Source organism: Ovis aries, chromosome 1 (genome assembly GCF_016772045.2).
Source record: "Ovis aries strain OAR_USU_Benz2616 breed Rambouillet chromosome 1, ARS-UI_Ramb_v3.0, whole genome shotgun sequence".
Taxonomy (NCBI): Eukaryota; Metazoa; Chordata; class Mammalia; order Artiodactyla; family Bovidae; genus Ovis; species Ovis aries.
Window position 1 is genome coordinate 87,885,964 of NC_056054.1, and position 144,179 is coordinate 88,030,142.

Here is a 144,179-nt window from a genome sequence, read left to right on the forward strand (position 1 = left end):
CCAAACATGGAGACTCTTTGGCCTAGGTCGCTGAGCTATTCCTGGAAGGTAGGCAGCATGCCAGTGTTCCGGGCGGGCCTTGTTCTTGCTCTGTAAACAAATGCAGTGGAGCCACTGCCCAGCACCCCCAGGGACCAGCAGCCCACTGTGCCCCAAAGCAGGGCTCCCAAAGAGGTGAGGGCCAGAGGGGCAGAGACTTGGAGTCCCCCATGGCCAACTCTTGGTGGCCCCAGACAGAGGCAACACCACCCTTGTTTGCCCCTCACTGACAGAAATGGTCAAGGAAACTCCAGAGGCAGCCCTGGGGCCTTAGGCTCTTGAGCCTGGACAAGAGAATCTGAGGAAGCAGTCTGTGTGAGCTTGGCCAGCCCAGGCCTGACTGGAGGCGCAGGCTGACACTCCAAGAGAAATGAAAACCAGCTCAAAGGGAATGGGTCTCTTTAGACCAGAAAGACAAAAGCTAAGAGAGGATGAAAGGCTAGGCAACACAGGAAGAACCCGAGCAGCATGAACAGACTTCTCTATCCTATTAGAATACCGGGCTGAGAGGCAGCCAAGCTGAGACGAGGGCTGGTCCCAGCTCCCCGCATGGCCCTGGCAGATTAGTGCCCAGAGCCTCAGTCTCCTCAGCAGCAAAGGGTCAAGGGTGTTGGGAGGAGTAATTGAAGTGCTTTGAATAGTGTCTGGCACGTGGCAAATGTTCATCAATCAAGAACAGTCATCACCATCTTCCTCCTCCTCACCACCATCATGTCATTATCAGATACTTTCATCAGCGCATTTGGAATCACAGTACCTAAATTTCAGACTACCTCCTATTACATGACTCTGGTGAAGTTACTGGCCCACAATGAGCTTATTTCCTAATCTCTAAAATAGGACTACTACTAATAGTAATGATAATAATACTTTTCAGAAAAGTTTTAGGGTAATCGAATGACTTTATATAAGAGCGTCTGGCACAGAAAGGCTCCAAAACCTTTCATGTGAATGGAGACACTGTTATAAAGCTTAAGAAGGTGGGTTTAGGACCCTTCCTTCAAAGAAGTACAATTTTACGTGACAGGATTCACCTCATGGGATTTATTATTGGAGATGATGCAGATTAGTGACTAAGACAGGATTATTTCAGATGCAAGTGAAGAAATGCAACCCAAATCAGCTTGAGAAAACAAGAAAGCCCAGGGGGTTGAGCTGGGCTTCAGGCGTGTGTGCACCCAGACATTTGTCAACAGTGGCATCAGTATACTGTCATCTGGGGCCCTCTTTCTCATTGTGTGGCTTCTTTCTCAGGCAGGCTTCCTCCTCCTGGTGGCAAAGCTAGCTGCTGTTACCATCCCACAGCTTGCTTCAGAGAAAAGAGCGACAAGCCTCTTCCTGAGCAAGCATCACATTCTTCAAAAGGACTATTTGGGTCACATGACCACCCTTGGACCTCTAACCAGATTGGGTTTGGGTCACATGCCCAGCCTGAGGGTCCTCTGATTGGCAGCCCCCATGAGCCCTTGGAGGTGGGGGCCCATTCCCATAAAGCAAAGAATTGTGCAGTTACCAGAAGGGAGAAGGCTCGCCGGGCAGGCAGATGCAATCACTGTCAATTAGAGTTAAAACTCTGCTCTAGGTAAATCCCTGGATGACCTACTGCATCACTTTAATGGGCTGTTAAGGGGAGTGGGATTTTGTTCTACGGGTCTGTCTGTGACCAGGCAGGGAAAGATTCATCACTAGGTACCCACTGGGCTGTTTTGTCCTCTGCGTGCAGCTGATCCCCAGCTTGCCCCAGACTCACATCCACACCCTCACCTCTGCCTTCAAGATTGCCTGGGAGGGCAGATGTCTCCACTGGAGCTGAGGTGGTCCAGGCGGCATGAGGGACTGCAGGCTGCAAATTCACACTTAGATAAGCGCCTGGGAGGCGAGTAGAGTGAACTACAGATGGCCCTGAAAAGAACCCTGGAGTTGGGCTCCAAGCCAAGGTGTGACCTTGGACATACCACTGCCCTGGGCATCCTCCTCTGCCAGACGAGGGGCTGGGCTGGATGATCTCTGACGTCTCTCACAGTGCTGACATTCCGGGAATCTATGAATGTTATTAAATTCATGAATCGGCTTCTTTGCCTGGAACAAGTCAGCTTAAAATACATGCAAATTGCACTAAGTATAGCTGTTCCCTTGCTGAGGAGGCAGCCTGGCATATTTACATAGTTTGAAATTGGCTGCTGCATGCATAGAGGGTGGGGTAGGGGGAGTGTGGGGGGAGCAGTAACAGGCTCTGAGGCTGCCTTTTAATGCAAGTGAGGTTCTGGATGATTCCCAGCCTGGAGTCCCAGGGTCTGCTGTTAGCAGGGAGGGGGATGGGAGGTGCTATGTGCTGGAGCTGGGATGTGCCAGGATCCTTTCTGGATCCTCAGTCTCTCTGATCTTATTTCATGCTGACAGCAGTCTTTGAAAGCAAGGGTGGCTGTGTCCATTTAACCAATGAGGGAACCAAGGGCTATAGCTTGCTCAAGGTCGCATAGCAAGTAAATATTGAGGTTAGAACACAGGTCTGGCTGACACTAGAATCCGCACTCCCCCAACCACACTGGGCCAGTGGAACTTCCTCTACACACCCCTGACTCAGCCAGACTCACTGCACTTGGGCCAGTGCTGAGAGTCTTCATTCATTCATTCAATCAGCATGTATGAGCATCTGTTGTGGGCCAGGCTCTGTTCTAGGGGTTCTACAAGAAACTAGACAGACATCATCTCAGCCCTTCTGGAGCTTACAGTCTAGTGGGAGAGTCAGAAAATAAACAGGGGGACAAATAAATGAAACGAACTGCTGAGTATGAAAAATGCTCAGAAGAAGATAGAGTGCAGACACAAAGAATGTGAGGAGCATGGCTTAGATGGGGCTGTTGGGAAAGACCTGCCTGTGATGGCACCATCTAAGCTGAGAACCGAAGGATGCCAGTGATGAGGGCTGGGCGGCAGCTCCAGTTCCCGGCTCAGCACTTCCTGCTGTGTCACTCTGAGCAAGTCACCTACTCTCTCTGAACTTCAGTCTCATCTGTGAAAAGGAAGAGATGCTGTCTCCCAGGACTGTACGCAGTGTATATAAAGCACCCAGCGCAATGCCTAGCATGTAAAAGACACCCCATTTTACTTTCTGATCAGGCTGGGGCCTGCATTACACTCAGCAGCAAGGCTGCCTGATCAAATCCCTCTAACCCCAAGACCACCAAGGTCCTGGTTCCAATCCTGGCTCTGTGACCTGCTGCTCAGTGGCCTTGGCAGGTCAGGGAGCACATGAGGTCTTGGTGAGTCCCCTTCCTGCCTCCAGGAGGCTGTGACCCAGCAGGTGTACAAGCGCTTTGAGTAGCTCTGCTTCCAGTTCAGCTCTCCGTGCCAACAGCTGCATGACCTCGGCAAGTTTCTTTGTCTCTGGGCCCCAGTTTTCTCATCTGCCAAAGGGGAATAGCAATGAGCCCCGGGCTGTCAGCGTGAGGCACAGAGAGATGTAGAATGTGAGTGCTCGGAGCCCCGAGTTTTGCACCTGAAACCCTCATCAGGGAATTGGGTGTGTTGTGGAAAAAGTGGGGCTCACAGAATCAGACCCATCTGGGTCCAAGTAGCATGCTATTTGGTGAGCCTCTCTGAGCCTCAATTTCTCCTATTGTTAAAAGAAGATAAGAATATATAGGTATTTTAGAGGTATTGAACTTCAGTTTCAAATCAAATGCCAAGCTCTTCTGTCCATGGGATTTTCCAGACAATAGTACTGGAGTGGACTGCCATTTCCTTCTCCAGGGGCTCTTTCCGACCCAGGGGTCTCGCACATTGTAGACAGACGCTTTATTTGAACCACCAGGGAAGTCCACATTTGAAAGAGTAGTGTACAAAGGTAAAGGACTCAAGGGCACATTATAACTACACCCCGAGGGCATCCCGGAGTCAGGAGCACTGTGATCCTTGTCTAGTGAGATTGGCTTACCACTGGCCCAATCACTTCACTGTTGAGCTGAGTGGAGACCCTGAGGGGAGGGAAGGAGAAGAAAGGAATGTTGGAGGGAGTTGCTGGAGGAGAGGAGGGTCACTCTGGGAAGTTCTTGGATCTGGGGAGAGGCCTGAGAGGGGGGCAGGGGAAGAAGGCCACATGGCTCTGCTGGTAAATGGTGGCTGGTGGAGCCAGCACTGGACTGGGAGTCAGATGACCCGGCCTCTTGGTTTCGTCAGGTGGTTAGAATAGGAAACAGGAGTCCAGAACGGCGGTGGCTAAAAGACAAGGAAGGAAAAGCCCACAAAAATAGAACAAAGGAAGGTCCGAGGACCAGAGTGAGGACCTCGGGTAGAGCAAACTGCACTCCTGGCTGCCCGATTTACATAGGGCAGGCCCGGGGTAGGGGGAGAAAGCATGCAGAAAGGGGAGCCAAAGGGCTGGGGCTAGCCTCTCTTCTCTTTGAGTCTTTGGGTTGGCGTGCTCTCATGCCTTGAGGATTATTTTCATACTATTTTCTAAGTAAGATTGAGCTGTAGCATGGAGCTGTAATACTGATCTGTCTAAGGGCTATAATACAGTCTGTTTGAGACCTGAGAGCTATAACAAGGTCTCTGAGAGCTATGGCACATCCAGGGCTCTAACGTCTGTCACTTCAAATTTTTGTGGAGATGAGACAGAACTGAGGAGAGTACAGTCGCCTGACAGTTTTCATCAGCCATTTACTCTGAGCTCTTGAACAAGTCCTTTCCTATTTCTGGGCCTTAATTTTCCCATCTGAATAATAGGTAAGATGACCTCCAAGTTCCCTGCCTGCCCCTGATGTTCTGTTTCTTCACAGCTGAGCCAGTACCCACAAGAGTTGATTTACAACTGTGTAGAAACAAGAGATGTGTTATTCTTGGGATGGGGGGACCCCAGAGGGAGCCACCTGTGGGCCTGATGTGAAAGCTTTGGCTGGAAAATCATAATGTACTGGGTTGGCCTAAAGGTGCATTCGGGTTTTTCTGTAACATCTAATGGACGATGCGTGGCCCTATGGACTGTGCTTGGATCCATTTTAGCGATGTGGAAGTACACCTGTGTTCCAGTAAGCCCATTTGGAGAATAGTGAGGAGGTGCTCAGGGAGGAATTGAAAGCGGGTACCTTGTTGTACAGACTGGAGCTGTTGGTCTCTTCTGGATCCTCATTGGAAGACCTGGGCAGGTGTGACCCTACCCTGGCCCCTGAACAGTGTTTGGAATCTCCCGGAGTTCCAGGTATCCAGCGGCTGAGCCCGGGTGCCCAAGAATGCAGCCTTCTTCCCTCAGTGTTCCCCTAGGCTGGGTAAGGGGTACCTGCTTGAGTTTCTAGATCAGCGCTCAGGACTCCCTCTCCTCGCCTTGCAACTGGGTTGGCTCCCTAGCAGTCAGCTCCACTATTCATGGTCCCCCTCCTTTCCTAGGACCCCAGCAGTCCATGTTTCAAGAGGCTCTGCACTCTAAATCCCATGGCCTAGGGCTGGCTTGGACTGGACTCTACTCAGACTCCTGGTGGCCAGTGGCAGGGCCAGCCAGGCCTGCTGGATGGGACCCAGGCAGGCTATTGTGAGGCTAACTCCCTCTGACAAGCCCCAGAGCTGTGCCCCAGGGGCCAGCCAAGCTCAGGCCCAGGGGCACTGCTGTTGGCAAGGCAGCTGGTTGGACTGATCTCATAATTAAATCAGGGCCAGGCTTGGCTGACCATCTGGGCTCTGACCCCGCTTGGGCTCTGGCCCTCGGCTCCCAGGACAGGCCAGGGTTTGCTTCTGAGAAGGCATGAGGTTTACATTTGGGATGCGGGGGTAGGATAGTGTGGGCTCTTATGAGAGGGGCCATCTTGATTCTGGTTGTGGCTGAGAAAGACCCCCTCAACAGAGCTCATTTGCCCACAGTTAAGACTGCAGGGATGCTAGAAGGGAGAATCCTTAGATGAACACCTTGGGTAAGTGAATTTTGATCAGCTCATACGGATTTATTCATCACAGGAAATGGCAGGTCCGTTATACCAGATATTCAGGTCAAAAGGTTGGAGTCATTCTAGACACTTTTACTTTCTTACACCGCACACTGTCCAGCAGTGAATCCTCCTGGCTCTGTCCTTATACATAGGATATGTAGGCTGGATACACAGGTGAGCTCCAGAATCTAACTATTTCTTTCCAGTTCCTCCGCTGCCACCACCATCCATGCTGCCATGCTGTCTTACCTGCATTGTTGCGATGGACTTCTAACTGGTCCCCCTTCTCCATTCTGGCCTGCCTACAGTCTGTTCTAAACACAGCATCTGGTGTCATCCCAGAAAACATGTCCAGTCAATTCTCTCCTCTGCTAAAAGCTTCCCATGGCTTCTTGTCTTACCCCTGGTAGAACCCAGAGTCCTTTCCATCACTGCAAGGTCCTACATGGTCAGCAAGGCCTCCTCCCCATTCCCAGCCTCCCTCCCTGTCTTCATTTGCGACTGCCTTCCCCTTACCCATTCTACTCTAGCAACACTGAGCTCTATCTCCTGTCGGGTGCACCCTAACCCTGCTGCTCCCTAAACCTGGCGTATTTTCCAATCTGCATGGCCACCTCCCTGGCTTCCTCAAGGTCTTTACTTGAAACTAAGAGACCCACCCTGCCCATAAAAGACCCCCCTCCCACCACTCTCACTGTCTGTCTCCTCAACCTCCACGAGGGCAGGAACTCTGAATGTTTTGCTTTCTGATGTGTGTATATTCCCAGACTAGCAAAGACTGGGGTACAATTCTCTGTATCCTTCATAGAATCAAGGGAGGTGTCAGATAGGAAAGGGGTTTATTCCTGCTACCTGACTTTGTGCACCTCCCCCTTACCTAACACTTCTGTTCTTGACTTCTTTCCAAGAAGAGCATGGTGCAGTTGGCTTGACTGGCATCTGGCATCTCAGTTACCAATGTGCTGTGTATCCTTAAGGTAAACTGCTGTCTCCCTCTGGGCCTCGATCTTCTCATCAGTGAAATGAAACAGTGAGCCTGGTCGACCCCTGAGACCCTTTCCAGATCTGACAATCCAGGATTCAACTGTTTTCAGCCTCCCACTCCTCACCTCACTCTTGTGACAATCGATATAGGCTCTTTGTTTGTTTCCGGTTGAGTGTCCTTGGCAAATTATCATCCTTTGAGTGCCTTGGTTTCCTCCTCTGTAAACTGGGAACAATCATGCCTGCCCAGCCTACTGCCACACAGATGTGCTAACGGGTGAGAAACTGCTTTGGAGTCTGGGTCATAAATATGAGGGAGACTTAGCAGCATGGATTTTGGAGCCAGATAGTCAGGATTCTAGTCCTGATGCTGCAGGTTATGTAAGCTTTCCTCTGCCTCAGTTCCCTTGCATGTAACATGGGATAATTAGTGTTCAACACATACAGTGGCTGTAAGGATTAAATTAGTGAGATATGTAAAGCCCTAAGAACAGGGCCTGGCACGGAGTAAGTGCCGTGTAAGCATTTGCTTTTATTATTCACTCACTGGATGATTCATTTATTCTGTGATCATTTATCAAGAGCCTATTCACGTGCCATCAGTGGTTCAAGGTTCATGTCCTCACCTTCCCTTTTCACTCCATCTTTTCCTTCTGGGGAAGGAGCAGTCTTACCATGTGAGCTTTTTGACACAAGGGCAGCATCTTATCTACCACCAGTCCTCAGAGCCTAGCACAGTGCCAGGCTCACATAGGTGCTCCAGACATGATCGCTGAGTGGATTAACAATTTGTGGGAGAACCCAGAGTTCGGCAGCATGCATTAAATACCGATTACTTGTCAGGGTCCCTGAGAGGTGTTTTATATAAGGCCCTTATCCCCACAACGACTCCACAAGGTGGGCAGTTTCACCCCACTTTATAAATGAGGAAGCTGAGATTCAGCGAGCTCACCACCCAGAGCTGGGATTCCAGTGCAGACATGCCAGCGCAGGGCTGGGCTCCTGGCCTCGGGGGCACTTCCTCCCCTGGAAACAGAAGTGCCAGGTAACTTCCAATATGCATTTCATCCTTATGGCTCCCCCATGAAGACGATTTACCCGCCCATCCCACCCTGTTTCATAAGTGATGAGACTAGGTCAGGACACCAGCGGGAGGAAGACTAGTGGTAAAGCCAGTCCCTTCATCCAGTTCCTGGGCCCTCAAGATGCACATGAAGGGCAGGACTATGGAGGAGTTGCAGACCCCTCCCCTCAAGTCTTCCTCCCTGACTCTGTCTCTCAGGAGCTGGGGCCCAAAGGAGGAAGCTTTTTCAGGAAATTTTAATATAGTGATTGCTCATTCACACCTTGCAGCCTCGTGAATCCCATTGACAAAAATACCTAAGGAGGTTGATCCAATTCCATTGCACCTTGTAATCTCTAGACTTCCTGACTCTTCCCCAAGATTCCTCATCCCTATATTTTCCTGGAGGCTCTCAGAGATCAAGGGTTCAAGGACAGAGTTGGAATTCTTGGTGACTTTTGTTACAATGTTGTTGAGAGACCCAGCTGGAGTTGACCACACCTGGGTGCCTCTGGTGTCTTATCAAGGGGACTAGAATTTGCTTTGATGTTTCCAACTATTTTGGATCTGAGGCCCAGAGCTGCCTCTCTCTCATTTGCTGTGTGAAAGTGAAAGTGAAGTCGCTCAGTCGAGTCCGACTCTTTGCGACCCCATGGACTGTAGCCTATCAGGCTCCTCCGTCCATGGGATTTTCCAGGCAAGAGTGCTGGTTTGAGCAATGACTTTGCCTCTCTGAGCCTCAATTTCTGTATCTGAAAATCTAGATAATGACAACGATCTCAGAGAGTTGTAGTCAGGACTAAACGAGGTAAGATGGGCAAACTCCCCAGCACAGTGCTTGCATGTGGGTGCTGGTTCTCACATCTCAGTTGATTGGAATCATTTATTCATCAGCATAATTACCCACTTTGCATGAGGAGCCTTTCTCCTTTTTTAATTCAATAACTTGAGATAATACAGCCTACAAAGGTTAAGGCCTGAGGGAGGCTAGGCTAAGAACGATAAAGCAGGGCCTGAGATTTTGTGAGGATTTGCCTGACTATGCATGTGTGTGTGTGCACGCACGATCATGTGGCTATTTCTCCCCAGGGAGTTCTGTCCCCATGTCACCCTCTGAGAGCTCCTCCATTCAGGCGCAGCTACCATCTCAAGCATCTTGGCTGGGAAGGAGCGCTAGGAGCAGATAGGGGTGGGGGGAAGGTGGAGGTGGCACAGAGTGGCTAGGAGGTCTGGCCCCAGCTTGAGCAAGGATGCTGGGCATGTGAAGGCCTGGATGGATGGGGTGTGTTACCCGCTGCCTTGGACACTCAGACGATCGGGGCTGAAATGGGGAGTGAGACCACTCTTCCTGGGGTTGGTGCTTCTCCCCATCGCACAGACTTCTGATGCTGTGTCTCAGGGCTCAGTATGACCAAGCTTAGAGGAAGACAGGTCATTCCTATCCTGGCTTATCCAGTCTAGCTGGGCTGTTTTGATTATATCAAGTCTCCTTAAGACAGATGAGGTCTTCTTGTTTGTCTTCTTATAAGATTTAATCTATGTGCCCTCAACCACATGAGGCAAGAAGCTGGTGGTGGAAGGACTAACACCCATGGCTTGTCATTCTTCCTAAGAGTATGGGCTTTGGACTCAAAGGCTCTGCCGGTTATTAGCTGTGTGAACTTTGGCTAGTTATGTGATCTCTCTGAGGTCTGATGTCCTAATCTGTAAAAGACAGATAATAACTCACCTCGCAACACTGTTGTTGTCTAGTCACTCAGTCGTGTGTGGCTCTTTTGTGACCCCATGGACTCTAGCCCGCCAGGATCCTCTGTCCATGGGATTCTCCAGGCAAGAATACTGGAGTGGGTTGCCATTTCCTTCTCCAAGGCGCAAGTCTGTCATGAGAACTAAGTGCCATAATGCCTGTGAAGCATTTAGCAGACTATCTGGTGCAGAGTAAGCCCTTGACACACAATATATATGTATATATGTTTATGTGTATATTTATATGTGCATAATTTATATATATATATGTATGATGCTTTTTGAAAAAAATTTCATGACAATCCTGTGAGGCAGGCATTTTAATCTCAAGTTGAGACAGGAAAAAAAAAAGTTTGGAAACGTTACCTCCCTTGTTAAGGTCACATAGATAATACTATACACTAGAGCCAGAAATGGAGCCCAGCCTTGGTTCTGAGGCCCAGCATTTCCCAAGACACCTAGGTCTTCTCAGTTTTAGAATCTGGGTAGATTCTAGTCCTTTGGGATATGGGAAGGGTTTGGCCCTGAGGCTGGTGCGGGATTGGGCAGGCTTTGTTGGAGGGCATCCTCTCTGGGAACAGTGGAAGTGGGTGCTGGGGAGAGGGCATTAAGAGATGTATGGCACCTTGACCATGGACCGGATGGACCCAGACTGGGAGAAGTAGGATTCAAGGTCTCTTGTAAACCCAGAGAGAGATACAGGAGAAAGTGGTTGTTGGGGGGCGGGGGCGGTGTTGCTAGGGTATGGCTGTATCTTTGCTGTTCTAAGAATATGGATATATTGGCCACCATTGTGACTTCGTGATGTAGATATTCATTCATTCAATGAATATTCATTGTGCCTAGCACTATGTCAGATGCCGGGGAGTCAGAGATTAATAAGATACTTGGAGATACCTAGTTTAGGCTGGGAGAGAGAAGGCACCAAATGCCACTGAAATAGAGTGGCTGTGGTTTGACTTCTCACATGGTTGTTGGTGGTTCCCAAATGATCTGTGAAAAGAGTGTAAATCTTCCATCAAAACATACCCGGGGAAGGGCAGATTTTCCTGGGTACAGGAATCCCTGCAGATGGGTGAGTTTTCTTCTAACTTCACCACAAACCATTAAACATGGAGCTCTGGCTTGTGTTCAGGTTGGAAGAGAGACAGAGCCAAAGAGCCTTCATTTCTGAGGATAAGCCAGTAATTTGGGGGCTATTTACTGCCCTGAGTGAGGGGGGAGGCTACGGGAAAAGAAGAGAGAAGATAATCAGAGCTGACAAGTCAGATTCAAAAATGCCCCAGTCCTTGGATCAAAGAGATGCAGACCTACCTCATTTGCATATTATTTCAATAGCACCAATTTCATATCAAAATATGTGGTCCTTTCCCTACTGCTGTGCTAAACCTGCCTGGGGAATCTTCAGGTCTGGATCTGGAGGCCTGAGGCCCAGGCACAGCTGCTACAAAGAGAATAGATTAATGGAAAGAGATGTCCCAGGAGCAGGTCTGGCTCTGAGTTGGCTACTAACTCACAGCGGGTGAATTTCTGTCTTGCCCTAGAAGACCCACAAGGGCAAAGTACCCTAAGGACCAAGTATAAATCTACTTTTTGAATAAATGAAAATGACTCAGAGGAAATCACTTTTTCTTCCTGGACATTGTGGAGAAGGTGATGGGTCTAACTTTGACCAGTCATTCTAAGTTTGGGGGCCATGGACAGCTGTGGACCCTCTCCATGGAAAGATGACCATATGATAGCACGTTGTACGTAATTTCAGAAGTTTCCTAGAACCTTTGAAATAAATTCTTGTATCTTTTAGCCCAGATGAGGTGGGCTGAACCTCTGGATCAGAAGAGGTGGAAAAATCCTGTAACTTTTACATCTTAGATTTCTGGGAATCCTGGGCCGTTCTTTCTGGAAGTATTTGCTATTGCTATTGGGCTCCCAGGATGTGCCAGGCATCCATTTAGTCTTCAGCAGATAAGGTAGGCATCAGATTCCTTTTACAGAGATGAGGGACTGAGGTCAAGGAGAGTGTGGTAGTATGCCGGGGTCTCAGGGCTCATGGACAATGGAGCTGGGATTCAAGCCCAAGCCTTTGGCTCCAGAGCCTTTCCCCTATCACTGGGATTAAATCAGTTTCTCAGTTGTTCCAAAGAAGCTTCACTCCTCCAGTCCACCACACTGGCTCCAGGAATATATGGGCTGTCCCTCTCGCATCCACCCCACCAAGCACCCCCCTTCACTGGAAGGAACTAGGTGGGCAAATGCCAGGGTTCTAGCCTTTGTGGTGGGGAGTACACAGGGCAGGTGCCCCAGGCCTACTAAGGAAGGGGCCTGTGTGCTCAGGTGGCCAGGCTGCTCTGCACTTGAACTAACTGAGCCCTCGGCTCCAGCACAGTGAAGAATGGGAACCCTGAGGCTGTAGCTTCCACGCATTCTTGCCCCCCTCACTTTTCCCTTGAGGTGTTTACCTGACAGAATCTAAACACTCAGGGAGAGAAGAAACTCTCCTGAGCTGTCAGCTCTCAGCTCCTTGGAGGTGGGAGTTCCCTGTCTAGCAGGAGGGACTGACCTTGGAAGCCTGACTCAGCGTTGCATTTCTTTGGGGAGAGGAGCCCCGCCCCACAAGTCTGCTTGGGGCTGTTCTGCAGCCGTCTAGAGCTCTCTGGGGGTACTTCATGCTCCCACTCCACGCTGGGCGAAATGCCTGTTGGGCAAGGGAGCCAGCAGCAGCCGTTGTTGTCCTAAATGGATCTCCTTTCTTTCTCACCCTCTCCCTTGTCACCTCAGCACCTGCTGCCCAGAACAGAGCTTTTCTGAAGGTGAAGTGGGAGGGAGCGGGAGGGCCAGGTGCTTCAGTTGGCCTGTTTCCCGGGGGCAGAGTGTGGCTGACCGGAATAGGTATAAGCAGAAATCATTACTGAGACACTTCTGTGAGGGTGGGGGTGGGGCTAGGGGTTAGGGGTGTTGGGGTGGGGGGAAAACACTATATTGTCACACCCCACACCATGGCCACTTTTGAGCTCTGTGAGTGCAGGGGAGCTCAGCTATGAACTAAGATAGCCCTCAGAGGAAATGCCTCAGCAATGTGTGGGTGTGTGAGTGTCAAAATCTTCTCCAAGGAGGTGCCACTGCATGGCTGGAAAACCAGCCCCCTCCTCCTTCGAAGGCATCGGCAGGAATGGGCAGAAATGGGGGTGGGTTTGAGAAAAGGACCTGGAAGGGTGGGTGCAGCTGGAGTTCAGTGACTCCCAGGGGTCTGATTGCCTCTGGTTTTCGAACGGGGTTCCCCTTCCCCACACATCCCTTAGTTCCACAAAAGACACAGGAAGCACTCATACAAATGGGCATCTCGAGCCCTCCACTAACTCTCATCCCCACCCTCTGCTTCACGTGCACTGAGCTCTCAGGACAGGAGCAGGTGAGCACGTGGCCTGGGCAGTCCTTGACGCCTCCAGGAGAGCCCTTTCCTGTCCTGCCCTGGTCTCTGGATGGGCCCTCACGGCCACAGAGACTGGACTGAGGGAGGGGCAAGCACATGTGCTTGGTGGAGAGATGGTAATTCAGTCGGGCAATAAAGAAGTGGAAATCATCAGGGTCTGTCAAAAATTTTATTTCTTTCTTTCATTTCACACAGAATTATGTTAAAATAAATCCTCAGTAATATATATTTATATACTTATTTACTTGTGTTGATATTTACAAAAGACTGTGGAGCTCCATGAAGTCTATGTACACTTATGATCAGGTGGACAGGCAATTGAGGCATGTATGTACACATTTATGTATAACCTATGTACAAATATCAGACCCTACTGACACAGAAACTCTCAGCTGCAGAAGTGCTGGGCAGGGCAGTGTTGGTGGGGCTGAAAGCTTCCAGAATATGTCAGCAAGAATGATAATACCTATACATCCTGTTCAATGCGATTATAGCTGGTGTCTAAATTTTCACGAAGCAAACAAATAGTTAAATGACTCCCAACTCCCATGAGTCTTCCCCACAAGTCCTGCTCCGCCTTCAGCTCCCATTGGTCCACGGTCTCTTATCACCATGGAGACCCCATTCCCTTTTGGCATCATGCTTACGGAGCTTTACCATCAGCCCTGGAGTTCCTTCTCCTATTGATCCCAGGGAGGCTTATTTATCTGCTTCTCCTCTTTGAGTTTTCAGAAATTATTAGAGCTGGGACACAGAGGCAGCTGTGGAGCCATGCCTGAGCAGCAAGGAAGCCAGTGCAAACCCTAATTGGAATCTGTGCTGTGTGAGCCTAAGTGAGTGGCCATTTCCACATTTTATATACATATGTATGCAATATATAAAATCTCCAGAACAGCCTATAGAAGCACATACACACACAGGTCTAGAAAAGGAAATAGCATCGTGCACTCATGAGCTTTACAGCTGTGTCCCTGATGAAAACTAGAGAATCCTCCTTGGTTGCTGGCATGATTAATCCAGATTGTTCCAAGATTACCCTTAGTGGAGCAAGGGGTGCAAGGATGCAGAAACCCAGTCAAAGGCCAATTTGGCCAGGGCATTGTTTGCTCAGCAGGCTGGAGCTGGATCATGGGACTCTCCAGCTTCCTGGGGCCCTTCAAATGAAGGAATCATCCAAGCACGACAACAAAGGGAAACTGGGTCACCAGATCCCACGTGAAGGCAGAACTGGGGCAAGCACGGAGCATGTTCAGACCCTTCAGAGTTGACACTCACCCTCGCCAAAGCCAGCCAGGCTGCTCTCCCTGCTTTTCTCTCCCACTTCTTAGCCTGCGGCTGCTTGCTCCTTTCCAGCCCTACCTGGCAATCACAGTCCCCACCCTGCACTTCACAAGCTCAAAAGGCAGGCATGTCGGCACTGACGTGGAAATGAATAGCAAAGTGAACCCCTGAAAATCCTTTCCCTCCCAGCTCCTTGTCTTGCTTTCTCTAGCAGCCCAGAGTGTTTATGTGCTCATACCAACAAAGTCAGTGTCTGGGGAATCATCTTCCAGGAGAGGCAAGGCTTTCAGTCCTCTCAGAAGAATGGAGAAGAGACCCCAGGACCGAGTCCTCTCTGAGTAGCTGTCAAAGGTCCTAGCTCACAGCTGAATTTACGCTGCCCTCAATTACCTAGATGTTGTAGCAGCTGTCCACCCTGTTACGTAATTACACCTGCCTGATGCATCTGTCCGTGGAATGATGCAGGCAGTTCTCAGCTGCACACTTATCTGGAACATATCTGACTATTTTAGGAGTGCAGAGGAACACAGAAAGTTATGTCCATTTCCTTGCTGAGGTTCAGGCAGTGTAAGAAGGAGCCATCCAGAGAAGCTGCCTCGGTTGCTCCGGTTTACCAGCTGGCCATGCTAAGTCTGGTTTATGAGATCTGCTAGCTGACTGCTAGTACATACACTAATGCTGGGAGTGTTGAGAGAGGGCGAGCACCCCTGTTCCATCTCAACTGTATCAGATAATAGGAACCCCTCCCACCGTGTCTAGGTAGAGCACACACAGTCAATTGCAGGAGGCGAGGCTGGAGCTGTCTCCCGTGGATCTAACACCCTGCCAGGGAGATGGGAATGAGAGCATGGTTCAGCTCAGACCCTGGTGTTTCTCCAAAGAGGCAGCTGAATTATGGGCGCTCTACTGCCTACGCCCACAACCTAGATTTGGTCAGGCTCAACAAGACGATGGATTCGTTAGTTTCATGGGTTGCTACACATCTCACCTTCCATGGGACAGAGGCGTTCTTTAGCTATTATTTTCAGATCTCATGAAATTCAAGCCTAGGTTACCACCGATGACGAACAGAAAGCAAAAGAGATCCGTCCTTTGCCAGGTCTTTAAGCTTCCCCCTCACCCAGAACTACAAAGTTTGTAATAACTTTTCCTGTCGGACAGGCAGAACAAAGGATAAAGCACTTGGCTCTTAGGTCAGACTTCCCTTTTATCCCTGAGTCAGGCAGCCATCTGGGAAGGGAAAGATGCTGGAGCCTGATCTTCTGTTATGAAAGAACTACCTTCTAGAGAAGTCCCTGTGCAGGAGAAAAAAAGTTGAACTGAAGTAATGGTAAGAATGCAAAATGAAAGAACTACCTTCTAGAGAAGTCCCTGTGCAGGAGAAAAAAAGTTGAACTGAAGTAATGGTAAGAATGCAAAGGGAGGTCATTTTAAAAATTCAAATAAATGCAGTATTTCTTGGGTTGCCAAATGTATTCCACATTAGTGAAGCTAAGGGGATTGGTCACTGTATAACTGTATAATTTTTTGAAACAATGGTATACATATATACATATACTATACATATATATACACAGATATATGTATATATGGAAAACCTCTGATAACTCAGGACCAATTAACCAAAACCTTGACTAACAAGAATTATGTTTTCTTACTCTGCTTCCAGTAGAAAGAGGCAAATGATAGCAAGGGTATTATCTAATGAGTCCAAATGTCCAACTTCCAGAGATGTCTTGTAGCCAGCAGACATCTAGCCTATTTCTTTGGTCTTCTCCACCTACACTTCTGTACAATGAGCACTGAGGTTGAGAATACTGACCCTGAGCAATGCAAGGTCTCCTATCAACTTCAAACATTCTGCTTACTAAGGCAGGAAAGTTTATACTAACCAACTTAGGAAAGACTTTTTCCCCCCATAACAAAGGGTGAACCAAAACACATTTTCCCCTTCCCACCCAAAAAACCCATAATTGTAAAGCCATCAGACGGCTTCCTTCCCTGAGGATTTCCCCGTCAGTTAACTGAGGTTTTGCTGTATACGCGGGCATAGAGCAAGGTAGATTGAAAAGGACTGCAGTGGGACCCTGGAGTTGCCAGCCTTCCCTGATCGTCTAGGCTGAAAGTTCAGCTGCACAGATTTTTTTGTTTTATCCAGGAAAGGAAGCTCTTCTAAAGTCCCCAGTTAACATGTGCAAATATTTGTGCAACAGTACACTATAGCGGGTGGTGGGGTCTTTGTTTCGCTACTGTCAGGCCCTAACCACCCACAAACACTGTCCCTGTAGACCTCTATCCACAACACTTGCTTTCCTCCACAGCTCTCATGGCAGACCTTTGGTTAAACAAGTCAGCTTATTTTGAAGGGCAGCCAGAGGGCAATTCCCCAAATCAGTCCAGGCGACCCATCTCAGGTGCACACCTCCAGGCCACATTCCTCTAGCATCCATCTCCCAAGGGAGGGGAGGGAGGGGAACAAATGGACCAATAATGGCCTTTAGTGCATGGAAATGCTCTTCTGTGATGGCTCAGGATGCTTTATTCTTATCTGTTGGTAAATGCTTTCCTGCAGGCTTCCATTACACCCTGCCAGTCTGACTGAAAGTCCGTGAGACGGGCTGGTGTGAGGTCACTCAAACTCAAGGTTTCAGTGCCCAGAGGTTGTGAGAATGCCATGTGAGAGCAGGCAGAAGGGGGCAGGTGGAAGGCGAGAGGGACGGAGACGCACACAGAGACAGAGAGAGGTGCACACGGGGAGGAGTCAGAGTGACAAAGAAAATCTCCTGGACCTTCCCTGTGCAGATAGCAGACCTGTGTGTGTTTACATTCCAGAGGAGGGCTCTGAGACCCAGGGCCTCAGAGTGCAGGGGTCACGTGACCATGTGGGAGGAGGAGGGAGCTACAGAGACAGTGAACTGATGCCCAGAAGCCAAGGGCGTTATCTGAGAATCCAGGTACTATCACTTTTCAGACCTGAGAACAAGATTTTGAAATAGCTATTGCTAAAGAAAACAGTCACTATTTAGTTTATTGCACTTTTCCTCTTAAAAAAATAAACTATGAGAGATGGAGTTGAACGTTGGTGGGAAGGGAAGTAGAAAGAAGGGAAAAGACAACTAGGTTCATTTGATAAAGAGACTTATTCCAGCTTGTCGGGGATCCCTCACCTCCACCCCTCTCTGCTTGCTGCTCTGATGAGAGAACAGGGCTGGTTTCAACAAGGGCCAAGTCTGCAGATCTAGATGAAGGTCACACTAGCCATTTGGACACCTCCCAGCATCCAGCACTCTGCTGGTTGGCTCAGGTGGTGAATGATGTTAATGAGGTTGAGTTTGTGGGCTCAAATCTGCCAAGGCGGGGGGAGCCTCCAGTGTGTAACCAAGGAGCACCCTGGACAGTATAGCCTATGTGGACCAGTCCTCTCAGACCAGACAGCCATCACCAGGATGGAGGCTGTTATGGCAACGGGCTCCGGGAGAACCAGAGCTGGAGCAGGGCTCACCATCCCCACTCCTGGGGAAACAATTCAAAGCAGTGTGCTCCTCCTGTCTGCCATGGGGGTCTGGTGCCACTCTCATATACAATTTGCAAACCATCCTATGGTTTCCTTTGGGGAAAGTCAGTCTCTGCCTCTCTTTGCCACTGCCGTGGGCAGCAGTGAAGCCCCAGCCTGCCCTCTATAAAGATGCTACTGATGTGTTATGGCTGACCACGAGTGGGAAGTTGGTGGCCAAAGACCTCAGTACAATGGAGTGAGAGATCCAGGGAGAGCAGAGAGGACAAGCTAGTCTCGCAGCCTTCCCCACATGGGGCGGCCACATGAGCACCCAGGCTTGAGGCTCAGGCCAAAAAATCTGTCCTGGAAGCCCTTTCCATATCAGGTCAATGAGGTCTAGGGGCATGCTCCTTTGAGGCCCCCTTTCAAGCCTAACCTCCTGGTTTCATGCCTACTCCATCCTCGGAGGCCCAGCTGAGAGGGGCAGAGGAAGCAGAGAGGAAGGGTATGTCAAACACCACAGAAGCTTCAGGAAGCACAGAGCTTCATTATGACCTTAACTAAATTTCAGCTTCTAAAAAGTTGACTCTGAAATCTGACTACCTCAGTAACCCTTTCTTTCTGACACCCTCTCCACCCAACCAGGATCTCTTTTTCTTTAGAGTCCTGAGAACTCCACCTTTCTTGAAAGTTTGAGCCAAGGAGGCACCTGCTGAAGCTAAAGGGAAAATGGGTATTTTGACCTGAAAACACTTGAAAGGCCCAGCACATTGCACTAAGTGTGCAAATATGGATCCACTTGCCCATCCTCTGCTGCTTCCTTCCTGGAGACAGGGAGCTGTGACCGTGTTTAGGAGGGCAGGTGGGACACAGCCTGGATCGCAGCGGGAGTAGAGGCCATGAGGATCTGATTTCAATCTGATGCCTGACTTTGACTCCCCAACTTCCATCTGAGGTGAGGTCTTTGCCAAAACACACCTAGCTCTCAGCTAGTTCTACTAGTGGGAAGAGCCAGCTCTGTGGGTAACCCCAAAACAGCACATAATCTTACAAAGCACTTAAATCTGGCCTTAGGATATAGGATATGAAACAGGACTTCTAAAAAAGACTTGTTTGCTTGTGTAACATTAGGTTTATCCTTAACCATGTTTTACATAAACTGAATTGGTGTGTGTTTCCTCAAGGTACAGCCATCAGATGGAAGACAGGTGTCCAGGTGGAGCTGGGGCAAGTGGAAAAGGCTGCCTGGGGTGGCACACTCATGGGGGAACTCAGGAGTTGACCCCACTGGGCTTACACCCAAGAGCAAGTGAGATGCCACAAGCAAGTAAAGGTGACTCATTTTAAGAGATAAAGTCTATATAGGGTCTTGACTCTCTGACCCAGCCCCCGACAAAGCCATTGGGGATGGAGGAGCAGTAAGATCTGAGGGCTGGAAGAATGTTGCGGGCATCTTCACTCTCATTCTGGGCCCAGGACCCTGCAGATTTTTGAGCCAACACTGCTTTCAGAAGGATGGGGATGAATCCAGAGATCCCAGGGGTTGGGAGTGGGGCTGCCTGGGCTATTGCACTGTCTGTGTGGATTTTCTTTGAAAGAAAGGGCATTGCCAAAAGGTTATACACCTTTTAATGGGCTGTCAGTTGTCCCAGGTCCTTCCACACTTGGCACCCGGGTTTCTGGTGGGAGGAAGGTGAATAGGTAGAAACCCAAGGAGATTCCCAGTCTTAACCAGAGATCTGCTTGACCATGGTGGCCCATCTTTTTGCTTTAAGCCTCGAGGTTATTTTTCTGAAATCTGTGAATAAGAGGGAAAGAGACTAGTGGAAGAGATTTCTTGAAGGATACTGAGGGGGAAAGATGCAGGCTAGGGAAAGGTGATTAAATCTGGTCTTTTATTTATGCCTACTTATAGATATAGGGGCAGAGGAATGGATCTCAGTATGTTTGAAGTGTGTGTTTGTGTGTAATTTCTTGGGTATGTATGCTGTATTTTGTGTGCCTAATATGAATAGATGTATTGGGTGTATAAACTGAGTTTGTGTGTATTTCATGTGCAAACAATAGTAAATTATCTTGGTATACGTGTATCCCACATGTATACCCATGTGCCCACGTTGTTTTTGTGTATTTTGCATCTGAGGTGTGTGCAGGTATCTGTGTACACTCTGTGTGGCCATGTCATTTTGTGTGGTTTGCATCCGAGCTGCAGTTGTGTCTTTCGCATGGTGTTTGCAGGTCTTTTGTGTGTGTTCCATATGTACGTTCCATGTCTGGGCGGAGTGTGCGTATTTTGGATACAGATATAAGCGTATATCTTTTGAGTACCCTTTTCATTAATTTGGTCTCTGTGTATTTTGCATGGGTGGTGAGTCTTTTCTATTCGTGTATGGCAACAATGTAGATCTCTTTTGTGGTGGGTATGTATGTCTGTGTGCCGGTGTGGGTAAACATTTTATAGTCCCAGGTCAAGGGCACTGGGATAAAATATCTACCACCCGACCTAGGCATTAGGTACAGGCTATTTTACCGTTTATCTTTTCAAAGTCTGCATCCCTCCAGCCCACGCCTTGGAAATACAGCACCGTCTCCCATGAAGGAGAGGAAGAGAAGCACGGAGGCTTTGTGCCGGGCCTGGGATGCCCTGTAGACCCCTGAGGATGTGGGTGACCAGGAACTAGCGAGCACCCTGGGCTGGTGCCCCACCCCCCAAGGTAACTGTAGATGCTAAAGAGCCAACCGTGAGGCCAGGGCTGGAGAGACAACTGGCAGCCTGACCTCACAGCTCACTGCGTTTGGGAAATTTAAACAATGATGTTGAAAGGCAAAGAAGCCTAGTTTGTGAGGCAAAAGCTTCCCCATCTGCACCTGTTCCAGGGTCAGCCAGAACTCTGCCTTGATGCGGTGTGACCTTCACTCTCAGCCTGCTCTAGGGGTGGAGAATGATTCTTTAGCCAGCCTTAGGTGGCATATGCAGCCCTGGTTGCCAGTTTAACGGGGGAGACAGCTTGAGCCTGGTGATCAAAATGATGCCTGTGGTTCAACTAGGGACTCCATCTCTTGGTCCTGAACTTCAGAAATTTCCACATAGAGGAGGTTCCCTTTTAGCCTAGACCTGTGGAACTGGGGCCCCAGGATCCCTCCTCCTCCATGTCCTTGGTTTCAAAGAAGGCGATCCATTCTGGCTCTTTAGTGAAAGGTTCGCGGAAGGGACTGATGCGGAGCCAGATGACCATATCATTTTGCGTATTTTGCATCTAAGTCGTGGGTTATGTCTTTGACATGGTGTTTATAGTTCTCGTGTGTATGTTCTCTATTAGTTAAATACATTCTACGTCTCAAATGAAAACCAGACAGGGCAGGGACAATGAGAATGGAGATGATGAAGGTGATGGGCTGTAGAGGGGCTGCCTGGGGTGGGTCTGGCCCAGGTCAGCTGGAGCTGTGAGGGCCCTGGGGCCCTTGTGCACTCGGTAAGACAAGCTTCAGCTGTGGGAAACTGAAGCTGCAGCACATGAAGGGCAGAAGGACAATTCGAACATCTAAGAATCCATGAAGACTGGAGTGTCGGAGGCAATGGCAGCAAACCCAGGCCCAGTGGGGTGACCAATGGGACAGATGAACCCATTAGGTCTCTGAGACAACCAACCCACCAAGCAGTGGGTTTGCTCCTGAACCTGAACTCCAGAGAATGACTATATATATATGTGTGTGTGTGTGTGTGCATATATACATATACACACGTATGTGTGTATATATATGTATATATATATATATATATATATGCGTGTATATACACTCTAGTGCACATAGTCAAACACATGCATATATTGCCCTGTGTCAAAAATATTGCATAAGCTTATACAAGGTTCAAATGCAATTTTCTCTATAGCTAGCTAGGGAGAGGAACTCATGGAAGAGACACTTGATACATAGGTATATACACTGGATCCACAGATCCGCCTGTGCTCAGGACAGCGTGCCCCAGTCAGCTGTACAGTCTTGCCCATGACTAGGTTCATTCCTAAGGTGCAGTCACGTGAGGTGTTAGACACTGCTTTCCCTGCTCACTCTCCTGGCTTTGCGGAGGTCTGTGCCCCCACTTGGAAGAACAGGGATGGGGGTGGGCTAGAGGGCCAGAAGTTTTGGTTCCTCACTCCAAACAGTCTATTTTTTTTTTTTTTCTCTTGATTGAGGGCTTTTTGTCTTCTGATGGGAAAGGAAAAAAAAAAGAAAACCCTAGTTCAATGCCATTCCTAGGCTATTAATACTCTAAATATGAATACTGTGTAGGCTACTAAGAAAATAGGTTATCTCCTGTGTTTTAAATATTGAGATTCATGCAACAAACACCCATGCAGCTCTATCGCATCACTGGTAGATTTCATTGCAGTGCCAGTGTAGCTGGGCCACAGCACTAGAAAGCAGATGCCTGCAAACTCCAATGTAACGAAGAAATCAGACATGTTTTTGTGACCCTGAAGCCTGCAAAAATGGTGAAATCTGAAGCTGAGAGGTCCCTTGGTTTGTTAGCTTCTCCCTGTAGGGCGAAGGGAGCAAATGTGAAACTTGACAACTCACATTCGGTCATCCTAACTGTCCCTCCCCCGGGGTTCCCTCACTTCGACACTGCAGAGAGAAAAACCAAATGCTGCATTTTCCGTTATGAAACACAAGCCTCCGGAGCATCTACTTGGCAACTGCAATTCACAAACCCCAGCCTGTGACACAGAAAGTAATTCCAACACACAGCACTGTGTGTTCTTTTCAATGCAAAAATGGGAATGACCTTTTGAATAATTACCAGAACTTTAAGGCTAAGCCACCATGGTTTTTCTCTGAGAAGGGGGAGGTAGGCTCAAGTGGGGTGGTAGGGTGGGAGGGTGAGGGTGGTAGTGGTGGGAGCCGCATCTCTGAGATGCTGTGTGCATTTCTTTAGGAAGAAAAGGTGACACTGATGTGATGGGGTCTGTATCTGCTATGAGGTGGCCTCAATGTGTCCTTCTGAAATCCTGGCTTCCATAGGTGACTCCCATCTTTGGAAACCCCTAAGCCGGTGATGAAGATTTGCATGAAAGCCATGGATAGGTATTCTGTGTTCTAAATCAAAAATCAAAAGATCGAAAGTCACTTGCACGACTATTGCTCTCCATGCAGAACCAGATACACACTGTAGAACACACTGACTACAATGCAGGCTACTATGCAATATCTGCATTAGTTCCATTGAGCTGTGAGTAGGTTAATCGGGTTCAGTCAGACATCAGTTAACATTTTGGTAATATTCACATAGTTTGTATTAGCCAGAGTGCAGTTGGCTGTTTTCAAGTTTTCCTCTCTAAAGTCCTCGTTACTGTTGTTTACCCCCTCCTGGATCTCCATGTAATCAGACTTACTAATGGTAGAGGCACTTCTACTTTTCTTTAGGTCTGGGGAGGATGGGATCTTTGGACAGCTCGTCACTTGCAAGTACTGGGCCTGCTCCTCTCCCTCTGTCTCCCGGTGGTAGAAGTAGTTGAAATTGGACACTATGACAGGGACCGGTAAGGCAATGGTTAAAACACCTGCAATTGCACACAGGGAACCCACGATCTTTCCCCCAATGGTAGTCGGAACCATGTCTCCATAGCCTACAGTTGTCATGGAGACGACTGCCCACCAGAAGGCATCCGGGATGCTCGGGAACTGGGATTCCCTCTCATCGGCCTCTGCGAAATAGACAGCACTAGAGAAAAGGATGACCCCGATGAAGAGGAAGAATATTAGGAGGCCCAACTCTCTCATGCTGGCTTTGAGGGTCTGACCTAGAATCTGGAGACCTTTGGAGTGTCTGGACAACTTGAAAATCCTAAAGACTCTTACCAACCGGATGACTCGAAGGATGGCCAGTGACATGGCCTGCTGACCCTGCTGAGCATCCTCTGGCTTCTCAGCCAGCTCTGTTCCCAGGGTGATGAAGTAGGGGATGATGGCCACAATGTCAATGATGTTCATGATGTTGGTGAAGAAGCCGGCTTTACTGGGACAGGCAAAGAACCTCACCAAGAACTCAAAGGAGAACCAGATGATGCAGAGGGTCTCTACGATGAAGAAAGGGTCGGTGAAGGAAGTGGACTGCTGGTACCCGATGGTGCTATTGGAGTAGGTGTGGAAGGTCACTCCACTGCCATGCATGTCTTCATTCTCATCCCGGAATATGGGCAGCGTCTCCAGGCAGAAACTGACGATTGAGATCAAGATCACCATGACAGACACAATAGCTATAATCCTGGCAGGCCCTGAGCTCTCTGGGTATTCAAAGAGAAGCCACACCTGTCTCTGAAATTCATTTTCAGGCAGAGGACGCTCTTCCTCTTTGATGTAGCCTTCATCTTCCCGAAACATCTCCATTGCTTCTTCTCCCAGCTCATAAAACCGAATTTCTTCAGAGAATATGTCTAAGGGCACATTCACGGGGCGCCTTAACCGGCCCCCAGACTGGTAGTAGTACAAAATGGCATCAAAGCTCGGGCGGTTCCGATCGAAAAAGTACTCGTTCCGGAGGGGGTCAAAGTATCTCATCCGTTTCTTTGGGTCCCCTAAGAGGGTCTCTGGAAACTGGGCTAAGGTCTTTAGCTGGGTTTCAAACCGCAGCCCCGAGATGTTGATCACCACCCTCTCACAGCATTCGTGGTCTGCTTCTGGGTCATAGGTATCCTGCGGGTGCCCAGGGAGGGCAGCAGCCTCATCCGCTGGGTCTCCGGTGGCCACTGTCATAATTGGAACCGGGAGGGGCGCCTCTTGCTGCGCCTTCTAGCTGCCTGGTGGCTGGGAGCTTGGGATGGTGCTTACGGCCCCAGGAAACACAGCGGCATCAGCCTGGGTTCCAGCGGGAGAGCCCGCAGGGCTCCCTGAGAGCTGGAGAGAGAGCCTCGCTTGGCTGGAAGATAGAGGTGGTTAAGAACATAAGACCACTCAGCACTGGCAGCCCGACCTGGGGTGCTTTCCCCCCCACTTCTCTCAGCCAAGAAGCTCAAAAACATCACCACCACTGATACCACAAAAAAGTAAGATTTATGTTTACCTGGGCTGGGGATCAGAGGGAAGCAGGTGGTGGTCTCTCAAGAAAGCTCTGGAATGCCCTGAGCTGGGGGCAGGGGGCTGACATAGGTCCCCCTGCACTGTGCAGGCTTCATGGAGCACAGCCCCATACAAGAGGTTGGAAAGGAGCCCTCTCCCAGGCACTAAACTGATGCCTTGCAGATCCCTGCACCCTGAGAGGTATTTGCAGTGACAAATCTTGGGCCTGGGTCTCCCTCATTGCTCCCACCCCAGTGACTCTACACATGGCTGTTATTAAACAATAGATTGATTTACCTGGCAAGGCAGGAATCTGCAGCTCTCTTCCTTGCAGAGCTGATCCGATGCTTCAGGAATCCTAGATATACAAACGGGCAGCCCGATACCCCATCACGTCTTCTCACTTGAGATAGAAATAATGGTGAGTCATTCTGGGCAGGAGGGCAGGCTCCAGGGCCTGGAGGTGAGCTCTAGGGCAGAGCTGGGCTGGAGGGGTTGTGGGATGCCTGGTTAGGGGCACACAGGACTCGGGGACGGGTAAGCTGGGATCTGGAGCCTTTGAAAGGAAGGAAGTAAGATGTAATGCTCAGCAAAAGCCAGAGTTCTCCCGGCTGCCCTCAGGAGGTGTGACGTTGCCTGGAAAAAACAGCAGCAAGGTGGAATCAGAGTTTTTGGGCAGCTGGTGCCAAGATTCAGGAGAGCTCTGGCAGCTTCTCTTCCATGCCCATTTTCTATTCTGGTGTCATACCTGAGAAGTATCCCTCAACCTCCTAGCCTCTTCTGGGCAGGCTTCCATCCACTGGAAGCATTTTCTCCCAGGGAACAAGCCTTTAGACTTGGCTGGGCCTGTCTCCTCCAGGGGCCTCCCCTGGCTCAGTCAGATTCCCCATTGGTCCTCTGCAGCCATCAGGAGGGACTCTGGGCAAAGCCCTCCCATCCCGAGGTCAGGACACAGCATCTCCCAAGGGAAGAGCTTCCTACACTGCAGCCCCACTCCCAGCTCTGACCTCTGCAGAGTCCTGGAGGAAGAACCGCTCCTCCCCAGCCTGGCTGCCCCCAATACACACTCCTCCAGAGCTCATCTAGGGAGACTTCTCACACAGAAAGGTCGATCTCCAAAAGCTGGTTTCCTTGGTCCCAGGACTTCCTCTCCCTCAGGGACCCCTACACTGCAGGCCTCCCTCCGGCAGGGTGGCATTCGAACCGGGCAGCGCCCGACCACCGATTTCTCCCCAACAGAAAACCCCTCACGTCTCTTGGGCAGTGAGTGCAGAACCAAGTCTCAGCCAGCCTGGCTGCGAGGCAGCTTGGCAGCAGCTAGAGGGGGAGCCTGAAGGAAGCCAGCTTCCGGGCTGGCCCCCTGCCCGCCCAATCCCGCCGGCCCCAGGGCGGGGAGGGGTCCGAGCCCTCTCCCCATCGCTCCGGTCTCCGGCTGGGATTCAGCCCCGCGCGCTCCGCGCGGGTGGACCTGACCCACCAGCTGGCTGCTGCAGCCAGCTCCACCTTAACCCCCTCCTGCCCGGTCCGGAGGGGGGCTCTAGCGGTGGGGCCCGAGCGCTGCCTAGCTCTTTTGCCCGTAGCGTCCGAGGGACCGCCGAGGCTCCATCTCCCTCCAGAAAACACTGGAACCTAAACTCTGGGGGTGGGGAGTAGATGCTGCCCCAGATCTTGGCTTTCCTCTAAGAGCGGGGGCTCCCTGGCAGCCCACGGCCCCAGGGAAGCGGAAAAGCCCTTCTCTGCCGCAAAGCCGTTTTCGTTCTGAGCCGGAGAGGGGAATGCCGCCGGGCAGTCCCAAGTGATTCGTGTCCTACCAACCAGCGCTATTTACCAGACATGGTTATGTCAGCTGCGCTTCCCATCACCCGCCAGCTCCTCTCTGCGCCCTCCGCCCCGCGCGCCCGGCACTGCCCGGAGGGTCCCCGAGCCCTTTGCCTGTTCTCTCCTTCCGCTGGTCGCCAGCCCCCCATCGCCCGCCCCGGCTCGGTCCGGCCCAGGTTCGCCCGCCCCGGACTGAGCCCGAGCCCGCCGCGCTGCAGGCTGTGCCGCCCGGTGCCCCGCAGCCCGGACAGGGGGGCGGTCGCACGCGCAGCCGAGCGCCCCGACACCCATTTACCCTTCCCGATGGGCACCCGGAGCCTGCATGTTTCTGGATGACCGCAGGAGGCGGCGTGCGGGCGGCCAGCCGGCGCCGGCTCTGCAGTCCCGCGGGCGGCGAGTACGGAGCACCCGGCCGCCGCCCGCAGCCGCACCGCGCCGCACCGCGCCACGCAGCGCCGCACCTGGCCGCCGGCGGACTCGAATTAAAGGGGCCGGCGGGGGCCCGAGGCGGCGAGGTGCCGCCACCCGCTGTCCGCCCAGTGAGGCCCCCGGACCTGGGCCCCCTCCCCGCGAGGAAAGCACCCCATCCTTCGGCAGAGCTCAGCTTACTAACCAGAACCTCGCGGAGGGCTGAGCTGGGTGCTGCGGCGCGCCGGGGAACCGGGGACCAGAGTTGAGGAGCGGTCATGAGAGACTCCTGCCAACCATAAGTAAGCCAAGGAGGAAACAATCAATACAGCTATCCCAGGCCCGAGAAGGGATCCAGCCGCGTGGGAGACGTGTTGCTATTATTATATGATGCTGCCAGACAGAACCTGCAGACCCTCTCCTTGCCCTCTCGCGCCGGCTTGCCCCCTCCTGCAGCTCCTCTGCCTCTCCACCTCCCGCTTACCCAGCCAAAGCTCTGGCTTCGCAGAGGGGAATACAGCAGGTGTGGGCCGCAGTGTGGCACAAACTCGGTGTTGTGTTCGCCCCCACGGGGAGGAGCCGCAGGAACCCGGCAGAACTGCAGCGCCGGCCCTCTGGACTCCCTCCCCCGGAGAAGCAGGGGCAGGAAAGGCTGGGGTTGGGGGCTTGAGGGGGCGGTGCAGCTGCCCTAAGCAAGCGCCAGTTCAGTTCAGTCACTCAGTCCGACTCTTTGTGACCCCATGGACTGCAGCACGCCAGGCAAGAGCCAGGTTCTTTATAAAATGGGCTCCTCACAGACCTGAGGAAGCCAGCTGGCCGACGGGGCTCTGCAATTGGGGATGCAGCTTATGGTACCCCGGGGTGGGTGGTGGAGGATGCCCTTTGCTTTTGTAAGAGTGTGTGGGAAGCCCAGGATGCCCTCTGCTCAGATGATGGGCCTGAGAGGGTCAGGGATGTTCTTGGAAGGCCCATGACAGCTCCAAGCCCCTGCCAGTTCTTGTCTGCTGTCCGAATTATGGTTCCAAACAGCTGTTCCTTGAGCCCAGATCTGAACCAGACATGGAATCCTGTGTGCAGAGGGCCTCTAGTCCCAGGGAGGCTGCTGCTGATCCCTCCTTGCTCAGTGAATCCTCCTCTTTAGGCCTGTAGTTTCAGATAGAAGCTCTGAGAGCCCACAGGGGCCAGGATCGTGGGATTCCAGTGTTCATTAAGGTGCATGCATGCCTGCTCAGTTGTATCCGACTCTGCGACCCCATGGACTGTATAGCCCACCAGGCTCCTCAACCCAGGGATCGAACCTGTGTTTCTTAGTCTCCTGCACTGGCAGATGGGTTTAAGATTGGGGCCTACCCAGAGCTGCTGGGGTAGTCTGGGTGGGCAGTGACCTCAGTGAGCTCTGGGGACAACAGATGACTATCAGGTAGGACTGGTTTGGTTTAGGGCCCCATAGAAGCTGCCCTGGCAGTGTCCTAGCCTGTGTGGCCTGGGTGTTTCAGAGCCAGCCAGGCTGGGACTTACATCCTGCAAGTTCATTCACATCTTTGGACCTCAGTTTCCTCATCTGGAAAATGAAGAGTCTTCACAAACTGTTGTGATGGTTCAGTTGTTTATGTAGACTTTAGGCCCCAGGCAGACATGCCATGAATGAGTCTCTCCACTTTGCTTCCCTAGGAAACCCCTGTCTTAACTCCCAGCTTGCTGCTAAGCTTTTGGCTCTTTCTCTAAGAAGTGCTCAATCACCAGGTTCTCTCTGCTTCCCAGTTTGCCCTACCCCTCTCTTTCCCTGAGGTCTCAGTCATTCCTGCCTCCTTCACCAAATTGTCCTCCAGAACCTTGCTCCACAGTCTTTCCGGAAGCTTCTCCCGACCAGTCCCACAGGACTCTGTTCCTCCTTCTTGCCACATTGGATCTTTATGTCAATTAATGCACAACAGTCTTATCCATTTGATCAAGTCTATATATTTTCTTTGCCCTCCTTTGTTGAAATGGAAGCCATGGACAGAGAAAAACTCTCAAGGGAGAATTAATAATCATGTTCTTTGATGACTTATGCTTAACATGTGCCAGACACTGTGCCAGGCATCTCTAGACCAGTGGGACATGTAATCCCCACAGCTCTAGGAGGTGATTTCTACATCAGAACCATCTCTTGGGCTTCCCTGGTGGCTCAGACAATAAAGAATCTGCCTGCAATGCAGGAGATCTGGGTTTGATCCCAGAGTCGGGACGATCCCCTGGAGAAGGGAATGGCAATGCACGCAAGTATTCTTGCCTGGAGAATTCCATGGACAGAGGAGCCTGGTGAGCTACAGTCCATGGGGTCACAAAGGGTCAGATACGACTGAGTGACTAACATACACACAATCTCAGGGGAAAGGAAACAGGCAGAGAGACGAAGCAACCTGCCCAAGGCCAATGAGTGGTGGCTCTGGGACTTGAATCAGGTCTTAACACCTACCTGTAGCCACTACACTCACTGCTCAAGTAGAATGAGCAGCCCTTAAATTCCGTTCTCCTTTTTGGGATATTCCTCTGACCCTCCTTCCATCTGATTGAACTCAGGGGCATGTCATCCTTGTTGTCGTTTAGTTGCTCAGTCCTGTCCAATTCTTTGTGACCCCACGGACTGGAGCCTGCCAGGCTCCTCAGTCCATGGGATTCTCCAGGCAGTAGATAGCTGTTTCCTTCTCCAGGGGATCATCTCCACCCAGGGACTGAACCTGACTCTGCTGCATTGCAGGCAGAGTCTTTATCACTGTACCACCTGGGAAGCCCAGTGTCACCCCACCTCTCCTCATTAAAGCCTGATCTAAGTGTGAACAACAACCAAAAAGAAATTAACTAAAGAAGGAAAGAAAGAAAAAAGAAAGATAATAGAATTCTTACCCCTGACACTTGCTTGCTAGTTGTATGAGCTTGAGCAAGTTATGTCAACCCTCTGAGCCTCAGCTTCCTCGTTTGTCAGTAAAATAGCAAAAGACTTCATAGGGTGGTAAGGATTAAATGAATTAAGCTAGCTAGCTTAACCTAGGTGTTTAATCTTTTTAGCTTGAGGTCAGTTTTCTATTTTTGTCACAAAAGAGCAGCTAGAGTGCCCTTTGATGCCTTTCCCGGGGTGAGTTAAACCCCAAAGACCACTCTTTTCTCCTTCAGTCCGGTTTCCTTCTTGGAGGCCAGGCCCTGCTTTCAGCAGAGGGAAAGACTGCTGAATGGCCATCACAAGAAAGGAGTCCGTTGGTTCCTGCCCTCCAACACTACAGCCATTGAAAGGAGTTAATGACAGTGCGTCCATGCCCACACTGACCCCCACACCCACCCAGGCACCACAGAGACAGAAGCGAGGGTCTTAGGTCTTTCCACCACAATTTATGAATGTAGGGGTAAGGGGGGAGGGAAATCACTCCTGGAGGACCATCTCTCCCTTCTTGCATGACTGCCACCTCTGCTGATGCTTGCTGCAAAATGGGAATACTTCATAGGCTGTTGTGAAGGTTAGCCCCCTACCCACCCACCCAACATGGCAGCACAGCCCTCGCCAGCCCACCAGAAGCAGGGCAGGGAAGCATGGAAAGTAAGCCCAGGCACTGGGCTGACACCTGTCCATAGACCATTTGATTTAATCCTTGCCACCACCCAGTGGGAAAGATGCCATTATCTCTATTTTACAAATGCAGATCTTGAAGCTCAGAGCAGGCCAGTTGCTGTCCAAGGTAATTTAGTTGGTAAGTGGTGAGGCTAGGATGGAACTGGACTGTCTGACTTCGCAAATCACCATTCCTTTCTGCTGGCTGCTTCCACTGTTAGTGAGGAGCCAGGCCTCTGGGCTGACTTCCTGGTCTTAGGAATGTGGATTCAATCCAGCAGAACTTGCAGAGCCGCAGGGCATACCCACACATCCTGCGGAGGATGTCCAACCCGACAGGAGGTCTTTTTAGAGGGGGATTGGTGCTGATGGTGTTTAACTGTTCACACCAAGGGAGTTAGGTAGTGGTACAAGATTCAGGACTTGAAGGCTCCTCCTTGTGCCCTTGCTAGAGCAGCTCTACTGATTCTTCTCTCATCTGCAAAATCCAGGGCTTAGCATCCCTCACCCCGGCAAAGGCATATACAATGCAGAGCATCTGACCAGGGCTGTAGTCTTAGCATGTAGAGCTCTGTGATCCAAGGTTGCTCACTTGACCTTTCTTGCCACAGTATGCTTGTTAAATAGGAAGGATAGAATTACCCTCACCACCTCATTTGTTTCATAGGATTTAAAGTGAAAAAGGAGGCTTCCCAGGTAGCACTAATGGTAAAGAACCCGCCTGACAATACAGGAGATGCAAGAGATGTGGGTTTGATCCCTGGGTCAGGAAGATCCCCTGGAGGAGGAAATGGCAACCCACTCCAGTATCCTTGCCAGGGAAATCCCATGGACAGAGGAGACGGGCAGGTTATATAATCCATGGGGTCACAAGAGTTAGACATGACTGAGCATGCACAAAGAGAAAGAGGGAGGGAGGAAGGAAACTAGCATTCAGGTCAGTGTGTATTACAATCTCATTTATGAGGCTCATGGACACACTTGGAAAAGCCAAAAAACCCCGATCCGTGTGGAACAGTACACTGTTCTTGTGATAGTCATCACTGCTGTTGTGGCTGTGCTCTGCCAGTGTACCTGATGTCATGCCTGACGTCTGAGGACTTCCCTGGGAAGTGCAAGGAGCATCGTTCCAGCCCCCTACTTACCTAAGAGCTGCCTCCTACAGGCAGTTTCCTAAGGTGGTCAAGGGCTGCCTTCTGCAGGAAGCCTTCTGAGATTAATTCCTGCTGCCAGCAAGGAACTCCTGTGTGGAGCCCTGGGCTTTGGTTTCAGAGGGTGGGCCTTTCCTCACCTTTTGGAGCTGCTCCTCCGTGTCGGGTGCTGCGCTGCTCGTCTCACAATCAGGGCCCTTTTGTTAACACCCAAAGGCAGAACAGCATAGTGGCTGAAGCACAGCTGCTAGTGTTGGCTGATCGGGGGCCTAATCCCACAGCTGGCATGATTTGGCTGTGACTGGGTTCCTCGCCTCACATTCCTATGGAGTGACTGGAATGCCGAGCGCTAGGAACAGCGCCTGTGCCCTGGCCAACACTGAGCATTAGCCATCAGCAGACCGCTGTCATAGCTTGGCCACCACGGTCTTCTTCTCTGTTAGGAACAGGCGTGGCAGGGGTTTAGGTGAGCTCTGACAGCTGACACCTTCTGTGTTCCAGGCCACATTCCCTGGACCACCTATAACTTCAGCTGCCCATGGAGAACAGTTTCTGGGTGTGCTGGCAATGCCCCCCTCAACCACAGTCTCATGGGCTCCTCGACTCAGGGCTTTTCTGAGGCTGGGGTGGCTCACTCAGGCTGCCTGGCCTGGCCTGGATGTCAGGAGAGGCAACTCTGAATGCCCTGACCTCTCGGCTGTAAGAGGGACAATTTGAGTTCTCCAGCAGGCTTCACAGATGGCTGCCATCTGTATGGAGTCCCGGTGGCTCAAGAGGAAACCAGCTCAATCCCATGAGCCAGCTGGCCCGGGTCAGGTCAAGGTCTGTAGCAAGGATGACCTCTCTCCTTGGCCCTGCCCAAGACTGGTCCCTGGGAGCTCTGTCTTTGGCCCAGGCCTGTCTCCAGAATTGTAGCTCATCAGCCCCACTTCACAGCCCTGCTTCTCCCTCATGTGCCCTGTGTTGGGAAAGATGCCACATTTTACCCTGTTGCCCAAACCAGAAACCTGGGAGTGCTTAAAAGCTCTCTTTGCTTTCCCCATCCCGACATCGTCCACAGCCAGTAAGTCACCTGGTCTTGGCATCTGTTCTCTTCTTTCCAGCTCCCTCTCCCCCTCCTGCACCCTGGTTTAAGCTACCTGTAGGCATGATCTGGCCCACTGTGTCCTTTCCTGGTCGTCTACCTTCAGACTAGCTCCCTGGTCTCTTCTCCCCGCAGTTGTCAAAGTGATCCTCCTAAAGTGCATATCCACTCATGTCACTTACCTCTTAGCTCCTCCTTGGCTCCCTACTGTGTGCTCAGTAGCTCAGTCACGTCCGGCTCTTTTGCGACCACGTGAACCGTAGCCTGTCAGGCTCCTCTGTCCACGGGATTTTCCAGGAAGGAATACTGGAGTGGGTTGCCATTTCCTCCTTTAAGGTATCTCCCTGGTCCAGGGATTGAACCTGCGTCTCTTGCATCTCCTGTATTGGCCGGTGGATTCTTCACCACTGCACCAGCTAGGAAGCCCCGATTGCTGTGATGCAAACTGCATGTCCTAAAAGGCAGGCAAAGCCCTTCCTGATCTGATGTTCCTCTGCTCTCCCTGCATCACCCATTCCCGAAGTCTAAACTGGCATCAAGGACTTCCCTGTAGCTCAAACGGTAAAGAATCTGCCTGCAATGCAGAAGACGGAGGATTGATCCCTGGGTCAGGAAGATCCCCTGGAGAAGGGAATGGCAATCCACTCCAGTATTCTTGCCTGGAGAATCCCATGGACAGAGGAGCCTGGTGAACTACAGTCCATGGGGTCACCAAGAGTTGGACATGACTGAGTGATAACATACTTACAACATACTTATACTGGCATCAAACTAAACTATCTTGAAGGCTGGAACTGGCTTAAAACATACAGATTAGCTAAAGACCTGAAGTCAGATAGGCCTGGGGTTGAGTCCTGGCTCTGCTGTTTGCCCCTCATGTGACCTCAGGTAGGGTATTTTTCCTCTCTGAGTTCCAATCTGTAAAATGGGAGTAATAAGACCTAGTGCTCACTCCAAGGATCAAACAAGAGGATGTGAACAGGGTGTTTATCTCAGTGCCTCATCTGCAGGGAGGGCTCAAGAACAATGAGCTTCCAGATGGTTCTAGCCTCCTTGCACAGAATCCACCTGCCTCCCTCATCACCCCAGTGACTCCTGTTCTAAACATTCAACTTGAGTCACATCCTTCCTGAAGCATTCCTGGACCGCCTTCCTGGACCGCCTCTCTGGACCCCACCCTCGAAGGCAGTGCCTGAATGCTGCCCGGGAGACAGGTCCTTGCATTGCGTTCAGGGGTCTGTCACTGTCCCCACACTTTCTTCCCCTGGGTGGGGAGCATCCTGAGGGCAGGGACTTGTGTATTCTGCCTGCATCCCTGTGTCTGGTCCAGCCAGGCACAGACAGAGCAGCTGGGCCAACAGTGTTTGTGAACTAGTGATTGCCTGATAGCTTAACCATCTCTCCTTGCCTTTCAGCCTCCGGACTTGGCAACTCTGGAAAGGCCTTGCTTCTGAAGAACCCTGAGTCACTGCAGGACCAGAAAGGGCTGTTCCTGACTCTTGCCTTTGGCCTAGAGTGGTAAAGCAGGAGGGTTGGCCATACACTAGCCACCTCCAGTGGTAAGGGTGCCCCCAGGAAGCCCCTGCATCAGAGGATAGCAGAGGAGTGTGGATGATGGCCCAGAGAGACGTGGCTCCATCTCTGTATCACAGAGGGGTTAGGCAACTTGCTCAAGGTCACACAGCTAGTCTAGGCAAGAGCCAGGGTTTAAATTCAGGCTCCAGAATTCATGCTCTTGGCTATTCTGCTGTGCTGTTTCATAGCTTGCGTATCCAGGCATGCTGCGGGATGTGCAACATGGGCTTGATCTCGTCCACTTGTCACCCTGTACCGTGAGATTTTCAAGGATTCCTAAGGACTCTTTCACTTCTGCTTCTCCCGTTTCTGCACATACACCCTCAAGGAAGGGTGCTTACTGCCTTTCACCATGGGTCATTCCAGTTTTGGACAGAGCTAGCTTTTTATCTTTTGGAATTTTCCTTCCTGAAGCCTTCACCCATGGGTCTTTATTCCATTCGTGGCCATAAAGTACAGCTCTGCACCCCCTCCCTGGCACACAGTTGCACTGCACTTCACAAAGCTGAAGAGAGTGGCCAGGAGCCCTACGACCTCTGTTCTTTGGGGTCATCGCCTCTAGGCCCTCAACTCTTCCTAAAATGCCATGGCTTGGGACTTTGTATCACCACGCCCTTCTCTGAAAATTACCCAACTTTTAATATGCCTCACATGAGGTCCCCAGAGGAGAGTGCTTTGACCCAAGTGTGGCCCAACCAGCCCAGAGGTGGGCAGGGTTGCCTCTTTTGCCCAATAAATGAAGCCTAGCACACACTGTCTCCTTAGTGTGTATAGCCCATGGCCTGATTGTTACTATAACCCCTACACCCTTCTCTTCTCATTACGGCCTTTGGTCCATAGAGAAGGGGCATGGAGCAGACAAAGCAGAAGCAACTTGATATCATGGAAAGACAGTTGGCTTGGCATTTCAGCCCAGCTCCACCTCCACCTGGGTGATCTTGGGGCATGTGACCTTGAGTAAGTCATTTCCCCTCTTTGGGCCTCAGCTTCTTCCTTTGTAAAATGGGAAAGCGGGATTACATTATATACATATACATATACATATATATATGTATGTATGTGTATATATATATAAAACCTCTTCTTGTTTTATGACTAGTTCCATGACTTTGCACCAGCTAAGGAATGGGAGCTTCTTATAGACAAATGGACATGTCTCATTTATGTTCCACTAGTATTTTTTTTTAAGATTTTTTTTTGATGTGGACCATTTTTAAGGTCTGTATTGAATTTGTTATGCTATCGCACCTGTTTTGTGTTTTGGGTGTTTTGGCCATGAGGCACGTGGTATCTTAGCTCCCCAACCAGGGAGGAAACCCACACCTCCTGCATTGGAAGGAGTCTTATCCACTGTACCTCCAGGAAAGTCCCTCCGCTAATATTCAAAGTGAACCGATTATACTAGAGGACATAGAAGCTCAGAGAGGTTGTGTAACCTGCTCAAGGTCACGCAGCTCTAGTAAGTGGCAGAGCTGGGATTCAGGCCCAGGCCTCATTGACCCCCAAGTCAGCAGTTCCCCCGTCACAGCTCACTGCCTGTTGAAAAAGGGAGGAACGAATTTGGTAACTGCCAAATCACTTTGAAATGAATCCTAAAATAATTCAAAACAGTGCAAACCTGATGCTCAGCGCATTTTAATAATGTTCTCTGAGTCCAAGACGGGTCACTACAAGGGAGACTCAGGGAGTCTTCAATTCTGAGAACCTATTGAGAGAAAATGGGTTTCAACCACAGTGAGAGTGTTTGGTTAGACATGGGGGGAAATGGTGGACTCTGTGGGACATTTAACTGACCAAGCGACCCAAAGGAGACCTCTAGGAACAGGGTAGGGGCCTGACTGCCTGCTCTACATCACTGAAGAAGGGCCTTCCCAAGAATGCTGAGAAAGTATATTTTGTTCAGTCGCTCAGTTGTGTCTGACTCTTTAGATGGGTGAAAGATTGGACAGGAAATTATTGGCTAGCAAATCTGTGTTTGTTGAATGGAATGAGCTCTAGTTTGGAGAGGCAGCAGTCCAGGGAACTCAGATCTGGGATTCTGGGTGACTCAGCCTTTCTTTTGAAGAAGGGGAAAGAAAGGGACGATAGAGCGTGGAGGGGATCGAGCCATCCTGGCAACTTTCCAGGTGTTGCAGAGCCAAGATGCACCTGGGAAAGTGAAGGAAAGACAATCTATGAATGAACAAGGGGCTAGGGGCACGAAGAATGGCCAGAAGGAGGGAAAGGGAGTGGGGATATATTCTCCTACTCCTCCATGCTCCCAGCCCAGAGTCTTTGGCTTGCCAGCTTGTCACCTGAAATTCCAGGCTCGTCCAACAATGCCACCCAGTGGCCATGTGGGTGAAATGCAAGAGGTGCTCAGGGTAGCCAAACCAGACAGAGGAGGAAAAGTACACAGCCACTCAGAACAAGAAAACTTCAGGCTTCTTTCTGCCTTGGGGATGTGGTGCTGGGCTTCCCAGGGGTCTCTGGCTATAGGCCTAGATGTTATCTAAGACTCCTGCACACCCCAAAGGATTTGCTCTCTTCTCTGAGCTTAGAGTCTGCTGGGGTAAGACAGCTTCCCTGATCCACAGATTCCTGAAGCCTCCCTGACTTGTTCAGTTGCTAAATTGTGTCCACCTCTTTGTGACCTTATGGATTACAGCAAGCCAGACTCCTCTGTCCTTCACTGTCTCCTGGAGTTTGCTCAAATTCATGTCCATTGAGTTGGTGAAGCTATCCAACAGTCTCATCTTCTGCCGCCTCTTTCTCCTTTTGCCTTCAATCTTTCCCAGCATCAAGACAGAATTTCCCTGATCTGTAGATTGCTGAAGCCTCCCTGAGTGTAGACCTAAAAGGGCAAGGGTGTCTATAGCCGCTCCCCCAGGCCTCCCTTTCTGGGATGATAAGAGGCCGAGAAGGCAAATGCCAACTGCTTCCAGTCCCCCTGCCCTGCGATGACTGGCCACAGCCAAGGTCATGGTGGTTGCCAGGTCAGCACAGCAGGGTCTCCGGGGCAGCAGGAAGGGGCTGGAAGTCACTTCACAATGAATTGCATACTTGTCTTCCAGCTTCATCCTGCCCAAGGTCCATGAACTTCTGGGAACTAGGCAAAGTTCTTTCTCTAGGAAAAGTGGGACCCCAGAGTTAGATGGTAAGATGGGGCCTGAGTCCTAAGGAAAACACAATAGAACCTGAGAATGAGGGTCTAATGGAAACTCTTTTCTCCAGGCTTCTGTGATACAGATCATACCCAACAGGGGTGAGTACTATTTTTCATTCCCGTTTTACCAATACAGAGACTGAAGCTTAGTGGGGTTGAGTGACTGGCCAACGGCCACGTGGCCAGTGACCAGGTGCAAGAGGCAGGAGCTGAACTTCAGTCTGTCTGACTCCCCAGCCCAGCTCTAAGCCAAGCATGAGCAAGCACTGTGGGGACACCCAGAGCTTGGCACACAGGAGCCACTCAGATATGAGTTGACTGAGTAGATCCTTCTCTAGAGCTGGAGAGGGCAACGGGCTTGTCAGCTGTCAGCCCTAAACCGGGGCAGAATGAACTAGGCTAAATTCAGGAATGAAGTACAGAAAGGCATAAAAACAACAACAACAACAACAACAACAAAACGGGAAGATCCCCTGGAGAAGGGAATGGCTACTCACTCCGGTATTCTTGCCTGGAGAATCCCTTGGACAGAGGAGCCTGGGGGGCTGCAGTCCATGCGGTTGCAAAGAGTCAGGCAGGATTGAGCCACTAAGAAAAGGGAAACCCTCATAAAAGTTGGGGCACTTGAGAGGCGTCTTTAAGGAGAATGTCTGAAGACTGGAAGGGGTGTTGAAGCCAGGACTGAGGCTTTCCGCCTGGGAAATCAGGATACCTCCCTGCTACTTCACCCATTCATTCACTCCCCTGCAGAAAGGCACTCTGGAATAGCCCATCTCACACAGCAAACCCCACCTCTCTGCATCTAATCCTGCTGTATTTCTCTTCATGGCATTTATCTTCACCTGCTGATTTGCTACATACTTATTTGCTCATAGTCTTATTTCCCTGCTCCTAGAATGCAAATTCCATTAGGAGGGTGCTTGGAATGCTGTGGGTGCTCAATGCATAATTGTAAGATAAATGTCTAAAAGAGTGACTGAACATAAGGTTTGGAGGGCAACAGGGACGGAGCGCAGACGCAGCTTCAGTTGTTCCAGGAACACCGAGTCAGGCAGCATGGAAGGACCCAGCAAGACAGGAAGGGTCATTGGGGAATACTGGGAATGTCACGCTAAGGAGTCAATTTATTTTCGTCCTGTAGGGTTTTGTGTTGGAGGGTGACAGGAGCCAACATAGGTTTCAGGAATGTACTGTAACTTGTAATGAAAACATGGATGATGTGAGAACAGAGGCAGGAAATCAGTAAGCGTAAGGTTGCTTCTCCAGGTGAGAAATGACAAGGGGCGAAGGAATGGAACAGTGAGGTTGGTTGCAAAGAGAAAGCACCAACAGGAGCCCTTACAGAGAGTCAGAAAGGCTCAGTGGCCATGAGACTGGAGAGGAAGGGGGAACATGCTGATACCTTGGACCAAGCAGGGGACTCAGAGGGTGGCGTGTGCAGATGGCAGTGCTGGCCTGATGCTCGGGAGAGAGGGGATGGAGAGTTCAGAGTCATCACCGGGAAGGGTGTTTGAAGCCACAGGGGAGAATGAGATCCTCCTGGATGGGAGCCTGTTGCTGTTGTTTAGTGTCACTAGGTCAGGAGAAGGAGGTTGGAGTATCTAGAACACCCACACTGTGGGGAAGGGAAGGGAGAGGAGGGGGAGGAGCCAGCAGAGCCCTGCTTGGAGGAGCAGGAGGAAGGTCTGAGTGCCACGGCCCAGACAGCCACTTCTGGGCCAGGGCTGAGCAGACACTTACATCCTCCATTGACAGGACTTGGCACCCCGTCCGAGTCCCGCGGCCTCATCCCTCCCACACAAGTACAGGACATGGCAGAGTCCGACAGCACTGGGTCTCCGTTTGGGGCCAATGTTTGTACCACATCAGGGTCAAGACTTCTACTTCAAGGGGAAAGAAATAATTTATTAGTGTCATCTATAGAGCTAAAAATAATACATTACAAATTGGTAAAATTGCACCAGAGTTTTATCCAAAGTAACCTTGTCCTTCCCATTCATCTATTTGGAAGCGTGGACTGCAGTATAGAGATGGGCCTGAGGCAGGAGATAGATGGGTCCCAGGGTGAGCAGTTAGAGTTTGTCCCCTGCGGACAGATATGCCAAGATGAAGAGGATAGCAGGAGCAGAGAGGAGCTGAGCCCTGTCCAGATCAGAGAGAAAGAGACCACATATTTCTCATTCTCAAGGTCCAGGAGACCTTCCCAACTACACAAGCTCAGAAATGCACATTGGGGGTCAAAAAGGGAGGGGGTGTCACTCCGCAGTAGGTGATGTCAACCTACCCATAGGCCTCTTTGCCAGACTCCATCTTGGCTAAGAGATGCACACATGTGGGGGAGGACCCTGAGATAAACCAAATGGATTCAGAAACAGGCAGAGCAAGATGATCGGCCAAAGGAAACCTGGAAGAAATGCCCTGTGTCAGTGATTCAAACCATCACCAAGGCCGCTGCTCCTTCTCTGAGTGCTCTTGTGAGTCTACTCATGCGTACCATTTTTCCTCCTAATAAACACTGTACTAGGCTTCTCAGGTCCCACAGTGGTAAAGAATCCACCTGCCAATTCAGAGACACGAGTTCAATTCCTGGATGGGGAAAATCCCCCTGGAGTGGGAAAATCCCCCTGGAGTAGGAAATGGCAACCCACTGTTGTATTCTTGCCTGGAAAATTTCATGGACAGATAAGCCTGGTGGACTATAGTCCATGGGGTCCTAGAGGTAGACACGACTGAGCACGTGAACATTTTACTTGTTTCTTTACTTTCTGTGTTGCTGTGGAAATTTATTTTTACAAAGCTGATGGGCCAGTGGTCTTGTAAAAGGCTACTGTCCCTGGAACACTAAAGGAAAGAAATGGCAAGAAGCAGAAGAGATTAAGAAGGGGTGGCAAGAATACAAAGAACTATCCAAAAGGTCTTAATGACCTGGACAACCACAATGGTGTGGTCATTCACCTAGAGCCAGACATCCTAGAGTGTTAAGTCAAGTGGGCCTTAGGAAGCATCACTACAAATGAAGCTAGTAGAGGTGATGGGATTTCAGCTGAGCTATTTTAAATCCTAAAAGATGATGCTGTGAAAGTGCTGTACTCAATATGTCAGCAAATTTGGAAAACTCAACAGAGGCCACAGAACTGGAAAAGGTCAGTTTTCGTTCCAATCCTGAAGAAAGGCAATGCCAAAGAAAGTTCAAACTAACACAGCATTGTGCTCATTTTACATGCTATCAAGGTAATGCTCAAAATCCTTCAAGGTAGGCTTCAACGGTACATGAACTGAGAACTTCCAGATGTTCAAGCTGTATTTAGAAAAGGCAAAGGAACCAGAGACCAAGTTGCCAATATCCAATGGATCACAAAAAACAAGAGAGTTCCAGAAAAAAATCTACTTTTGCTTCATTGACTATGCTAAAGCCATTGACTGTGTGGATCACAACAAACTGTAGAAAATTCTTAAAGAGATGGGAATACCAGACCACCTTACCTGCCTCCTGAGGAACCTGCATGCAGGTAAAGAAGCAACACTTAGAACCAGACATGGAACAATGGACTGGTTTAAAATTGGGAAAGGAGTTTGACAAGGCTGTATATTGTCATCCTGCTTATTTAATTTATATGCAGAGTATATCATGTGAAATGCCAGGCTAGATGACTCACAAGCTGGAATCAAGATTTCTGGGAGAAATATCTACAACCTTAGATATGCAGATGATACCACTCTAATGTCAGAAAGCAAAGAGGAGCTAAGTGAAGTGAAGCCGCCCAGTCGTGTCCGACTCTTTGCGACCCCATGGACTAGTAGCCTACCAGGCTCCTCCCTCCATGGGATTCTCCAGGCAAGAGTACTGGAGTGGGTTGCCAAAATGAGGGTGAAAGAGGAGAGCGAAAAAGCTGGCTTAAAACTCAACATTCAAAAAACTAAGATCATGGCATCTGACCCCATTACTTCATGGCAAATAGACTAGGGGAAAGTGAAAACAGTGACAGATTTTATTTTCTTGGGCTCCAAAATCACTGCAGATGGTGACGGCAGCCACGAAGAAAGATGCTTGCTTCTTGGAAGAAAAGCGGACAACCTAGACAGCATATTAAAATGCAAAGACATGACTTCACCCACAAAGATCCATCTAGTCAAAGCTATGGTTTTTCCAGCAGTCATGTATGGATGTGAGAGTTGGACCATAAAGAAGGCTGAGGGCTGAAGAATTGATACTTTCAAACTGTGATGCTGGGGAAGACTCTTGAGAGTCGTCCCTTGAACTGCAAGGAGATCAAACCAGTCAATCCTAAAGGAAATCAACCATGAATATTCATTGGAAAGACTGATGCTGAAGCTGAAGCTCCAAAACTGGCCAGCTGATGCAAAGAACAAACTCATTGGAAAGGACCTGATGCTGAGAAAGACTGAAGGCAGGAGGAGAAGGGGACAGCAGAGGATGAGATGGTTGGATGGCATCACCAACTCAATGGACATGAGTTTGAGCAAGCTCCAAGAGATAATGGACAGGAAGGCCTGGTGTGCTGCCGTCCATGGGGTCACAAAGAGTCGGACACGACTGAGGGACTGAACACCAGCACTGTCCCCGGTGGTCTATTGTCTAGGATTCAGCACTCTCACTGCTGCCGCCTGACTTTGACCCCTGGCTGGGGTACCAAAATCCTGCTTCAAGCCGCTGCAGGCCAAGGCTACCTGAGATCAGGACCAGTATCCAGCTGTGGAGAGTTTTGAACAAGGTGTTTGAGGAGGAAAGGACTGGCAGAGGACAGGGGAGGCAGCCTTCGGCAGGCACTGTTGCCTGCAAGGGGAAGTGGTGGCTGCCTCCCTCTCAGGGACTATAGGATCCCACACTCTGCAGTAGGGTGGTCCAGCCGCATAGAGAACAACTTGTTAGCTTGTGGTAAAATACTTTCCTCCTCTTCTAACTCTTCCCTGGTGAGTCACAGGAACCCAGAATCGCAGCCTCCTCCCCAGCTTTGCCATTCAGATGGAGCTGCACCCTGGAAGATCACTGAAGCCCTCTGATCTTTCTCTTTGGCATTATTGCCCTGGGTGGGCTTTCCTTTGGAGAAATAGGATAGGGGATGCTTGGCCCTCCGATAAGAGGCACAGGAGGGTTATGAAGGAGAGAAGGAAAAGGATGCTCAGGTGTATCTTGCACCATCACTTACACTTTTAATAGGCAGCCAATGAGGAACTTCCAGTGGAATTCTCGTTTTTGTCACCACACCCCCATGCCTGGCCCTCTTCCATGCCTTTAAATAGTGCTACTCTTCACTCAGCTGCCTGGGGCCCAGGCCCTGGAGACGGCCTTTGACTAACCCATTGTGTGCATGTGTGTGTGCTGACGTGTCCGACTCATTGGGATCCCCTGGACTGTAGCCCACCAGGCTCTTCTGTCCATGGAATCTTCCAGGCAAGAATACTGGAGTGCATTGCCATTCTCTACTCCAGCTGATCTGCTTAAGCCAGGCAGGGACCAACCCCGTGTCTCTTGGTCTTCTGCGCTGGCAGGTGGATTCTTTACCACTGACTAACTCATCAGCAACTTCTATTTATTGTCTCCGTTTTCAGTGTATTCTGAATGCTTTGTCTTATCTCCTCCAAGAGTGATGCAAGTGCCAGGCGCTCATCTCTCACCTGGGCCCTCAACAGGTCTCATTTCTACGCTTGCCTCAGGCAGAAGCCAGAGGGATTTTTTAGAAACAGAAATCAGGTTATGTCATGCCTTTGTCCAAAATCCAATGGTTCTCAGCACCACCTTCAGCCTTTCTGTGGCCTGGAAGGTTCTGAACCATCTGTGCCATGGATACCTTTCTGACCTCATTTCCAACCACCCTCCTATGTTCATTTGGCTGGAGCAGCTGCCTCCTTGCCCATCCTCAAACCCAAGTACATCCCTGCAGCAGGGCTTAGAGGACTTGTTTCCCAGTCTCATGACTTGCTTTCTTTATGGCATCTCTGCTTACGTATGACTTCCTAGGAGAATGCCTAGCACATATTGGGGAAATAAATGAATGGATGGTAATATCTGTATTAACCCTGTAAGCGGCACCTAGGAAGCACTTACTAACCAGCAGGTAATAACAGTTTGGCCTAAGCACTCTTGTCATGCCTTTGAAATCTGCTCCCACTCCCAGGGCCCCAGTGGACCTACGCAGGAAAAGTGGAGATCCGCTCGGCACAAAGAACCAGATGCATGCGCAGTCCGTGGCCACCAGAGGGCGCCACACGAGGCGGCATCTCCGCACTGAGGTACAGACTGCGGCTGCAGCAATGCTGGAGGTTGAGGCCACCCTTCCCTCACCAGTACCGGAGAGAAGGGAAGTGAGTATCCACAAGCCATGGTTTCTAAACTGCACGTGACTCCCTGCATCTTTGCTAACCCGGATCCCAAGGCGCTTTAAGAAAGGGCGGGAAAGATTTTAGTTCAGTTCAGTTCAGTTCAGTCGCTCAGTCGTGTCCAACTCTTTGCAACCCCATGGACTGCAGCACGCCAGGCCTCCCTGTCCACCACCAACTCCCGGAGTTTACTCAAACTCATGCCCATTGAGTCGGTGATGCCATCCAGCCATCTCATCCTCTGTCGTACCCTTCTCCTCTTGCCCTCAATCTTTCCCAGCATTAGGGTCTTTTCAAATGCATCCGTTTTTCGCATCAGCTGGTCAAAGTATTGGAGTTTCAGCTTCAACATTACTCCTTCCAATGAATATTCAGGACTGATTTTCTTTAGGATGGACTCGTTGGATCTCCTTGCAGAGAGATTTTGAGAGTTAATTAAAATGGGTTCCCCTGCCCCCACTATTTGTCAAACTCCAAACCTCAGCACTTACAACTCACCTGAGATCAGCTTGTTTGACAACAGTCCCTTCCTCCTGGCAAACACAGAACCCAGAAACTGGAGCTTTAATTAACACAAACTCCTCTCTCTGACAAACCCTGCAATCATCTACCTACCCCAGAAGAGTGTTCCCAGCCTGCCAGGGTGACCTGGGGCTAATCTCCTAGAAGACCACTGATCCATGTAACACCTTCCACAGCAAATTCTGATGTGAACTATGATTCTGAGAGCCTCCTGGAAGCAGAATCTGGCTTAATGAGGGTGGGGAGTGTGGGAGAGAGAAAGAGATTAGCCACTAACATGGGCTAGGAGGCTCCTTTCTGACTTCTCAGTGCTCAGAAAAAGTCTGACATCTCTAGCATGCAGACTCAGTCCCTGCCCTCACAAATCCTGTCTCTTCTCCAGACCCTCCCTGTTCCCTTCTGAGTGAATCGCATGCAGGCAGCTCTGCCCTGCAGCTTGGGTGCTGGACAGCATCTTAGAGGTCACCTCACCATTTCTGGGGCCCATGCAGCATGTTGAGAACCCACTGCTCACTCCCCTCACCGCAGGTCCTGTGTGGTGATTTGGCCCGCTGGGCTTGGTGGACCGTTTTTCTGATGGTATGCACACTATTTCCCAGGCGTGGCTGCACATGGTCTTGCCTATCTTTCCCACTGCCCCTTCTCGGGGTGAACACTGTGCCGTTCAGAACAGGGTCCTCACTTGGCAGAGGGCCTGAAGATGGGACTGGGCAGGGCAGGGAGTGAGGTGGTGAACTGCTGCTTTAACCAACAGATGATCTGAACTGAGGATGTGGCTGGAAGGTGAGTACAAGGATCAGGGCAGGCAGCATCTGAAGTCAAGGCCCCCAGGTCTTCCCATCTTCCACACGGCTCCTGCTTTTTCATCCATTCCCGCAGTAAGTTCCTTTTAAAAGACCCTCCCCACACACCCCCAGGTACCCCATGTATGGGATCACTTTGCCTGCAAAACAAACTGCTTTCATTATGTAACAATGAGCGTGTCTATCCAGTGTTAACAACGTGAACATTTATAAGGGCCAACACAGCTTCTGGCTAACACAAGAGGCTGTGGATCGCCTCGCTGAAGTGTGAGAATTCAGCCCAAAGTAAAGTCACTTAACATTCTCTTTTGCTTGGGCAGCCTTGTTACAAGTAAAGGTGTGACTTTTCCTCGGGCTTTTTGAAATTCTAAAATAACTACAGTGCCTCAGTATTACCCACCCACCCTCCGCCAGACACCAGTCTCTGGAGATTTCTGAGTGTGAATGCTGGCTTTGGCACGTGACTTGTTCTGTCCTGCAAAGTCCCACTCTTTAGAATGCTGTTCTTTGCTGGGTGAATAAAGGTTCATTTACTAATTTTTCACGAGCTTCCATGAAAAATGGATTAGTGGGCTAATTTTAACCATAGCCCTTGCCGGTGGCATAATGCTTTAACCCAATAAAATACAGCTATTTCTGGAACATAAAATTGTATGTACAGCATGGTTATAACTCCATTAAAAACAACAACTTTTAGCATTTCTAGCCATGACAGAGTGAAAAAAAAAAAAAAAAGGAAAATTGTTAGTCGTTCAGTCGTGTTCAACTCTTTGTGACCACATGGACTGTAGCCCACCAGGATCCTCTGTCCATGGGATTCTCCAGGCAAGAATACTGGAGTGGGTTGCCCTGCCCTTCTCCAGGGGATCTTCCCAACCCAGGGTTCAAACCTGGGTCTCCCACACTGCAGGCAGACTCTTCACTGCCTGAGTCACCAGGGAAGCCCCATGACAAAGTGAAGACACTGACAAATCATCTCATCCAAAAATAATGTTTAACTGGACAAAATGGTCATAAACAATCATTTCGGGACTGGCTCTGAAAATTGATCAAATACAAATGACACATTAAGAAAAATTCATTCATAAAAACTCTTGAACTTCTGGTAAGAACAATGGGAGTTTGAGGTGCTCTTGCTTCCGGCTGCCCCCTCTCACCCGGCTCAGGAGAGAGAGATCTAGTGGAATATGACTGGCTGTGAAAACCAGCAGTTTCACTGCTGGAGGAGGCCGCTTGATTTAGAAAGGAGGGCAGAAGTCCCATGTTCAACAGAGTTTCAGTAAAAGTAGCAAGCTTGGAGTAAGACAAATGGGAAAGCCCACAGCCCTGCTTGTTTGAAGTTTCAGGCGGGTAGCAGATCTGTCGAGTATCCAGAAATTTAACAGGAAAAGCTGGAAATAAAATAGCTCCAAAGGGACGAGATAAACTCTGCACACATTTCTGGCTGTCTGGGAGTCTGCTCCTGCACAAACATGTCCTGGGAGGACCTGGGAGGAAATAAAAGCCGAGATAAAAACCCGCTTGGAGCTTCAGCTGCATGCAACAAATTCTGATACATTCTCTTTTCATTTTTATTCTGTTACAAATATTTTCTAATTTTCCTTGTTATGGCTTCTTAGATAACACCCATCATTTAAAAGTGGACATTTAATTTCTGAATACATGTGGTTTTTAAAGTATCTTTGATATTAATTTCTCATTTTGATATTAACTTCTCATTTAAATACTTCTCTACCATCACCCTCTGTGTTTTTTCAGTCTTTTAGCTTTATTGAGGCTTTCAATGGCTAAGTCTAAGATCTCTCTTAATAAATGTCACATTGCACTTGAAAATAAGTGGGTTATTTTCAAATATCTTTTGATATTGATTTCTAACAAAATTTCACATGGATAAGAGAACAGACTCTGTGTGATTTCAATGCCTTTAGACCATGACAGTTTTGCATCTTGTTCTGTGTCCCTGGATATGTTTCAGTGTCTGCTGGTTTATAGTCTGTGGGAACTTGAATAGAATTTGTATCCTGCTATTGTGTGAAAGTTCTGTAAATCTTAATTATGTTGAGTTGGTTCATAGTGCTTTTCAGGTCTGCTGTATCCTTCTACTTTTCTGTCTATTCATTCTGTTCATTTTTGAGAGCTTGATATTGCAATTCCAACTAAAACTCTTAATTTATCTACTAAAAATGATTGTAATATATAGTGGAACTCTATGTAACTTTGTTCTATATTTTCCAAGTCTCCTGTAAATGTATTACCATATTTTCATAATTTAAAAAATAAAAAAGAATGAAAAGTAAAACCTGCCTGAGCTTTGAATATGCTCCCCAGTGCACACTCAGATTGTTGGTAGAGGGTGGAAGCCATACTGATTCAAGGTGCTTGAGCACAACCTCTGACCATCAACTGCTGATCACTAAACTATGTCTACACCGCTCTGTAGATAGCCTTCAAAGACAGGCTAAACTGAGCAGACATATCAGCCGCAGCGCATGACAAGCTGACTGTAACCACAGAGTAAGTTCAGGTAAGTTATTCATCAAAACAAAGCAAAACTAGGAAAAAACCATAGAGGAATAAAATCAGGGTCAAGAATTGCTACAAAATATTATCTAACAATGTCCAGTTTCCACAGATTACAAGACATGCAAAGAAATTGGAGAGTGTGTTCCATACTCAGGGGAAAACAGCAATTTTAAAAAGTGGGCACAGATGTTGAATTCAGCAGAAAAAGCTTTCAAAGCAGCTATTATAAATGTTTAAAGGATTAAAGGAAAATATAACAATGACCCAACATGTAGGGAGAGGATCTAGGTAAATAAAAACTCTAAAACAGGAAGCCCTGAATGGCCAGTTTGGAGAGTTCAAAGGGGTGCTAATACTAGGTTGCTTCAGTCGTGTCTGACTCTGTGGGACCCTACAGACTGTAGATGTCCAGGCTCCTCTGTCCATGGGCTTCCCCAGGCAAGAACCCTGGAGTGGGTTGCCATGCGCTCCTCTAGGGTATCTTTCCGACCCAGGGATTGAACCTGGGTCTCTTGCTTTAGGCAGATTCTTTACAATCTGAGCTTTACAACCCTGGTTTCCATGGTGGCTCAGACAGTAAAGAATCTGCCTGCAATGCCAGAAACCCAGATTCAATCCCTCGGTTGGGAAGATCCCCTGGAGAAGGAAATGGCAACCCATTCCAGTATTCGGGCCCAGAAAATTCCATGGACAGAGGAACCTGGTGGGCTACAGTCCGTGGGATTGCAAAGAGTCAGACATGAGTGAGAGACTAACATTAACACACTAAAAAAGGGCCACACAAATTCTAGAATTGAAAGTATAATAACTGAAATGAAAAATATGCTAAATAGGTTCATTTAAGATGTTAGGGTAGAAGAACTGGTGAACTTGAAGGTAGATCAATAGGAATCATCCAACATGAAGAACAAATTTAAAAAGATGGAAGAAAAATGAGTAGAGCTATGACATCTTTGGGACAATACACAATGTATCAAAATTATGTGTAATAAGACTCCCAGAAGGAAAGGAGACAGATTAAGGGGCAGAATACATTTTGAAGATTTTTTTCCTGTGGTTGAAAACTTCTCAAATTTGATTAAAAATTATCTGCAGACCCAAGAAGCTCAAAAAACCCAAATCAGGGTAAACACAAAGAGATCCACACCCAGACACACTGTAGTCAAAGTGTTGAAAGCCAAAATAAAGAGAAAATCATGAAAACAGCCAGAGAAAAAATGACTCAGACAAGGGAATAAGGGATTAAGAGTTGACCTCTCCTGAGAAACAGTGGAGACATAGAGGCAATGGAAAGAGAAGTTCAAAGTACCAGGAAAAAAAAGTAAAAAAAAAAAAAAAAATTCCTTATCCACTCAAATATCTTTTAAGAATGAAGGCAAATACAACTAAGATTAAGTTTTAAAAATAATACAAAAAGATGATTAAAAGAGAAAAATCTAATGCACCAGAATAATTTGGAATGTCATTAAAGCAGTACTTAGAAGAAATTTATAGCTTTGTACACCAATCTTCTTGAAAAGAGATCTCAAATCAGTAACCCCAATTTCTACATTAAAGACAATGGTAACATGCACACACACACACACGCAAAAGAAATTAGGAAAAGAAGAGCAAATGAAACTCAAAGTAAGAAAAAGGAAGGATTAGGATGGAAATCAATACAATAGAAAACAATTGATGAAAACCAATGAAGCCAAAGCCAATTCTTTGAGAAAAAGGTCAGTAAAATTGACGTATTTAGGTAGTTTAACCAGATGAAAAGAGAAATAAACAATACCATATATAAAAGAGATGATATTATTACTGATTTGGCAGACACAAAAATAATAATAAGAGAAACATTTATTGAACACCTTTATACCAATAATTTCAACAGCTTGGTGAAAGGGATACATTCCTTGAGAGACACAAAGTACCAAACCTCACCCAGAAGAGACAGCCAAATACTCTGCTGCTTATTAAAAACATAAATTTGTCATTGAAAACTTGCCCTTGAATAAAAATTCAGGCTCAGCTGAATGCTACCAAATATTTAAAGAAGAAATAATTCCACACAAACTTTTTCAGAAAATCAAAGAAAATACTCCATCATTACCCTGATAGTTAAAACCAGACAAAGACATCACAGGAAAAGAAAACTACAGAGCAATATGCTTCATGAACATAAATGCAAAGCTTGAACAGAATTTATCAAATCAATAAAAACAACAGAAAAAAGATAATGCATCATGACCAAATGGGTATTTTAGGTATGCAAGTTTGGTTTAACTTTTAAGAACCAATGTAGTTTAATATACTGAAGAAATAAAAAAGAAAAATCATATGATTATTTCAACAGACACATTTGACAAAATGCTGTACTCCCTCTTGCTAGAATCTCAGCAAACTAGGAATAGAGGGCATTTTTTTTCAACCTCATAAAATGCATCTATAAAAAACCTTCAGCTGGCATCATTCTTAGTGGTGAACAATGGAATGCTTTCTGCCTAACATCAAGAAGAGAATGATGTCCACTCTCACCATTTCTGTTCAAGATTCTATTGGAGCTTGTGGCCAGTGAAATAGGCAAAAAAAGAAAAAAAAAAAAACCAGCATCCATATTGGGAAGGAAGAAGTAAAATTATCTTTATTCACAGATGACGTGATTATGTAGAATTCCAATGAAATCTACAAAAAAAGCTACTAGACTCTATAGTTGAATTTATTCACTGGCCAGGTTACAAGATCAGTGTATAAAAACCACATTAGTGCTAAATACTATCAACAAACAGTTAGAAATTGAAATTAGAAACATCATTTATAATAGCATTAGATATGAAATGCATAAGGACAAATCTGATAAAAGGTGTGAAAAACTTTACACTTAAAACTACAAAACACTGCTGACATAAAAGATCTAAATAAGCTGAAGGATATATTACATGCCAACGTCAGAAGACACAGTATTGCTAAGATGCCAGTTCTTCCCTGGCGTTGAATCAATATATTCAGTGCAATCCTAATTAAAGTCTTAGCATAAGTTTTAATAGAAGTCGACAAATGGGATGCAAAGGACCTTGGACTAACCAAAATAACTTTCAGAAAGAACAAAGTTAGAGGGCTAACACTATCTGATTTCAAGATTTATTATAAAGCTACAGTAACAAAGATACTGGGATACTGGTGTCAAGATAGACAAAGATTCACTGAGCAGAAAAGAAAGCCCCCAAACTGACTTACACATATATGGACATTTTTTTATAAATATGGAAGGGCAATTCGGTGTAGAAAGGACAGTCTTTTTAAGAAATAAGGCTGGAACAACTGAAGAGCTGTACATAAACATGTGAACTTAGGCCTTTCCCAATACCATATACAGAAATCAACCTCAAAACAGATCATAGACGTAAGGGAAAGAGCTGAAGCTGAATTACTGCTAGAAGACGTGTAGAAAATTTTTGTGACCTTGTGTTATTGGGAAATTCTTAGATATGACTAAAAAAACATGAGCTATAAAAGAAAAAGGTTGACAAAGCATAATTTACTTCACCAAAATTAAAAACATTTGCTCTTATCATTAAGAAAGCAAAAAGAGAATCAGGCTGGGAGAAAATATTTGCAAATCCTACCTCTGATAATGGACTCACATCCAGAATGTATAAAGAATTCCTACATTTATTCTTGAGCATTTATTAGATTAGATTTATTCCTGAGCATTTTATTATTTTGATGCTGCTTTAAGTAATTTTTTTCTTAATTTAGAACATATCTACAAATCAATAATAAAAAAAACAATTTAAAAATGGGCAAGAGATTTGAAAAGACATCTTAGCAAAGAACATATACAAATGGCAAATAAGCACATGAAAAGACGCTTGACACCATTAGTTATCAGGAAATACAAATTAAAATAACATTGAGACACCACTACACACTATCAACTATAATAAATACTGACAATACCAGTTTTTGATGATAATGTGGAGAAACTGAAATCCCATACACTGTTGGTAGCAGTGAAAAATGGTAAATCCACTTCGGTAAATTGTTCGCAGCTTCTTTTAAAAATAAGCATACACCTATTATCATGCTAGCAATTCAATCCTACGTATTCATTCAAGAGAAATAAAAGCATATGTCCATCCAATGACTTATATGAGAATGTTCATAGCAGCACTACTCATAACAGCCACAACGCAGAAGCAATCCAGATGTCCACCAACTGATTAACAGGCAAACAAAATGTAGTATATGTGTACAATGTATATGTTAGTCGCTCAGTCGTGTCCGACTCTTTGTGACCCCACAGACCCACAGACTCACAGGCTATAGCCCACCAGGCTCCTCCATCCACGGGAGTTTGCAGGCAAGAATACTGGAGTGGGTTGCCATTCCCTTCTCCAGGGGATCCTCCCACCATGGATCAAACCTGGGTCTCCTGCATTGCAGGCAGATTCTTTACCTCTGAGCTACCTGGGAAGCCATGTGTATAATAGAATATTATTTAGCAGTAAAAAAATGAATGGACTCTTGTTATATTTGCTGCAAGGGTGCCTCAAAGCATGCTAAGTGAAGTTAAACACATGAAAACACATATTGCATGATTCCACTCGTGCTAAATTTCCAGAAAAGATATGTCTATAGAGAAATAAAGCAGATCAATGGTTGCTGGGGCTTGGGCAGGGGAGGGGTGTGAAGGTTGACTGCTAAAAGGTAGGCGTGAACTTTTTGCTGTGATGGTTGTATAATTCTCTAAATCTATTACAATATAATTGAATTTTAGGCTTAAAACAAGCGTGTTTTATAGTGTGTTAATTATATCTTAAGAAAGCTGTTCAAACTGCACAAGAAAAACAACTACTACATAGGCCCCAAAAAAGCCTGAAAATGATATACCAATGTATCAAAAATGGAAGTTTGGAGATTCTATTATGAGCATTTTATTCTTTCCCTCCTACATTTTCAATAGTCTGTATTACATTTATAATGGAAAATGTAAACATTTAAGCAAAAGGGACTACCTTATAAAGCTGGGCATAGTGGCAAGTCTTGGAAGTGGGGGTTAAACTTGGAGAAAGATCTGGTAGGGAAAACTTTCTAGGCTTCAGAGCCTTCCAGGGGCAAGGCAACCCAAAGAGCTGGGGCTACCAATCCAGAAACCTTGGAGTCATTCTGACTTCTCATTCCTCCTTCATTCATTAAGACTTCATCTCCAAGCCCTGGCAATTCTTCCTTTAGAGTGGTGGAGCTTCTGCCTCTTGGACCATTCAGATGCACTCAGCCCTTGGACCACTGCAGAAACATTCCAACGGCTCTGCTTCTCTCTCTGCTCAGTTGCTCAGTTGTGTCTGACTCTCGGTGACCCTGTGGACCGTAGCCTGCCAGGTTACTCTGTCCATGGGATTTTTCTGCAATTTCTTTAATCCACCAATAAGCTAAACACACTCTTTTAATGAGAGGAGAAAAGCCCTGCTAATCATTACAAAAGTGAAAAGTGTTAGTCGCTCATTTGTGTCTGACTCTTAGTGATTGCATGCACTGTGGCCCACCAGGCTCCTCTTTCTATGGAATTCTCCAGGCAAGAACAGTGGAGTTGGCCATTTCATGCCACACTGTAAAACCTCAATATTTAGAACAATGTGGTGGTCTTGGATCATGAATAAAGGGGCCAATGGATTAGAACAGCAATTTCAGAAATAGCCTGAGTGTCCGTATGAATTTATATATGAAGAACGTGACACATCGCAGCAATAGGGGTAGGGCTGGCATCTTAATAAGTGGTATAAAATTGTCGAGTGGTCATCTGAAGAAAGAGTTGGATCCTACTTCATACCCTTTTCCAGTGTAAAACGTTAAGGAGATCAAACCGGTTGATTCTAAAGGAAAGCAACCCTGAATATTCATTGGAAGCTGAAGCTCCAATACTTTGGCCACCTGATGTGAAGAACTGACTCATTAGAAAGTTAGAAAAGACCCTAATGCTGGGAAAGATTGATGGCCGGAGAAGGGGATGACAGAGGGTGTGTTGGTTGGATGGCATCCCTGACTCAACGGACGTGAGTTTGAGCAAATTGCAGGAGACAACGAAGGACAGAGAAGCCTGGTGTGCTGCAGTCCATGGGGTCTCAAAGAGTCGGACACAACTTAACAACTGAACAATAACAAAGCTCCAAATGTAAAAAGTGAAATGTAATACTAGAAGAAATCTGGGGTAATGCTTTATGAGAGAATGTCTTTCTATATAGGACTCAAAACTGTTTACTGGCATTATCTCAATATATCAGAGAATAACATAAAAAATGATAAATTCAGCAACAAAAAAAATACAGTGTACATAGTAAAAAATACAGTAAGCAAATTAAAAAGACAAATGACAGATTAGGAAGAATATCTGCAACTCATAATCCAGACAAAGGGTTAATCTCCTTCATAAATAAATAGCTGAAAGAAATCAACACAGAAAAAAGATAAGCAACACAATAAAAAATGGGAAATGACCACAGGCAAAGAAATGCAAGTGTCCCTTGATGTGTGAAAAGATACATTCTCTCACTTATAATTAGGATAAATGCTATTTATACTACACTAAGATCTCATTTTTTTTAACTGATCAATTTGACAATCACTCAAAAATAGGACTACACACTTCACACTCTGGGCTCTGGAGAAACAGGCACTCTCATTGGTTCATTGTCAGTGGGAGTGTGAATTGATCTGACTCCTGTGCAGGGCACTTTGGCGATAGTTTTCAAAATGACAAATGCATTTAGGCTTTGACCCAGCAATTTCATCCTAGGGATTTATCCTGTGGTTTCACCTGCATTTATCAAAATGACACCTGCACAAGGTCAGTCGGGGGAGAATGACCTGTAGCAGCAAAAGACTGGACAATGCCGAGGTGCCCGTCACAGGGACCCTAGTGTTCACAGTCTGCTGATGTTCAGCCAACAAGCCTTGTCCAACTCTTTGAGACCCTGTGGACTGCAGCACACCAGGCTTCCCTGTCTCTCGCAATCTCCTGGAATTGGCCCAAGTTCCTGTCCATTGCATCAGTGATCCCATGCCACCACCTCATCCTCTGGTGCCCTCTTCTCCTGCCTTCAATCTTTCCCAGCATCAAGGTCTTTACCAGTGAGTTGGCTGTTTGCATCAGGTGGCCAAAGTATTGGAGCTTCAGCATCAGTCCTTTCATTGAGTATTTGGGATTGATTTCCTTTAAGATTGACTGGTTTGATCTTGCTGTCCGAGGGACTGTCAAGAATCTTCTCCAGTGTCACAGTTTGAAAGCATCAATTCTTAGGCACTCAGCCTTCTTCATAGTCTAGTTCTCACATCCATACGTGACTCCTGAAAAGACTATAGTCTTGACTATACAGACCTTTGTTGGCAAAGTAATGTCTCTGCTTAAGTACAAACTCTTAAACCTGCTTGTGACAGTCTGTTCCCCAGCTTTCCCTCACCCCTCAGCCCTGCCCACACCTCAGGCTCTAGCTAAACCAGGTTAGTCCTGAGTCTCTGAGAAGACCATGCACTCTGGGGCCTGTGTCTTTGTTCTTTTCACCTACCTGGATGGAATGCCAATCCTTTCCACATTAAAAAAAAAAAAATCCATCACTCACTTTCTGCTTCCTCAGAGCTGCTTAAATAATAAGAGTGTTACAAGGATGATGATGAAGATGGTGGAAATTGCTATTGTTTACTGGGTACATTTTCAGTCAGTTCTTTACTACATCTCATTTACTATTCCCACCAGCCGTGTGAAGCAGAAATTGCTGTCCCTAAGTCACACACAGGAAACTGACTCCGAAGGTGGTGCAGCCCTTGGCCCAAACCTCGATGACTGGGGTGGCATAGGCCTGGGCGAGACTCCCAACTCAGCTCTTTCCTGGCTCTGTGATTTTGGAAAGTTATGTAGCCTACAGAAACTCTAATTATCAGTAAAACATGAATAATAAAAACTACTTCAAGGAGTTGTTAAGGATTAAATGAGACACTGGAAAGAAAGCACAGTGCTTGGTGCATAGTAGGTGTTCAGTTAATGTCCAGTCACAAAGACCTTGCAGTCCCATGTTGCATCTACTGGCCCAAGTTAAAGTCTCCTTCCCTTGAAATGTGAAGTCCTAACCACCTAAACCTCATGTTTACATCAACAAGAGTTTGCTGGCTAAAGCCATGTGGGTTTTTTTTTTAACTTTTTATTTTATATCAGAGTATAGTCTTTTAACAATGCTGTGGTATTTTCAGGTGAACAGGAAGGGACTCAGCCATACATATACATGTATCCATTCTCCCCCAAACTCCCCTCCCATCCAGGCTGCCACATAACACTGGGCAGAGTTTCATGTGCTGTACAGTAGGACCTTGTTGGTTATCCATTTTGGACATAGCAGTGTGTATATGTCGATCTCAAATTCCCTAACTATCCCTTCCTTCCATCCTTCACCAACCCCAGAAATTATAAGGTTGTTCTCTGAGTCTGTGAGTCTGTTTTGTAAGCAGCTCATTTGCATCATTTATTTTTAGATTCTGCATGTAATGGATATCTCCTCCTCTGAGTCGCTTCACTCAGTATGACAGTCTCTAGGTCCTTCCATGTTGCTGCAAAATGGCATGATGTCATCTTTTTAAACGCCATGCTATCTTGATCTACTTATGCTTGTCCTCACCTCATCTGTTAGATTATAAGGGCTTCAGGACCAGGACTAGCTCCTGGGTTTCTCTACACTCCATGATTGAAGCCAGCACTTAGTAGATGCTCAATTAAGTGTTTAAGAATTCGTTAAATCTGAAAAAGTAGAGTAGGGAAAGAAAAAAAATGGTGAGAGAAGATAAAACTGGAGACATCTAAAGACTCATTTAACTATGTAAAATGTTAGTGCCAAGCTTGGGGTAGAGAGGAAATGAGAGAGGCAGAAACTCCTGTGAGGTGAACAGGAAGTGAATAACAAGGACAGAAATGGGAAAAGAGGGTATAGAAAGTAGTGCAATGCCTTGGGGCAAACATTTATATTTAGAAGGATGGCTCTTGGTCAATACTGAGTTACCCTTTTTCTTGAATTCAGTACCACAAGGATGATTGAAATGAGACGAAAAATTCACTATTAGTTCCCAAGTGCCTTAACCAACAAAACCTTACTGTTTGGCGGTGATGGTGATGGTTGAAAGGATTTTAACTGATCCCAGGTTGCACATGCACCCTAATAAGGGGAAAGGCAGTGTGCAGCCACAGCGTTAATCGGTATGGGTCACACAAAGGCCAAGAGGCAATTGCCAGCTCTGTTCTCCACAATGGGCATGTCCTGAGTGGGAGCTGGCATCTCAGGTTTGATCCATGGGCTTTAAAGAAGAGAGAGAAAAGGGGAAAGAGTCTAGCAAAATAGGGGAGGAGAAAATGCTTCCCCATCCTCCATGTTCACCTTCTGAATCCCACCATCTGTTAAGGTTTGCTGGGAATAGTCCCCTCCCCAACTACGTGAGGGCTGACTTGACCATCTTCCATATCCCTACAGCACTGGTTTCTACTCGGAGACTGGGTTCACCCCACACTGTTTTGTATAGGAAAAGTGAGAGAGAAAGACTCCATCCCCCTGAATCTGTGAACCCTTTGAGTGCAGGGCTCCATCTCGCTCAGTTCTGCACTACCTTAAGGGGCTTCACCCAGTGCCTGGCGCCTTGTACCTGGCATATATTGGGTGCCCCATGGGTTTTTATTGGTCTAGTTCTCTTTGTGGAGGACTGCATAAGAGGAGAGGACTTGAAAGGGTAAAAGAGGCCAGATAAGATGTCCCACTGGAGTGCTTTTTTCACACCCTGGGCCTCCCAATCTTACTGTCAATCACACAAGATTCTCTTGAACATTTTAGACCCATCTCCCTAAGCAGATCCTTGAGACCATGGATTAGCTGACTTGTGCTCAGTGGAGGTGCAAGTGAGTGCTAGATGATTGCTGGGTGAGCGGACACAACTTCACACACTGTTGATTGACTTAGGGCTCAGCAAGGGGTGCTTGAGGGTCGTGGTCTTGCCCTTCAGACTCAGGAGCAAGTCCCTGGCTGCAGGACCTCCCAGGCTCTCCTCAAACTTGCATTTGGCTCCATGCACCTTCCAAGCCAGACCCTTGAGGATCTTCAAGAGTGGTTCTGAGTCAGCCTCCTGAGGGAGATTTTAAAGTTCCTGGTATCCAGGTCACATTTCAGATGAATTAAATCAAAGTGTCTGGGATGAGAAGCTGACATCAGAGATTTTAAAAGATCCCCAGGTGATCCTAAGGGCTGATAAGTTTTAGAACTACCTATTTGGGAAATGCGTTTTCATTATTGAAATTGAATAAGTCTCAGTAAACCAGAAAATTAAATTTAACAAGACAGCATAAATAGAGGTCCCATCAGAGGACATTTATTAAAGAGTCAAAGAACTGGTGTGATGGCCATGATTTGTCCAGATGCTGCTGATGTTTGCAGATCACCCTGAGCAGTAGGCATCATTTGGTACCTCCTCTTAGCACAATTGTTCTCTCTTTCCCTGTGTGCTTATTCAACATTTGAATATTTGTTGCCATATTTCTCCCTTCCCATGCGTAACTCGAGAACAGGAGCTATGTCTTCACAAGCACACTGTGTGGACCGTGGTGAATAAGTGACATATGTTTGTGACATAAATGTGTCCATGAATTCATTCACTCATTGATCTGTTCATCCACTTATGTTAGTGTGTATTCACCAGATGCTGATGATGACACCCAGAAAGTTATTGCATTGGCAGAGAAGAGTGATTGATCAAGAAGAGAAAAAAGAGAATAGATCCCACGAAGAGACAGAAACAAAAGTAGGGAAGCAAAAGCTAAAGGAAAGTAAAGAGACAAGAGCACACATCTGTGTGATGTGGTGGTGAGTTAGTCAGGCTGGGAGAATCAAATGTTTTTAATCAGAAGGACTTAAAAATTAAGATCCCCTGGAGAAGGAAATGACAATCCACTCTGATATTCTTCCCTGGAAAATTCCATGGACAGAGGAGCCTGGTGGGCTACAGTCCATGGGGTTGCAAGGGTCGGACATGGCTGAGCATGGAGCACACAATAACATCTGTAAGTACTCTGTACTTTTCCTCCTGAGTGAATACTTTTAGGGTATTCATCACAATTAAAATCCATTAATTACTATGGAGTTTTTTGCATCACCCCTCTCTTCTCCTCACAGGGGTTAACTCTAGAAGAGTTCCCACTCCTGGCCTTCCCCTCCCCATCCCCAGCGTCTAGCACCATATGACACACAGTGAATGCTCAGCAAATACTCACTGAGTGATTCAGTGAATTGCTCAGTTTCAGTTCCCTCTTTCATGGAAAAAATCTACTATTTTCCTCCTCATGGTTGTTATGAGATACGACTTAGATAACATACATAAGCACCTGCTGCGTCGTATACATCCAACAATTGTTAATGCATTATTATTGTTAGAAAAAACAATAAATACTAAGTGCCTGCTGCTGCTGCTGCTAAGTCACTTCAGTCATGTCCGACTCTGCGCGACCCCATAGACAGCAGCCCATCAGGCTCCCCTGTCCCTGGGATTCTCCAGGCAAGAACACTGGAGTGGGTTGCCATTTCTTTCTCCAATGCATGAAAGTGAAAAGTGAAAGTGAGGTCACTCAGTCGTGCCCGACTCTTAGCGACCCCATGGACCGCAGTCTACCAGGCTCCTCCATCCATGGGACTCTCCAGGCAAGAGTACTGGAGTGGGTTGCCATTGCCTTCTCCTACTCTGTTCCAAACCCTGTGCTAAATGGTGGCCATACAAGGGATGACAAAAGGGCAAGGAAACTGCCCCTTTTAGAAAAACTAAGGATTTGAGGACCCCAGTGTCACCTCCTCTCCCTAAGAGCCTCAGCAAACTCCAGCAGCTAATCACAACACCCTCCCTGGCCGCACCTCGAATTGCAAGTCTTGGAATCACTCAGACTGGCCTTCCATTCCACCACCACCAGATGGCAGCACAAAGCCCACGGACAGCCGGGCCTATGGCAGGCCAGGCACTGTTCAAGCTCCGGCAGGATCTCTGTCTTTGAAGGGGACCCAACCTCTGCTCCCCCTGGCCTTGATATGCTGGTTGGAATTATAGTTAATGCTTTGGGATTGGCCCTCCCTTTCCAGTTCCAATGCCCAGAGTCTAGCCCTTCATCCTGGGGTCACCACATACCTGCAGTGTCCTTGGTCAGAATCCTTCTCAGAGGACCTTCCTTTCACCTCCGTTCCCTTACAGATCCCTTGCTTTTGTGAAGACTCAGAATGGCCTGTTTGGCTCTTAAGGGATGACTCCATCAAAGCTCACTTTCTCATGTCTTGTTATATGCTTCAACATGACCTGCGATTCAGCTCCGGTCCTCCTGCCTTTGCTCACATCATTCTTTGTCTGAAAACGAAAAAAGTTGGTCACTCAGTGGTGTTCATGTCTGACTCTGCAATCCATGGACTGTAGCCTGCCAGCCTCCTCTGTCCATGGAATTCTCCAGGGAGGAGTACTGGAGTGGGTGAATACTATCCATGCTCATATTTGTTGTCCCAGTTTTCTCCCACCTCCTTGGAAACTGAGCTGTAGGTTTACTTTCAGGAATCTTCCCGATTGATACCGGATGATGGTTTACTCTTCTGTGAGCTCCATCAGCACTTCCTTTCTTGGTAACTACTCTCCGGGTTTTAGGTTTGGGTTTACATAATGCTTTATCAGCAATCTTCAGGTGCTTCCTGTCACCTAGCAAGGGAGGGCAAGAATCGGTCTTTCTCTTAAAAGAAAAACAAGTCCCTTCTCTCTGCCTAGTCTGTATCCTTGTGTACAGGTTAAGTTGCTTCAGTCATGTCTGACTCTTTGTGACCCTAAGGACTGTAGCGTGCTGGGCTCCTCCGTCCGTGGGATTCTCCAGGCAAGAATACTGGAGTCGGTTGCCATGCCCTTCTCCAAGTCTGTACCATTAAGAGCCCTTCATAGTCACGGATAGGCTGAAGGAAGAAAGGAGGAGGTCAGTGAGCAATGACGATGCCCAGGAGCCTGGACGTCAGGGTAACGCCTAGACTCGAGGGGAAGCCTACGGGCTGGGTGCCAAGGCTTGAGAGGACTGGGGATGGACAGATTGTTGACAGATGGTCAAAAAGCAAGGGAATCTGGTGCTGCACTAGGTCCAGGAGCCTCCCAAGAGCAGGGTTGTAACAGGAGGGCTGTGGGCCATGACTCCGGGGAGAGGGGAAACACTAGCCTTCACCATTTGAAAGGGCAGCAACTAAGTGCCATCAGAAATGATGAAGTGTCCCTCGGGTGAGGAGTGCAGGAGCATCATCAGGCAGGTGAGGGTCCAGGTGCAGGGGGAGCTATGGGAGACAGGAGAGGAGCAGACGTGGGGCAAGAGAAGGATAAGCAGAACCTGGTTGCAGGTGGAGGCCCTGGGGGGCTGAATTCCCTCCCAGGGTTCTGCCTCCTCCTTCCTCCTCTCCTCTGCTTTTTCTTCATTCTCCACTCCTGCAACCAGAGCAGAGCACCAGTCTGTGGCCTGATGACAGCCACGGTAACTAAGAACTGCAACAGAAATGCTGAATCCTCGGGGCGGGGTGGGGGGGAGGTGCCTGGACGCAGCACCTGCCTCCTGGGCACGCCCTTTTTTCTGGAACCCTGTTCTCCGCTCACTGGCAGCTCTGTTCTTCTGAGTTCTTGTCATTTTCTAGATGCTGAAGTTTGACCAGGAGAGTCCTCAAGAAGCTGCCGGACCTAGCCCCAGCCTTAAGCCAATTGAGATGAGGGGCTGGTCTGAGTACAGGCAGGTGCAAAGTGGCAAAGACAAAATTAAAATTCATCTTGTGTGCAGATTCTCTTACTCTTCTTACCTGCTGGAGCTACCATTTGTACAGATGTTTTGGTTCACTGAAGGCCCAGTTTACAAGTCCTTTTATTATGCTAAATCTGTACTATGTATTCACCATGTGACCTTGGAAAATGCACGACATGCTCTGGGCCTGTTTCTCCCGCTGAACAATGAGGGATTGAACCAGTGTGATGGGTTGTCAGCTGTGTCAAGTGGAGCCCAGGACTCGGCAGAAGAGGCTAAGGAACCCCTGGGTAGAGGTTGGGAGAGTCTGAGTTGGCATGGTTCTGGCTCTACCCAGGTTTCCACCTGAGCAGCTGCTCTTGGACCTTGGTTCTGCATAGGATTGTGTTTGGACTGAGGGTTCAGCTACTACGACTGTTAGAATTCATGGTCTTTCCTGACGCTGACGCTGCATGAGCCTGATGCCATTGTGCTATGAGTAACGTCTGTGGTGCTGTGTCCCCGTATGCAACCCCCATCCGTGCGTACGCCTAAGCACTTGCAGGGTGCACGGGCAGCTTCAGGAGCTCTCTGCTCAGTGAAAAGCTGATGCTCTTTGGTGATGCTTGTGATGCTATCTCAGAAATCTGCTTTTACTAATGTGGTTTGATGGGCCAAAGGCTCAGGTTCCCCATAGTTACCTTGCTGATAAATTACATCCTGAGTCTAGTGACTGGGGCAGACAGGTTCCATAGCCAAAGGACAAAGCCTGGATCTGTACTTTGTCACCCTGCTGCACCAGCTGGAATCCCTTATCGCTGGGCTAGCAGCTGTGAGGGATCACTTGGCCACCAGGAAACCTCCCCAGCTGGGACCTTTCTGAGAGTCTGTGCCAGAGATACGACATCTGTGGGTCTGCTCAGGGGAGACTCCAGCTGCTCTGCTCAGTCCCAGCCTCAGTGGTCACGGGGAAAAACCAGGAGGCAGAGTGAGAGCAGAAAACAGGCTGCTTTGCTTTTCTCGGTTTCCAGCTCGGCTCATCAGATCTACATTTCCCCGTTTCATAAGGGAAGTTGGCAGGCAGGACTGGAACTAAAAGAGGCCCCTCATTGTGGCAGATGGTGAAGCCCACAGCTGTCAAGTATGGACGGTTTGTTCCCTCTGACCCTCTGAGTTTTCACCTTTGTCTCATCCCTTTGGCTTCTGACCCATGGTGACTCCAGCCAGGCTTTTAGTCTGCACGTGGTATGTTTGGACAATGAGTATCAGGCAATGGGGAGAATCTTTGAACGTAATGGGTCATAGAAAAGTCCCCCAAATACTGGGACAGAGGCATGGAGGAGGGTGAGGTTTGTTTCACAACTCAGCGAGCTGGATTATTGGTGCCAAGGGCTCTCTTCTCTGAAGGGAAGTTTAGCCAAGCGTGGATTTCACAGCCATGGGTGTTAGAGGGCTAACCCCGGGGCGGTCCCTGTAAGGACTGGAGTGATTGTTCAGGGCCATCTGGTGATGGGCTGGTGGCTGAGGGTGACACTCCCCACAAGAGAGACAATGAGCACCAGGGAGAGGGGCTAGGAACCCTTCACTAAACATGAGGCAAATTGTCAACCGTCAAAGAAGGCAAGTGACTATGGGTCCCATTCTTGGATGAATCTTGGTGGGGCAGAGAGCCGGCCTTGCTCTACATGACAAAGACCATTCAGGGAAGGTAGGGCTCAGTTCCAAGCAGTGGATTTAGGGAGTCACGAGAGTGAGCAAGGGTGAATCTGGGGTCAGCATGGCAAAGGTCCTGCCAACCAACCAAAAGAGGATGCTTAAGAAGGCTGGGGTATTTAGTCTAGTGAAGAGGATAGGGGAAGAGTGATTTGGAATCCCTGCTGCTCCTGATGTCAGAACTGAGGCCATAGATGAAATAACAAGAAGAAAAATTCCAGTTCACCAGAGCTAGACCTACACAGTCATTTGAAGACAGCAAATCCCAGTGGCCAAGACCCTGGGCTTTAGAATAGCATTACAGTGAGCACCATCAGGAGCCTGCTCTCAGATGTGGTTATGAGACCTATTCAGTGTTGGCCTGCACCACAATTTAAAAAAAATTTTTGTCAATAACCAAATGCAATTGGGAGATTATGTTTATAAATCTATACTTAAAACCTCAGATATGAAGATCTGATCACCTAGGTTCATATTCTCTCATGGAACAAGAAATAGAACTTGGGTGGCAGCTGCCTCCTCTGAATAAGGTAAATACACCCCAGACCATCACAGATCCCACCTCCCTCCACCTTTCCTCCTGCATAATTTCACTGATCTCCAGGCAGGGATGATAGTTCACAACCCTGTTCTAGTAAATAACTCAGAGTGTGAGTCTTGGTCCGGCCACTTTTGAGCTATTGTGATTTTAGACAAGGAAGTCCTCTTCTGTAAGCCAGAGCTTCATTATCTGAATCTGGGAACCATAACAGTACTTACCTGGGAGAGTTAGAGAACTCCTGGAAAGCAGCTGTGGCACACTCCTGGAAAGCCAGAGTGTGGCACACAGCTAGAGCTCACCAACTCTGAGCTGCTTGGGAACTGTCCACCAGTGGAGGGGGCAGTCTCACAAAGATGTGGGGGCTCCATCACCAGCACCAGCCTTGCAGAAGCCAGGGACTGCAGAGGATGGAGAAGGCCTACCCTGCACCCCACCACCCAAGAATCTATGAAATGAATGGGCCATGTACCAGTTCTTCTTAGACCTTTCTCAATGACCAAGTCAATGGTGTTGGTTTAGGGCTGTCCTGGATGCTCATTGATATCAGATTTGATCTGGGGAAAAAATGTGAGGAGTAGGGAAGAATGTGTCACTTAAAGTAACTTGCACCCACTTGGGAGGCTGTAGTGTGCTCAGTGAGGCGGGGGTTCCAGCCCCAACTGACTGGCAGGTGGGAGTATCTCCCTGCCACTTCCTTTTCTGTTGCAGAGTTGCTCTGTGCTCACTGGCAGCACTTCCTCCCTGGGTAGCAGCTCATCAGCAAGCTCTGCAGGCAGCTGGACCAATCACCATCCATCAACTCCGTGATAGAGCATTGGTACATTAGGACCTGCCTGGACCTTGATTCTCCCCACACTACCACCCTCCCGCCCCTCCCCCCCCTGCCACCGCATCCCAGGTGGGGTCTGGTTGGTGTGGATGCCCTTCTGGAGGTTTGGACCCAGCCTTATAAGAGACACTTTGGTAACTTGTTCCCACTGGGCTCTGAGATGTCCCCTGTTGGAGCATCATTAAGTAACTAAGAGATTCTGTTCTGTATCCTAAACCTCCATGGATTTCCTGGCCCTGGGAGCTGAGTCTGCTTTATGTATTTGGGATGCCGAGCAAGGAGTGGACACATCCTTCTCAGAGAGGGACCAGAGGAGAGGAAACTGAGTCTAGAGGCTCAGAGGAACAAGGGAAGAAGGTCCCTTGGCAGAAGCATGGGAGAGAGAGAGAGAGAGAAATCACTGGGAGGCTATAGGAAGGCAGTTTTTTGGGATCAGGGACAGTGGCTAAGATGACATGGGTGCCAAGAACTAGCAGGGGAAGTGAAGTGAGTTGAGTGAGCCGGGAAACTCATGCTCTGAAGCTGTTTCCCTCACTGCCTTTCCACTCCTCCGTCCTCTGTTCGCTCTCCCCTTTGGCTTTCGCTGTGGCCCTGACACCTAAACACTGTTACAGCCTCAGCCCTCTCGCCTCAGCCCTAGGTAATGTTTCCATGCTGTATCTCCCTTCTGGCTGGCCTGGAGAGAATGGAGCAAGTTAGAGTCTGATGCTGATGCTGGTTCAGAGCCCAGCCTCCTACAGAATCAGACCAAGCCCTGACTTGGCAGGCTGACTTACCCAGATGTCAGGGCTCAGGCTCTCTGGTTCCTACACTTAAGCTAATTGGTCTCTTTGGAGAAGCTTTGCAGCCTCTGCCCTCTGGGCACTTGTCCCAAGGGAGTGGTTCCTCTTTGGCCTTTGCATTGGGCTTCTATGGCTGCTGAGTATCATCACAAGTCTTGTCTGATGGTCTCTGGCTTGCATCTGGGAAGCTGGGAAGTAACTCAGACAGTAAGTCTAAATTAAATATTAGGTCTAAGAGACTTTCACATTTTTCATAGCATGACCTCATTGGGGTATTTACTTTTTGCTCTCCTGGTTCTCCCAAATTAATAATTGATTAAATCCTGTTTTGACATTCATAGCTGATTTGCTTACATTCTACTGAACTGCACCTGTTCTGTGAGAGAGTAGGTGTGCGTCAGGAGGCTAGGAGAAGTCGGGGCAAACAACAGAAGCTTTAAAGGAGGTGTGTAGCTTGAGAACTGACTTTACACATGAAAATACAACTCAGTTCTAAAATTGTGGGTCATCTACTGTATGATAAGCCCTAGATTAGACTCCAGAGGCAGAATAAAATCATGGAGAGTACTGCCTCCTCTCTGGAAGCTTGTGTTGGAGAAGAAATAGCAGATATACAAACACCAGCTAAACTGCAGAATGCAACCCTGCTCCCCCACTGCATGGCTTATACACTCAAAATCACAATCACAATCAAATACACATCTGCGCATGTCAGGTCGTACCTGTGAAGATCAGCCCAGGATGTGGTTTTGCTATTTTGGCCATTAAAACCTAGGAGTAAACTCTCAGCATTTAGAATCTGCATTTCATTGTGGTCAGAGCATGGGCTTTGGAACCAGAGGGTTGGGGTGAGAATCCGGGTGCCTCCATTCTAGCTTTGTGAACTTAAACATGCCGTTGAACCTGTCTGTGTTTCAGTTTCTTCATCTGTGAAACAGGAATTACAGCGCCAACTTTGCAGGGTTGCTGAGAGGTTTAAACAGTTAAACAAATATGTGGCAGTGCTCGGAAGCTATGACCATTATTCCAAAGATCTCACTGCTTGCAGAGGATAGCCAATCATCTCATCCTCTGCTGTCCCCTTCTCCTTTTGCCTTCAATCTTTCTCAGCATCAGAGTCTTTTCCAATAAGCTGGCTCTTTGAATCAGGTGGCCAAAGTATTGGAGCTTTAGCTTTATTCAGTATCAGTCCTTCCACTGAATATTCAGGAATATTCAGGGTTGATTTCCTTTAGGATTGACTGGTTAGATCTCCCTGCTGTCCAAGGGACTCTCAAAAGTCTTCTTCAGCCCCACAATGTGAAAGCATTAGTTTTTGAGCACTCAGCCTTCTTTACAATCCAACTCTCACATCGGTACACGACTACTGGAGAAACCATAGCTTTGGCTGTACAGACCTCTGTCTGCAATGTGATGTCTCTGTCCATGGGGTTCTGCAGGCAAGAATGCTGGAGAGGGTTGCCACTGTCTTCTCCAGTGAACCACATTTTGCCGGAACTCTTCACTGTGACCCATCCATCTCGGGTGGCCCTGCACAGCATGGCTTATAGCTTCACTCAGTTGCTCAAGTCCTCTCGCCACAACAAGGCTGTGATCCATGGAGGGGAACAACAGAGAGCAGAACATGCTAGATACCTCAAAAATTTAAAAAGCCTCATTAAGTTGTCAGGAAGGCGGTTGGAATCAAGATTGCTGGGAGAAATATCAATAAGCTCAGATATGCAGATGACAACACCCTTATGGCAGAAAGTGAAGAAGAACTAAAGAGCCTCTTGACACAAGTGAAAGAGGAGAGTGAAAAAGTTGGCTTAAAGCCCAACATTCAGAAAATGAAGATCATGGCATCTGGTCCCATCACTTCATGGCAAATAGATGGGGAAACAGTCGAAACGGTGTCAGACTTTATTTTTCTGGGCTCCAAAAGCACTGCAGATGATGATTGCAGCCATGAAATTAAAAGATGCTTACTCCTTGGAAGGAAAGTTATGACCAACCTAGACAGCATATTAAAAAGCAGAGACATTACTTTGCCAACAAAGGCCTGTCTAGTCAAGGCTATGGTTTTTCTAGTAGTCATGTATGGATGTGAGAGTTGGACTGTGAAGAAAGCTGAGCGCCGAAGCATTGATGCTTTTGAACTGTGGTGAAGGAGAAGATTCTTGAGAGTCCCTTGGACTGCAAGGAGATCCAACCAGTCCATCCTAAAGGACACCAGTCCTGAGTGTTCTTTGGAAGGACTGATGTTGAATCTGAAACTCCAAAAGTTTGGCCACCTGATGCAAAGAGCTGACTCATTTGAAAAGACCCTGATGCTGGGAAAGATTGAAGGCAAGAGGAGAAGGGGACAAGAGAGGATGAGATGGTTGGATGGCATCACTGACTCAATGGATATGAGTTTGGGTAAACTCCGGGAGTTGGTGATGGACAGGGAGGCCTGGCATGCTGTGTTTCATGGGGTCGCAGAGTCGGACACAACTGAGCAACTGAACTGGACTGAACTGAAGGGAATTGGGAAAGACCTCACATGTGTTGGAGGAGATGTTGCAGGTATCAGGAACAGCAGGCGTCAGAACAGGGAGGCAGGAAGGCTTCAGATGTGTTTGAGAAGAGGGTAGTGGCTAGTTTGGTGGGAGCACACTATGGTAAGAAGGATCAGTTTGGGCTACCAGTGGAGATGAAATGCAGAGATAGTGTGAGAGCCGGCTCTTCATCAACAGGCAGCAGAGGACCCCTGAGGGTTTTTGAATAGAGTAGTAACGAGAGAGATGTAAGGAGAATCTTCATACTTTAAAACTAGTAGAATACCATGGGTGAGGAAGATGTACTTTTCCAGCTGGGTAACTGAAGGTGGTATTTCCTAGAAATAAGGAGGACAGAAGGGGCTGATTCAGTGAGAGATGGTGAATGCTTTACCTGGACAGGTGGGATTGGAAGTGCCAATGAGTCATTCCAGGGGCTGCTCCTGGCAGACTGTTGGAAGTGGAGGAGCTTAAGAGTGAGGCTAAGGATAGAGATATGGATTAGGGAGTTAGTCCAAAGAGAGTAAAGCCCTGGAATGAATTTGATGACCCAGGAAGAGATTGGAGGAGAAGAAAAGAGGACTGAGCTGAACCTTGGAGATGCAGCACTGAAGGGCAAGGCAGATGAAAAGGACCACGAGGAGGATAAGCGAGGAGTGATTAGTATCGAGGGAAGCAAGGCAGCTCAGTGTTGCGGAAACCAAAAGATGGAGCCATGAGGAGGGCGAGACCTGGGGAGAAAGCTGCTTGAAAGCTGTGGTGACCCTTGAGCACCACCTGCGTGGGGTTCCGGGACAGTGCACTATTGAGGGTCTAAGCAGTTTTTGGTTATTGAAGGAAAAAGAGACTGAAGAATGAGGGAAGGCGAGGAGAATGAGAGGACAGAGTCTGGAGAAGAGACAGGTCAGAGCGGAAACTGGAGAGCCTTCACGGAACTGAAGGAAGAGACGAGCTGCTGGCTCATTCAGTCCTGCCTTCCTTCCCAACATGCAAAGTTGAGATCAGGGAAGAGAACCAGAGCAAGATGCCAAGTGGCTGCCGGATGGCAAGGTATTAAGAGGCTCACGTTAGTGGATGTTAGTGGCAGAAATGGAGAGAGGGCATATGTTAACTATCACCGAGAAAACGAACATGACACAAAACAGAATAGCTTGATTATGAACCAAATGTTAAATCAGTTAAAACATTTTAATATGAAATATTTATTTAAAAAATTTTTTCTTTGTGGTAAAAGTCACATAATATAAAACACTATTTTGACCATTTTTAACTGTAGAGTTCAGTCGCACTAAGCACATTCACATTGTGCGCAACTTTCAGCATCATCCATCTCCTGAGTTTTCAGTTTCCTAAACTGAAACTTGAGAACAAAAGGCAACCCACTCCAGTATTATTGCCTGTAAGCTCCCATGGATGGAGGAGCCTGGTGGGCTACAGTCCATGCGGTCGCAAAGAGTCAGACACCACTGAAGCAGCTGAGCAAGCAAAACTGAAACTTGGTCCTCATTAAACACTAAGTCCCCGTTGCCCCTTTCCACCTCCCCCACCAGCCCCTGGCATCCACCAATGTACTGTGAAACATTTATTCTTGAGGAAAATTGCTTGGACAACGTCAGAGAGATCTTCAACGTTGGGGAGGCAGAGGAAAGCCGTTCCTGTTTCCCTAACCACTCTGTTTACCAGCTCTGTGAGTTCTGTGAGTCACCCACCCCTCTTCGGCTCAGGGTCTCACCTCTATCGTAGGGACAGTGACACTTCCCAAATGGTTGCCTATGTAGGGACTGAAGGAGTTATTGAGGAATCTGAATGCATGAGAGTTATTATCCCAGTGCCTTGCACATGGTAAGTAGGTGCTCAGTAAATAGCAGTTATTGTTACTGTGAGCTTTTTTTGGCAGTCTGTTAGTTAATGCCATCTTGGAGGGAGCACTTTGGCAGTTGCATCCCTGAGATTTAGCTGGTCATATGCTCAAACACTTGCCCTGGATTAATAAATGCAGCTGATGAGGAAGTGAAAGACTGTGTGGGACTAAACAAAAGATAAAAGGGAAGAGAAAGGAAAGATTTGGGAAATAACAGAATACATTGTGTGTGTGTGTGTGTGTGTGTGTTTGTAGGGAGAGATGATAAGACTAGGGAGTATTTTAAGCAGCATTTTATGTCTGGTAGAAATGGATCATTTAATGATATAAATGAGCTTATTTACAAAGCAGAAACAGACTCACAGACTAGGAGAGCTAATTTATGGTTGCTGGAGGGGAAGGGATAGTTAGGGAGTTTGAGATAGACATGTACACACTGCTATACTTAAAATGGATAACCAACAAGGACCTACTGTATAGCAAATGGAACTCTGCTCAATGTTATGTGGCAGCCTGGATGGGAGGGAGGTTTGGGGGAGAATTGATGCATGTATATGTATGGCTGAGTCCCTTTGATGTTCATCTGAAACTATTACAACCTTGTTTGTTAATCAGTTATACCCCAATACAAAATAAAAAGTTTAAAGAAAGAAAACAGAAAAAAATAAATGGATCATTTCAACCATTTCATAGTCGACTTAGTACAGGAAACCCACTGCTTATGGCTTCATAACTTGAAGTTGTGAATATCAGTGTTCTTCATCAACTTCCCCAGCTGAACCTGCAAATGTATAATTCAAAACCACAGATTTCTTTCAATTTAACTTTGCAACCATGCCTACCTAATTAATGAGTTTCTATCCTGCCCCTCACCCCCACCGCTGCAACTGCCAGTGCAAGAAATGTGAGGAATATTGAGAGAAGCAAAAGATGGGGTGCACAGTTCAAACTTATGGTCTACCTTCTTGAGTCTTAGTTCTGAGAGAGTTAATTCTTAGATAGTTTGAAAAGAAGTCCAGGGTCGCCAAGGAGTAGAAAGGGGACTGGGGCTCTCTAGGAGGGGAAATGGACAAGCATTTTTTTTTTTTCTACTTTTTTTCCTCTTAGTCACATTAGACATTATTTTCTTTAAGCCCAGAGCTAATGATTATACAACACAACAACTCATCTTGATCCAGGGTATGTTTTTCCTTAAGCTCTGTACTAATGATTATATAATAACAAATATATCTTGCTTGAGGACATGTTTCTCCTTCTTAACAGGAACCTTCTGATTAATCTTGTTATCTTAAGAGGTATGTTGTGGGAGTGGGCCTGGTATGACCTTCCTATTGTTAGTTCTAATCTTGTTAATTTAAGATATATGTTGTGGAAGTTGGTTTGGTAAAAGTATGTTAAGACCTCAATAAGGCTAGTGAGTGGGGCACTCTCTGGCCCCCTTCTGATGTCTGTCAGAACCTTTCTCTGTACTTTTTCACTATAATAAAGCTTCTGCCACACAAAAGTTCTGAGTGATCAAGCCTAGTCCCTGGTCCCAAAGTTAAATCTCCGTTCATCATAGGCCATCAGTTCTGTCCTCCGGATGAAGACCTGATACGTACCATGTTGAACGCCTGTGGGCCTTACTGAACTTACTTCCCCAAGTGTTCAGCTCTCGGGGAAGAGCATCCTGGAACATGATGATCAAGTGTGCCTTTATCTCACCTAGAACCTTCCCTCTTGTCCATCATGTTTTTACAGTCTGAGGAGGCCCTGACTCTGCCTGGAGGGCAGTTTCTCTCTGGCAATGCTTTCCCTTCAGCCACCATGTCAGCTGTCTTGAGCCCTGCCCAAGGCTTATGAGGCTTGTTCTTGAGATCTGGCCAGTGGAGGGGCTGATACTGTACTCCAGATATATGCGTTATGGCTCAATGTTCTGCCAGGTGATCAGTGGATTATCTGGGGCCAGTTTTTAATTCCTGCCTGCTTCCCTCCTAATCCTGTACTTTCCTGGTAGTTCAGATGGTAAATAGTCTGCCTGCAATGCGGGAGACCCGGGTTCGATTCGTGTCGGGAAGATCCCCTGGAGAAGGAAATGGCAACCAGCTCCAGTATTCTTGCCTGGAAAATCCCATGGACAGAGGAGCCTGGTGGGCTATAGTCCACGGGGTCGCAAAGAGTTCAACACGACTGAGCGACTAATGCTTTCCCTCCTAACCAACATCCTGTAGCCATCTTTTGCAGAGGGCATGAAGGGAAATGCAGTCTTACTTTAAAATTATCTCAAATATCTGCTAGTAGCCTCTACTACAATATATGTCATGCACTTGTGCTTGTGCTCATTGTGTGACTCTTTGTGACCCTGTGGACTGCAGCCCGCCAAACTCCTCTGTCCATGTGATTTCCCAGGCAAGAATGCTGTGGTGGGTTGCCATTTCCTTCTCCAGGGGATCTTCCTGATCCAGGGGTTGAATCGTGTTTCCTGCTTGGCAGGCAGATTCTTTACCATTGAGCCACCTGGGAAGCCTATGTCATGCATTACAAAGTCCTAAACTTATTTTTGGATAGTCTTCTGTTTATCTCCAGCATGACTCTCCTCTATTAGCAGAAATAGTGTAAAGTGCTGTGTGTATCTGCATGTACGTGTCTCTCTCTCTTTTCTCTCTCTCTCACCACACACACACACACACACGCACAGACAGACAGACAAATTTCAAAAGCATAAGTGTTAATTAATGGGGATAGAGCATTGTTCAAGCTGTCACAATGTGTGATCAAGGTACTGAAAATGCTGTAAACCATCACCGTTAATTCCATTCTCCAGGAGAGACAGAAAATTCTTGCATGCAAGGGAGCTTAATTACTTTACTTCAGTCTGAGTTGCACATCAGGTTTTGTGAGCTGCTGCAGGGTTGGGTAGTCCCAGCTTGCTGAAGCTGCCCCCATGTATCAAATGAGATAATGCAAGTATACTTGGTGTCCTGTAAAGTGCTGAATAAGGGTTATCCTTTCACCCTAGTTTCCCTTAATATTTTGAATTTGTTATATATGAATTCATCTAAGGTATTATAGAAACTTCCCTGGTGCCTCATATGGTAAAGAATCTGCCTGCAATGCAGGAGATCTGGGTTCAATCCCTGGGTCAGAAAGATCCCCTGGAGGAGGAAATGGCAACCCACTCCAGTATTCTTGCCTGGAGAATTCCATGGACACAGGAGCTTTGGTGGGCTATAGTCTGCGGGGTCACAAAAAGTAGGTATGAATGGGTAGCATTCTGAACAGCCCTGACATTTCTTGATCTGCCCAGAATCAATCAGCAATGCTAAAGTGAGGGGTGGGCATGAATAATACTGATCCCAGAAGCAATATATTAAAATATACACAGAGATCATGGTGGGTAATTCCCAGGAGCATGCCAGGAGAATCCCTGCCTCCTTGTGAGAGTTGTCTATCCATAAGTCGAGAGCCACATTGTTTGGTGGCCTCTATGGCTCAGCCACACTGCAAAGCTGATGACTAAGATTTGCCTTCACCAGGTTCCTTAATCTCTGAGGAAGGGCAATACCTTGTGAAGCCCAGTTCTGCTTCCCAGCTCATCACTCGATTTGAAACTCGTCCATCTGAGCTCTCATTCCGTTTGCGATCACGTGTCACCCAGACTTCCTCTATTTCCTTTTCTTTATTTACTATTCCTTGGTCTTTCCCACTGTTTGAAAACCGAGGGATGGTTGAGTTGCCATGGCAACCTCCTACCCATCACTTCTCTGTTTCTCAACAATTTTTCTACATTTTAATAAAATCACTATCTATGGTGTGCAAAGCTTCATTCCCCTCCACTGCAACTCTTCAAGGGAGGTTTCCTGTCTGACCAGAATACTAATGATAACTAAAACCTGGCTTTCCAGTGAGGCTGCAAGGAGGCCCTACAGAGTGATCAGATTTGTGTTTGTTTTCAGGATCAGGGTTTGACTTGTAAACATGAAGGATCACAGTTGGCAGGGCTGCAAACTCACCTTTGGAAAATATACCATGCTGGATTCATATAAAATACACGTTGGATATGGCTGGAGGGGAGGAAGCATGAAATGAGGTGTTCTTATCTTTGTTATGTTGACAGAGGGAACTGAACTCCTGGGCCAGCCTGTTAGGAAGAGCCGGGAGGTAGCATGAACTCAGGGGGAAACACAAGGGCTTCATCACATCCTAGTCTATGAGATCTTGGTGTTCTCACACTATGTACACTGTAGAGCTGTTGTGAGGGGCAGAGATAACATACACCTGGAGTTCAGTGGTATTATAGCCTCAGGATTAGATGTCTAGGCTCTGGAAGGGGCCTCAGATGCCAGCTCTGACACTGAGTGATTTTATGACCAGAGATAAATTATTCAACCTCTTCATGCCTCAGTTTCCTGATCTCTAAAACAGGGATTATAATGATAGAACCTACGTTTTAGGGTGGTTTTGAGGATTCAGTAAGTTAAATAGGTAACAGCTTAGAACTATGCCTGATAAAGCTGTTGTCATTTGTTCTTGGCATTTGATAAATGAGAACTACTGTTTTACTAGTTTATCAAGGTCCAAGACTAGCCCAAACATGGGTTCTACCAAGGATTAACAGCCTTTGAGGGACAGGTTTGGTGGAGAGCTTTGGTAGGATTCGTTTTGTAACAAAATAAAATGTTTTGACTTCATTGAAAAGTAGAATCTGATTCTAAACAGAAAAATGTAGTAGCTCTCCAATACTTAGAATTCAATAATGATAAGACTCGTTCTTTGCCAAGTTACTTTTGGACTTAAAAAAAAAACCAACAAATTTATATAGGTACAAGATGAACTAGTTTAGCTTAAGTCTAATTTGGACTGAAGATACTGTTTATCCGTTCTGATAGTTCACAGGTGCAATATCTCAGTGAGATTATATAGTACTGATAATAAATACTGCTTCTGAAACTTTCATGGGTATGTGAATCGCTTGAGGATTTTATTAAAATTCAGATTCTAATTTAGTAGGTTTGGGTAGAGCTTGAGATTTGGCATTTCTAACAACCTCTTAGGCGATGCTGAAGCTGCAGGTACCTGGAGACCAGTAGGTAGCAAAATAGTGAGATTTTTGAGACCAGCTCTTCCAAGACACTTTGAACCAAGGTGTGGGTTTAGAGGAAAGGGTTCTTCCATTTCCTATTCAGATACAAAGCTGGAATTACCCAATAATAACAGAACTGGGCCCTCATGAGGGAAAGAGATTGAGAGTGACCAATGGAAGCCTGAAGCCTCCTTTTCTCAGAGGCCTTTCTGACAAAGAAAGTCAGGTAAAGCTACGTTCAACTGTTAGGCTTTTTGCCTGGCTGAATTTTGTGAGGGGCTTTCTCTTGCTTTACAAGTGTGTGATTATTAGCGGTTTTTTTTTCTCGAGGTGTTTTCAGAATTCGATAAAGCTCATCATTTTTAGGATTCTTTTTTCAGTATTTGATTTATTCAGGATATTTTGAAGAGATGACTGTTGGACCAAATCTCAAGTGAAATTGAGCCAAATAAAGACATAATTATTAAAATAGTAATTTGAAAGTTCAACTCCTGCTTAAAAGCATTGCTTTCCGGCAATATCTTATTTCAGTCTAAACTTGCATTAAACAGACAAACAAAAAAAAAAAAACCCAACACCTCAAAACAAAACTCTTGACATGTTTTTAACAACTAACAACAATGGTGACATATAACAGCTGCAAGCTCAAGTCTGAATTACCAGTGGAGGAATTAAAGGTCCGTGTTATAAGATGAGGGGTTTAGTGACTTTATAAGATGAATCAGCCAGTGACTCACAATTACAAGTTGTGTGATTTAAAAAATCCCAGTAGTTGTGAGCTTCGTTTTGGAGAATGGGCAATCTTCAAAGGAATGTGATGTTAGAAAAAGAAACGGGAAATATACTTTAAATTCTAGACTGACCATGATTCGAAAGAGCATGGTAAGACATCTCCGTATGCTCATTTCACTAGGAAAGACGTCTCAATTGGATTCAAGCTTCTAGTCACGTAATATCCCCCTTTACTGCAAGGCAGTTTTGTATCCTACAGCAGACAGTCATTTCTCCTAGGTTATTAAACAGGGTCTGCATCATTTTCAAAAAGGCCCAAAGATCAAGATGCACTGATACCAGTTAAGGGGAGTTTGGCTTTTTAGTGGCAACTTTAACCACTGCAGATGCCTATTCAATCAACTAGTAACAACTCAGATGTGAGATGAACAAATACGGCATAGATGGACAGGAATATATATTTCAAAATACAAAGTTTTTAAGCAGCATTGGATGTTAAAAGTCTTTTCAAAGAAAACCACAGAGTAGGATTCCAGATTAAGGTCTCCTCAGCTGGGAGATAACTTCTGGGAAAAATGAAATGAGGTTTATCTGATAATGGCTTCCATCCTTAAAGGAGAAGAGCTCCGTTCCTTCTAAGATAGTGGGAACCGTTTACAGTAGCAGCCTTATAGTTTGTAATTGAATAAGTCACTAGGTGACATTAATTATACCTTCTTCTTTGGCTCCCTAAATTCCTTTTTAATAGACCTGAAAGAATTGCAATGATTAATATGAATTAAGAGCCATTTGCAACTTTTAGACTCAGTATTTTATTTTCTAATAAATCTATATTCTTCCCCTCTTATTGCAGGTAGAAAAGTCCATATTTTCAAATTTTGTTAAGTTTTCTTAAAATTACCAGTAACCAAAATCTTATATTACGTTAGTCAATGGTTCTTGGGAATTATAATGATCTCAGATGGTGATTGCAGCCATGAAATTAAAAGACGCTTACTCCTTGGAAGAAAAGTTATGACCAACCTAGATAGCTTATTCAAATGCAGAGACATTACTTTGCCAACTAAGGTCTGTCTAGTCAAGGCTATGGTTTTTCCAGTAGTCATGTATGGATGTGAGAGTTGGACTGTGAAGAAAGCTGAGCATTGAAGAATTGATTCTTTTGAACTGTGGTGTTGGAGAAGACTCTTGAGAGTCCTTTGGACTGCAAGGAGATCCAACCAGTCCATTCTGAAGGAGATCAACCCTGGGTGTTCTTTGGAAGGAATGATGCTAAAGCTGAAATTCCAGTACTTTGGCCACCACATGTGAAGAGTTGACTCATTGGAAAAGACTTTGATGCTGGGAGGGATGGGGGCAGGAGAAGAAGGGGAGGACAGAGGATGAGATGGCTAGATGGCATCACTGACTCGACGGACGTGAGTCTGAGTGAACTCTGGGAGTTGGTGATGGACAGGGAGGCCTGGCGTGCTGCGATTCATGGGGTTGCAAAGAGTCGGACACAACTGAGCGACTGAACTGAACTGAACTGAAAGTTTGATATCTCTTGTAGGCTAATTTCTCACAGATTCCACAAGGATAAGAGAATGTATGCAAATTTTTGGACTGGGAGTCATTTTGACTGAGGATTTATAGAGATATCAACAGGCAAATTCTGTACAATTTAAACACAAGAATTTTGTCCAAGTGTAATACTTCAAAGGACTGGAAATTAAAGTAATCCTTTGATGAAACCTAAAAATTACTGGAAATGTTTAAATACTGAGGTTAAATTTACATTGGAGATACAATCTGATTTCCTGTTTCTAAGTCTAAAAGCTTCTAATAAGGACCCTGGAGTTTCCTGGAATAATACACAGATCTTCTAAAACAGCAACTGGATGAGGTAAGTGTGGTTAACTTGAAAGTACAGATTAATTTCTTCAACACTACTCATATGTTTCAAAATTAAGAGGGAAAATTTCCAAGAGTGAGACATATTTGGGGTTTTATTGAATCGAAAATATTTTTAAGTACTCCAATAGCTTGAAAAGTTTTTTAGTTTTCCACTGCTAAGACAGCTATCTAGTTTCCTTGGAGTAAATTTGTTTTATGAATCTAGCATTGAGAGCCTTTAAACTGTGGTACAGCAACATGTAGCAGCTTTTGCAGCTTGTGAAAGATAAGCAGGCTGGCACTGGCTACAAGTGGCTCAACAGCCTTCAGGAAATAAGACAGGCAGTCAGGCTTGAAGAGAAAGTAGAAATGCCTGTCTTATTTCCTGAAGGTCCTTGGACAGAGCCAATTATTCTTTTCAACTTTCTCATAGTACCCCATGTCTACTTAGTATAGAATTTGATACCATTCCATATACATAGGCTTTCTCATTTTTCACTATTTCTATAAGGTCTTCGAGTGCAGAAGTTATGTCTTTTTGGTGTCCTATTTATTCAACAAATGTTTATTGAGCTTCCACTATAAACTGGGCACTGTATTATAATTACAGTAATGACCAGGGCAGCGCTCATGTTGCTCACAGTTTTGCAAAGGAGACAGAAGAGTAGACAGTTATATTTTGTTATATTTTCTTTGACAAAGGGCTATTTAGGATACATCAGAGGGATACTTAGCTGATGTCTACCTCGAGGAGACATCATCTAAACTTGAAAGATAGTTAGCCATTACCCAGCTGAGGAGAAAAATGTGGATGGGTGGAGAAGGGGGCAAAAAGGAAAAAAAAGGTGTGGACAGAGGAAGTAAGAAAATGTGAAGGTATGTAGGAGAGAGAGCATGTTACATACAAGGAATTCATAATAATTCAATGTGACTGGAACAGAGCGTACCTATTGGAGAGTAACAAGGGATGAAGTTAGAAGGGTCAACAGAGCTAGGTTATGAAAGGCTTTAGATGTCATACTAAAAAGTTTAGGCTTAATCCTAAAAGGATAAAGGAGGAGTCACTGAAGTATTTTAGCCAGGAAAATCACTAGCATATTTGTGGTTTACATAGATCATTTTTGCTGCAGTACAAAAGTTTCCAAGCTACTGCAGGAAAATAGGCAAGAAACGACAAGAGATTGAAACAATTCAGAGGAGGCGGTGGGGAAGGAAGTTGTTTCAAGAATTTGTTGGCCACGAGGAGTGAGAAAGAGAAGTCTGAGATTAGAAGATTTCCAGATTTCTAAACGGTAAGTATTAAGGAGAAATGGTTCCTTTCTCTTAGATAAGAAATAACAGGGGAGGATGTGGTGCTGAGTGCAGGAAATGAGTCATTCTGGTTGGCCATGTTGAGTCTGAAGTACCTTGGATAGTCTCAAGATCACCTAATACTGTTAGGGGAAGCACACTGAAACAGCTCACCCTGGCCAGGTACCATAGTAAACATTTGCATGAGTTGTTTTATGACAGGAGATTCTGGTAAGGAATACAGAACTAATAAGCTACCACCAACTGGAAGAGTTCAGGAAAGGTCTAAAGGAGACATTGCATGTCTGTCCACTTCCCAGAATCCCTCTCGCTAGCATCCATCTTGGCTGAGCAATGCGTGTGCCACCAGGAAAGACTCTGAATTAGAATGATTGATCAAAGACCACCCGGAAACTAATCCCATCACCATAAAACCCGAGACTGTGAGCCACGCGGCAGAGCAGTCCTCCTGGGTTCCCTTACCCTACTGCTCCCCACCCGGGTGCCCTTTCCCAATAAAATCTCTTGCTTTGTCAGCACATGTGTCTCCTCAGACAATTCATTTCCGACTGTTAGACAAGAGCCCAGTTTTGGGCCCTGGAAGGGGTCCCCCTTCCTACAACAATATGATGTTTCTAGCGAGGAGATTGTTATGCAAAAGATAAATTGTCCATGTGGTCGGGAAATTCTGTGAAGCTGGCTAACAAAATCCTGACTTTTTGGAAGGTTATGGAAGAATCTCATTGATCTCAACAGCAGGGGGTAGGTAGAGTTGAGGATCCCACATACTAGAAATTTGTCTGCAGCTACTGTTCATCTTTCACCGAGGCAGTGTGGTTGTTCTGCTTCATTTCTGCTTCATTCTCTAAGCTTCTCTAGCAGGCTTAGTCATTGCTTCACCAGAACATGGATTACATGGATCTAGGGTCGTCAAGAGGCTGACCTTGGCTCAACTCCATATGACTTAGATCTCTGCCTACTTGTTTCTACCTCTAAATCTCCAAGTCTCAGTTATGAATTGCAGAGAGAGATAATCTGATTGGCTCACTTTGGGTTAGATGACCACATGTGGACAGAGGATGGGCTTCTGTGGGTTCTAGTGCTGTCCCTTCTAGACTGTGGATTCTAAGAATGGAATGTGAGCAGGTAGGAAATGGTGGGCTGAGAAAACAGATGCCTGGAGTACACTAAGAAGAGTATTCAGTACGTACATTTGAAAATGTTAGTCACTCGGTTGTGTCTGACTCTGTGACTCCATGGACTGTAGCACACCATGGAATTCTACAGGCAAGAATACTGGAGTGGGTTGCCATTCCCTTCTCCAGGGGATCTTCCTGACTCAGAGATTGAACCCTGGTCTCTTGCATTGAAGGCAGATTCTTTACCATCTGACCCACCAGGGAAGCCCACATAAGTCTGAGCTGGAGATAAAGATTTGGGGAAGTAGTTAAAACCAAAGTATTGGTTGATATTACCTGGGGAAAGCTTAGACTGTAAGAAAAGGTCAAGACAGAAAAAAAAGAACCTTGGGGAACAGCAGCGTTTAAGAAGTAACAACAGGAAGATAAGTCAGTGATAGAGACAAAGAAAAGAAGGGTAGTGCTACAAAAACCAACAAAGAGGAAGAAACCAACCGGGTCAAACCCTACACAGGCTGAGTAAGATGAGAACAGAAGAATGACAAGGAAACTAGTAGTGAGGAAATATCCAGCGAGAGGTGGAGATAGAAGCCAGATTACAATGGGATGACATGAGTAGAAAGTCAAATAAATGAGAGGTGAAGGAGTAAAGACAATTTCTTTAAAAAAAAAATTTGGCTTTGAATGGAATGGGGAAAATAAGGCTGAAGATGGATTTATGGTCCAGGAAACTTTTATATACTAATCAAATCTCTCCAGATTCTGGGCTGGGGAGATATCAAGGACAGAGCCAAGACAGTTAATATTTGATGAAGGCAAGTCAGGAGGGGGTTGAATAAGATGACTGGAGCTCAAGAGATTGGAACAATTTTCCACTGAAGTGACAGGGAAATGGCATATCAGGGGTTGTGCTGTGTGTGTTACTGACTGGTAGTCAGTAACTATCCTTGAATAATAAATGAATAGATACATGGAGTGGTGACTGAGCCAGTTTGCGGAATTTAGGATTCCATTTCTCTGGGGTCTCACTTTAAGGCAAGAGAATTGGGTGGTAAAGGCAGGCTGAGGCAGGGCTCGTCTTGCCAGCTTGAATGCTGAGCAAGACAAACACAGTGGGAAGGCCTTTTTCCTGTTCTTCAAGATACCGTGATGGAGGGAAGTGTGGGGGACGTTCAAGAGGGAGAGGGCGTATGTAGACCTATGGCTGATTCATGCTGATGTTTGGCAGAAACCAACACAATACTGTAAAGCATTTATTCTTCCATTAAAAATAAATAAAGAAAAAAGATACCTGATGGCAACACCTTCAGTTACCTCACTTCTTAAGGAAGCCAAAACTTGGGATAGCAGGGATGGTGAGGCCTAGGGATTATGGTTGTGAAAAACAACCTTGGTTTAGGGGTCAGGATACCCTAGATTCTAGCCACTTTCTGAAATTTACTGACGGCATGAATTTACACAAGTTGTGTAACTATGTATCTAGTTTCTTTATTTGTAACAAGTATGTGATGTGACCTTCTCTGCTCATTTTAGAGTACAGATTTCACAAAATGCTTTCAAATATACGTCTGTGTGTATGTATTATAAATATTGTAAAGCACAGTGCAGCTATAAGGCCCCATTAATTTATACTCCAGGCATTCTGAGAGTGTGGCTGGCTTGTGCAGAGTCCCCGTGGAGCTAATTCTAAGCATACAGGACCGTGCGCCAGGTTCCTTCTTGGCTGCTACACGTATTGAGAGCTTGGCCTGACTGAGAATGTAGAGCATTCCCGCTGGCACAGAAAGTGCCTGGAGGGAGAAGCATATTAAAATCACAAACTCATTACTTTCTCAAGATTAGGACACATAAAATTCAAACAGCTTTATAAATTGCCTCCAGAAATTGTAAGGCAAAAATTAACTCTGCCTCAAACTTTACATCCGCATGATGAATGCCGCTTCCCTCTCTCTCCCAATTATGTCCATCTCCGTCACCATAAATCAAAAGACAACACAAGCATTTCCCTCTGCAGAGTCCCCCAGCTTCTCTATAGGAATGAAAGAAAACTAAAGACATAGGCATATTTATCATCTTTTAGCTTAGTTTCTGGATTCCTCTTAGGTCCTCTGAGTAACTTCCATCATTGCTTGTAGATTCAGATCATGTGGAAATAACTGCTGGTTTTCATGGCTGGCAGAATGCGTATAAATTAAACTAGCAATACCTGGCAGCTGCACCTCGCTAACATTGTGAAGGTTTAATGAGATAGTGCCTGTCAATCAATTTGTGTTCCTCATCTTCATCTAAAAGCATTTATTATCCCAAACTGGACCAGACATGAGTGAGGGACTATGCCATGTTATACGCATTTCCCTGTCAATTGTGTGTTTTGAAATCAGATTTCTGGGTTCTTTGTTTTGTTCCTTCTCTGCGGCTTCATTTCCAAAACAATGACTTCACTGACCTTAACTTGTAAAAGCCAGTATTGTCACCAGGGGTTTCAGTTCTTCATTTGGCCTTTTCTCCTACCTTTTTTTCTACCACGACTCAAGTTATCAGATATCATTTGGAGTGAACAAAGAAGGATTGTTTTAAAAACAAAATAATGTAACCCATTTGGGCTGTGATTAATGGAACTTATAAGGAAATGATAAATAGATGTTAAGGGCGAGAAAGGCTCAGTATTGATAAACATTATAATACAAAAGAGAGGGCCCTAATCCATAGGAGATGTACAGCTATAAAACTATGCACAAATTTGTTTCTGTCGAAGTCCACCAGAAACGTGACAATTCTCCTGGATGAAGGCATGATTCAAAGAGGATGGCTGTAATCCATTGGAAACCACCTGCATTTCTTAATTCATCCTGTAAATGTTTGCAAAAGACTTTTAAGATCTGGCTTCTTAACATGAAATACTTAACAAATTACAGCTCATGGAGTCCACAACCAAAGCTGCATGGCCAGAAAGCTTAAAAACAGCTATTTCTCGTATCTGCTGGAGACTCAGAAAAATATGTTTTGTTCTTTTCTCTAATAGCTAACTACTACATGTGTAAGACAGCATAAATCTGTAATTTTTTTTTAAGACAAAGTAAAATTTCAAATGGAAACAAGAGGGCCTCTGTATTGGTGATGTAGCATTTGTTGCCATTCCAAAAGCACAAACACATTTGAATAACTAGCTGCTATTAGAAGAAAGATTCAGGATCAACATGGCTAAGTACAAAATAAGAACAATGGGTATACAAATGCTGATTCAGAGAAATTATAGTGCGTCATGGTGGAAAAAATATTGGACTTACATACATGAAACTTACATACTTATGGAAAACAAAACGATCTTATTTAACACTCGACAGTTCTAGATCTAAATAATGAGAATCCTAACCTATAAAAGCAGGAATACATTACCCACTAGACTCCAAGTTCTCTGAGAGCAGGCTCACCTTCTTATTCACATTTACATCCTCTCATAGTGCTTTGAACAGGGGGTGCACATAATTGATGCTTAATATATATTTTGGATGAAACGATGTACATTTGCTTTCTCACCTTGTTCTCATGTAACTGAAGACTGTGCCAAGGCACAGACATGACATTTTTTTTTCTCCCTTCAGATGTTTCTGGGCCCCCATCAGTGTACAGTTGGCAGCAATAAAGGAGACCTAAACAATGTTGGCATTCAAAAGACTTGCTGAGCATAATGCACGGGAGTGTCACTACAGTCACGTGAGAGGACAGTGTGCAGAGCTGTCCAAAGGTAGCTGGCACTTGAACCGCTGGCAATAGCTCAGCTTTGGTGTTTCCTATTTTGAAAAAAAAAGAAAAAGAAAAGAGAAATGAAACAAAGAGAAAGAAAGAAAAGGAAGGAAGGAGAGGGGGAGGAAGAAGGACCTGGAGCTAATTATTAATATGAGTATTAGGAGTTTTTGGTATTTTATTGAATTCTGCACATAACATTTCCAATGAAAACACTTTAAATCCAATGACAGATTTATAAAAGAAATCAGATGAAAATATCACATAATTAACTCACAGGTATTTACTGTTATTTAGTTAACAGAAGGCCCAAAATTACTATGTCAGTAACATTACAGAACATGGCATAACAGTTTATTTTAACTTTACAATAATATGTGGTAAATTAACATAATTCAATGTCAAAGGAAGACAAATGTAGAAAAATATAAAATGTTTTGATCTTACATTTTATCAGAACTCCATTATTTATTATGTCATTGTTTAAGAATGACTATTATTTCATTCCATACAAAATAATACTTGTTTGACTTATCTGTTTGAGGAGGAGAACTAAACTTAAGGTTACAAAATTTTAAATTCTGATATGCTATAGTTTATATTTCATTTAATTATTCACAGTAACACTTCATTGCTAGTCAGTAAAAGTACAGAATGTATCACAGACTGTTGATTTACAAGGGAAAGCAATTCTAGTGTCTCTCTGTTATTTGAAAAAAGAATTAAAATGTAGCATTATGGCATTGATTAACACATGAATGTTCTTCATATTTGAACTGAGAAGTCATCAGATTTTAATTTTATCCAGGAAATTACTTCAGTGAATTTTTAAATATGTGTATCAACTTTACCATATATTTGAACAATGGCTAAATGTTAATAATCCTGTTGTCTAATACTTGATATCAATTCTTTTTGAACAGTTACAGGAAATAATGAGGTTTTCTTAAAAGAAAGGCAGTTTTTCTACTCACTCCCCATTCCCTGTCCTCCCCTAATCACAGAACACATTTGAGGAAAAACAATAAGCTGAAAATGGACAATATCGTGGGTCTTAGAGTATGCTTTCTCTGAATTAGAATGTCTGCAGTTTCTTGGGTTGATTATTCTTTCTTTGAACTGTTCATAAGTCAGTCATTATGATGGACTTTTTAAAAAGGAAATTAGAAAGGAGACCAGTGGAGAAAATAATTTTTCAGTCCAGCGTTTTGATATCATCTGGATTTAATGTCTGTAGTCAGAGTATGGGGACTTAAATATGTTTTAGATGGAAAATGTTTGGCTATCACCCTGTGGGGCGACTCTATTTTAGAAGCATTTAGAAAGGTCTGACAATAACAGCCACAGTGCCTTGTGAAATTTCCCAGTGTATCATTTGGAATTAAATTTTAGTTAAAGTCTTAAAGATCATGGCACTGGTAGGAAAGAAAAAACTTGACAGAGAATGAAAAGTGTAAAGAACGTGAAATGCAAAATCATTTGCTGCCCTTATGATCGTGGACAAGTCACGATCTTTCTAAACGTTGGTTGTTTAATCTCTAAACTTCAGCTAGTATTATTATTTTATAAGGATATTTTAAAGGTTAAATAAGATATGTGAATGATCTTTGCAAACTATAAGATAATGAACATGCATGAGACCTCTCTGTGAAAAAACTGAAGTGCTGTAGTTGTATTTGTTACTCTTATCTGCAAAATCACTTTCTATCTGCATAAGATTAAAAAATGGATTAAAACATTTAGCATATTACACAGAAATAATACGTACACTGTTTGCTTTCCCTTGTATGTGTAGAAACTTTTTAACAGAAACTATGTCATTTTATGGGATAACTTCAAAAATAGTCTATACAGTGCCTTTAATAGGATATTCCTATTTGGTTTATAATCATACAATTTTATGGCATTTAGGAAAAACAGTTCAACAGTTAGTTTTACATAAACTAAATATGTAACCTCCCCACCCCAAACCCAGTATAAGAGATCACACCATGGAAACATTTTACCAGAAGAGATACTACTATGGTTTGTTTCCATATGGTCAGTTCACAGATTGTTGTAAGATACACTATTAACACAATATGCTAGAACCACCATTTAGCAAATTTTATCAACTTTAAAAAAATGGTTGAATTACTTCTTACAAAGATTACTAACACAATCATATAAGACTCAGTTATAGCTAAAGTGAAAATTCAGATTCTCGTAACCAAAATGATCAGATTAAATGTTTTAATGAATTGGTCCACTAATCAAAACATACATTTCCTATTATGATAGAGGCCTTTAAAAACTGCCCCCTTTTCTGAATGGAAGGATATAAGACTATATTTTTGGACAGATAATCTCAGTATGACAAAATATTTCTGTATTATTCAAATGGACTATCATTTAAAGAATTTCCCTAGTGTCCATATTTTAGCGTCTTTCTATTCTAATCTCTTTCTACCATAAACCACCAACCAGAATATACTCTTCTTTTACAGTGGGTATACTTATTTCTTAGCTATGTTGTGCAAAACCTATAGCCTTTCATTTCCCCAACCATCCACTAAAGCCAAACAGAAGCGTTGGTTTATCCCTGAATTTTGTTTCGCACTCCTGAGCAAAATTAATTACAATATGGCTCTATCGAGCCTCTTTTGTATTCACAAAAATTTATAAAATTTTGTGACTATTATTTTAAATTACAGCCATTGTTTCTGGGGCCAAAAGGATATTAACTTATAAATGTGACAAAACCACACCTTACAATCAGCTACAGTTCACTGGGAACATATTCAATTTTGATTTGCTAAGTGTTTACTCAACTACAAAATTTTTTCATAAGGTTCACTTGAACAGACATTTCATTTAGATAATTAGCAACATTAGAGGATGAAATGATAAATCATAATAATTAAACCATGGTCAAAATAAAAATATTTACATGCCTTACGTCTTGCTGAGGTCGATTAGCAATATTGGAAATAATAACATTTGGATTTGCAGTCTGTTCAGTCCATGAGTAGAGATATGGCATCTAAGTGATTGGAGGGAGCGACATGGACATGTATATTACAGCAATCCTAAAACAATATAGAATACTCAAAAATGTAAAGAAACGTACAGATTACTAAAAGAAATTGGGGCTCAGAGAGGTAAAAGGAACTTTTCTAGGGTACATGAGAGTTATTGGTAGAGCCAAAATGAAAGCGCAGAGACACCTGCTCTACCAAACTGCGGCTTATGTGGAAATGATCAAGATTGTAAGGCAAACACTCCTATCCCTCCAACCTTTTCCCACCTTCTCCTACTCACATGGTTATAATGTTGAGTATGATAAAGCTCTGTTGCAGTTTTAGCATTCCATATATGATTTCAAATCACCTTAAATGTCAAATTAAATTAAAAAAAATAACCTCCCCTCCTTTCCAGGTACTTTATTAATCTGTTTTCATTCTGCAGAGTGAGTTTTTAATTTTTTCATGATCCCATTTAGAGACCAGTGACAATTCTTAGAGGAGAAAAAAAAAACCCCATATCCTTTCTCACAAGCAACTTGAAGAATGATATATTTATGACACTTTCAAGACTTAAATCTCATTTCAATTTATTCATTCTTTCAAAATACCTAATAAAATCTGAGTATTTAAGTCTGCTTCCAAGACTTTTCAAATGCATATAATGAGAATTTGGGGACTGGAAAGGCCTTTTGAGATTAACCCAGAACATCCATTTGCAATTAGGAAACTGAAGCCTGGCAATGGTACGTGATGCATTTAGGGTCCCACAGGCAGAAAGTGGGTAAGAATTCTGGTCTCCCAATATCTAGAGTAATACTATTTTTACTCCCCATTTAGTGAAACATATTTGCTATGACAGTTTCTTCATCTGGTACCATTCTGTGGTTTGATCTTAAAAGTACAGGTTTTGTCTTTATTTGAAACTGTAGCCTATAATAATGTGGATATGATATTAAACCTACTATAATGCTTAAGGTTGTGTCATTGGTATTTTACAAAGGTAGCTCCTGTGTCTTATTTTGGTAACACCTATTGATCTTTACCAAAACATCTGCATGTCTTAGACCTCCTATTAGGACAGTTGATTGGTTTGTTTCAGTCATCCCAATAGCTGACATGACCAGGCTGTGATCATCGGTTATGAGTTACTAAGGTGGTTGGAAATGGACTATTCTCTGGGCCAGTGTCTCTACTACATGGGCTAACACAGAACAAAAACACCTTGGTGGCTGTATTTTCATCTTAAAAACAAATTATCCAGATTGGAGGTGCACATAGCTCAAATCTGAGATAGTTGTCATTTTTTTACTTCAGTTTTTCCCAGAGTGATCTGGTCTCAAAGTTTTGACCACAGAAATTACCAGCAGATTGTGCAAATCATTGTAGACATTGCCTCAGAAGAAAGTTACCTGGATTGTATCTTCTATCTGTTTGTTTTACAGCTAGTAGGCATAAGATTGCTTCAGTTACTGATGCTTATACGTTAACAATGAAATCCATGACCCGTTTTTCCTTCTATGGGACATCATAAAGTATTATAATTTTGCCTTCCCTACCACAATATTTTGATAGTAATTGAAATTCTACAAGTGCTCTTAACTTAGCATTCTTATGTATTTAAATAACAGGAGATGGGAGTTTTATGCATTTGGTCACCATATTTTAGAAATGAAAAGAGTCTTCTTTATATTAAATGTTCACAGTTTGACTTTCTATAAGGCTTATTAAATAATATACAAATAGCTACCATTCTGCTGAAATGTCACAGTAAATACATTAATAATGGCACAGAAGTGAAATGTCCCCAAATGGGAAATCATTTTCATGATGTCCTAAGTTACTTTTCCAAATAAAACTTTGCTTTTCTTTTTTAACTGAAAAATTCCATTTCTAAAAGAATATAAAAATAGAAAATGAGTCAAGAAGCATTTTACAGCTATGATTTTTAAGGAAATTCTAAAAACAGTAGATCGAATATATTTTTAAGAATGTGCTTTGTCTCGCTACATCAAACACAGCATAAAAACTAAATTAAATGAGTATATTATATATGAACTGTTGAAAAGTATTAAGATAGATAACTTAAACATATAATAAGAACTAATATATTTTTTAAAGTTAAGCTTAGCTAGAACCTACCTACAAGACTAATTTGCAAATCTATCATTTTTGAATCAAAAAATAAAAGAATGTTTAATCAAGCAAGGCACATTTCTTTTAGGCAAGTCTGTCTTTAATACCATTCATCTGGGCACAGTGTAGACTTCACTTATTTACACATAATGGACTAGTTTCTATGAAAGCCTTTGGTACAAAACACACTTTCACAAATAAAGTTGTACATAGAAGATAACATTAATACATATCATGATTAAACACAGTCCAGTAATTAACTGAAAGAAGAGAACAGTATAATAAGTTGGCTTATTGGAAACAACCATTTAGGCTTTCTTTATCAGCAGTACTGATTAGTTTTTGGATGATTAAATATCATCAAAATGTCAAATGATACTTTGATATTTTTAATGTTCTTCTTTATCTCTTGGTCAATACCTTTTCAACTGCACACAATTTGAAGAGAATCCTCCAGCTTCAGAGCTGTTTCTTGTATATGAAGCATTTGCTAGAGACATGTTATTTAATGTCAACTGAAACTATGTGTTGGCAGACATATCACTGCTCATCAGCAATATAATCAACACTGTATTCATTGTTCTAGGCAATTTAAAAAGAGCATTCTACTGGTCAGTGCAGCTCTACAGTTCTTTATGTGGGGCTCTTCTGGTATCTGTTGGACAGAGTAAACACAATAATTTACTGTAATTTAGTTTTTAAAAAATTATATAGACTAGGTCAATATAAAATATTCTATTCATTGTACTTTTAAAAACTATTTACTGTTATCTTGAAAAGTTTGAGCAATTTAATTTACAAAATATATTAACTACATATTGAGTGCTTTTAATTTATGTAAGAAAAAGTTTCAGAGTATTCTAGAATTATAACTCCTGCCCCCACTTCTTAACATTGACCTCCAAATGTAGTCTAAACCAACATGATTGTTCTTTGAATAGGAAAATTTATATTCATCTTAAGAACCATCTGAAATGTACCAAGTGCCAACTGCTTTTTAGAAAAAGACATGTATCAATTTTCTCAATGTATTTTCAAGGGCTTGCTTCTTTTCTGTACATTCCACTGTAGTAATCTTCGAAGTGAATTGAAGTCTCATGCTCAGATAAATGTTATGACGAGGGGAAAAAGGAGACAGCAAAACAGTCTCAAAACTAGTGTTTTGATAACCATGTTCTAGGTACTAGAGACATAGTACCTAGAACTACAGATACTCTGTATGACCAATTATTACAAATAGCTTTCAAATCTACTGATCCTTTAAAATATGAACTCTGCCCCAGAATACTGGAGTGGGTTGCCTTTTCCTTCTCCAGGGGGAACTCTGCATAGTTGTATACTATTTTAAGAAAAAAAAATTAAGACAACAACCACCACTTAACCAGGGTTTCTGGAGAAGCAAGAAATTAAAGTTCAAGTTTATTGTTTTCTTCTCACCAACTACGAAAAAATTATTTGGAAATGCAGACAGTAAAGTGTTCCTTAAAAATAGCATAGAGCAGCACAACTGTCTTATTCATTGCTACATTCAGAATCTAGTATAGTGTCTGGCACACAAACACTTTATGTGCTGAGTGAATGAATAAATCCCTACTACTTCGTACAATGTAAATTGGATATATAATTTATTGTGAAACTTAGAAAGACAAAAACAGAAAATCCTATACCCAGCTTCAGGTTTCAATATGTGAATACTATCCATCATAATACATAGAGAAAACTGTTTCCCATATGTACTCTTGGTTTTAGCAGGTATCTCAAAATCAGTGATAAATGCTTAATGATGGCAATTTGGAATCTGAGTATGCTTTTCATGGAAGAATCATTCACTCACTGAACTACATGTTGTATGCCTACCATGCTGGGAAATTATCTAGTAAAAAGTCTTCCCTTTTTGGCTTGGATTATACTTGCTCATCCTTCATGAAAGAAGTAACTTCTTTTTAACGCTAGTCTTTAGTTAAAAAGTAAGAGTACATTCTTGCATCACAGTACACTTAATGTTCATTATAAAAGTTTGAAAATTGCAATGATCTACAAGTTACTGATGACTACTAATTACAAGAAAAGTAACATGATGATATAATAACCTTTTTATGTCCTCAGTGCCTAACTTCTGCTCAATGCCAGTGCAGCTTTGGCTATGTTGAGATTAAGCTATTCTTTTCTTGACACAGCCTTTTTATATAAGGGGCTGGGGCTTTCTTTAAGCTCATGAGTTAATACCTGCCTCAAGGCTCTTAGGATTAATAAGTCTGCAGGTGTGGAAGGAGTAGTAATTCAACAGAAACAAAAAAAAAAAAAAAGGGAAAAAGTAAAAGGGATATTTAGATGGTAATTATATTGTTTAGGGCTTCCCTGGAGGCTCAGATGGTAAAGTGTCTGCCTGCAATGTGGGAGACCTGGGTTCGATCCCTGGGTCGGGAAGATCCCCTGGAGAAGGAAATAGCCACCCACTCCAGTACTCTTGCCTAGAAAATTCCATGGATGGAGGAGCCTAGTGGGCTATAGTCCATGGGGTCGCAAAGAGTCAGACACGACTGAGTGACTTCACTTATATTGTTTATATTAGGAGCTAAGAAATGGGTTGAAGGACTTAGAAAAATGGACTTTGGCTTAAGTATCAAAATTACAAAAGAAAGAAAGGAAGTATAATAAAAAATGGAGACATAGTTGAAGCTATTTCACCAAATAAATGTTCTAACAAACAAAGCAAGAAAACAGGATAAGAACGGTCAAATATCAATAGTGACTGAAACTGTGCACAAGCTCCTGTGTCCTTGTCTTTTAAAGTAAAATGCTGACTCAAGAGTTAATGACTGGGGGCTTCACTGGTGGCTCAGTGGTAAAGAATCCACCGGCCAATGTGGAGACACGGGTTTGATCCCTTATCTCGGAAAGATCCGACATGCCGTGGAGCAACTAAGAGCATGTGCCACAACTACTGAACCTGTGCTCTAGAGCCCAGGAGCTTCAATTACTGGAGCCCCCATGCCCTACAGCCTGTGCTCCACAACAAAAGATGCTACCACAAGAAGCCCATGCACAGTAACTAGAGAAGAGCCCCCGCTCACCACAGCTAGGGAAAATCCCGTGCAGCAACAGAGACCCAACACAGCCTAAATAAATAAATAAAAATTTCAATAAAGAGTTAATGATTGGGAAATGTGAAGATGTAGAAACGAAGACCAGCCCTTGGGCCAGGAAATTGGTAACAATTTAGACTACAATTCTGCCACATAGCAGAATCTTTGAACACCCATTTCCCTGAAAGATATAGATAGAAGCCTGATACACATTCCTAAGTTGCTTTTACAGGAAGCAGACCCCCTCCAGATGAAAGCATTGACCACAAGAACACAGACCCTAGACTGGTTGAAACCAGAAAGCTGATGACGCTTGAAACTTTACCTGATGCCAATCAATCCAAGAACTGTGCATGAGCTGATCACGCTCTGCTCCTCGAACACTATAAGTCTTCTTACTACCCCCCGGGGGGGGGGTCACACAGACTTGAGGCACTAGCCTGCTGTGTCCCCATTTACATGGAAAAGCAATAAAAGCTACTCTTTTCTACTTCACCCAAAACTCTATCTCTGAGTTTCTATTCAGCACCGTGAACAGAGGCCAAATTTTGGCAACACTATCAAGCCTGTGAAAAAGTAATTAAGACTTCTGCCCAGACTGAAATGAATTCTTGAATGAAAACTCAGTATCTTGCCTCAAGAACCCCATGAACAGTATGAAAAGGCAAAAAGATATGACACTGGAGGATGAATTCCCCAGGTCGGTAGGTGTTCAATATGCTACTGGGGAAGAGCAGAGAAATAGCTCCAGAAAGAATGAAGCGGCAGGGCCAAAGCACAAATAATGCTCAGTTGTGGATGCGTATGGTGGTAAAAATAAAGTCTGATGATATAAATAAAAACACTGCATAGGAACCTGGAATGTTAGGTCCATGAATCAAGGTAAACTGGATGTGGTTAAGCAGATGGCAAGAGTGAACATCAACATTGTAGGAATTAGTGAACTAAAATGGACAGGAATGGGTGAATTTAATTCAGATGACCATTATATCTACTACTGAGGGCAAGAATCCCTTAGAGGAAATGGAGTAGCCGTCATAGTCAATGAAAGAATCTGAAAGGCAGTACTTGGGGAGAATCTCAAAAACAGTAGAATGATCTCAGTTCGTTTCCAAGGCAAACCATTCAACATCACAGTAATCCAAGTCTAAGGCCAATCACTAATGCCAAAGAAGCTTAAGTTGAACAGTTCTATGAAGACCGACAAGACTTTCTATATATAACCCCCGACCCTTGCCCCAAAAGATGTCCTTTATTCGCATGGGTGATGCGAATGCAAAAGTAGGAGGTCAAGAGATTCCTGAAGTAACGGCAAGTTTGGCCTTGCATTACCAAATGAAGCAGGGCAAAGCCGAACAGAGTTTGTTCAAGAGAACACACTCGTCATAGCAAACATCCTCTACCAACAACACAAGACATAGACATGGACAACACGGACAACCAACTACACATGGACATCACCAGATGGTCAGTGTCAAAATCAGACTAATGATATTCTTTGCAGCCAAAGATGGAGAAGCTCTATACAGTCAACAGAAACAAGATCTGGAGCTAACTGGCTTGGATCATGAGCTCCTTATTGTAAACTTCAGGCTTAAATGGAAGAAAGCAGGGAAAACCACTAGGCCACTCATGTATGACCTAAATCAAATTCTTTATGATTATACAGCAGAGGTGATGAATAGATTAAAGGGATTGGATCTGGTAGACAGAGTGCCTGAAGAAGTATTGACGGAGGTTCATGACACTGTATAGGAGGTAGTGACCAAAACTATTTCAAAGAAAAAGAAATGCAAGAAGGAAAGTGGTTGTCCAAGAAAGCCTTACAAATAGTTGAGAAAAGAAGAGAAGTGAAAGGCAAAGGAGAAAGGGAAAGATATACCCAACTGAGTGCAGAATTCCAGAGAATAGCAAGGAGAGATAATCAAATCTTCTTAAACGAACAATGCAAAGAAACAGAGGAAAACAATGGGAAAGAATGGGAAAGACTAGAGACCTCCTCAAGAAAACTGGAGATACTAAGGGAACATTTCATGCAAAGATGGGTACAATGAAGAAGAGAAACAGCAAGGACCTAACAGAAGCAGAAGAGATTAAGAAGACGTGGAAAGATTACACACAAGAACTATACAAAAAAGGTCTTAATGACCCGGATAACCACGATGGTGTGGTCACTTACCTAGAGGCCAGACATCCTGGAGTGTTAAGTCAGGTGAGCCTTTAGGAAGCATTACTATGAATAAAGCTAGTGGAAGTGATGGAATTTCAGCTTAGCTATTTCAAATACTAAAAGATGATGCTGTTAAAATGCTGTACTCAATATGTCAGCAAATTTGGAAAACTGAGCAGTGCCACAAGACTGGAAAAGGTCAGTTTTCATTCCATTCCTGAAGAAAGGCAATGCCAAAGAATGTTCAAACTACTATACAATTGTGCTCATTTCACATGTTGGCAAGGTAACAACGCTCAAAATCCTTCCAGGTAGGCTCCAACAGTATGTGAACCAAGAACTTCCAGATGTTCAAGCTGGATTCAGAAAAGGCAGAGGAACCAGAGATCAAATTGTCAACATTTGTCAAATCACAGAAAAAGAAAATGAATTCCAAAAAACCATCTACTTCTGTTTCATTCACTATGCTAAAGCTTCTGACTGTGTGGATCACAACAAACTGGAAAAGTTTTAAAGAGATGGGAATACCAGACCACCTTACTTGTCTCCTGAGAAACCTGTATGTGGGTCAAGAAGCAACAGTTAAAACCTGACATGGAACAACAGACTGGTTCAAAACTGGGAAAGGAATATGTCAAGGGTGTATTTGTTACCCTGCTTATTTAATGTATATACAGAGTACATCATGCGAAATGCTGGGCTAGATGAATCACAAGCTGGAATCAAGATTTCTGGGAGAAATATCTACAACCTCAGATATAAAGACCATACCACTCCAATGGGAGAAAGCAGCAAAGAGGAGCTAAAGAGCTTCTTAATGAGGGTGAAAGAGGAGAGTGACAAAGCTGGCTTAAAACTCGACATTCAAAAAACTAAGAGCATGGCATCTGGTTCCATCACTTCATGTCAAATAGAAGGGGAAAAAGTAGAAACAATGGCAGATTTTATTTTCTTGGGCTCCAAAATTGCTGTGGATGGTGACTGAAGCCATGAAATCAAATTCTTCATTGGAAGAAAAGTTATGGCAAATCTAGACAGTGTATTAAAAAGCAGAGACATCACTTTGCTGACAAAGGTCCATCTAGTCAAAGCTATAGTTTTCCAGTGGTCATGTACAGATATGAGAGCTGAACCATAAAGAAGGCTGAGCACTGAAGAATTGATGTTTTGGAACTGTGGGGCTGGAGAAGACCCTTACGAGTCCCTTGGACAACAAGGAGATCAAACCAGTTAATCCTAAAGGAATCAATCCTAAATATTCATTGGAAGGACTGATGCTGAAGTTGAAGCTCCAATACTTTGGCCATGCAAAGAGCTGACTCACTGGAAAAGACTCTGATGCTAGGAAAAATTGAGGGCAGGAGGAGAAGGGGGAGACAGAGGATGAGATGGTTGCATGGCGTCACCAATTCAATGGACATGAGTTTAAGCAAACTCAAGGAGATAGTGAAGGACAGGGAAGCAGGGAATGCTGCAGTCCATGGGTGGAAAAGTGACACAATTTGTATTTGATGAGGAAAAATTTGAAATCTTTCTGTAACATGGTTTTATGGACACTTGGTTTTCATGAGTTTATACTTTGACATCTACTGAATAACTTGGTGTTGGCTGCACAACAACCACCTCTACAAATTCTACCAACTAAGTGGTCATGAATTAGCCCCAAAGACTAGAAAGAGTTCTTGCTGAATTATGTATAGTTCTCTGATTGGCCTCTTTGAAATTATAGTCTTGGCAAGCAAAAAACTTTTTAACTCACTTAGTAATTAAAACTGGTAACGTGCCAAGATGTAGAACTTTGCCAAAAGTCTGAAAGTCATGAGAAAATGAGCCATGAGGTGTAAGCAATACTACTTAGAGCAGTATTTAGGCCTACTAAAAATAAATCTCCTCAAAACACATAAGTGAAAGTGAAGTCACTCAGTCGTGTCCGACTCTTTGCAACCCCATGGACTGTAGCCTATCAGGCTCCTCTGTACGTGGAATTTTTGAGGCAAGAGTGCTGGAGTGGATTGCCATTTCCTTCTCCAGGGGATCTTCCTGACCCAGGAATCGAACCTGGGTCTCCCACATTGTAGGCAGACGCTTTACCGTCTGAGCCACCTAGCTACAGAGTAATACAAATTGACCTTTCAAAATGAGTTAAAATGTTTGCAGGTATAAGGTTTATAGAATTTAGCCATGAAGCAATTCAAACACAGATTTTACTTGGAGAAATTGTTTCTGTCTATGGTTTTTAGTTGCTTACTACATTTTGAAATCTGACATATAGTCACTCTTGACTGATTTTAATTACAATTTTTAATAAAGGTAATAGATTAGTGACTTCCTCAAATACATATTGCTCTTCCTCAAATACACCAGGCATTTTGTTTTGTCCTGTATGGAAGAAGGCAGGAGGCATGGGCTTGGAGAGGGGGGTGGTGGTGGGAGGGATTGGGGAGGAGAAGGAAGCTCAGTTTTGGACATATTAAGTTTGAGATATCTATTAGTTATGCAAGTGGAGATGTCAAGTGGACAGTCAGAAATTCAATCTGGAGTTTAGGAGAGAAGGCCAAGTGGGAGATACAAATTTATGTATAGGTCATCTAAAACTATGAGAATTAGACTGAATGGAGAAGAAAAAGAGGTCTAAGGACTAAATCATGGCCCATGGGGTTCTGCAACATGAAGACCCAGGAGGGGTGCAGAAGAACCAGTAAAAGAGACTGAACAGGCAAGGCCAGAGAGGTAGGAAGAAAATTCAGTGTATCCTGCAAGTTAGATGAAACATTTCTTCCTAGGAGTGGGGATGTATTCTATAGGGCCAAATGCTTCTGACTGGTCAAATGAAGTGAGTCCTGAGAAATGGCCACTGGATACAGCTTCAGGAGGTCACCAGGACCCTAAACAGTATGATTTTGGTGAACTGGTAGGGGCGAAAGCCTGTCTGGAGAGAATGGGAAGGGATTAAATGGTAAACAAAGAGAGATACAGTCCCAACTCTTATATAGGAAATAGACACTAATTATATGACATAAATAAACTTAAAATTACAGCTATGTCAAGATAACATACTATAATAATTCATTCCAAGATATACTTTTCCAGATTTGAGCAGCTATGAAATTGGGATGTATCTCAAAATCTCTGGTACTTTCCCGTATAACTGGCAGTTTTTCTCTTCTTCTTCTTTTTTTTTTTTTTTTTTTAGTGGCATATAAAATAATGCTGGCTCTAGTAAAGAAGAGCACCTTAAATTTGATGAACTATACCATAACAGATGAATAGATAAGACCAGAGTCATGAGAGATAACTTGGAGAAGTATTGAAGTAAAGATAGAAGTGAATGGGGTGAGGAGAGAAGGAAGGGGCTAGCAGTGGGAACATTTGCAAAGATCCCCACTGCTTAAGGTAAAAGGAGAGCTTATTCTGTAACTGGAAGATCAGGGTTGTTGGAATACAACAGGGGAGGGGAGGAACACAGGTATAGGATAGGGCTAGATATTTGGGAGCCTGATGGACTACAATCTATGGGGTCACAAAGAGTCGGACATGACCGAGCATACACACAAGAGACCCTAAGAACAAGAAAAAGATCTTGAAAAAAATTTAAGCAGAGGCAGGTGATACAATTAGATTTGAGTCTCAGAAAGATCATTTTGGTTACCAGGTGGAGAAAGGGTCAGATTGGCCCCAGGAAATGTGGGAAGGCCAGATGAGAGACCTTCACACTTATCCAGGATAGAGATGATGGGAATGTGGACTAAAGTGGTGGTGGCAGTGGTATAGAAAAGTGGGGTTTTTTTAGAGACATTTAGGAGGTGAAATGACAGAACTCAGTGATAGACTGAATGTATTTACTTCTCTTTGAATTTATTACTACATTAATAGATACTGATACACTGAGACTACTTGGCAATAAATCTCCCTTTTGAAAGGCTTTACAAAATTAAAATGATTTTTAAATGTTTATGCTGCACATATGAATGAAAACAAATATTTTGGAAATTCATTAATTGTCAGAAAATGAATTAGACTTTAGATCTACAGATAAAAAGCATATACAGATAAAAATCATATAGGACGGGGTATAACTTCTGAAGAGGTGAAGTGTGTGCATGTAATAATCCCATGGGCTTTTCTTTCAAGTTAAATTAAATGCTTTAATTTAAGGAAATGTTTAAATGTATAAAAATAAGAACCGTAGAATTGTTAAAGGAGTTTAAAATAAACTTAACAGAGAACAACTGAAAGAGCAGTGCTGATGGCCCTCTAACACACAGGGGCAATGCTGACTTTCATTCTAAAGAGGTAATGGGGACTCTCCACAGAGATTCCCCAGAGCCTTTAAACCCTCAAGGAAGGGGTGAGGGGAGGCTGGGGGCTCATCAGAAGAGAAAAAGTATCTCTCCATTTCCTACCACCATGCTGGGGGCTATGATCCCTGGATCTGCAAAGTCAGAGCCCTGCATACACAGATTTATCCCTAACATTCTTTAGATAGGATGAAATGTGATCTTTTGTCTGCTTGAATGCTATCTGACTAACAATCAGAAAAATCCCAAGATTTATTTTTCCGGCAAGAGTTCCTATTTTGCGCTATTTAGGTTGCAGCAGTAATAAAATGGCTCCCAAGAAAATGATGGAGCCTCTTTTTCAGATCACTTCTTTAATGCATTTGATGGTTAATAGTGCAAAATCTGAAGTATAAGAAAAAACACATCCAGGACCAAAAAAAAAAAAAAAAAAGAGATCGAGAGAAGAGAAAAACCACAGAAAAGTAGACAAAATTCATTCATAGCATCACTGAAAACTAAGACAAATATCTGAAATGCTCTAACCTAAATCATTTAAAGAATACTATTATCATGTATGATATGGCAATTGCCATTTTCAGGCAGGAGGCTTGGGGCTGAGTCACAACCATACAGTTTGGGCTCTGTGTGGTTTCCTCTCCTTTCTGTCTTCTTAGATTTGCTTTCTCTCAGACTATCAACCATTTACAGCAGGTTATTTAAAAAAAAAGTGATTTATTATATATAAAATTACTAAATGAAATGTAGGAAATTAGTAATTTTAAAAATTTTGTATCGGGGTATAGCTGATAGTTTTAGGTGAACAATGAAGGGAATCAGTCATACATATACATGTATCCATTCTCCCCCAAACACCATTCCCATCCAGACTGCCACATAATATTGAGCAGAGTTCCATTTGCTACACAGTAGGTCCTTGTTGGTTACTCATGTTAAATATGGCAGTGTGTACCTACCCACCCCAAACTCCCTAACTCCCTCCCCTGAGCCATCAAAATCTTGTTTTTAAGTCTGTGAGTCTGCTTCTATTTTGTATATAAGTTCATTTGTATAATTTCTTTTCAGATTCCACACATAAGGGATGTCATATGATACTTCTCTCTCTGACTTCACTCAGCATGACATTCTCTAGGACTATCCATGTCACTGCAAACGGCATTAGGAAATTAGTTTTAAAGCAATAGTTTTATCCTCCTTAGTTTAAAAGGCCAAATACAAAACAGGAAGAAAAAAAATCCCACCCTAAAATGCAATCTCTAAACATCCTCTTCCCCATTCTTATGCTCCTCACTTCTATCTCAGTGTTTGCATGAGTCTTCAGACTGAGGGCACATGTGCTTTTTTGCATTTCTTAGTGTGAGGGATTAGCACTTCTATTCACAGCTGAGAGATGGAAAGGTCTTGGAACTGCTGTAGAAAATGTTGAAATTTTAAATGTATAGGAAGTCAGGAAATTCTAGTTATGGTTCTCAAAAGAACAGACTACTAGAATATAGTATATATATTGGATTTATGTACAATCAGCAAAGCAATTACTTGAGTATGTTATATGCCAAAGAGGCAAACAATAAGTTTTATGTAAATGAACCATAACTTTAAATTTCTTCATACTGTGCATTTAAAATTTCAATCCCCAAATTTTATTTCAAAGTTGAGAAATAATTAATGTAACACTCCTCTTATGTGTAGCCATTTGTGATTATATCACCTTAGTTGGTGGGTATTTAAGTTTGCTATAATATCTGTTTAAAACACCATATAAAAAATAAAATAATGCTATTGTTTTTATCTCTGGATTCTCTAGCTGTAGGGTATATATATTTTTCCCAGGGTGCTGATGGATATGCACTGATCCAGTCACATCTCCTCCCATGAATCTCTTGCACATACAGGCATAGGTATACCTTTCAACATCCAGGACATGCAACTGAGCTCAGTGAAGTCTATGGTTCAACAAAGTTAACTAGCATGTGTAAACTGAGGCTCCTTAGCATTCTGCTCTAAGCCCAATTCACTATCCAATTTCATTTTGTAAATGCCTTAGGACCTTGAGGAAGGGGCTACAATTATTATGTAGGACACAGCTATATCTTGATTTTTTTTTTTCAGCACAGATGTTCTTAAAGAGTCATGGAGTGGTTAAGTAAGGCAATAAATAATGTCAAATTTCAGTGAAAATGGCAGTCTCCTTCTGGTTTCCCTGCGTTTGTTCTATGTAATTTCTCCTTTCTTAACAAGGGAGAGTCAAAATGTTTATACTACTTTTTGGCATGGTTCTTCAGTAGTCCAATTAAAGAATGAGAAGATAGAAAAATAATAATCTGCATAATACTATCATCTATTGTAGAGTAAAACACATAAAAATAGGAAATTAATCTTAAACCTGAAAAATACCCATTATCCATTGGATAATGTCCTAATAACCATTGTATCACTACCAAGACCGATTAAATTAATATTAAATCTAGATAAATCAATCAGGTAAGAAAATAATCTTTTATCACTAGAAGAGTCAATCTCTTCATCTGATTTAAATACCATATTTGGTTCCTATGGTTAAAAATATTTGATAGTTTAAAAAGGGTTAATTTTCAGTACACTGAATGATTAGGTTTCTGGGGCTATGATCTTTCCATGAATCCATTAATTAGTAACATGGGCTGAAGTCAAATCTAAAAGTATAAGCAATTTATTCTCTCAGTCTCTTTCAAGTCATTCAGTAAAAGGAACATGGGTTTTGGGGCCACAGTGACTAGCTTTAAATCATGCTAGATCTCTTGCTAGCTGTAAAGTCTTGGGTAAATCACTTAGCCTTAACCATCTTTTTTTTTACCCTCCTAAGATAGGGTTAATAATACCACTTACCTTGCAGAGTTGAGAAGTGTTCTGGATGTGACTGACCCTTATCAGATTGCAATTATTACTGTTACTATAGAAAGTAAATAGTAAGACACTGATTATGTTTTTCACACCATTCACAAGGCTCACAGGTATAATGCCTGTGAGTAATGATCCCAATAACAATGTAATCTCTTAGCAAATAATGTAATAATAATATAAAATAATATAATGTAATGTAATCTCTTGGCAAAATCTCTGACACAATATACCTGTATTAACATTTAATATTTACAACAACCCTATGAGGTATTATTTATTATATTTATTGTACAAATAAGGAAACTGAGGCACAGAGAGATTACATAATTTGCTCAAGGTCATACAGTAGAGTCAGGATTCAAACTCTGGCAATATGACTGCAGAACTTATGCTATAAATCACTTCATTAAAAACCTGAAAACAACATTATTGTAAGATAATGGCCATTCACTCATCAAATATGTACTGAATACAAACACAATGCTACATTTGGTGCGGGGCACTAGAGTCCAAAACTTTGTCAGGACTACGGAACCTATAACCTTCAAGGAGCTTACAATATGGCGACCAGAAGCAATAATACTACCTTAAAGTCATGACTCAAAAGCCATATTTTTCTGGCTAAAAAAAAAAGTCTTCTTTGTATTACTGTTATTTAAAAGCCATACAATTCCAAAATTATAGCATAACCATAATTTACTTATAGAACTATCAGGGTTTCTATATCTTCTGAATAACTGTGAATAAAATTGTCACTGCACTTCATTTATCTTTATGCTTACATCTTTTAAGAACAGACACAAAAATTATTCTTATGTAATGACTGTTGTGTGTCTAACATATCACCACCAAAATGGGTCATAAGAAGAATTTCTGGTCATTAAAAATATCAAACGTTTGGTCAAAAGGTGTATCAATGTTAAAGGCTCAAATAAGTAGCAAAGGGAACTAGATAAAGGAGTTTTATTTCAAAGCTTATATATAAGAGCAATGACTCTATGACCAGGTACACAGATTTCCTGCTTTCTTTTTTTTTTTTGTCTTTCCTTTGCTCTTTCCCCCTTATAGTTTTAATCATTATTTTTCACTCTCTCAAATGCACAAATAATAAAGTAAGTAGGTTTCTGACTACCTGAAAATATTTTATGAGCTTTAAAAATAGGGTTACTCTCATTTACCCTAGGATAAAAGAGTTAAACCTATCAATCCAAAAAGCAATTGTGGATAATGTATAATGTATAATTTATATAATGTATATAAAATAACATGATTTATATAATGTGTATAAAATAACATGTTAAAATAAAATGTTACCCTTCTTGCAATTTTATCCATCTTTGTTTTGAGAACGGTACTACTTCATACTACTACATAATTATGTAAATAAAATCAGACCAATAATTTAACAGCAGGTCTGCCTTTTACCCTGTTTTCATGGGAAACAGCTTGTTCAGAAGCCAAGGAGGTTAGTAAAAGGAACAGAGTCATTTTCAGCTCAGTTTGGGTGAAGGTTATTCTGAAGAGAAATTACTTTTTTCCCCATTTTTTTTTTTTTTGCAATAAACAATAGAAACCAAACAATTGTTGGCAACCTGGACATCAAACAGAAAAAGTATTATAAATGATCTTCAAAAGGCACCTAGCCTGTAATAAATATAGACCTATTGATTTTGCAAGTGAGCACAAATCTAGATATGAATGGCATCCCCCTGGTTCCCTGTAGAAAAAGAGAGTGTCCCAGTAGCCCACACAGTGCTCACCTGATGCTGTCTGTCTTCTGGCCACCCCTGGCACATGGCTGAAACTTGCAGGTATTTCCCCAACGTTTGGTTACTTCCTGGGACTCCTTTTCACTGATTGTCTGCAATTCCCTCAGTTAAAAGCATGCATCCTTTATACTTTTCAAATATATTTAGTTTTTCAAGGGCTGTGATGGTGAGTGTTGTTGTGGGATCTGGATACTTTTTTTTTTTTAAGAGGAAGTCTGAAGGTTCCTTGTAGTAAAGTTTCAGGTATACTGATTGAACATTTCATTTGCTTATGTGCAGAATGCTTTTACATTTGCTTTTTAATTTCATTTGTTGGCTTGAAACTTCTTGGGGAAAGAAAACAGTAGAGAAGCATCTTTCAAAATGATTGCCCAATTACTGGCATTTCATTCAAATCATGGCCTATTGTGTATGTTTAACATTCCAATGACGACATTTTCCTTTTCGATTCAGTCAGTATGGGATGACATCAGTGATTTTTAAAATTTTTTTGTAGTACAAATAAGCATTTTGTGATTCATTTCACCGCCTCGAATCCTCAGACTTAACTATTTGTGCGGTTTATTCAAACAGTGGTTTTCCTTGTGAAATCATGTAAGGAAGAACCATCTGGAAAGGTTACCGTGGAAACGGCTGGGGCTAAGGGGTGGGGCTAGAGAGCAAGAGATGCCATGACGACCTTTTTCGGGTTTCCCGGGAAACAAGGGTTGCTATGGGAACTGCATCAGTCAGGTCCGAATTAGTAACTTCCGCTGGAAGGAGTGTCTGCCACTTTAATCTTCTTGTGATACTGCAGAGGCTTATCTCTCAGACACATTAGGAAAAATTTTTTTGTTTCTCTAAGCAGCGCTGAAAACATCTGTTTCTAGACTCTGATAGATACTAGCTGGAATGCACACAGTTTCACAGGAATCTGTTACTCTAATACTTTCAAAAGGTTTAACAAGCCCCAAAGAGTTAAACTAATTAGATTGGGACATTTTAGGCATTTCCCTTAGTCCGAAGTTCCAGAGATCCTTAAAATTCCAGGGGGGAAGAGTCCAAATAGAAATTCCAGTTGAAAACCAAATAAATTTATGGTGGGTTTACAAGTCATTGTTCTAAATAGACTTTTCATTCAAATATCCACAGTGTTGGCAATTCAACTAAATATTCAAGTGTTGAAGGGTCCATCAAACTGAAGCATCCTTTAAGTCTATTCCTGCTTTACTTAGTAAAGAAACAACTCCCTGTCGATTCTGAGGTTAAACAGTTATTCTAACTGCTCTTCAGTTTCATTTCCTCCCAGGATGTACAGTTTGGGTTTTTTTTTTTTTTTGGTTGGTTTTTGCTTTTTTCTTACAGAGCGTGTGCTAAAAATCAAGTTTAAAGTAAGTTTGTTGCCGATATATGAAGAGAGGGAGAGAGGGGTTAAATAAAGGAGAGCTGAGAGAATGCAGCCCACTTGCAAAGCAGACACCTGTTTCAGTATGAAGCAGTAGGGAGAGGGAGAATGAAGTGTGCGTTCCACTTCTTCATGTCCTTTCCTTGATGAATGGTCTGAAAATGTATAAAACAAGGGCATACACAGACCAAGGGGGCACGTTCCACACAATACTGAGCACAGCATGTCACTTGTTTCATATATTAAACATCGGTAAATATCTTTTTGATGTTGACACAGGAGTTGGGATTATTGTTCGTGGTGCAGGTGGCCATGGAATTGCCTGTTTTGAAGGGTGGCTGGGGGAAAGCGCTATGGTTCATACCCCCCTCTTCGATCACCATATACTCCGACTTACTCAGAGTGGAGTTACTCCTTGCTTTCCGGAGCTCTTCAGCTGAAGGGGAGAGATGCTGGCAACTTCCCACGTGCAAGTACTGGGCTTGCTCTTCCCCCTCTGTCTCCCGGTGGTAGAAGTAATTGAAGTTGGAAACAATTACAGGGACTGGCAAAGCAATGGTCAAGACACCTGCGATGGCACAGAGTGACCCCACAATCTTGCCCCCTATGGTCACTGGGTGCATGTCACCATAACCTACTGTTGTCATGGTTACCACAGCCCACCAGAAGGCATCCGGAATACTGCTAAAACCTGAAGTGGGGTCGTCCGCCTCGGCAAAGTAGACAGCGCTGGAGAAGAGGATGACGCCGATGAAAAGGAAGAAGATGAGCAGCCCCAGCTCCCGCATGGAAGCCTTCAGCGTCTGCCCCAGGATCTGCAGCCCCTTGGAGTGGCGGGAGAGCTTGAAGATGCGGAAGACCCTCACCAGGCGGATGACTCTCAGGATGGCCAGGGACATGGCTTGCTGTCCATTGCCCTGTCGCTCAGCTAGCTCAGTGCCTAGAGTGATGAAATAAGGGATGATGGCCACGATGTCTATCAGGTTCATGATATTTCGCGAGAAGGTAGCTTTGCTGGGGCAAGCGAAGAACCGCACCAGCAGCTCAAAGGAGAACCAGATGATGCACAAAGTCTCCACCACGAAGAAGGGATCCGAGAAGCTGGAGGCTCCCGCGGGGCCCCCCGACGTGCTGTTACTGGCCGCTTCGAACAGCTCCTGCGACGGCGACGCGGTGTAGTACTTCTCGTCGCGGAACTCAGGCAGCGTCTCCAGGCAGAAGATGACGATGGAGATGAGGATGACGAGCACGGACACGATGGCGATGCCCCGGGCCGGCCCGGAGCTCTCCGGGTACTCGAAGAGCAGCCACACCTGGCGCTGGAAATCGCGGCGGGGCAGGGGCCGCTCTTCCTCCCGCAGGAAGCCCTCGTCCTCGCGGAACTTCTCCATGGCCTCCTCGCCCAGTTGGTAGAAGCGGATCTCCTCGGAAAAGATTTCGATGGGCACATTGACAGGCCGGCGGATTCGACCCCCAGACTGATAGTAGTAGAGGATGGCGTCGAAGCTGGGCCGGTTGCGGTCGAAGAAGTACTCGTTGCGGAGCGGGTCGAAGTACCTCATGCGCCGCTTGGGGTCGCCCAGCAGCGTCTCCGGGAACTGGCAGAGGGTCTTGAGCTGCGTCTCGAAGCGGAGCCCCGAGATGTTGATGACCACTCGCTCCCCGCAGCAGTCCTGCTCGCCGGCGGCCGGCAGCGCGGGCGGCAGCGGCTCGTACCGGTCGCAGCCGCCGCCGCCACCGCAGCCACCCTGAGGCGGGTCCCCGCCGCCGTCGGCCGCCTCCGGCTCCAGCAGGTGGTCCCCGGGCACCACCGTCATGTCGGGCGGCAGCTCGGAGCCCGCGGCGGGCTCGGCGTGGCCGGGGTTCACCAGCGTGTGGGCGCCGCCGCCGCTCGCGGGCTGCTGCGGAGGGTGGGCGCGCTGGCGGGCGGAGGGCTGCGGCGGCGAGCTCAGGAGGCTGAGGTGCTCGTCCATGCGGCGGCGAGAGGCGGCGGCGGCGCGGGGCCGGCCGGCTCCTCCTCGCGCTCCCCGCCCCTCCACCGCCCCCGCCTCCCGCCGAGCCCGCCGCCTGTTGCTGAGCTGCAGCCTCGGCCGCCGCCGCGAGGCTCGGTCTGGGTCTGGCGCGGTCCGCGCGGCTCCTCAGAGGAGACGCCTCCTCAGCCCGCCTCCTCCCTCCCCCGCGGGGCGCGCGCCCGCCCCTCCGCGTCCCCTCCGGATTCCGGCCCTCGGCGCGCGCGCGCGCCCCACCCCCCGAAAGCCTCCCGGCGCAGCCCCTCCCCGCCGGTCTGGGTCGCCCGAGCGCTCACATGTTGCACGCCCCTCGCCCCGCCAAGGCAGCCCTTCTCCGCACCCCTTTCGCCCCGAGGCCGTGTCCCAATCTCGGGACTTACCCATTTCGCCCCGCACGCGCCACCTGGGTGGGCGGGAGGAAGCAGCCTCCGCGGGGCCGAGGTGGTCAAAGGAGGAGGCAGGCTGGGAGCGCAGGACCGCGGCTTGCTCTGGGCTGCCGCGTTATCCAGGGAGGGAGTGGCAGGTCAGGTGGGCGCCTAGGACAAGAGGTAAGCCGGGTGCCCACTTGAGGGTGAAAGAGCTCCAGACCGGGAGGGATAATTAAGCTTTTGTTTGGTTGAAAAGGCCAGCGGAGTAATGGGAGTTTCGCACCCGGAGTCTGAAGAAGATGGTCATTAAGACATTCGGAGACTTTGCTTCTGCAGTGAATAGTTGACACTACCTTTGGTAGCTGAGATTTTAGCCATGAGGAAGAATCGAGGACCGAATTCGGTTTGGCGAGGGCAGCCTGGTCACTCCAATCCAGTAAGATTTCCTATCCGTGCGAATATGAGAGGAAAACGAGAAAGGAAATTCACAGCTCAAGTCCGTAGTGGGAGGGGCGTAAGCCAGACCCTCTGCTTGGGGAATTTGCCACGCTCTAGTTGTTAAACTAGGACAACAATCATCCCGCAACGTGTATCTCTGTTGCTTGATTTTAGCCTGGAGATAATGACTTACAGTTCTCCCCTTTGAACATAAACTATTTCTCCAAATGGTTGTGGGCACACTGAACACAATTTCTGTTTCCAGACATTTCAGCAACTTCAATTTAGAGTCAACTTAAAAATGTGTTTTCCATGGTATTATTCAAATCATTTACAAAAGAGGAACTGTTATGTAGACAGTTCCCTCATCTGACAATTCAACTTGAAGTAAGCGTGATTTGCGGTCATTGCTTTCCATATCATTCTCAAGTGTGAGTTTCTCTAGAGCACAGCCAGGTCTTCAGTTCAGTTCAGTCGCTCAGTTGTGTACGACTCTTGGCGACCGCATGAACTGCAGCACGCCAGGCCTCCCTGTCCATCACGAACTCCCTGTCCATCACCCTGTCCATCACCAACTCCCGGAGTTCACCCAAACCCATGTCCATCGAGTCAGTGATGCCACCCAATCATCTCATCCTCTGTCGTCCCCTTCTCCTCCTGCCCTCAATCTTTCCCAGCATCAGGGTCTTTTCAAATGAGTCAGCTCTTCGCCAGATCTTACCCAATTTTATATTCCTGGAAACTATGAAAGTCCCTGATAAACAGTAGGAATTCAGGTTACTTTTGTTGTACTGAATTTCCCTACAAGTGATGCTTTGTCTTTCTATCTGCTCTGAGCCCTGGATCACTGGGTTTCCTGGGATGAGGGGTGGGGAGAAACTGAGCTCCCAGCACAGCACATTCTTCAGTTACTCCACAGGGTTTCCGCCTCTGCCTCTTCTGAGTACAAGTAACACCCCTGTTCTTTACTGTCTTTTTATCTTCCATGTCACTTCCAGGTCAGTACCAGGCACTGCAGGCAGTAACATGTTAAAAGTAGACAACCATGTAAAATACTCTCTCACAAGACTAAAACACTGTATTTGAACTGGTAATACAGTTGAGTAGCAGTATAATCAATCATTCATATATTTAAATCTAAGAATAAGACAGATGACTTACTGCAAGGATGGCTTGTAGAAAGGCAAAGACCCTATTTTTAAAGACCAAATGTTTCATGCACTTCTATGTCTGACTTAGAAAGTGATTAATTTCTCCATTTGCAGGAATTAGTCCTGAAATTAATATTAATCAATGGCAAGGAAGAGCAGAACAGAGGATGGTCCTGTGATGGATGGTCACAACTTCTCCCTGCTGTGATCTCTCTCATTTAGAAATGACTATTTCCATTCCTTTTATCCATTTGCTGTGTTTGGAAGACTGCTTATGAGTGACTTAGGATGGCCCTTACTTTATATTTGAGGCCCAGAGAAGTTTAGCAGTTTGTTCAAGCTCACACAGCTGGTTAGTGGCAGGGTTCGGCCTAAAATCGTGGATCATTTCCAAATCTAGTGTTCACTCTACTGTATCACACTGTGAAACTCTTATGTTAATCACTGTGAGTGCTTAATAAATACTAGATTCTAACAGCAGCCTATTTTCTTCTGATTGCTGACTAGTTCACTTCAATTCATATTTATTTTAACTGAAAACCACTGCCTTCTGATGGCTAGTCTCTTGTTTATAGAAAATAAGTTGGTGGGCAAATTCCAGCCCTGTTGGACACCAGAACCCATCACAACAAATTAATGTCGAAAATGGCACTTCTAGAGGAACACATACCATTTATTTATAGTACCTCCCCCAGTGGAGTAGCTCAAAGTGATTTGAAAATGTCTCATTAATCCTCATGACACCCTGTGGGATAATAATAATATTACTATAATGTTTAAGTGCATAGAATTGTGGCAAAGCCAACAGCTTCTCCAAGTATGTGAAGAATTTCCTTATATTTCCATCTTCAGTGTTGGAAGTAAAACCATCAAGTTTACAAGCAGCAAAGGTAAATCTTAGTATTTGGACTTTCTATGTTGCTTTCAAAGTAGCTTGAGTTTCTTACTGATCACAGCAGTACTAGAAATAGCTTATTAGCTACTACATATTAGCAGCCTCTGGCGTTAGCCCAGAAAGCTTTGAGAGTGGGACAAGACAGGCCTTGAGACTACCACTAATTACAATTATGCATAAATGAGTGGAGAAAGAGCACCTACTGTGTACAAAGCACTGTTCTAGGTACTGTGAAAGTATGAAGTTGGAACATAGATATCGCCTTCCGTTGGCTCATGTGGAGTTAGAAAGATGGGATGTAAATCCAGAAGAAAATCTTAGCAGCAGTAGTTAGTTAGCAATACAAGACAGCAGTACAACAGTACCAGAAGTGTCAGCTGGGACTATTTGGTCTATTCTAGCCAACTTGGTTGCCTTGCTGTCTCTCAAACATACCAAGTTGGCTTCTGCCTTAGGGTCTTTGTACTTGCTCTCCCCTCTGCCTGAAACACTGTTCCTCTGAATTTTCATATGGCTTTCTCCATTACTTTAGGTCACCATTAAAAATGTCTCTTAAGAACCGGAGTATCTCTCTGCATCCTAGATGAGATGTTGCTCAATGCATGAATTGTTTAACAAAGACAAGATCTTCAAATTTACTTCATCGATTGGTGGCAGTGTGGGGATCCAAAGCAAACTTCTGATGACTATCAGAGACAATGAGAAACCCTCTGGGTTCACTGTCTTTCTTGCCCTTTCTGGGGAGCTATTGGTAAATTCGTATTTGAGCTCTACCCTCTTTGCATTCAAGCAATTGGTTTTCCTTTACAGGGCAGGTCATCCTGAGCAGGCACAGGGTTGGGCCTGGAGCTAAGCCTTTAAGAAGACCACAGTTTCCAAGAAGGGAAAGATCACATGTTTACGATGTGTTGTGCGAGGGACACTGACATACCGGGGATTCCCCATGCAGTGTTATCAGGGGCGTGGCAACATGGGGGCTTCTATCTCAACAAGACAACGAGGAAGCCGATGTGTCAGGATGGAGACCAGGACACACGACATGGCACTTCTGTCGCAACAGCGACCCGCTGAGGACAGAACCAGAGCGCGCCTGCCCCTTCCTGTCCCCGTGGTCCCTGGGATGTCGCGACCCCCACCGCCCTGTGACAAAAAAATTGCACCATGAGTGTTGGGTTCTGCCACGAAAAGTACGGCGAGATATGCCAGGGCAAAACCCAAGGCCTGCGACAGAGCCTGGTCTGTCCCGACATTGTGTGTCCTGTTGCGACACGGGGATGGCCTGACGGGCGCCATGCGTCTGTCATGTGGTGGTGCGTGTCATGGCACGTGGCTGTCGCGGTGCGCACAAGCATGTCGATAGGCATGTCGATGTCTGCGATAGAATACACGTGTAGGTATTTATCAAATCCTCTAATTCCATCAAATTCAGTAAATGAAAATCAGTCAGTGCTATTGCACAATTGATATAAATATGCAATAGCAATTAATATAAATATGCACTGAGAAGGCATAAATAAAATGTCGTTTCATCAGAGCTGACTCTCTTGTTGACAGCTACTCAGTTTCAGGAGTTCCCCTACGTCTCCCATCTTGGTAAATCTCTAACCTACTTTATTTTTTCCTTATTGCATTTATTTACTTGGAATTTTATCTTTATTTGATTACTTGCTTATTGACTGTCTCCTGCAGTAAAACATAAACTCTCTGATGGCGGGGTTTTGGCTTTTTCGCTTTTGAGTCTCTAAAGTCTAGAACAGCACCTGCACGGTAATGGATGCTCAATCAGTATATGCTGGATGGAAGAGAGTAAAAAGGCAGAGTGACAGCACAAGTCATGTGAAGGTACTGTGAGTGAATCAGTTTTGCTAGTGTAGATGGGTCGTTTTGGAAAAGAATCTGTCCAGTTCTGGTTCTGCTCCATAAAACCTGGTGAGCCGTGTGTGTATGTATAAATATATTGTTTTTTAAAGTGTCACTTCCTCCCTGTTACTCTACTTTCCCTTCTCCTTATCATCATGGATGGGTTTATCTTGCTCTCCAGAATTACATTTTAAACTCTCTACTTGGGTATTCTTCCTGCAGATATCCCAAACTTGATATTTATAGCACCGAACTCATTATCTCTCTCTTTCCAAACTTGCATCTCTTCCTTTTTTCTTATGTCATGTGGGAATGTGAAGTCACCCTTGAATCACTCCTCTGTCCCCCTCATCCAGTCAGTCACTATGTGCTTTCTATTCTCTCTTTAGGTCCCTTTGTATTCTGTCCTCACCTCTCCATTCTTGCTGCCATGATCATTTCTTAACAGGCTCCCTGCTTTCAGTCTCTCTTTTATGTATTTCATCCTCCAGGAAGTAGCCAAGTTATTTTCGTAAACCATACATTCGATCACATTGTTCTCTGGTGCTGCTGTGATGATTGGCCCTGACTTATCCTTCTGGTGGCATCTTCTGTGTGCCTTCCATACCACTTGCTGGTCCTTGGACGTGCCACCCACTCACACACTGCTAAGCCTTTGTCCACACTATCTCCTCATGTTGCAGATCCCTGGACATCCTGTTCACCTTTTCCCCACTAGTGATTTCAATCTTCAGGGACCAGCTTAAAGGTCACCTCTTATGAGACCCTCAGCCTTGCTGTCAGCCATGATTACTACTTCAAAAAAATCACAAAATAAAACTGATTATTAATAAATTCACAATTCCCTTTCTCATCAGAGCTTCTGTGGCGTTTTGTTCAGAGTTCCATTATAGGGCTTTATTGAACTATATTTAGTACATATGATATGATCTGTCTCCCTATGAGCATATGAACACCATAATGCTAATAGCTAACATAGTGAGCAGTGAGTACCCTGTGCTAAGCCAGTACTGTGTAAGCACTTTGTATATAGTAACCTTCAATAGCCTTGTGGGTGGGTCATATTAGTGCTACAATAGCTCACATGTGGAGAAACAGTGCAGGCTGGTGGCATCACTGTGGCAAGAGCACACGAGCAGGAGATAATAGAACCGGGCTTCAGATTGAGAAGTCTACAATCTCAAGCCCTATCTTAGACTATCTCTGTGAGGATTAGAGGGCTTGTCTCATTCATTTTCATATTTCCAGGGTCTAATATTGTGCTGATAGGTAAGAAATGTTTTCTGAATAGTATAGTAGAAAAAAGTGGTTGTGAAACATGAACACTTATTCATTAAAAGGCTGAATGACCATAATGAAGGTGTTAGTCCTATTCCCCAAGGCAAAGATTAAGAATATGCTCTCCTGAATTTGTATCATTTTTTAAAAGATGAAGTGAGGAAGTGATTCCAAAAGTAGATGCAGACTCCTGAGGTTTGGGGTCCTGATTTGGGTTCAGGTGGCTCTCTGATATTGCTCAGTCCCTCAGACTGACCCAACAGCTTGTGTTCATGGCAGGCTGATTTTTCTGGAAAAAATTCTATTGTTAGATGACTGAATTCTGTCAACAAATGTGCCCACCAAAGAGTTAAAGTATTCCATTAGGGGAAGCATTTAAATAAGTCCAATGTTTCTTCTTGAGTTTCTGTGTATAAGAGGATGCAATCAGACACTGAAACACCTGCAAGGCTTTTTCTGGTTTTGGTTAATTTATTGAAAAATCAGTCACCGTCATACCTCTAATCATAGACAAAATGGGCAATTAATGGTGAGACAAGCAGTGAAGCTCCCTGTTATGTGCCAATTATTTGTTTGCAGCTGGGAATCTGAACATTTGTATAAGCAACTGAATGGCCTCAGAACCCTACAGATGTAGTCACTTTCTTTTGGTTAGGTGTATATTACACGTAATACTTTCACCATGGTTTTCCTCAAAGTGGATTTGACCAAGAATATTTTGAAATACCTAGAAAACTCCTTTTGTTTCCTCTTGTTCCTCTGTGCTGAACTTTGTTGTGAGGTCATGAGTGAGCCACAATGAAATTAATTTCAAGAGCTAAAAGGGATTATTTTAGCTACGTGATTGAGGTGATACTAAAGTGAACTTTGAGCATACATGGACATAAATTGCAAAGCTTTAGCAGACATTTATAGAAATCTATTGAAACGCTGTAAAGTCAAGGTTAAATTTTGACTGTAATTTTTTTGAATTGATATTCTGGTGAAAACTAAAACATAGTTTATTAATCTACAGACATAATGTCACAGTGTTATTACTTTGTCATTAGGTTTTGTAATGATGCTGACAAAGCAATTCAAGAACAGTATTACAGTTTTATTGAGTTTTCATTACAATGGTAATAATGTTAATGAAAGTATATAAAAGCCCAGAAAGATCCAGTAAGTATTGAGTATTATAATGACAAAAGAATATGAATGCAATTCTTTGGGGACTTCATCATACCTGAGATAAAATGCAAAGAATACATCACTTGGTTATAAGATGGATGCAAATACAATTAACCCCCACTGTGATATATTAGATCCAGACTCAGCTGCAAGTATTGAAAATCTTTATAGCCTTCACTCAGGACAGTTCTGTATATGAGCCAGTTCTAAGCAAACTTCTCAAAATATGTTGGAAATCTCATTCTTACCCTTACCCATGACAGTGGGTCCAGAGTCTACCTGGTTGCCCTAAGCTGAGTGTGCCTGAGATGCAACCCCCATTGCCTGTAACACTTCAGCCTTGTGCCGAAACTCTGCCATATTTTGCATGGCAACAGGACCAGACCTCTACTTAGCTTGCTGCTGTCTCTCCAGTTTGCCCATTGAGACAAAAAGCCTATCCTGAAACCCTGACTGGCTTGTTGAGATCCCACCTCTCCTTTTACGCTAGTAGGTCCCCCAAAAGCTGAACTCTGCCATATGCTGGAATTCTTATTTATGTGAGGTGGGCCTCCTGGTGTTACACAGATTCCACCCAGCTGAGTACTTAGATTGCCATTGCTATTGCCCTTCCTGTGGCCCTACCTCTGCCACTGGTCTGGACCCCATGGGTAATAAGACTTTCCTAGCTTGCACGTAGATTTTATCTCCCCTCTAAGAATTTTGGGATTCCCAGGTGGTACAGTGGTAAGGAATCTGCCTACCAATGCAGAAGGCACAAGAGATGCGAGTTCAATCTCTGGTGGGGAAGATCCCCTGGAGGGGGACATGGTGACCCGCTCTAGTATTCTTGCCTGGAAGATTTCCATGGACAGAGAGGAGCCTGGTGGGCTACAGTCCATGGGATCACAAAGAGTTGGACACGACTGAGCACACGTGCAGCACACCTAGGAATTACCACTTGAGAAGTTGGCCACCCTCTCTGGGGACCTGTGCTAAAGGTGAATGTATTCTCATAGCCTGTGTTCTCACCATTTCCAGCTCCACTTCATATCTTAACCAGTCAACTGAAGTTCTAGAATGTCTCATGACTTAGTTACATGGGTTGAAACACACAGCTAGAAATGCTTAACCAATTTAAGCTGAAGTCTGTTGCTTATATAGTCGTTCAAATGAACTGGACTTCTCTGGTGGTCCAGTGGTTTAGAATCTACCTGCCAATGTTGGGGACATGAGTTCAATCCCTGGTCTGGGAAGATTCCACCTGCTGCAGAGTAACTAAAGCTTATGCACCACATCTACTGCAGTCATGCCCTAGAGCCAGAGGGTAACAAGAGAAGTCATTGCAATGAAAAGCCCAAGTACCACAACTAAAGAAAAACCTTGTTAAGCAATGAAGACTCAGTGTAGCACAAAATAAATACTTAACTAATGAATTTATACATATATATATAAATAACCAAATATATATAAATTTATTTAAATATATGTTATATATCTATATACTTCAGTTCAGTTTAGACACTCAGTTGTGTCCGACTCTTTGTGACCCCATGGACTGCAGCACGCCAGGCTTCCCCGTCCATCACCAACTCCCGGAGCCTACACAAACTCATGTCCATCACATCAGTGATGCCATCCAAGCATCTCATCCCTGGTCATCCCATTCTCCTCCCACCTTAAATCTTTCCCAACATCAGGGTCTTTTCCAATGAGTCAGTTCTTCGCATCAGCGGGCCAAAGTATTGGAGTTTCAGCTTCAGTATCAGTCCTTCCAATGAATATTCAGGACTGATTTCCTTTAGGATGGACTGGTTGGATTTCCTTGCTGTCCAAGGGACTCTCAAGAATCTTCTCCAACACCACAGTTCAAAAGCATCAATTCATCAGCACTCAGCTTTCTTTATAATCCAACTCTCACATCCATACATGACTACTGGAAAAACCATAGCCTTGACTTAGACAGACCTTTGTTGGTAAAGTAACGTCTCTGCTTTTAAATATGCTGTCTAGATTGGTCATAGATTTTCTTCCAAGGAGCAAGCATCTTTAAATTTCATGGCTGCAGTCAACATCTTCAGTGATTTTGGAGACCAGAAAGATAAAGTCTCTCACTGTTTCCATTGTTTCCCCATCTGTTTGCCATGATGTGATGGGACTGGATGCCATGATCTTAGTTTTCTGAATGTTGAGTTTTAAGCTAACATTTTCACTCTCCTCTTTCACTTGCATCGAGAGTCTCTTCTTCACTTTCTGCCATAAGGGTGGTGTCATCTGCATATCTGAGGTTATTGATATTTCTCCTGGCAATCTTGATTCCACCTTGTTCTTCATCCAGCTTGGCATTTCACATGATGTACTCTGCATATAAGTTAAATAAGCAGGGTGACAATATACAGCCTTGATGTACTCCTTTCCCGATTTGGAACTAGTCTGTTGTTCCATGTCCAGTTCTAATTGTTGCTTCTTGACCTGCATACAGATTTCTCAGGAGGCAGGTGAGGTGGTCTGGTATTCCCATCTCTTTAAGAATTTTCCACAGTTTGTTGTGATCCACACAGTCAAAGGCTTTAGTGTAGTTAATGAAGCAAAAACAGATGTTTTTCTCGAACTCTCTTGCTTTTTCGATGATCCAGCGGATGTTGGCAATTTAATCTCTGGTTCCTCTTCCTTTTCTAAATCCAGCTTGAACATCTGGAAGTTCATGGTTCATGTACTGTTGAAGCCTCACTTGGAGAATTTTGAGCGTTACTTTGCTAGCGTGTGAGATGAGTGCAATTGTGCAGTGGGTTGAACATTCTTTGGCATTGCTTTTCTTTGGGATTGGAATGAAAATCCCAGTCCCGTGGCCACTGCTGAGTTTTCCAGATTTGCTGGCATATTGAGTGCAGCACTTTCACAGCATCATCTGTTAGGATTTCAAATAGCTCAACTGGAATTCCATGACCCCCAGTAGCTTTTTTTGTAGTGATGCTTCCTAAGGCCCACTTGACCTTACATTCCAGGATGTCTGGCTCTAGGTGAGTGATTACACCATCATGGCTATCTAGGTCATGAAGATCTTTTTGTACAGTTCTTCTGTGTATTCTTGCCACCTCTTCTTAATATCTTCTGCTTCTGTTAGGTTCATACCATTTCTGTCCTTATTGTACCATCTTTGCCTGAAATGTTCCCTTGGTTTCTCTAATTTTCTTGAAGAGATCTCTAGTCCATTCTATTGTTTTCCTCTATTTCTTTGCACTGATCTCCAAGGAAGGCTTTCTTATCTCTCCTTGCTATTCTTGGAAACTCTGCATTCAAATGGGTACATCTTTCCTTTTCTCCTCTGCCTTTAGCTTCTCTTCTTTTCTCAGGTATTTGTAAAGCCTCATTAGATGACCATTTTGCCTTCTTTTTCTTGGGGATGTCTTGATCCCCAAGGTCTTGATCACTGCCTCCTGTACAATGTCACAAACCTCTGTCCATAGTTCTTCAGGCACTCTATCAGATCTAATCCCTTGAATCTATTTGTCACTTTCACTGTATAATTGTAAGGGATTTGATTTAGGTCATACCTAAATGGTCTAGTGGTTTTCCCTACTTTGTTCAATTTCAGTCTGAATTTGGCAATAAGGAGTTCATGATCTGAGCCACAGTCAGCTCCCACTCTTGTTTTTGCTGACTGTATAGAGCTTCTCCGTCTTTGGCTGCAAAGAATATAATCAACCTGATTTCAGTATCGACTATCTGGTGAATGTCCATGTGTAGAGTCTTCTCTTGTGTTGTTGGAATAGGGTGTTTGCTAGGACCAATTCATGTTCTTGGCAAAACTCTGTTAGCCTTTGACCTGCTTTGTTTTGTACTCCAAGGCCAAATTTGCCTGTTATTCCAGGTATGTCTTGACTTTCTACTTTTGCATTCCAGTGCCCTATAACAATGGAGAAAGCAATGGCAAGCCACTCCAGTACTCTTTGCCTGGAAAATCCCATGGACGGAGGAGCCTGGTAGGCTGCAGTCCATGGGTCGCTAAGAGTCGGATATAACTGAGCGTCTTCACTTTCACTTTTCACTTTCATGCATTGGAGAAGGAAATGGCAACCCACTCCAGTGTTCTTGCCTGGAGACTCCCAGGGACGGGGGCGCCTGCTGGGCTGCCGTCTATGGGGTCACACAGAGTCGGCCACGACTGAAACGACTTAGCAGCAGCAGCAGCCCTATAACGAAGATGACATCTTTTTGGTTGTTAGTTCTAGAAGGTCTTGTAGGTCTTCATAGAACCGTTTAACTTCAGCTTCTTCAGCATTACTGATTGGGGCATAGACTTGGATTCCTGTGATATTGAATGGTTTGCCTTGGAAATGAACAGAGATCATTCTGTCATTTTTGAGACTGCATCCAAGTACTGCATTTTGGACTCTTTTGTTGACTATGATGGCTACTCCATTTCTTCTAAGGGATTCTTGCCCACAATAGTAGATATAATGGTCATCTGAGTTAAATTCACCCATTCCAGTCCATTTTAGTTCACTGATTCCTACAATGTTGATGTTCACTCTTGCCATCTCCTGTTTGACCACTTCCAATTTGCCTTGATTCATGGACCTAATGTTCCAGATTCCTATGCAATATCGTTTTTTACAGCATTGGACTTTACTTCCATCACCCATCACATCCACAACTGGGTGTTGTTTCTGCTTTGGCTCTGTATCTTCATTCTTTCTGGAGTTATTTCTCCACTTTTTTACAGTAGCATATTGGGCACCTGCCAACCTCGGGACTTCATCTTTCAGTGTCATACCTTTTTGCTTTTCATACTGTTCATAGGGTTCTCATGGCAAGAATAGTGAAGTGGTTTGCCATTCCCTTCTCCAGTGGGGCACGTTTTGTCAGAACTCTCCATCATGGCCTGTCTGTCTTGGGTGGCCCTACACAGCATGGCTCATAGTTTCATAGAGCTAGACAAGGCAGTGGTCCATGTGATCAGTTAGGTTAGTTTTTTGTGATTGTGATTTTCATTCCGTCTGTATTGTAAATGTCAAATAAGAATATATATATATATACTACTAAGTCGCTTCAGTCATGTCCGACTCCATGAGACCCCATAGATGGCAGCCCACCAGGCTCCCCTGTCCCTGGGATTCTCTAGGCAAGAACACTGGAGTGGGTTGCCATTTCCTTCTCCAATGCATGAAAGTGAAAAGTGAAAGTGAAGTCGCTCAGTCGTGTCTGACTCTTAGTGACCCCGTGGACTGCAGCCCACCAGGCTCCTCCGTCCATGGGATTTTCCAGGCAAGAGTACTGGAGTGGGGTCCCATTGCCTTCTCTGATATAATAAAGGATAAATTGTCCTGATTTCCCAACCCCATAAAACTCCATTTGAATCTATGAATCCACCAGCAAGATGCTAGTCTCAATGTGCTTTTGAACAGAACTTTCTGCCAAATGCTTTTATAGCAAAGGTTAGCTTTCAGAAGCAGCCTGCTATTTGAGTGTGTTTATCTATTATGTTGTTCAGAACAAGTTAATGTTATGATGTGCCACAGTGCACCCCAAAGGGTTTTATCCTTGGAGTCAAACTATCTGGAATTAAAGTGACCTTGACAAATTCATTTGACTTCTCTGTCTCAGTTTCTCACCTGTAAAATGAATGAAGAAAATACTGTTTAAGCTGCATAAGAGTTAAATGAAATTATTTATGTGAAATTACTCAGTTCTTCCTTTTGCATACACTAGGTGCTCAGTCGTGGTTCATTCACTCATGCTTTCCAGACAATATAAATGCATGGTGTAGGGACAGAGCATGGAGTTGTTGAGGTCACTGTGAAATTGCAATCATACTTCTGATCATGAAAGGCCATGTGCCATGCAATCTGTTGTATCTCAAAGAAGGCCACATCACTCACTTCTGGCTTTAATCAACTTGTGGTCCAGGAGCACCCCTACTTAGCAGGGCTTACAGAACTCACCAGAGAACAAAGGGCATCCTTTACAGCCAGAACTCTGGCATTTCCTGGTTACTATCATCTCAGTCATTTCAAAAACTCAGTGCTTTGCAGTTAGCAGTCATGCAGAAAATGTTTGCTAAAATGAACTTTCTTTTTTTAAAAACAATGATTTAGTGTGACATAGGCTTCACGTGGCACAAATTGTAAAGAATCCAGCTGCCAATGCAGGAGACACAAGAGACATAGGTTCGATCCCTGGGTCGGCAAGATCCCCTGAAGGAGGAAATGGCTACCCACTCCAGAATTCTTGCTGGGAAAACCCCATGGACAGAGGAGCTTGGCTGACTACAGTCCATGGGGTTGCAAAGAGTGGACACGACTGAGCAGCCACTCATGCACAAGTGAGTGAACAGGCGTCTAACACGCTGGTTTTATTGCTGGAGTGATTATGGTCTCAAAATGTAAGTTACTTCTATTCAAAGTCCAGCGTTTGGTTAGTGACAGAGTCGGAACAGAATCTAATCTCACCGATTTCCAGCCAGGTTCTGTGAACTTTTGTCCCTATTTTTCTTCTTTATTAATTTACTCATTTATTCAGTGACCATTTTCCCTCTGTTCCTCCTTTCTTTCACTTGCTATACACCCAAAATTCAAGATGGATGAGATGCGCCTGCTCTCAGACATGCTTGAGATGTCCTGCCTTACCTCACCTCCCTAGTCCTACCCTCAGTCCTGTCTGTATCTTCAGCACCAGCTGGGCTCTTTTTGCACTATCTGACTTCTCTACTTGGCCCTTCGTATTCCTCCAGACTTTCTACAGCTTCTGGACTTATCCATCCATAGGGTAGGGTTTCTTCCCTGGAGCTCCTCAGCTTTGGCCCCATAAATTCTAGCACAGTGAGAAGCTTAGCCAGAGCTGGTGCGTGTGTTAGTTGCTCAGTCATGTCCAACTCTTTGCAACCCCAGCTCCTTTGTCCATGGAATTCTCCAGGCAAGAATACTAGAGAGGGTAGCCATGCCCTTCTCCAGGGCATCTTCCCAACCCAGGGATCCTACCTGACCCAGGTCTCCTGCACTGCAGGCGGATTCTCTACCTTCTGAGCCACCATGGAAGCCCCAAGGCAGAGTTGAGATTCTCCCTTTTCATGATTTTACTGGTGCCCCCTGCTGGGGAGAGCATGACAACCTCTGCCTTCAGTCATAACACTGAAGCATCTACCCTTGAGAAGATCAGTACTACGTGATTCCCGGACCCATTCCAACTGGGGCAGCAACCTCAATAGCACCAGCTTACTGGCTCCTGGAGTAGGTCACAAGTCCTAATTCAGATATGCTGATGTGAACCTTAAGGTATCTGCATGTCCACCAAGCTGTGGTCTGCCCCACTTCCTGTCCTGCTCACCTAGTACTTAAGACTTGAGTTCTGCCACATTTCACTTTTGTTTAATTCCTACTAGCTTCTACCAGGCTCCTCCTTGGACAACAGGCCCTGCTACCTGTGCCACCAACTGTTGTCCGAATCCTGCTCTCCAAGGGCTGCCCTCCTAGTCATCAAGCTGTCTGGACTTCTACTACTATACCAACCCCAGTGTGGATGAGACTAGATATGGCTGATTCCCTTTCCTCCATCTCCCTGATGAGGAGATGCTTTGTCAGGTTAGACCCTGGCAAGATGACAGGTTTCAGAGATGGGTATATTGCTTTCTTGCGCTCAGGAGAATAAAACAGCAAAATCTGGAAGGAGAGAGTCAGTCCCCAGATGTCACCATCTAGGAGATGTAGAAGCTTACTGCGCTGCTGCAGTGCATGTTATTAATGGGCAGAAGTGCACCTCTGTGCCCAGAAAACACTGGCTACGTAGCTTTGGGCTTTGGGACATAATGCATTGCTAAGTACTCTTGACACTCCATCGCAAGGTTGACTTCTAAACAAATGGACTGAAACTCAATTACCCCTAATTCTGAAGCACAAGAGCTCTGGGCCCACCTCAGCATGAAGAATGGAATCAAAGGTTCCAACTAGAGAGAATATTCCAGATGCTCACATTCAAATATGTAAACTGAGAATATTTTAAGTGCATCTGAGTACTTTACTGCTTCACGAATGATCCAGCTACATTATCAAGCCCGGATATTGAGAAACTAATAAGTGAACTGCTCTCATTTGTTAAAATGCTGTGTGCCTGAGTCAGAGGAAAAGCAGAGGGTGATTAGATTACTGGAATATTCCTTTTTTTGGTCAGTCGTTGCTGAATCCAGATTGACTTCGGAGGTCAAAAAAAATCTTAACTATATGTCACATACAATACACTGTAACTGAGGTCTTCCGAGTTTTCTAAGATAATAAAAAAGCTAACAGAAAACTGATGGCAAGACCAAGAAACATGTTAATAGTCGGTTTGCCAGTTTTTCTTAATTTACTTGGTAAATGATCTCCTGTTTAGGAAACTCCAAAATAGGTTGGTTTTATAAACTCTCTGTTTAGATACAGGAGTGCAGCCCATGCCTTCTTCAGTGTTTCCCTCCTCAGTGCCTGGTAGAGTGCTTTTCTACATAGTAGGCCTCCACAGATATTAATAGAATGCTTAATAAATTATTCATTTTCTGTATTGACCAAGGATCCAGCTCACAGATCCATTTTAACATATTTTTTTGCTGCCTGAATGCAGTCTTTGTCATAGTCTGCAACCACTTATGTAATTTCTTCCCATTTTAACATATTTAGAAATATACATTTTGTACCAGGTCTATAAAATCTCTGAGACAGAGTGTGAAGTGCTAGGTCAATGCTACTTTTGCACCCAAATGCAAACTTCAGGAGAATAAGGTGGATTTCAAGCTCTACATTTCAACATGACAATAATACAAAGACAGATTAGTATATGTTTTAAATCATCTTTCTTATAGTTTTATCTCCAGTCACCCTTCCCCAAATCCTGATAGCAGCTTTAGTAAGATTTTTACTTATTTATATGCACCTTACACACAGTATGGAGTTTGTATAAATGCAGTGAAAAATCACAACACTCTTGTATAATATAGAGCAGGGAAAAGCAGGGCCTTTGGCTCTGGGGCTAGACTATAAAACAGTTTCAGTTGCTAAGACAGATTAATTCTTGAGAGTCAGAAAACAGTCTTCAATCCCAGTTTTCAATTTCTGCCAAATAACCAAGAAAATAAATGCATCATTCTTCGAGGACAGAAGACATGTTGGAAACCAGGTAACTTAATTTCAGATATGAAATAAATCTAATTGATTTGCAGTACTCTCCCTGGTGTATTGCCCATTGGGGATGCAATATTCTAAGGGTTCTCAGGCTATGATACAAGCTAAAACAAAACATCAGCTGCCACTCCTGCTTAGGAAACAAGAAGACAAAGAAAAAACACAAAGGACAGTGATGCATGACCAGTAACTCCTGTGGGTTGCTGCCTTTATCAACCAGAGACTAGTAGCACAGAAACATATTAGGAGGCCAATTTGGTTCTTAGCTACAGCATCAACTAGCGTATGTGAACCAACCTGACTTTTGATGGAAATCCTCACCTACAGAGGCAGAATTCAGATTAGGGTGTGAACAGGCCAAAGAAGCTGTCTTTGGCAGGAGATAAACGTATCTTTTAGTCTATCTTTATCTGGCTTATGAAATAATATTACCAAGCAGTGATTTCTTTACTTTTGTGATCTGACTTTGGTCTTTTTTTGCCCTTAGAATGTATTAAGCTGAAGGAGTGGGACTTCAATTAATATTATAATAATCCTCACTGCTGATAGTCATTTTTAAAGCTCATTGCCATCAAATTTCTGCAAGATGTTTTAAAAGATGCTCATGAAATTAAAAATCCTGATTAAATATTTCCAGTTCTTTCTAATATAAATCTGTACAGCTTAAAAGTATTAATATGATATGTGCTAAGAATAACAAATTTCACAATAAATATGTTGGACCATTGTAAATTGCTATATTTATCTATTTTCCTGAAAGATGCCTTGGACTCCAAAAACAGACTATTGTAGTTCTGCTTGATATAAAAGGCTGTCAGAAATAATTTTGGCTAGCTACATGAAGATGAATTTATATGACGAGTACACAACTGCCAAACATTTAGCATAACAATCAACATAGAATGTGAGAAAAAATATTGTTACAAAAGTAAAAACCAAGGCCATAGTTAAATCAATGGTTGTTTAAAATATGTCTGTTACATCTCTTGAAAATTGGACAACCAGCAAAAAATACTAATAAATTTTAGCATTCACTTTTTTTCATGTAAAAACTATGATAATGGATTATATGTATACTTGCTTTTTGAGATAAGTTGAGGTTCTATCCTTTGAATGGGGAAACTGACCTGAACATCAGAGCTACCTTTTGAGGAGGTTGGTTTAATCAAATTCTTAAACTAGCTGTTTTTATTTGATTTTATTTTTAAAGTACAATTGATTCATAGTATTGTGTTAGTTTTGGGTATACAGCAGAGTGATTCTGAATATTGAAAACAGTTCCCTGTGCCACACAGGACTTTGCGGTTTATCTGTTTATATGTAGTGATTTGGATCTGCTAATCCCAAACTCCTTTTATCCCTCCCCACTCCCTTTCCCATTTGGTGACCATAAGTTTGTTTCCTAGGTCTGTGAGTCTGTTTCTGTTTTGTAAATAAGTTCATTTGTGTTGTATTTTAGATTCCACATATAAGTGATGTCATCTGGTATTTGTATTTCTCTTTCTGACTTACTTCATTTAGTGTGATAGTCTCTAGGTCCACCTATGTGGCTGCAAATGACATTAGCTCATTCCTTTTGATGGCTGAGTAGTATTCCAGTGTGAATGTGAGTGTGTGTGTGTGTGTGTGTGTGTGTGTACATAACATCTTCTTTATCTATTCTTCTATCAGTGAACACTTAGGAGCTTCCATGTCTTGGTTTTCATAAACATTGGCTGCTATGAACACTGGGTACATGTATCTTTTTGAATGGAGTTGTTTAAAATGTAAAAGATTAGAGATAATATTCTTAAAGCATCAAAGTACCTCACATAATACTGTCTTAACATCCATCTATTTATCTGTTACGTATATTTATACTTATATATATAATATTTATGCATGCCAACATATAATATGGGGCTTCCCAGGTGGTGTTAATGGTAAAGAACCAGCCTGCCAATGCAGGGGATATAAGGGACTCAGGTTTGATCCCTGGTTGGGGAAGATCCCCTGGAGGAGGGCATGGCAACCCAATCCAGTATTCTTACTTGGAGAATCCCATGAACAGAGGAACCTAGTGGGCTACAGTCCATAGGGTTGAAAAAGTTCGATAAGACTGAAGTGACTTATCATGCAGGCATGTACATATATTTAAATATATGTATATATACTCTTTAAAAAATATAATTACTAATAATAGTATTAATTTAATATTTTCTGGAGCTTTTAAATTATTTTTATACATAGCCCATTTTGGCCAAGTATATTTATAGTATTCTACTTTTGGCACAGAACTTTCCTAATGATTTGATAAGTGTCTGATCTCCTGAGCTGATTCCAAGGCAGGGCTGAGCCCCAGCTCCAGACTTTAACAGGCATGTCAGGATGCTTCACTTTTAGAGGCAGTGTGCCCACTTTGATGTTTCTCAGTTTTCATTTCTCTTTAGTCTTTCTGTCAGAGCACCACGCTTACTTTTCTGTGTACGTGTTGGTGACATTTCTATTCTGGGGATATCTTGTACAATCAACTCCATTGCATTTGTTTTTTTTTTTTTTATGAAGTGACATAGAGTCTGGACCAATGGGCACGTTTGCATGTGTTCTGGTTCATTTCCTTATGGAGTAAGATATCACATTCTTCTTTTAGTTAATCCTTATGTTCTTGCTGTTGCCTTGTTTACAGATTATTTCATTAGATTGCCCTCTAATTTCAAGCTTGCATAGTCTAAAATCTGCCTAGTGTATGTGCAGGTGGAAGTCCGAAGGTGTAATAAGAAGAACTCAAGACTCTTAAGTGCAGAGACAGGGTATAAATCCTGGCTCCCTGGTTTCCTAAACCTCTCCAAGCCTTCAGTTTCTTCATCTGTTATTACAGGATGATAACAACCAGTTTACAAGGTGATTTTGAGGATTAAATGAAATAAGATACAAAGAGTACCTAGCATAATGCCAGTTAAGTATTTAAATGTGATATGCTCTAAAAGTGCTTGCCCATTTTCACTTGAAGCAAGATGTTGGCACTCAGCATCATCTCTCACTTGAATGGAAGAACTGGCTGCTGGACAGAGACAGCTGTGTATCAACAGTTGGCCTGGGTCAGTTTAATTCAATTTGAGTCAATGAATAATAATTGCCCACATAGCACTTTGTCCATTAATCAGACCTTTATACTTGCCTGGATTAACTTATAGAGCATATCCCTGGCTGCCAAATTTCCTGGATTTGCTAAACTAGACTGTTTCATCTATAGGCACATCTACCTGCCTTGAGAGATGAGATTCACAAATACATTAGCAAACCAGATGAAGAAAATCTTTGAGCACAGAAATAAGATCTGAGCACAGTGGAGCTCAACTAACGTGTCTCTGGCAGGCCAGGCTGTTCCCTGCAAATTGCCCATTTCAGCTGGTTAACCTATCTTTCCCAAGGATGGTGTTACACGTAATCTACACCAGGGAAATAAAAACATTTGCCTTGTTTTCTTTTCCCTTTGTAATCAAAGCTTATGGCCTCCAAAAATATGACAAGCAGTGGGGGAGAGAACCAAATGAGAAATCAAAGAGGTCCAGGGAAGGCAGCTGATGGGGGCTGGGAAATGCAACAACTACCAGTTCCAGACCAAGTTGAATCATTGCCAGGGAACCCAAGTTGACAAGTGCGAGATACTGTTGAGGTACCTAGCGGCAACTGTTGCCAGTTTAGCAAAAGAACAGTGCTTTTGAAGCCAGATTTGGAGAGCAGATTTTGTGAAAAAAATCTAGAATTCTGCTGCCTCCCAGGACTCAGTTCTAATTTTGGTTTTGGGCTGTCCTCAAAGCTCCCACCTCTCTCACGCATTCTTTCTATTTGGGAGCTTATTGTGGAGGAAGACAGCTAATGCTACGTCCAGAAAGAGAAAAAGGAATTCCAAATATGTATTTTTCTTTTTGAAACAGAAATACGAATTCAGGAGTATCTGGGTTTTGTGTTTATAGCCATCCTTCGTCACAGACAGAGCTCACCAGTCTGTTCATCTCAGCCTGCTGTGAGCAGATATTTCACTGACATTTTTTTGCTCACATGTAAATCTCTTTGCAGCTCAGCACTCATTCCCCACCTTTCTCCCTCCTGACTCTGCTCTAATCCCCATGCCTTCCCAGGCTCCCTGCGGCTAATGTTAGGAGAAAGGAGGGATCCAGGAGTCTAACAAGAGGCAGCCTTCTGATATCCACTGATGTGGATTGGTGGGGGGTGGGGTGGGGGGTATGGCAGTGGGAGCCCGTAGGGCAGCGTGACCACGCCCCCTGCAGACGTGATTTTTCCCTTGAGCTTGGCAAGCATCTCCATGAGCTTGTGCTGGGCATTCCAGGTGCCTATCTCTTATTCTCAGAACCTCTTCTTCTGCCAAGACTTGTGAGAGCCTAAGGAGTGAAGTCTGAGGCAAGGATGAGTCTGAAGGACTCAAGGTGGCCAGTGGGTTTCGTCCTGATTTGGTTCTAGGGATGAGCATGTTGTACAGGATGACAGTTTGATTTTCCCACCCCAAGCCTTGGGTGTTCTGGCTCCTTCAATATGTGGCTATGTGCTGAATTAGGCTCCCGGAATCCCCTACCTACCCATTGGAGTGTGTGAAGTGGTCCTGTGCTGTGCTCTGCTCTGCTTAGTCGCTCAGTCTTGTCTGACTCTTTGCGACCCCATGGACTGTAGCCCTCCAGGCTCCTCTGTCCATGGGATTCTCCAGGCAAGAATACTGGAATGGGCTACCTTCCTCCAGAGGATCTTCCCAACCCAGGGATCGAACCAGGTCTCCTGCATTTCAGGTGGATTCTTTACCATATGAGCCACCAGGGAAGTCCAAGAATACTGGAATGGGTAGCCTATCCCTTCTCCAGGGGATCCTCCTGACCCAGGAATCAAATTGGGGTCTCCTGCATTGCAGGGAGATTCTTTGCCAGCTGAGCTACCAGGGGAGCTGGTGAAATAGTCCTAGTTCCATCTTAACGCTAAAGAAGACCTTGCCTTCATATGCCCGTATGATGGCTGAAGAAACTGTCTGAGAGGGCATTTTCCAGACCCCTTGACTGATTTATAATAACAGGGCAGATTAACAATAGGTCTGTTCTGTGTATCTAAAATGACAAGCTTTGCTTCTCTCTAATCTCTGAATAGCTGTCCAACACCTCTTTCCCTCTTTGAACTCTTTTCAAGGATCTGGGGACTGCTTTCCTGATCAAGACACAGCCTAGGGTTTATTCTGAATTCTTTGTCTTTATCTCAAGTGCTCTGAGCATGTTAGCTTGGACTTGGAGCTGTGGCTGGGCATTGGGCCTTGACTGGGTTTTTCCCATTCTCAGCAGAGTGTACCAGGCTTGGTTGGGTTTGGAGATTCTCCAGCTAAGCCCCACCCTCAGAGAGGTGCCATGGCTCCAGCCGTTAGAGAAGCAGTCAGGAATCGTGGTAACAGCAGCTTTCTCAGAATCCGCAGGAGACTGCGGGGGCAAAAGAGAAAATGAAAAGGTTCTAGAGAGGTGGGATTTTCTTCTTTTTCAACAAGATGTTTCATCATCACATTTCCCCTAATGTTGCCACACTGTTGCTTTATAAGCTCCACATCTAATTCTGACCCATTTGGAAAAAGGTTAGCTAGAATCATTTCCCACTGAATTCTCTTTATATTGCTTCTCATAACAGGCTAGGCCTAGAGTTGTGATAACAATTAAAGCTCTGACTAAAGTAATATTATTACTCATAATAGTTATGAGCCATCCAAAGGAAAGGAACTTTTGGTAAATAAAAAAAAATTTTATAAGGAAATATTTTATAAATATTTGACCTGTAGGTTGTTATTTTCATTTTAGAGATAGGGAAACTGAGCCTTAGGACTCCTAAAAATGCTGTGAGAGTAGAATGAACTGGTGTCTGAGAAGTGCTCAGGATACAGTAAACAACTTGACATAATTATTGTCATTATCCTTGGTTTTATCTATTCTCATTTGAGATGACAAATAGGGAAGTAAAAGCCATCATTTAGAATCTTTTGGAGAGAGCCAGCTGGTCTCTCAGCCAGTCCTTGAAGGATATGGACCTTAACTGGCCTATCACAGTTGGCCCATGGATCTGAACCTTTGGCTTACATGGTAAGTGGCTGCAGAGCCTTAAGAACTAGCAACCCATCCTAGACTTCCCAATCAAAATCTCCAAAGATAGCTCGTAGAAACTCATATTCAGAAAAACAACACTTGGTCAGCTGATACTGTTGGGCACAGACTCTGGTGAGGGCTGACCTCTATTTTGGGTCTTGGAATATTTTTGCCAGAGGTGTTAAGTTTTGGAAGATGCTTATAGTTAGCAACAGTTTAGAGATAGACGTTCTTATGCTTGGCTCATTACTAGAAAATTAACACAATCTTCCTGGAGACCTTTTCGCACAAAATGTCAGTAGCTACTAGGATGTTTCTTGACACTAATAATAACGCAAAAAACTGGAAGCAAATTTGGTGTTCAATGTGTTCATTATTATATATACACATAACAGGATGATATATAGTCATGGTTTAGAATAAAATTTATTTACATTAAAATCTTCACAACACATTGTTATGCAAAAAAGCATGCTTCAAGACAATATGATCAAATTATTGTGTTTGTGAAAATAGATACACCAAAATGTTAGTTAACATAAATTTCTCTGGGTGATTAGATTATGAATAATTTTTTTTATTTGTCTAGTATATATTTTTTAAAAGTTTTGTCATAAGAATAAATATTAATTTTATTATAAGAAAAATTAAATAAACATTATCATAAAAAACATAATCCAGGTAAGTCCCTCTGAAGTTACATCCAGGTCATCATACTTCTATTTCGGGTAGTCTTCAAATATAGATTTTGGAGTTGTGTTATCTATAAATGGTGACTATCATTCATTACCACTTGATCTGTACTGACACTGTGCACAGAAGATAATCCTAATTTCAGTTTTGGTGTTCATAGCTGTCGAATCCTGGTGTTGCGCACACAATTTGGCTACTGTGATGGGGACATTTGTTCAATAAGCATTTATTGAAGACTTTCTTTGGGCCAGACTTTGAGGATTGTTGTTGTTGTTTAGTCACTGAGTCATATCTTATTCTTAAGTATATGTCTGACCCCATGGACTTACATACTTAAATAATGTATAATTATGGCCCTAAAGAGTGCTGAAGGTAGGAAAGAATAAAATGTAAAAAAGATTACGTGTGTGTGATTAGTTGTGTCTGACTCTTTGTGGCCACATGAATTGTAGCCTGCCAGGTTCCTCTGCCCATGGAATTTTCCAGGCAAGAATACTGGAGTGGGTTGCTGTTTCCTACTCCAGAGGATATCCCAGACCCAGGGATCAAACCCGTGCCTCTTGTGCCTCCTGTTTTGGCAGGCGGATTCTTTACCACTAGGGCCATCTGGGAAGCCCCCAAAAGAAACTCTAAGTGACCTAATAGAGGTGAGACTATGAGAACCCAGAGCCTTGAGGGAGAATCCAATTTTTGCGAGGAAGGTCAGGAAAGGCTTAATTGAGGAGACAACTTTTAAGCTTGGTTTTAAAGGTGGAAGTTTTCCAGGTGTAGAGGAAGGGCGTTTCTAGGAAGAGTGAGCCACTGATACATAGACTCAGAGTAGTGAAAAGTCACCATACTGCTGCTAAGTTGCTTCAGCTGTGTCCAACTCTGTGCGACCCCTTAGATGGCAGCCCACCAGGCTCCCCTGTCCCTGGGATTCTCTAGGCAAGAACACTGGAGTGGGCTGCCATTTCCTTCTCCAATGCATGAAAGTGAAAAGTGAAAGTGAAGTCGCTCAGTCGTGTCCGACTCTTCACGACCCCATGGACTGCAGCCTACCAGGCTTCTCCGTCCATGGGATTTTCCAGGCAAGAGTACTGGAGTGGGGTGCCATTGCCTTCTCCGAAGTCACCATGGGGAACGCTGAGAAATCAAGTGTGGCTAGAGCATGGGACGGGCTTCCCTGGTGGCTCAGACAGTAAAGAATCTGCTTGCAATGTGGGAGACCAGGTTTGATCCCTGGATTGGGAAGATTCCCTGGAGACAGAAATGGCAACCCATTCCAGTATTCTTGCCTGGAGAATTCCATGGACAGAGGAGCCTGGAGGGCTACAGTCCATGGGGTTGCAAAGAGTTGGACAAGACTGAGCTACTAAGACACACACAGATAGACAGCATGGGGTAGTAGGGAGAGAGGAAGAGAAATGCGCCAAGAGTGACAAATTAATACCTAATAGTAAAGAGTCTCATGAGTCATGATACAGATTTTCAACTTGATCTTTCGGGCAATGGAAATTGACAGATATTTATAAGCAAGAAAGTGATAACATAGATCTATGTTTAAGGACAAAACTGGGGACTGTGTGGAGGATGGGCAAGGTTTGGGGAAAGGCTAGCTATAAGAGATACATGAGAAGCTATTGCAGTAGTAAAAATGAGGGCTAATAAGAGTTTGGTCTAAGTTGGTGGCCCTGGGAATGGAGAGAAAAGGCTTGATGTTGGGAGAAATGGAGAAAAGGCTCCCTCTCTTTAGTCAATAGGGAGGAAATTTCCCCATTCCCTTGCTGTGTATTTCCATGTAAAGATGTAAACCTCCATATTGAACATTGCTCTGCCAACCCAAACTTGAATCAATACATAAGCACCTGTGTTTGACAAAGCCCAGTGGATCCAGACCCAGTCTGCATTGAGTTTACCCCCGCCAAAAATGAGTAACTGCTGAAGTGTACATAACAAAACCACCCCCAGCTCACATGTGTTTCTGTGATTCCTTAAGGAGCCGGAAGGAGATGAAAACAGTTTCCAGTGTTGGTTTTAAGAAAATGTCAGATCTAAAATACCCAACCATATTCTCCCTCTGACTCAACACGCCTGGAGTATTCAGCGAGGCACCTTTAGAAATGATATAATCTTTTCAGTTGAGAACTGTTGACTCATGAAAATGATATAAGCTTTGGTTCCAGAGAGACCTGGATCTGTAATAATTGTGACCTTTGGTAAGTTACTCAATTTCTTAGTTTATTAAATGGCAATAATTTTACTTTCCAAGACTGTTGGAGAATCACTATATATATATATATATATATATATATATATATATATATATATATAAAGCATTTTGTACACTCTTGATCCATGTGTAGAGTCTTCTCTTGTGTTGTTGGAAGAGGGTGTTTGCTATGACCAGTGCATTTTCTTGGCAAAACTCTATTAGTCTTTGCCCTGCTTCATTCCTCATTCCAAGGCCAAATTTGCCTGTTACTCCAGGTGTTTCTTGACTTCCTACTTTAGCATTCCAGTCCCCTATAATGAAAAGGACATCTTTTTTGGATGTTAGTTCTAAAAGGTCTTGTAGGTCTTCATAAAACCGTTCAATTTCAGCTTCTTCAGCATTACTGGTTGGGGCATAGACTTGGATTACTGTGATATTGAATGGTTTGCCTTGGAGACGAACAGAGATCATTCTGTCGTTTTTGAGATTGCATCCAAATACTGCATTTCGGACTCTTTTGTTGACCATGATGGCTACTCCATTTCTTCTGAGGGATTCCTGCCCGCAGTAGTAGATATAATGGTCATCTGAGTTGAATTCACCCATTCCAGTCCATTTTAGTTCGCTGATTCCTAGAATGTCGACGTTCACCCTTGCCATCTCTTGTTTGACCACTTCCGATTTGCCTTGATTCATGGACCTGACATTCCAGGTTCCTATGCAATATTGCTCTTTACAGCATCAGATCTTGCTTCTATCACCAGTCACATCCACAGCTGGGTATTGTTTTTGCTTTGGCTCCATCCCTTCATTCTTTCTGGAGTTATTTCTCCACTGATCTCCAGTAGCATATTGGGCACCTCATGACCTGGGGAGTTCCTCTTTTGGTATCCTACTATTTTGCCTTTTCATACTGTTCATGAGTTTCTCAAGGCAAGAATACTGAAGTGGCTTGCCATTCCCTTCTCCAGTGGACCACATTCTGTCAGACCTCTCCACCATGACCTGCCCATCTTGGGTTGCCCTGCAGGCATGGCTTAGTTTCATTGAATTAGACAAGGCTCTGGTCCTAGTGTGATTAGATTGACTAGTTTTCTGTGAGTATGGTTTCAGTGTGTCTGCCCTCTGATGCCCTCTTGCAATACCTACCATCTTACTTGGGTTTCTCTTACCTTGGGCGTGGAGTATCTCTTCACAGTTGCTCCAACAACACAAGAGAAGACTCTACATATGGATATCACCAGATGGTCAACACCAAAATCAGACTGATTATATTCTACACAGCCAAAGATGGAGAAGCTCTACACAGTCAACAAAAACAAGACCAGGAGCTGACTGTGGCTCAGATCATGAACTCCTTATTACCAAATTCAGACTTAAACTGAAGAAAGTAGGGAAAACCGCTAGACCATTTAGGTATGACCTAAATCAAATCCCTTATGATTAGACAGTGGAAGCGAGAAATAGATTTAAGGGCTTAGATCTGATAGATAGAGTGCCTGATGAACTATGGAATGAGGTTCGTGACATTGTACAGGAGACTGGGATCAAGACTATCCCCATGGAAAAGAAATGCAAAAAAGCAAAATGGCTGTCTGGGGAGGCCTTACAAATAGCTGTGGAAAGAGGAGAGGCAAAAAGCAAAGGAGAAAAGGAAAGATATAAACATCTGAATGCAGAGTTCCAGAGAATAGCAAGAAGAGATAAGAAAGCCTTCCTCAGCGATCAATGCAAAGAAATAGAGGAAAACAACAGAATAGGAAAGACTAGAGATCTCTTCAAGAAAATTAGAGATACCAAGGGAACATTTCATGCAAAGATGGGCTCAATAAAGGACAGAACTGGTATGGACCTAACAGAAGCAGAAGATATTAAGAAGAGGTGGCAAGAATACACAGAAGAACTGTACAAAAAATATCTTCACAACCCAGATAATCATGATGATGTGATCACTAATCTAGAGCCAGACATCTTGGAATGTGAAGTTAAGTGGGCCTTAGAAAGCATCAGTACGAACAAAGCTAATGGAGGTGATGGAATTCCAGTTGAGCTGTTTCAAATCCTGAAAGATGATGCTGTGAAAGTGCTGCATTCAATATGCCAGCAAATTTTGAAAACTCAGCAGTGGCCACAGGACTGGAAAAGGTCAGTTTTCATTCCAATCCCAAAGAAAGGCAATGCCAGAGAATGCTCAAACTACCGCACAATTGCACTCATCTCACACGTTAGTAAAGTAATGCTCAAAATTCTCCAAGCCAGGCTTCAGCAATATGTGAACCGTGAACTCCCTGATGTTCAAGCTGGTTTTAGAAAAGGCAGAGGAACCAGAGATCAAATTGCCAACATCTGCTGGATCTTGGAAAAAGCAAGAGAGTTCCAGAAAAACATTTATTTCTGCTTTATTGACTATGCCAAAGCCTTTGACTGTGTGGATCACAATAAACTGTGGAAAATTCTGAAAGAGATGGGAATACCAGACCACCTGAGCTGCCTCTTGAGAAATCTGTATGCAGGTCAGGAAGCAACAATTAGAACTGGATATGGAACAACAGACCAGTTCCAAATAGGAAAAGGAGTAGGTCAAGGCTGTATATTGTCACCTTCTTATTTAACTTCTATGCAGAGTACATCATGAGAAATGCTAGACTGGCAGAAACACAAGCTGGAATCAAGATTGCTGGGAGAAATATCAATAACCTCAGATATGCAGATGACACCACCCTTATGGCAGAAAGTGAAGAGGAACTAAAAGCCTCTTGATGAAAGTGAAAGAGGAAAGCGAAAAAGTTGGCTTAAAGCTCAACATTCAGAAAACTAAGATCATGGCATCCGGTCCCATCACTTCATGGGAGATAGAAGGGGAAACAGTGTCAGACTTTATGTTTTGGGGCTCCAAAATCACTGCAGATGGTGACTGCAGCCATGAAATTAAAAGAGGCTTACTCCTTGGAAGAAAAGTTATGACCAACCTAGATAGCATATTCAAAAGCAGAGACATTACTTTGCTGACTAAGGTCCGTCTAGTCAAGGCTATGGTTTTTCCTCTGGTCATGTATGGATGTGAGAGTTGGACTGTGAAGAAGGCTGAGTGCTGAAGAATTGATGCTTTTGAACTGTGGTGTTGGAGAAGACTCTTGAGAGTCCCTTGGACTGCAAGGAGATCCATCCAGTCCATTCTGAAGGAGATCAACCCTGGGATTTCTTTGGAAGGAATGATGCTAAAGCTGAAACTCCAATACTTTGGCCACCTCATGCGAAGAGTTGACTCATTGGAAAGGACTCTGATGCTGGGAGGGATTGGGGGCAGGAGGAGAAGGGGACGACAGAGGATGAGATGGCTGGATGGCATCGCTGACTTGATGAACATGAGTCTGAGTGAATTCCGGGAGATGGTGATGGACAGGGAGGCCTGGCGTGCTGCGATTCATGGGGTCACAAAGAGTCGGACATGACTGAGCGACTGACCTAAACTGAACTGAACACTCTTGATCCACAAAACTATTATTCAGAAAATAGCTTTTTGTTTAAACCTACTTACTCTTTCATAAGCCTATTCTAAACAAACTGTTGATTTATCTGAAAGGTTATGTTAATTTTTGTTTATAGCAGTTTAAGAAAAATAATGGTAAGTTAGAACACTTTAAGAGAAAGATGATGAGAATGCAAAGATTCTAGAAGCAACTTTTTTGTAAGCATTCTTTTTCTGGTATTGACAGCTATGTAAGCATTCTGTTTCTGATATTGACAGCTATGTAAATTCATCCTAAACTCTTTGTCTTAGCTGCCAGGAAACGCAGAGCCATATTTGATATTCAAATCCAGAAACCTTCTGGATTAATATATTTGCTTCATTCTTACATTTTCTTGGGAAAGAATAGTACATAAATAAATTTAGGAAATAATAAAATGTAATATGAAGATTTGTAGAAAAAACTGAGCAAGTTTAACATGCAAAATAGAAATCTAAATGGGGAGTTAATATTTGTCTTCAAGTATTGAAAAACTGTTGTGTGAAAAAGAAAATAGACTTAAATGCACTGTTCCAGACATCAAACACCTAAACAATAAATGGAAGATGCAGGAGAATTATTTAAATTAAATAAAAGAAGTATTTTTAAAACTACACTAATGGGATTGGATTTCTATTGGGAAAATGATTTTCCCATCACTGCAAGAATTGAATTTACCACACGTGTTAGTTGCTCAGTTGTGTCTGACTCTTTGTGACCCCATGGACTGTAGCCTACCAGGCTCCTTTGTCCATGGGATTCTTCAGGCAAAAATACTGGCATGGGTAGCCATTCCCTTTCCCATGGCCTCTTCCCAACCCAGGGATTGGAGCCAGGTCTCCCATATTGCAGGCAGATTCTTTACCATCTGAGCCACCATACTCAGTGAATTAGATGGCCTCTAAAAATGTATCTCGCCCAAATTCCCATAGTTACATTTCCAAGCAGCTGCTTTAGGATAGTTTGAAAAGATCACCGTCCATTCGTGGCCTAGGAAGCTCTCCACCAGGACTAATCTGAACTTGTTGATGGCTGGTTGGTGACAAGTCACAGAAAATTAGTGTGAACTCTAACATGCTTCAGATGAATAAACCCAGTTTTTATCTTTGGTCACCACATTTGGTACTTGGCAAATATCTGTTGTGTCCCACATAGTTAGGCACTGTGAAGGAGCCATGGGGCTCTCAAAAGAAAGAAGACCCCCTTGCAGCCCCAACCAGTAGCAATGGAGACCCATCCACAGTGATGAGCACACTTCACATTTAGTAAATGCCATCTGTATTGGGTGGCTCTTGCACCCAAGAGATGACAATTTACTTATGTAATATTAACTTTCTATTTTGAAACAATTTCAACTCTGGGATTTCATTTCATGTTCTTTAAATGTGGTTCAGTATATTGGAGCTGGATAAGAAAGCTGGGTCACAGAAAGGCAGGCTGTCATTCAGTTCAGTTCAGTTCAGTCACTCAGTCGTGTCCGACTCTTTGCGACCCCATGAATCGCAGCACGCCAGGCCTCCCTGTCCATCACCGACTCCCGGAGTTTGCTCAGACTCACATCCATCGAGTCAGTGATGCCATCCAGCCATCTCATCCTCTGTCGTCCCCTTCTCCTCCTGCCCACAATCCCTCCCAGCATCAGAGTCTTTTCCAATGAGTCAACTCTTCGCATGAGGTGGCCAGAGTACTGGAGTTTCAGCTTTAGCATCATTCCTTCCAAAGAAATCCCAAGGCTGATCTCCTTCAGAATGGACTGGTTGGATCTCCTTGCAGTCCAAGGCTGTCATTACTGGTTATTAATGTTGGCTGCAACAGACAAATGCAGTACACCAGTGACTTAACACAATAAAAGTTTATTTTTCATGTCACCATTAGATACAACTCAGTGATCTTTCTCCATCTTGTAGCTCTGCCATCTGGAACAGGCAACCTCCAAGGTCGCAGCAGGGAGTGAGAGCATGAGGATGCATACTTGCTCTTAACTACCTTGGCCTGAAAGTGACAGAGGCCACTTCTGTTTATATTTCATTGGCAAATATGTAGTCACATGGTCCTAACCCAAATAAATGGGGTGCTGGGGAAGGTAGATGATCCCATGGTATTTGGTGAGGATTAACTTGGATATGGTAAGGCCACATAGCAAGTTCATGACTTAAATAGAACTAGGAATCAGACTTCCTGACTTCCAATCTTTCATTTTCTACTGTGAACCATGCTGTCTGATCTTCCTGTTCAAATGAAATATCGTGTTTAGGGATCAATTTAGAGCATTTTGAGGGCCAAGAAATCTGGAGTCAAAGATCTGACCTTAGAGTCTGGGGACCATGCTATAGCATCCCATGCAGTTTTCAAATGTATCTTTTCATAGATTGACTGGATCAGAATCACCAAACCAAGAAGAGAGGACATGTGTGAGGAGTCATGAACACCCAGAACCATGGAAATCCACTTTGGAGGAAGGTGTTGGTTGGAGGTGGGGAAGGAGAACAGATCTAGGAAATTTCCCACCGTGAAGTATTCTCAGGGCCAACCAGACTGCAGGCTAATAAGGTAGCTATTCTTCAACTCATATTTGTTAAATATTTTCCTAATTATTTAGAGGAAAAGATGAATGCTGTATAGAAAAAAGACAAAAAGAAGACAGCAGACAGATGGCACACATTCTCAATGGTCCCAAACAATTTATCATTGGTCCAGATGGGCTTTTTTATCTTGCAGAACAGAATCTCTGTAGTTAAATGGACTCACCCTTTAAGAATCAGTTAGTAATCTTGAGCATAACTCTTAAGAGTCACTCCCTCAACCCCAAGGGAATTTATAGAATTTTAAAATTCTGGAAATACAATTTTCTCCATCTTGCTACCTTCCTAAGAATGCTTTAGTGTCCATTATTGTTTGGTGCCTTATGCTTCCTCTGGAGACCAGCTTTGGATCCCCAGATGCGTTAATGGAATGGTCTGGACATGGGCATCTGTTGCCTTATTTCATTTGGGATAGCCATGTCCAATCTCCCTGACTTAGTGTGTATTATCTACAGAAGGAGTCAGCTTTGGCTTTTGTTTATTTCATCTTGACCTAAATTCTGTACCTTCAGCTACCATTTCTGCAAGGCTTTGAGACACTCTTTTCTCAGCCAGAGCAACCCTGAGACATCCAGGATGTCTCAAGCATCACCAGGAACCTGCAATGATGATGCTCTGAGTGGGAAAAGTTTATGCAAGAAGAGAAGTTAATGTAGTTAGGAGAACTTTGATTTTTGTATTTCTTGACTTACTTAAAGAACTCTACTCAGCAATACATTGTCATAATTTTATATGGAAGGCATTAACACACACACGGATAGATTTCTGTCTTGGTTACTGGAAGAGAAAGTGATGAAATGACGGAATATTGTCTTCCTTTTGTACATGTCAAAGAATATGAAACAAGAATATGTGCCTTTAAGTAGATTCTTTTTCTGTATAAGTTATGCAATTGGAATTTGGTTTACTCAGGAAAAAATCAGTTACTTGTTTTTATCTCACACAGCTGTGAGAAAATGAGCCTACTAAACTATACAAAATGATTGAGAACATTTGTTTCTCAGCATTTCAGATTGGCTGGTGGCAACACAGAATGATATGGCCTTTAGGCAGTACTTTTCCAAGCCTTCCTCTTGCTTATAAAGCCTTACATAGAATCTGTAAATGTTTGAGATACACTTATTTGATTTATTCACAGAAAAAGGAATTTACAGAGATTTCCTCAGGGAAAAAAAAAAAAAAGTAAAACGTGCTGTTAGAAAACAGGGCCCTTATGCCACTGCAGGACAGAACCATCCTCATAAAGAGGTGAGTTTTTAATTCCCTTATTAATTTAATTAATTAGCTCATGAATTCCCTATTTCATTATTCAAATAGATGTTGGGTATGTTCTACCACTGCTTTATTTTTTATTCTTAATACCTAATAGTAAAACGTCGGGAGATTTTATTTATTATTAAACACTATACAGCTCATGTTTTTTTTTTTTTTTTCTTCTCTTGGTAGTATAGCTTTCCCACACTTTCTAGTATAAAAATTGCATGCAGTGAGTTCAAGGACACACATAATCCCTACTGTGTGAGTGTGCGCTTGTGAGAGAGAGGGGTTCAAAAGCTCATGCAATCCATTGTGGGAAGTGGCAAAGGAGCTTCCATATTACCCAAGGGCCTGATCACATGTTTGCAACATTAAGCAGTTCTTTTCGGGGGTCATTCCCTTTCTTTTTTGGCCCATCTTAGGGGAGCCCTAGGGAAATTTTGGCATCCCATCCTATTCTCACCCTCCTATTGAAGGTTGGATTACTGTTTTTCTTTCTTACCATTTTGCCCACTCCACCAAACCTAGATTTCTCTGTATTGCTGGCCTTACTCCCCCAAGACCACACATCTCTCTTCCTGTGCACTCTATTGCGTATCTGATTCCCTGTCCATAGTCTTCATCAGAGCCCTGGCTCAGGTCTCTCAGACTCAAGAAACTGCAATACGCTGCCTTGGAAATGAACTCAAAGAAATATTTTTCCAGTGTGACTGCCTTCCGTGACCAGAAGCAGAGGCAGGCTGGAGGAGAGATGCAAGCACCAGCAAGTGTCTAAGTGCCGTTCACTGATATTCACCCTGGGAAAGTCAGGACCACTGGAACCTTCAAGATCATCTGGCACGGCCATTTTGTTTCACAGAAAAAGATACTGAAGACCGTAGAACTGGGAGACTGACCTAAATCCTCACAGCTAAGAAGCACCTAAACAGCCCCCATCTCTTGACTCCTGACCCAGTGCTCTTCTGCCATGTAGAACTGCCTCTATAGCTGATTGCTATCTTGCTGCCCAAGACTGAGGCTTAAAGAGGGGTCTCCTATTCCACCAAGAGCAAAGCAGCTGTAGCTTTCTACTGTGATAAATTGGCTCCGTGGCCAGTTCATCACCAGTGTAACTCTTTGAAGCTGAATGCAACCCCCACAAAGTCGTGGAATCAAGACGGTTGGAATCAGCATCACTAGGCAGCTCTTAGAGGGCTCCTCTCAACCCCCTGAGTTATTGCCCTGGTGGTTCCCAAGAATACCAGAAAGTCCTCAACATTTTCAGAAGCTTGTTTTTTGAATTTGTACCTGCTGATGAAATAATTGAAAAGAGCTACTGAAGCACAAACATAATCTCACCCTGTGTTAGTCATTCCTGGATGGGGAAGAGGGAATCATGTTAATGTTGGCGATTTCTATTCTGCTCATGTCTCCAGAGCCTATCACTCTGACCCACAGAGCACGAGCTCATGAGCTCATGGTTTAGTTGGGTTAGAAATTAAATGAATGCTCTTTTTCTTCCAAAGGAGAAGGAGAACCGCCCCATACCAAGACGAGCAATTAAAACTGGAAGAATATACTTGGCAGGAGTGTCAACAGTGAGGCACACTCACAGTGGAGAGAAACAAAAGCTCTTACCTGCAGAATGAGCCAGACAGTTCGAGAGAAGAAAATCCTCAATGTTGATAGCTGTGGGGGTTGATTTACAACAATCTAGATAAACTCAAAGATAGACATATGAGAGAAAAGAGAGACTAAATTATGCTAAACTTATGTGTTTCTGTTCTTCCAGGAAGATGAAAGACGCTTCTAAATGGAATGATGAGTTGTTGAAATGATTCTAAAAATCCTTCCAAGTCTAAATTGTCATGTGGTGTCACATGACAGTCAAACCTAACCTCTTGAGCCTATTGTTTCTGATGGAGTTACCCTCTCAAAGTGCCTCCATTATTACTGGGAGTTCCCAAATAAGTGTCTCTTGTGTGCCCCCAACCCAATCTGTCAGCTACAGCCACTGTGAGGTACCTTGTACTTGCCCAAGAGCCCCCTAAAATAGCATCACTGCTGGCCCTGCTCACTCCTGGATATAGTTGTCATCCTGGGGGTTCTATCTCTTCAAGGTTCCAAGCTGCCAGGCAAAGCTGGGGGGAATTTTCTGCTCAGAATCTCAGAAAGCTTCCAAGAAAAAAATTCTAACTTCAGGCCTTCATCTTTCCAGCCCTAAATATTCAGACTCAGTCCAAAGGGACATGTGAACAACTCAATGAGTCAATATTTACTGATAACTTGTTATGTGCCTAGCACTTCTAGAAGCTGCAGTTGTAGTAATGAATACAGAGAATTGGTCCCTACCTGTATCACTGTCCTCCTTTTATTTTTCCTCTGCCCCTAACTCTCACTCCTCCAAATCCTATTATCCCAGCTTCCCAAGTTACAACATGAAAGTTCTCGTAGATATTGATAAATGAGAAAGATCTTGGAGAAAATGATATTGGGGAGAAAGGCAGTCTCTATGGGGCAGTGTTGGAACCTCAGCTCAGCCAGGCAAGATGCCCTGAACATCTGAAGATCCCACATACCTAAATTGCTGAGACAATGTAATTGTTAATGTACTGGTCAATGTTAACTCAATTTATCTGATAGTGTTAGTATGTGGGAGGAAGGAAGGAGTTTGGAAAAACAGTTTAATAATTACAGTGAATATTTCAGTCTTATATATTTTGTGCATTTGCAAAATATGGTAGGTTTGTGATAAAATATCCCTCCATCTCTCACACTGATTCGTTAATTTAGAAAATAGTTTTTGGGCATCTATTATATCCCTAACATTGGTCTAGCCAACTGGAATTGTAGCAAAGGACAAGATAGACAAAAATGCCTTCTTTTGGAGAGTCTGTCAATACAAATGATAAATAAGTAAAAACAAACAGTATGTTAGTTAAATGTGCTTGGGAGAAATATGGAACAAGACAAGGCATGGGAAATATTGAGGGAGAGGATGTAGATGATCAGGGAAGGCCTTCCTCAGAGAGTAACATTTGACCCCTGAAAGTGACAAGGGAGCAAGCCATACAGCTATATACCAAAAAGTATATTCCAAGCTTCAACAACAGCAAATGCAAAGACTCTGAGGTGAAATGCTGCCTGGAATATTCATGGAAGCACAGCGTGGCTACAGATCAGAGTCAGGGATAAGGCCAGAGACATTTGGGACCAGATCTTGTAGGGCTTTGTGGATCCTTGAAAGGACCTTGACATTATTCTAGGAAGGGAAGTCATTGAAAGTTTTGAGCAGAGAGTGAGGTGATCTGACTTTTGTTTTCACAGCATTAGTTAATTAATTAATTAATAGCCACTCCTTGAAGAGTAGACCAAAAGGCCAAGGGCGGAAGCAGGGAGCCTAATTAGCAAATAACTGAGACAATGGAACTGGGAGGTGATGGAGTGAGTCTTAAATGGGGAAGGGGAAGGTTTGGGTGAAGGGGTTTGGCAGAGGGAGCAAGAAGGAACATATCATATTTTTTTTTAATAATTCAGAATACTAATTTCATTATGCCATATTATAACATTTGGTATCTCTGGCAATATAAAGTTCCTGTTTTTGATGATGAAGTGAGTTAATACATGTATAAAATCGACACCTGGCCTATGGACCATTTGATTAGTGTTAGTTATTGCTTCGGAGAAGGCAATGGCACCCCACTCCAGTACTCTTGCCTGGAAAATCCCATGGACGGAGGAGTCTGGTAGGCTGCAGTCCATGGGGTCGCCAAGAGTCAGACACAACTGAGCGACTTCATTTTCCCTTTTCCCTTTCATGCATTGGAGAAGGAAATGGCAGCCCACTCCAGTGTTCTTGCCTGGAAAATCCCAGGGACGGGGGAGCCTGGTGGGCTGCCGTCTATGGGGTCGCACAGAGTTGGACACGACTGAAGCGACTTAGCAGCAGCAGTTATTGCTTATTTTCTAAATTTTCTACCATAGCTATTTCTAAAAGGGATTTGATATAGCTAACAACCAACACTGTATCCATATACATAATTGGTTAAAATGAAAATAAAGATCAGAAAATCATGTATAGGAGGAAAGGATTGTAATTGGACCAGAAATTAGATTATTACTGTAATTAAGCACTAATTCAATTTTTGTGTTTCCTGACAGTCAAGACAAGAAATGAAATCCCATAATTTATAAGATTCTGTCTGACAGAGGAAACAGCAGTTTTTAGGAGACCCAGAATTGTTCTTGGCATTAAAATCCCATGGATTCTTAACATAAAGTCTCTGATTATTAGTAGTATATAATGTCCTCAACAGTAATTCAGCAGGTAATACAGAGACATTTTTTGTTTGGGTGTTTCTTTTATTGATTCACAATAGAATTGTTACATAATAACTCATTGGAAACATTAGGGAGACAGCATGGTGTATTGAAAGACACTAGATGAGTTCTCCACTCCAGTACTCTTGCCTGGAAAATCCCATGGACGGAGGAGCCTGGTAGGCTGCAGTCCATGGGGTCGCTAAGAGTTGGATACAACTGAGCGTCTTCACTTTCACTTTTCACTTTCATGCATTGGAGAAGGAAATGGCAACCCACTCCAGTGTTCTTGCCTGGAGAATCCCAGGGCCGGGGCAGCCTGGTGGGCTGCCATCTATGGGGTCGCACAGAGTCGGACACGATTGAAGTGACTTAGCAGCAGCAGCAGCAGATGAGTTCTCAGAACTAAGCTTCAGTTCCTCAGTACCTGTGTCAGCTTTAGCTCACTTAGCCTTTTTGACTTTAGTGTCAACATCCATAAAATGGGCCCTATACTAACTCCTCTGTCTACTTGGCAAAATTCCGAGGCGTGAATGAGATGATTCATTTGAATGATACCTTCATCATTCAATCAACAAATATTTACTGAGGGTCCTCTATGTGGCAGTCACTGTTAAGAAGTGTTGAGTGAATAAAAAAGTCCAGACCCACCCTTCTGAAACTTTTGTTTCAGTAGGGAAGACAAGCGCATAAAAAACACCTT

At 44.2% G+C, this 144,179-nt stretch overlaps 2 protein-coding genes and 2 long non-coding RNA genes across 8 annotated transcripts; 1 reads left to right on the forward strand and 3 right to left on the reverse strand.

Moving 5' to 3' along the window:
- Positions 1 to 13,335: 13,335 nt before the first annotated feature.
- On the reverse strand, positions 13,336 to 27,800 carry KCNA2 (potassium voltage-gated channel subfamily A member 2). 3 transcript variants are annotated; one of them, XM_060401433.1, is made up of 3 exons: positions 27,727 to 27,800; positions 25,314 to 25,419; positions 13,336 to 24,876 (listed from the first exon to the last, which is right to left on the reverse strand). In XM_060401433.1, the coding sequence occupies exon 3, from the start codon at positions 24,711 to 24,713 to the stop codon at positions 23,214 to 23,216; it is 1,500 nt and encodes a 499-aa protein (XP_060257416.1). In that variant the 5' UTR covers positions 24,714 to 24,876; positions 25,314 to 25,419; positions 27,727 to 27,800; the 3' UTR covers positions 13,336 to 23,213. The 3 variants fall into 3 exon arrangements, with proteins under 3 accessions (XP_060257416.1, XP_060257415.1, XP_004002358.1); XM_060401432.1 differs by having other exon boundaries at positions 27,448 to 27,800; XM_004002309.5 differs by lacking the exon at positions 27,727 to 27,800 and adding an exon at positions 27,130 to 27,233.
- Positions 27,319 to 46,319, forward strand: LOC121819953 (uncharacterized). The gene is made up of 3 exons (XR_006060328.2): positions 27,319 to 27,544; positions 34,476 to 34,619; positions 43,918 to 46,319. It is a non-coding gene; the product is annotated as an uncharacterized LOC121819953 (long non-coding RNA).
- A 102-nt stretch (positions 46,320 to 46,421) lies between these two features.
- On the reverse strand, positions 46,422 to 60,626 carry LOC121819954 (uncharacterized). The gene is made up of 3 exons (XR_006060329.1): positions 60,516 to 60,626; positions 60,139 to 60,351; positions 46,422 to 46,931 (listed from the first exon to the last, which is right to left on the reverse strand). It is a non-coding gene; the product is annotated as an uncharacterized LOC121819954 (long non-coding RNA).
- A 17,687-nt stretch (positions 60,627 to 78,313) lies between these two features.
- Positions 78,314 to 106,662, reverse strand: KCNA3 (potassium voltage-gated channel subfamily A member 3). Of its 3 annotated transcripts, XM_042252203.1 has the most exons (3): positions 103,152 to 106,662; positions 101,377 to 101,440; positions 83,980 to 89,612 (listed from the first exon to the last, which is right to left on the reverse strand). In XM_042252203.1, exon 1 carries the CDS (start codon positions 106,515 to 106,517, stop codon positions 104,787 to 104,789), a length of 1,731 nt encoding a protein of 576 aa, XP_042108137.1. In that variant the 5' UTR covers positions 106,518 to 106,662; the 3' UTR covers positions 83,980 to 89,612; positions 101,377 to 101,440; positions 103,152 to 104,786. The 3 variants fall into 3 exon arrangements, with proteins under 3 accessions (XP_060257419.1, XP_042108137.1, XP_004023715.4); XM_060401436.1 differs by lacking the exons at positions 83,980 to 89,612; positions 101,377 to 101,440 and adding an exon at positions 78,314 to 83,866; XM_004023666.5 differs by lacking the exon at positions 101,377 to 101,440.
- Positions 106,663 to 144,179: the final 37,517 nt, after the last annotated feature.

Bases quoted from the DNA above. Each gene is read 5' to 3' on its own strand.
- KCNA2 (XM_060401433.1), bottom strand. From the start codon at position 24,713: ATGACAGTGGCCACCGGAGACCCAGCGGATGAGGCTGCTGCCCTCCCT.
- KCNA3 (XM_060401436.1), bottom strand. From the start codon at position 106,517: ATGGACGAGCACCTCAGCCTCCTGAGCTCGCCGCCGCAGCCCTCCGCC.